A 139,920-nucleotide genomic window follows, 5' to 3' on the forward strand; every position below is an offset into this window, starting at 1 on the left:
CAGGGGTGGGTCTTTTCCATGCTGGTCTCGTGATAGTGAATGGGTCTCACAAGATCTGCTGGTTTTATAAAGGGGAGTTTCCCTGCACAAGTTCTCTCTTGCCTGCCACCATGTAAGACATGCCTTTCGCCTTCTGCCATGACTGTGAGGCATCCCTAGCCATGTGGAACTGTGAGCCCTTTAAACCTCTTTTTCTTTATAAATTACCCGGTCTCGGGTATGTCTTTATCAGCAGTGTGAAAACAGACTAACACAGTCTTCATCTAACTCCTTCCTTGGCTTGGGCCGGGCAATCCTCCACTTTGTGTGTGCTGGAGACAGACCTGCACTGTGAGAACGGGCAGCTCTGTCCACTCACGTCTGTCTCGCAGTGGAAGTGCCAGGAGCACGTGGTGTGGGTAAAGGATGCTCTGTCTGTTTGCCACACAAATTGATTCTGAAAATCGCCACTGCAACCTCCAAGTAGGGGCTTGTTCTTCTTCCTCCATTCCTGTCTGGTCAGAGCTGAAATTTCCTGCTGAATCAGTTTTAGAAGATCTGTTTGTTCACGAAATGTGCCAATGCCAAGAACTTCCAGTATAATTGTAATATGTATATTTTAATTACAACATAACATGATCATGGTGGGAAAATTAGAATAATACATAAGGAAAAACGAATAAAATGATAATACAACACCTGTAATCCCATCTGCCAGAGATAATCCCCAATGATTTTTCATGTGTATTACCCGGGCTTTTATTTATATTCTTTTTTTACAAATTGTTCATAGATACTCCATACGCTTCAATTACTTACTCCACATTTTGTTTTGAAATAGCCTTTCTTTCCTCTTAGGATAGACTGTGAACAACTTCCTAAGTCAATGAGTCCCCCTTCCCATCCAGAGTCCTTGGGTTTTTGGGCATCCTCGGATTTATTCATTGATTAGTCCATGGTTCATTTCATTCCTCATTTAGGTTGCTTTCAAGCTTTGGTTGTAGTGAGCAACGCTATGTCTATCTTTGACCATTGTCTGAGTGATTCTCTTTTATGATTTCTTAAAAGAGAAATGGCTGAGAAAAGCCATTTTTATTTTTTTCTCTTGTACTGTCAGGTGGTCTTCCAGAAAGCATGTGCCAACTTTTCCTCCTATGAGCAGCAGGTGACGCCCATTTCTGAGCACACCTTATACTCTGGCTGTACATGAGAGACAGAAACCTATGCCATTGTTGTCTTAAAACCTTTTTTTTCCACGTTCACTGGTCTTGATACTGTTTTTCCCATTTGCCCCATTTTTTCCCAGCTCTTTGGAGAGCTAATGTTTTCCAGCAGATTTGAAAAACTTCTCTTCCAAAATGGCTCTGGGAGGGGCCTCTCGTGCCTCACACCCCAACACAATGTTCTTTCTCTTCCTGGTTTAGTAAGTTTTTTTTCTTTATATATTTGTTTATTCAAAATAAATGTTGATTTTTTTGCAAATGTCTTTTGGCACCTATCACTCTTATGTTGTTTTTCTTTTTTTAACTACTGATGGGATAGTTTTTTCAACCCATTTCTCACTTAAATCTCAGCTCACAATCTTCTCAATAAAATCAAAGAGGAGTAGAATCTTTGTCATGCAAAACCTGTGAGAGCAGTCCAACTCCTCCATCTCAGGGTATGGTGGTCAGGCAGACTGCACAGCCTGCGATTTATTCACCAGTCAAGGCCAAGTCCAGGGTGGAGGCTCAGGGCTTGGGAATGTGGGCAGCTCGGGTGTGGTGGGACAGGTGGTAGGGATGGCTGGGGCCTGGGAGAGCTTCACTCAGAGCTAGCTCCCTCAACGCCCCATAAAAGTGCACAGTACAGATGGGCTTGTCTGCCGGGCCAGCATTCCCCAGTTCCCTGTACAGGGAGCCTGTCCCTGCAGAGGCCACCAGGGCCTGGTTGGGCCTGACCTGGGCCAGGGTTCACATTCCCACCATACCCTCTGGCCAGAAGAGGAGAGGACACAGGTGTGCTGGGTTGGGGGTGGAGGCAGGCTGGTTCTGAGTAAGACAGGGCAGCCCAGTGTGAAAGGAAAATAAATCTTGGGACTCCCCAAGTCACTAAGCCAAAGGGAAAGGTCAAGATGGGAACTGGTTAGGGCAAACCTGCCTCCCATTCTATTCCTAAAAGAGATACCTACTAAGATAAAAAAGCTACACACCTCCCTCACAATTTGTCCACAAGGAAGTTCCTTGCAGACAAAGGACAGACAGAACTCAAAAGTCACCCTTCTGCTCACTGAGACGAATGCGTATCTGATTGCTCCCTTTAGAAAGGCTGATCAGAAATTCAAAAGAATGCAACCGTTTGTCTCTTTATCTTCCTATGACCTGGAAGCCTCCTCCCTGTTTCGAGTTGTCCCCGCCTTTCCAGACCAAACCAATGTTCATCTTACATACATTGATTGAGGTCTCACATCTCCCTAAAATGTATCAAACCAAGCTGTGCCCCATCACCTTGGGTGCATGTCGTCAGGACCTCCTGAGGCTGTGTCACAGGCGCGTCCCTAACCTTGGCAAAATAGACTTCCTAAATTGATTGAGACCTTTTTGTTTATAGCAGGGAGGTGGTGGAAGGCAGGCAGGGAGCCACCCTTCCTGTGGGTCTCCTGCTTTCCTCGGAGGCTGGAATGGGCAAGCATTTCAGCATCTTGGGGGAGGCAAGAATGCATCCAGGCTGAGGCCCTGACTTCTGCCCGGAAACTGCCACCCGCCCTCCTGGACGTGGCTCCACCTCACTCCAGTGACAATTACACATCTTTAAAACACTATTTTTTGGAAATTCTTTCCGATATAGGGAAAACAGTAAGATCTCAGAAAATTTTCTGATAAACCTTGACCCGATATATTGGATGAGCCTTTGAAATGAAAACAAACTGTTCCTTGAGAACATTTTACCCGTGGATATGATGTGGAGTCCACGGCCCCCATTCCCCACCCTTCCCATTCCCTCCCATCCCCCAAAGTCGGCGGCGGGGGTCTTGGGGCATCTGGGTGGCTCTGGGACCAGCCCACCCAACATAGGAGGGGTCACCCAGGGGTTCTAGGTTTGTCGCATCCCTGGCGGCTCACCCAGGACCCACGGTCATTCAAGCACACCATTCCTCATCCCCTCATTCAGCCGACACTTGCTGAGCACCGCCTTGGCGCTGGAGCAGTGGTTCCGGTCCATGCTGGTTGCTAGCGGCCTGCAGAGCAGCAGGGACAAGACAGCAGCTTCAGGGAAGACAGACATCAGCGTGTCAAGCGTGGGTGCCGTGGGGAAGGCAGGAAAGGCTCCCTGAGGGGTGGTGTCCAAGCTGAGAGCTGGAGTGGAATTCGGCAAAGAGAGGAGAGAGAAGAGGATGCGGGAGAGAGGCCCAGAGGAGGAAATAGACCTGCAAGGACCTCCCCTCCCCGAAGTCTGAAGCCATAGCTGATAGGCCTGCTCCACACCAAGCCCTTTCTCCTTTCCAGAGGTACCTGCGCACAGCCACCTCTGATATTTGTCATTCTCACCTCAGTTTATTCCAGCTCTGGTCATCCCTGTATGTATCACTCATGACAGCAGCCTCATCGAAGCTCCTGTCTCCTCTTTTCCCACCTGTGAACAGAAAACACTTTCTCCCCTTTCTCCCCTTCCCCTTCTTCCTTCTTTCTCCGTCTCTGTCATGCACAGCAGGCATCAGAATAGGGCTGTGGGCAGCCCTTTGCCCAGGTCAATGTGAAGGCAAAGTTCCCAAGTGCCGGCCACTCTGCACCTGTTGTCCTTTGAGGAGAGACCCCGAAGCCCCTACATGTCTACACGTGTCTCTCCACCAGCTGCCAATGTCTTCTGCTTTCTCCTAGAAACAAGTTTGGAGAAGGATGTTATTTTATTTCCTTGCAAATTCTAGTTTTGTTTTACACCTGTTTTACTGGAAATAGACTATTTTTTAAATGGACAATGGTGAGGATCCAGTAGCTGATACAGTTTGGCTCTGCGTGCACCCACATCTTGTGTTCAGTTGTAATCCTCAGTGTTGGAGATGCGGCGTGGTGGGAAGTGATTGGATTAGAGGGGTGGTTTCTAATGGTTGAACACCATACACTTGGGTGCTGTTCTCATGACAGTGAATGAGTTCTCATGAGATCTGGTCATTTCAATGTGTGTGGCATCCACCCCCCCACCACCTCCCGCTCTGGCCATGTAAGGCGTGCCTGCTTTCTCTTTGCCCTCTACCACGACTGAAAGTTTCCTGAGGCCTCCCCAGAAGCTGTCATGCTTCCTTACAGCCTGCAGAACTCTGATCCAGTTAAACCTCTTTTCTTTATAAGTTACCCAGTCGGAGGTATTTATTTATAGCAGTGCAAGAACTGACGAATACAGTCATGATCCTGTTCCTCAAAGCCAAGACATTGGAGTGGCCAACACTCAAGACTGCGAATGACCTTCAGGCACCGCCTGTGCATCCTTTATGGACCACACGGGTGTGTGCGCTTTGCACCGTGTGGCGACCTAGCATCAGATTGGCGCAGTCGTCTGAATATTTGTTCTCATATGACACAGCCGACTACAGAAGGATCTGCATGGATTTCTTTAATGGAAACTATTTGTAAAAGATAAGCTGTAAACAAAGGAAATGGTTTGGAATAAAATTGATCTTTGTTTATTGTTGTTGACACTGAGAAGTTTATATTACATAATTGTATACAACCATTATAAATAAACACCCACGAGCCTACCTCCCAGGTCAAGTCCTCGAACATGGCTAGAATCTCAGAACCCGCCAGTCCATCTCCCCAGATGCCCTCGCTCTCCACTGCCTGCCTCTCTCAATTCACAGCGGCACCCTGTGCCTGGTGGCAGCTGTCCTTTAACTTTTGGAACAACCACATCATTGTTTTTCTAAAGTTTTTCCACTTCCATTTGCATCCTGAAACAATGTGGCAGAAATTTTATATGAAAAGCTTCATTTCCTCATGCCTATAATCCCAGCACTTTGGGAGGCCAAGGTGGGTGGATCACTAGGTCAGGAGTTTGAGAACAGCCTGACCAACATGGTGAAACCCCGTCTCTACTAAATATACAAAAATTAGCTGGGCGTAGTGGTGCACGCTTGTAATCCCAGCTACTCGGGAGGCTGAGGCATGAGAATTGTTTGAACCCGGGAGGCGGAGGTTGCAATAAGCCAAGATTTCGCCACAGCACTCCAGCCTGGGTGACAGAGCAAGACTCTGTCTCAAGAAAAAAAAAAAAAAGCTTCATTCCTTATTTAATCTTTTGTGTCTTTCTTCTTACTCTCATAGATACGTTTGGGAGACGTATCTATGTGGAAGCATGTGATTATAGCTGTTTGTTTTTACTGCAGTATAATATTCAATTGAATATGCGCCCACTTTACCAGAACTAGATATTCACTCTGTTTGAGATTCCCATTTTTGATAATTGCACACAGTACAGCCGCGAGCATTCCTGTAAATGTACCCCGGGCTCAGGGCATGTGTCTCTGTAGGTGGATGGTCAGAAGTGCCATTGCGGGGCCATAGAGCCCGTGTAACCTCAATTTTTCTAGATAAAGCCAAAGCGATGTGCCCTCACCTGTGGTGTCTGAAACTTCCTTTCTCCAGCCTTGCAGCAGCTCATGTGTTGGCCTTTCAAATTCTAGCCATTCAGTAGATTGGTTGGAGGTGAATTTTTATTTTGTTTTCATTTGAAACATTTTCCATTGAGGTAAAATGCACCTAAAATAAAATTTACCATTTTAACCTTTTTTTTTGAGGAGTCTCGCTCTGTCACCAGGCTGGAGTGCAGTGGGGCGATCTTGGCTCTCTGCAACCTGACTCCCTGGTTCAAGTGATTCTCTCCCGAGTAGCTGGGATTAGAGTTGCGCGCCACCACACCTGGCTAATTTTTTATTTTTAGTAGAGATGGGGTTTCACCCTGTTAGCCAGGAAGGTCTTGATCTCCTGACCTCGTGATCCGCCTGCCTCAGCCTCCCAAAGTGCTGGGATTACAGGCATGAGCCACCGCGCCCAGCCTCATTTTAACCTTTTTAAGTGTACACTTTGGTGGCACTAAGTACATTCACAGTGCTGTGCAGCCATCACCCTCCATCTCCAGAACTCTTCATCTTAAAAAGCTGAAACTCTGCAGCCACTAAACACAGCCCCTGGCACTCACCATTCCACTTTCTTTCTCCATGAATGTAACTACTCCAGGAATATCATCAACAAAATCATGAAGCGGTAAATGTCCTTTTATAAATGGCTTATTTCATTTAGCATAATTCTTCAAGGTTCATCCATGTTGTATGATGTATCAGAATTTCCATCCTTTTGTAGGCTGAGGAATAGCCCATTTGCTATGGCTTGGATGTGGCTTGTTTCCACCAAAAGTCATGTTGAAATTTAATCCGCTGTGGGGCAGTGTTGGGAGTTGGAGCGTAGTGTTGAAATTGCATCCATTGTGGGGCAGTGTTGGGAGGTGGAGCGTAGTGTTGAAATTGCATCCATTGTGGGGCAGTGTTGGGAGGTGGAGCGTAGTGTTGAAATTGCATCCATTGTGGGGCAGTGTTGGAAGGTGGAGCGTAGTGGGGGGTGTTTGGGTCATGGGGTCAGATCTCGCATAAACAGATTAACGCTCTCTCTCCGGAGTGTGTGAGTGCTTGCCCTTCCAAAACTGGATTAGTTACCAGAGAGCGGGCTGTGGTCAAAGCGAGTCTGGCTTCCTCAGCTCTCTCTTGCTTCCTCTCTCACCAGGTGATCTCTTTGCTCATCCCCCCTTCCACTTTCCATCATGAGAGGAAGCAGCATGAGCCCCCTACCAGATACATCTGCCTAATTTTAGGCTTTGGAGCCACCAGAATCGTGAGCCAAATAAACCTCTGTTCTTTGTAAATTACCCAGCCTCGGGTATTCTGTGATGGCAACACAAAACGGACTGAGACAGCATGGTATGTGTGCTCCACACCTATCCACTCATTCCTCAGTGGGCAAGCGGGTTACTTACGTCTTTTAGGTGCTGTGAGTAGCGCTGCTGTGAACATGGGTGTACCAATATCTGTTTGAGCTCCTGTTTCATATTTTTGAGTATATGTCCAGAAGCGGGATTGATGGTGGTATGGTAGTTCTCTGATTAATTGTTTGAGGACCTTTTTTTACAGTTGCTGCACCATTTTACATTCTCACCCGCAGTGCACTGGGTTCCAATGTCTCCACATTCTTGCCAATGCTTATTACCTTCTGGGCTTGTTTGCTTTTGAGGGTTTGCTGTTGTTGTTTTTAACAGTAATCATCCTAACTGGTGTCCTGGGACTGGTGTCCCCGTAAGCAGAGCCTGAGACGAGGGTTCTTATTCAACTGACTCTCAGGAGACAGCAGGTGAATCAAGCAATAAGGGGCAGAAGCTGACCTCAGCTGGAGTTCACCTCAAGCCCGACTCCATGGGAGCTCTGGAGTGTGAATGCACCCGGGACTCGGCCCTGCTGTGAGGCAGGGGCTGCCCTGTAGTATCCTCATGCCAGCTAGTCCTTGTCCTTGGTCTGCCCTGGGTGCGGGACACAGCCCCTTGATGAAGTGGCTTCTGCTGGGCCAAGGGCAATTATTTCCAGGAGTGTCAGCTGTGAGTTGTTGGCCAGTACAAGCTGCTGCCAGGGGTGGAAATGGCAGCCAGTTAAGTGAATCTGAGCTGAGCATGGCAGTAGCTACTGCAGGGTGCAATTCTGTGATTGCCATCGAGGAGGCACATGCCCCATGATCCGTCTGCAACTGGACTTGTTCTCCGTGAAGTGTCTGTTCAAGCGTTTCCCCATTTTTCCATTGGGTTGTCTGGCTTTACGTTTATTATTTGTCTTTGAATATCTTTTGTCATTATGTGCATTGCAAATATCTTCTCCCATACTTTGGCGTACTGTTGACTTTTTAACCCGTAGAAGGAGTCGGTCTTATTAAAGACACCCTCCTCTTTCTTTGTGAAAGCCACTGATGAGATTTGGAGAGACTTCTCCCAACTCAATCTCTAAACAAACAGTCTTTCCACCAGCATGTCCACTTGAAAATTATGAAATCTGATTAAAATAAGAGAGAATACACTTCTCACAATACCTTCCACTGGAAAATCATAGTTAAAGTAATTCAGTGTGGTGCAGATTTAATTAAGATTGGATTGCGAATACTGGAAATGGTATTAGCATTCAGCATTTAGCCCCTGGAAACTCGGTGAATGTGACAGTTAAGATTTAGAGGATTTGAAATGAATTTTTTTGCAAGCTGGGCTTCCATGTGCCTATTAATTTGATAAATTTCGGAAGTTATTCACATCCCCTCTGATTTTCTTTGTTAAAATTGTCTCTGATGGAAGAGAAAAGCTCCCTCTTCCCGTGCTGCTTCTTCAGGCATAAGCAGAGAGCACAGGGCCTGAGCCCTGCCCCTAGCCAGGCCATTCCTCCTGCCTGCGCTCTTCTGCATGACCAGAAGTGGGTTGAATAGCAGCATTTACCCAGAACCCCACGGTGCAACTGTATTTGGAATAGGGTCTTTGTAGATGTAATTAGTGAAGAATCTTGAGACGAAATCATCTTAGATTTAGGGTGGTCCCTAGATCCAATGGCGAGTGTCCTTATAAGATGGGGAGAGACACAGACACACAGAGGAGAGGCCATGTGAAGACGGAAGCAGAGTTTAGAGCAACACGGCCACAAGCCAAGGAAGCCAGGGGCCACCAGAACCTGGAAGAGGCAGGAAAGCTCCTCCTTTAGAGCCTCTGGAGGGAGCACAGCCCTGCTGGCACCTTGATTTCGGCCTTGTGGCCTCCAGAACGGTGCGAGGATAATGCCTGAATCTGTTCTGGAGCTTTCCACACCCTACTGTGAACCCCTGCAGCCCACCTGCCTGTCTCTGTCTCCAGGCTGAAGTGCAGGGGTCAGGGGCTGGCTGTGGCTCTGCTCCAGGGCGGGGCATCTGGCTCACACTGGGCAGTTCAGGTGCACAGAATACCTTGCAACAGTGATCAGCCACTGCTAGGGGTGAGAATCCCACAAGGGAGATCCCACAAGGATCCCACAAGGGAGAGCCCACAAGGTTGGAGGAGCCTGTGCGGAAGCCCCCTCCACTCATGCTGGCTTTGAGTTTGCTGACGTCTTCAGCTGTCTGGTCCTCTGCTGGACCAGCTGGGACTGAGGATGGGGCTTCAGGGAGGATGAAATATGAACCAGCTGGCAGCTCTAGGACCTCCCCTGCCCCGGCCTGCCTCTGTTCCCAGCTGGGGCAGTGACTTGCCAGACGCCAAGAGTGCCCGAGACCAGACTCCTGCTGCCCACAGGCCCACACCCCATCCTGTCCTTGTGCTGGGTGTGTCCTTGGGTCTTGCTTCTCCTCTGTCCCTCCCTGCCAGCTGCTTGGGAACTGGCCTGTCTTCTGAGTTTGCCTGGACCCTTACTCCAGGCCTCTCTCTGTTCCATGCCCTGCAGCCCCAGGTCAAGCTAGGTCCACCAGAGTAGTGGCAATGCCTGATAGTGGAGGTGGATACACAGCAGCTCCTGGCCAGGCTCACAGTCTTCACAGGCTTCATGGTGCTGCGACAAGGAAAGGGGCTGAGCGAGTCATGCCCTGTCTGTGCTCATCACCATCCATCACTGTCCATCACCGCCCATCACTACTCATCACTGTCCATCACTGTCCATCACCACCCATCACTACTCATCACTGTCCATCACCGACCATTACTGTCCATCACCATCCATCACTGCCCATCACTACTCATCACTGTCCATCACTGTCCATCACCGCCCATCACTACTCATCACTGTCCATCACCGACCATTACTGTCCATCACCGTCCATCACAGTCCATCACTGTCCATCACCGTCCATCGCTGTCCATCACCATTCATCACTGTCCATCACTTCCCATCACTACTCATCACTGTCCATCACTGTCCATCACCGTCCATCACCGTCCATCACCGTCCATCACCGCCCAACACCGCCCATCAACATCCATCACCGCCCATCAACGTCCATCACTGTCCATCACAGTCCATCACCGCCCATCACTACTCATCACTGTCCAGCACTGCCCATCACTGTCCATCACTACCCATCACCATCCATCACTGCCCACCACTGTCCATCACTGCCCATCACTGCCCATCACCGTCCATCACTGCCCACCACTGTCCATCACCCCCCATCACTGCCCATCACTGCCCATCACTGTCCATCACTGTCCATCACCATCCATCACTGCCCATCACTGCCCATCACCACCCATCACCATCCATCACTGCCCACCACTGTCCATCACTGCCCATCACTGTCCATCACTGCCCATCACTATGCATCACTGCCCATGACCGTCCATCACTGCCCATCACCATCCATCACCATCCATCACCGCCCATCAACGTCCATCACTGTCCATCACAGTCCATCAACACCCATCACTACTCATCACTGCCCATCACTGTCCATCACTGCCCACCACTGTCCATCAACCCCCATCACTGCCCATCCCGTCCATCACTGTCCATCACCGTCCATCACCGCCCATCACTGCCCATCACCATCCATCACTGCCCACCACTGTCCATCACTGCCCATCACTGTCCATCACTGCCCATGACCGTCCATCACTGCCCATCACCGTCCATCACTGCCCACCACTGTCCATCACTGCCCATCACTGTCCATCACTGCCCACCACTGTCCATCACTGCCCATCACTGTCCATCACCCCCATCACCATCCATCACTGTCCATCACTTCCCACCACTGTCCATCACTTCCCACCACTGTCCATCACTGCCGTCACTGCCCATCACTGCTCATCATTGTCACTGAATTCCTTCCCCAGGGTATGCACCCGTTCCTGATCATAGCCTTTGGCCATCCAGGGAATGGGACCATGAGACATGACTGGCCCCGGAGAAGTCCCTGGTTACTTCTAAGTCAGCCAGACTGGAGCTAACATGAATGCAGTGGTTCTTAACATTTTGTGCTGCCTGGAGATGTTTTTGGTTGCCACACCTTGGAGGAGGGTGTTCTGGAATCTGGCAAGTAGAGGGCAGGGTGTGCAGGGCAGCCCCCACAACAAAGAATGGTCCAAGCCAGGACATTGCTGGTGCAGTCGGGGAAGCCCTGCTTCCCCCCTCCCCCACCGTCCTGCCTGGCCAATGCCCATCTTTTGCCCCTGCCATCACCCATTCATCACGGTCACAGGGCTCTGCAAACTGCTACAAACTCGTGGCATTTCCAGCGGCTTCCCATTCCTCACCCTAGGCTTTGAACTAACTGGGAAGGAGCTGTGGCTGGCACAGCAGGGCTGAGGCTATGGCTTGGATCTGAGGGCTTCCACCACACCCCCAAGCCTTGGCTGGAACCCCTGTGGGAGAGTTGGGTCACTTTGTTTCAAGGAACATTTGAATGCTTCAGGTTCCGGAACAAGGGAAGGGAGTGGATCCAGCCTGGCTGGCAGCTCTGAGAGCTGTGGCTACACGGGGCACCCAGGCCCACCCACCCTCTGCACCCCTCACATGAGGCATCCCCGGGCAGCCCCTCACCTGGCTCCAGGGGCCAGCTCGTGTGAACCAAGGCCCAGGCCTCCATGGCCTTCTGCCCGCCGTGGCCAGTCCTCATCTCCTGCAGGGTGATCGATGGCAGGAAATCCACTCCTCACCTTGCCCGGCTGCCTTCCCGCCCCCCAGCAGACCCGGGCAGGAGAACAAGAGCACCTCAGCAGCACACTTCGGGGTCCAGCAGTCCACTTCTCAGGGACCCCTGGGGCTTCCCAGGGATTTTCAGACACTGCCTTGACATGATGTCACTAAGGGGTCCTTACCTAACTGAGTAGGGACCCCACAAGGGGACAAGAATGTCTCCCCCAGAACAAAGACAGTCTTTTCCCCTGAAGAGAGGAGGTCTGGTCCCCACCTCCTTTTATTCTCAGGTCTACCTGTGACCACATAAGCCACACTAATAGAATTCAAGCAATGGCTTCAATCCAGGTCCAGTCATTTCCCAAGACCTTGCCTTCACTCCCATCATCATTCACCGTGTGCTACATTTAGTGGGGCACTTGCTGCTGGTTTTTAATAATGGAATATATAATTCACATTATATTGAGAAAGATTTCTTCATTTTCTACTTCTCACAAGAAGCTTTAACACCAAAAGTCGGCGTGATGGTTTTAAAAGTAGGCCCACAGATTATCTGAAATGCCCTCCTGAAGGGTGGAAGGTGGAATTGAGTTCTCTTCCCTTGAGCGTGGCTGTTCATGATGAGCTTCTAACAATAGCACAGAGCAGAAGCGATGGTGGAGGTGAAAACCCGACTGGCACAGCTTATGAAAACGCTGCAGCGTCTATCTCGGGCAAGCTCTCTCACTCTCTCTCCAGGCCAGCTTCCTGACCACAGATGCTGTGAGATAGCAAATGTCTATTGTGTAAAGCTGCTAAGTTTTGGGATGATTCGTTATGAGCACTGATAACTAACACAGCTGTCAAACATGCATTTTGTGCTTGCATCTGTTTAAAAATACCACTTGTTTTTCTTTATGCTGTTAGTGTCATGAACTATTTCTTCACAGTTCCCACACTAAAACCTCCATGTCGCTGGATAGGCGTTACTTCCTCAAGGCCTTGCTTCCAGCCCGTGCTCTCCACCCTGCTCATCGTCCGCCGGGTCAGTGCGGGGCTTCACCAGCTGCACTGTGGGAAGGGACAGGCCACCTCTGACCACCGGCCTGCCTGGGATGCACTCACATACCACGGGAGGAGCCCATTGCACGGCGACGCCCAGCTGCTCCGGATGCAGGGGAGGACAGGCCAGTGAGGGCTGAGGGTAGCGAGGCTTCTGCTGCAAACCAGCTGTGCCGACTCAATCCCTCCACCCCCCGGCTAATCCCAGCTGCAGCTTCTCCCAGCCTCTAGCCATTCCTGTCACTGGCTACATGGCGGTACTGACTTGAATTTTCAATATCAGATGTTGCCCCCATTTTTACTCCAAAAGCTAAAGGTTCAGCCACCTTGCGCCATCTTCCCCTTCCCACACCACACTTTGCCTTCCCACCAGACCCGCACTGAGTTAGACCACAGCTGGGTTAACTCTGCACTCAATGTTTGCATTACTCTTTGCAAATATTCCCCATGGCTGCTTTTCTGACACAGATCTTCTTCCATGGTTAATCACTGCCTTGCTCTGTCTGCTTAATTTCTATGTACCTGTCGTGAGTGCATAGACTCAGAGCTTTGGCTCTCTGCTTGTTGCTCCTGGAGCTGTCCATGCCCCTGTTCTAGAGCTGCTGCCCCAGGACCTCCCGTCCTCCCAGGAATTCCTTCTGCCTTTGTCTGGGGAGAACGGAGCCCTGGTCCTCCACAGCCCCTGGTCTCTTGGCTTATCCTCCTTGAGCCTCCTGAGAAAGGGGCAAAGGAGGCAAATTGCCTACTTTATCAATTGCATGTTCATGCCCCTTCTCCCTTCATTCCGCTGGATTTTTACCATTTTATCTGGTGGGCGTGAGGACGCCCATCAGACGCTAATGCATGCAGGCTTTTAAATTTGTAATTTTATATTAGTTTGAATGTACATTGGAAACCCCTTATTGTTTCCCTTTCAGCTTCTTTATGAGGTTTTTTTTTTTTTTACCTTACTGACTTAAAAAATGCAATCAACTTGGTGTTTTTTAAAAATACTTTCTGGCCTTGTTAGGCTAAGAAGGGACTTTCCCTCCTCAACATAATATTACACAGCAGTACTCCATGAGTTTTTTAAATGTATGACCCTTTTACCTATTTAAAAGTAGTTTTTGTGAGGCTGCAAAACATCTAGTTTGCTTCTTTGGCCGTGAAATATAGTCAACAAACACATGAGAATATTATCATCTCACTGAAGAATTAAAAATTCAAATGGAAATAGTGAGCAGGCATTTTCTGCTTCCCAGAGCGCCCTGTGTGACAGAGGTTGGCATCGCCTGATGACGGCTGGGCGAGGGGCTATGCCTGCCTGTGTGTCATGGATGGAAACACACAGGGCACCGCTGACAGGGAGAGGCATGAGGACGCCCATCGGACGCTAATTCATGCAGGCTTCTGGCCCAGCAGTGCCACTGTGAGAACTTATTCTCCAGAAGCACTCATACAAGAATACAAACATGCTCACTGCAGCATTATTTTTAAATCCTAAATAACTAGAACCAAAGTAGTGTCCATCAAAATGAAGTTGGTTAAGTAAACCAGTGCACATCCATTATTTATTACAGCCTTCACAATAAATGGAAAACTGTGGTGTGTGTGTGTGTGTGTGTGTGTGTGTGTGGAGTGAGAGAGAAAGGAAGTTGTATCTATATTGATCAACAGAGACTATTCTCCAAGATAATTTCTGTGCACCAATGCAAACAGTAAGTGACAGAATAGTGTAAGTCATATAATTCCATTCTCAAAAAAAAATGTAGAGTTTGCAAGGAAATACACCAAACTCCTCTCTGGAAGGTGAAATTTCAGTTGATTCTTTTTTCCATTTTTTCTTGCTCTTTCTGAATTTGTGACTTTCTAAAAGTTACAGTGAACAAAGATCATTTAAAACATAAAAACAATAAAGCAATTTTTCAAAGGAGCTATTAAATTGTAAACCAGAATAACAAGAGACCCATAGACACCAAATAAGAAGGTTTCCCCTGGCAGCTGGGAAAACGCCAGCTGGGACTGGCTCTGCGGGGGCCACACTCCCTCCACCTCACCCTTGCAGAGGGAGCTGGCTCTGGTCCCTCCATCTCTCGGGCTGCTGCTGTGGTTTTGGGCGTCTGAGAACAGAGGCTGGGGGTGAAGCCCCAGTATCCCCTTGGCATTCACTTCACACCTGCTCCACACTGGACAATGTCTGTCCACACCATTGGCCATGCCCTTTTCCCTCACTAGGGCCTCTGGGAGGAGCCCAGCTCCGGAGATGACCAAGACCTGAGCCTGGACTCTGGGAAGGGAAGGGTCACAGGATGGCACCATCCCCAGGGTGCAGTAAAGTTCCCAGGGTGCAGTGGGGGTGCAGGGTGGTCATTGGCCTGAGCTGGAATCTGGAAGGCTTCCTGGAGGAGGTGGCAGCTGAGACTTGGAGGAAGGGCAGGAGTGCGGGCAGGTGGAGAGGCAGGTGGTGTTGAGCAGAGACCATGCTGAGAACCGCCAGGTAAGCTGTCATATGTGAATATTCACTGAGCCCCCGCTCTGCACAGGGCTAGTGCAAAATGCTGGGCATTACAAGGGGCCAGGAAGAGACTCCCTCTGCCTGCACAGGACTCTGTGTTAACAAGAGAGAAGGGCTGGATGCCCAGCCCCTTGGGTGTCCCATGTGGTCTGCAGCATGTGGGGAATGTCCATCAGGGCACAAGAAGGCCTGAGGCACACAGCAGATGCGTGCGGGTGTTGGCATGGCCTCTGCGAAGGTGGTCAGCCATCCAGGACAGCTGTCGGTTTCTGCTTTGAGCCTGTGTGGACCAGAAGGAGAAAGGAAGTATTGGAGGGAAGGAGCGTAGAGGGGAGGGGAGAGCCAGAGAAATGTGTTGGGGAATCTCATTAATTCCAGCATGCCCTGCTGTTAATTACATAGAAATTAAATTGGCAATAATTCAAGCAGAAAGCTTTCATGTGACGTCACTCCACATTCCTCGCTGAAGCGCCGACTTGCTCTAATTAGCACAAGGATTCCCGGTCCTTTGTCATCTCTGGTACCCAGCTCCTTGCTTGGGCCTGGCCTGTGTCTCGACTTTCTTCCCCCAGGCTCACTCATCCATCAAAATGAAGTCAGTGACTTGCATCTTTAGAGTCCAAGCTTGGAAACCTCCGAACTTGGAGGAATGGAATCCAAGCTGGGGAGAAGGTGGGAAGTGAACCTACCTCTTGTTGGGGGCCGTGACTGAGAGGGCAGGGAAGCAGAGGGCTGAGGGACTCCTAGGAGCCGGAGCTGCTCTGCTCTGTGGACCCGCCTGGGTCCTGAGATCAGGGGCCACGTCACAGGCGACTTCCAGTGCAGCTGAAGTGTGTAGGTGCCACACCCTCCACATGGTGCCCAGCCAGGGCTTCTGGAATGGGAGGGGCCCTGAGCTCCGGTCAGCAGGGCCAGTGGTCACCCGGCCCGCCATTTTCCCAGCACAGCCAGCTCACGGGCCTGCTTCTGCCCCTTCCAGTGCCTTTCTTGGGGAGGAAATAGCAGGGGATTATCCAAAACCCCGACTCCCCCTGGTAATGCTGGTAATTCTCCTTCCCTCTCAGCATTTCCCTTTGATGCTCTAAAAGCTGAACCTCCAATTTTACCTGGTTGGCTCCTCTTCCAACTGCCTATGTAATGTGATTGTCCCTAATGGAACCAGCCTTGAATAATTGAACAGAGCTGGAACAGGGGCCGTGGAAGTTGTGACTGCCTTCACTCCTATATTTAGTGCAAAGGGGAAACCGAGTTCACGCGTGGTCAGGGCTCTGTCATGCCCGAAGCTCAGGACACTCTCGGACTCTGGTCTGGGGCCGGGTTGAATAGAGGCCCTGTGCTCTGTGCCTCTGGGCTTGGCCCCATCCTCACCCCATGCTCCCCTGAGCGTGTCCTGCTGTACTGGGCCTCAAGGGTCGGCTGTGTGATGGCAGGGTCCTGGCTCCATCTGTCCCGGCTCTGCCTCCTGAGTCCTCGGCACTTCTCAAGGGGTGCTCCCTCTCCCCCACCCTCAGGGCCAAGGCTGCCAGTCTCAGCTCCCAAATCCATCTGTTTCCCACCCCTTGTCACCACCCCCAACCCAAAGCCTCCCTGTCCTCATCCACACTTGCCGCCATCCTCCCCTCTGGCTTCTTCCTCTCCCGTCTGACTTTCTTGCATATACCAGCCGTGTTCCTCAACAGAAGCACAGACATTCCTCTGTCCTTCTCAGTGTTCCCCCAGGCTGTGCCATTTCCTGGAGCAAAACACACACTCCTGAGCATGATCTGTGATCCTGGCCCTTTTTGCAAAGCACAGGCTGCCCAGAGCCTGTGCCTATCAGCCTGGCTCCAAGGGCATCTCCTGACCTCCCTGGCAGGAGCCGCAGCATCCATGCCAAGGGGTGGGAGCAGGGCTAAGCAGCTACCAGGGATGTCAGCCCTGGCTCTAGCAGAGGATGAGGGAGCTCCTGCCTCCAGACTTCGGGTGGACGCTGTCCCTGAGAAAATGTCCCAAATGAAGTCGGCATCATGACCTCCTTCTTCAGAAGGAAGGAGCTTCATTGTTTGCAGCAACTACATACTCAGCTGTGTTTGTGTGAGGTGTGGGCTGAGAGTGAGGAGAGGGAAAGAAAGGGAGAGAGGGAAAGGGAGAGAGGGAAGGAGGGAGAGGGAAAAAGAGACTGACAGCCCCCAGGAAGCCTGTGACTAGAAGCTGTTTCAGCCAAAGGCCAACCTTCTCTTCCCTGTGAGCAACACTTTCACAGCATCTCTGGTTCTGCAAACCCAAAGGGAAAATCCCGAGCAGTGACTAAAACTGCTGTCATCACCACAGGCCATGCCCACACCTGCCCCGCCCCTCCCAGGAGGACCAGCTGCTGGCAGAGCTGCACAGGGTCAGAGCCCAGGCCAGCTTCTGTGTGAGTCTGTGGTGCGCCCTGGGCACAGAGGGATGGGCAGTGGCTGGGGAAGACAGCTCAAGTGTCAGAGCTACTCAGCTGCAGACTTCCTTCCCACCTGCTGGGGATTCTTTCAGGAATTGTTCTGGGGAAAAAAAAACAAAACAACAACAACAAAAAAAACCACTTTCTAACCAAGAGGAGCTTTCCTGGCAGTTCTTAAAATAAAAATGTTTGCCCTTATAGGGGGATGAGTTTACCATCAAGAATGAAGACTCTCCAGCTTGCATCTAAACACGTGAATACAACAATATGGTTGTTTAGAACAAAGCCATTCAGAGGGGCCCTGGTAGACTGATGTTCACATTCACAGCAGGCAAATGCAAATGGCCCTCCACTACTGAGGAGAAAAGGCAGGGCCATGATATGAATTTCAGGCTGATTTGCATTGAAAGAAAAAAAGAAGCATTCGACCTAAAGAGATCACTTTCTAATGATCAGGGTCACAATCCACTTCAAAGCTATTACTCACAAACAAAATATGGCAAATAAATGACATTAAGCTACGTAAACAGCTGGAAACTCTACAAAGAAAAATCCACAAAAATCCAATAAGAGTGGAAGACATCTCTCAATCCTTAACAGATCAAGTAGATTACAAAATGATTAAGAATTTAGAATATGAGCAAAATTAAATTAATGAGAAGTTTAAACATCTAAGTATGTATCCTGCATACAGAAAATACACTCATTTAAATACCCAGGAAATATTTACAAACATACACCACGTACTGGACCTGTGAGGTCTAAACATTTTTTATCATGGGCCCTCAATATGGATACCTATTAATTTTACTTATAAATTATCATTCACAATATATGATATGGATATATAATATCTCATGTCCATTATAAAACATATGCAATGCTTGACATTTGAAAAGCTGTGATAACAGCGTGCATACACAGAAGCTTTATCTTTTCTCCCTCTGGTAGATTGATGTGTGCACCTGCTGGAAGGCACACCTTACTTAAAATACATAAAACACTATTTTTTTGCAGCCAGAATAATACTCTACTAAAATCTGTCAAGCACATTACAAAAAAGAAAAACCTGCAGATTTTCGATATAAACATCTTAAGCAAAATATTATCAAGTAAAATTTATTAGTAATTGAAAAACAAAATCCCTGAGTCATTCACTCTAAGAATGCAAGGATGGTTCAATGTTCAGAAATCTATTAATTTCACATATTAATAGGTAAAAGGAGAAAAGCATGTGTTCATGCAGCACTTTTGACAATAGTGGAAAATTGGATATGGACCAAGTACCCATCAAAGTTACAGAAGATGAATAAATGATAGGCCATCCTCATGATGACCTGCTGTGCAGCTATTTAAAAGAATTAGGCCGGGCGCGGTGGCTCACGCCTGTAATCCCAGCACTTTGGGAGGCCGAGGCGGGCGGATCACGAGGTCAGGAGATCGAGACCATCCTGGCTAACACGGTGAAACCCCGTCTCTACTAAAAATACAAAAAAATTAGCCAGGCGTGGTAGCGGGCGCCTGTAGTCCCAGCTACTCGGGAGGCTGAGGCAGGAGAATGGCGTGAACCCGGGAGGCGGAGCTTGCAGTGAGCCGAGATCGCGCCACTGCACTCCAGCCTGGGCGACAGAGCGAGACTCCGTCTCAAAAAAAAAAAAAAAAAAAAAAAAAAGAATTAAAGAGAGCTAGATGTCCTGCATCGAAAGAATTTCAGCATTAATTATTAACTGAAAACAAAAAGCAGAAAAGCAGCATATTAATATATAAATACATGAGCCATAGGATAAAACACTGTATTTATATCTAAATATGATGTATAATTTATATATAAATTGTATATGCATAATTCACAAACAATTGATACGTAATATAAGATATAATTTACATCCATAATTTATATGCATATGTGTGTTTTTCCCCCATGTAGTACAGGCCTCAGCAGCCTGGGCACACAGCAGAAAGCCACTCTTACTGTTCTACCCAAATGATGCCCCAAGCCCTCACCCAGCCCCCATCCCAGAAAGCTGCCTCTCCAGAGACCTCAGGCTGCTTGGAGGCTCTGCCCCACCCTGGCAGCCTGGTGTGCTGGCCGCTGGGCAGGGCAACATTCTCCCAGGGAGGGTCTCTGTTCTCCTCTTGCTCAGCAGTCAGTCCTGTGGTCTCTGCACCTGGCCCAAGGGCGGCCTCACTGCAGAGCACAGTTCAGGGCCCATCTCACCTGGACAGGCAACCCACACCCCTCCCTGGTTCCACTGGGACGGGAACCCTCCTGGAGGCAGGAGGCTTGTCTATTGTTTGAAGGGTGCTTGTGGGCCCCTCAGGTGTGTGGGTGCTCAGGTGCACCCTGGGCCCTTGTGCGTGTAAGCAGTGACACCCTGCCTTTCTGGTCCCATGCTAGACCCACAGGAGTTCCATGCTAGACCCACAGAGTGTCGTTACACTCTGAGCACCAACTTGCACACAAAGACCTCCCTCCTCCCTCCATCCAAAAGGCCTCTTCTTTTCTGTTGCTAAAATTGATCGTCACACTGGACAGCCAGCCATGGGTGCTCTCAACCCCTTTCTAAGGGGAGTCCTCCTGAGCCCCACCCCATGTGGGCTCTCTTCTGGGGGTCACTGCTGGGAGTCAGGACCTTGCTCTGCGGAGGATGGAGGCTGCTGGCAACCTTCTACCTAATAAAGAAGTCCAGAACAGGGCTCCTGGCAGGGAGAGAGGAGAGGTCCCAGCAGGCCCATGGTTTTCATAGTCCAGGGTCTGGTATTTAGAGAAAGGAAGAAGTACTGGATAGGGCCACCAACAGGGGCCCCAGAACATTTTACCCCTGTAAGGGCAGGGACAATTTGGGGAAAGTGACCTAGAAATGAATCTTTGATCAGGCCCACAGTCCTCACCCTCACCTTGGCCCCGGGCATTCGCCTTCCAAGTGTGCTGTCTTGAGCCCCTGTGGCTGTCTTGGTGCTAACTTCCTGGCCCAGAGGTTTCTGCAGGCCTTTTTTGGAGGAGCTACTTCTGCGCTCACAGTGTCTCCTTTGCCTCCACAGGGGTCGTGGCTGTGAGCCCGACTCCAGCCCCCATGTGCCTCCTGGGCTCCGCACATGCCTGCCCTGGCTGGACACACCCAGCACCGCTGCTGGTAGGCTGCTGCCACCTGGGCCCTTGCGTGGCAGGAAGTGAGGGAGGCTCCATGGCATCCTCAGCCCAGAGACACCAGGGCCTCCGATGGACTCAGCATCCTGGCTGCCTCCACCCCAATTCACCTCAATCAGAAGGCTAAAGAGGCAGTGGGGCACCTGCCTGCCTGGCAGAGCTGAGGCTCTGAGCAGCCCGAGGAGAGAGGGAGGCCCAAGGCCTCAGCAGGGCCCAAAAGGCCAGAGGGCGCCTTGGCCAGCGGCAGGAGGAGTCGCTGGGGAAGCAGCTCTTGCTCTGGGCAGGCACTGCAAACACCCCGTAAATGCCACTTAAGATCTGAATCATCACTATGCAGCCTCGAAAGCCTGACATCCATCATTCTGCCGGCCAGTCCTCCCTGAAGGCAGAATGACCATGCTTAGAATATGACTGCCTTTCATCTGAATTATGCCCCAACAAGGATTACAAATGGCTTCCTGGAACAAGAGAGACCATTCAACCCAGGACATTGGTCCTCACTGCACAGGTGGAGCAAACCCCCGTCCTCTGGGTGCTCCTGGCTGCAGGCTGGCTCTCTTGATCACCTCCATGGACTGAGGATGTCAGGAGCTGTTGGGACGTGTTGTGAATGGTGATTTCTGTCCCACGTCACTCCAGTGGCCATGGTTTCTATTTCCTGTTTCTGTTTCACCTGGTTCCAATTCTTGCTATCTGAGGCAGTAGTTGAGGTGGCTGTCCCTCCTCTCCCGGGCAGGGAACCTGCTTAAGTGGCCTTCAAGGAAGTGTTGGAGTTCTCCTCCAGGTGTGCCCTGCCTCAGGGTGTCTGCACTGGCTTGGGCCCCAGCCAGCGTCCCTCGAGGCCTAAACCCGGGCCAGACTCCCACTGTGTGCCCGGGTGCAGTGGGAGGCTGGCTCAGCAGGGGCACTCTGCAGGTTTCCAGGGTCAGGTCACAGCTCTGTCCCTCAGCTCTGTCCCGGCCAGGAGTCTGACCTAAGTGCTGAGCAGAAGCCACAGCATTCTTGCTTAGTTGTCTTCTGTTCTATGCCAGGCACCCCCGGAGGTTGATCGGAAGGTGCTTCCCTTCTCTTCCCGAGCCTCACCTGCCAGAGTGCATGTCTCCCTTTGCGGGCCATGAAGGTGAGCGCTACCTACCTGTCCTCACAGGTGTGTCTTCCCCTCCATAGCACTTCTCACAGCTGCAGCAAGAGAGACAGTGATCAACAAATACCTTTTCAAATAAATATACGAAGAGTTTTGATAAATATACACCTGCTGTATCTGGAGAAAACACATCCGAAAACCTGCTCCTGAGGTGCTGTGCCCACAGTCTAAGCTTCCACCAGGACCCTCTGGGGCAGCTCTCCCCTGACCTTCTGGGGGGTTCTGCTGCTCCCACTTGTCCCCATGTCTATGCAGATTCTACCTTCCAGGCCCCCAGGCCTTGAGCAGACCTCCAAGTGGCCACAGCCCCGCCACCCCGCCCCTACTCAGTGCCTAGTGCAGCCTGTTTTAGCTCACCGACTGACTGGGCAAACCCTGCCCGTGTGTGTCTGTGCTCGGCAAAACCCGAGCTGACCCCGCGAGGGGCCTTGTGCCCCCATCCAACCACCCCTTCATGGCACCCAAACCTCTTCTGGTGCTGCTGCCCAGGATCCCGTCACAGCCCTCACTGCAGCCCCGCCCCAGCCCCGTTCTCTATGGAGGGCAGGGCTGGTGCACTGAGGTTCCCCTTTCCCTGCACTATGGGCCAGCCTGAGTCTCTGGATCCCAGGGCTGAGGGCAGAAGGCACAGGGGTGTGGGATACTAGGCAGGTACTAAGTGGGGCAGGGGATGACTGTACCTCTCGGTCTGTGCCCACTGACAGGCCTGATCTCCCAGGGACCTTTGTTGGCCGCAGCAGAAGACAGCTGTGTCCAGCATGCACCGGCTCACCTGGGGAGCCAGCCACGCCCCCAGATGGGGCCCCGTGGAACCCTATTGCCTGCTGAGGGGACCCTCAGCCCTCGTGGCAATGGCACAGAGCACAGGGGTGGGGGCAGTCTGCAGCGACCTTCTGAGGAAGAACAGACAGGTGAGGAAGCCGTGACTCTCGAGGCCTTGGCCCCAAGCAAAGTAGAAGGAAACTTCTGGCTGAAAAGGAAGGTTTATGCACGTGCCTGATGTTCAGTCTACACAGCGTCCCTGGGTGGAGATTGGAAACCCTTGCTGAATGCAGTGTGTGGCCCCACCCCTTGCAGGAATCTGCATTTCATGGACAGAGGGGTCCCCCCTTGAATTTCCAGTCTTAGCCAGTATTTTCTTCTCCATATCCTTGCATTGACCTTGGCATGACTTCTCGAAACTTTGTGTGAAGTGTCATTCTGCTTTTTCTCCTTGGCACAGGTGGGGCCAATAGCAGCAGCCCCTCCCATACGTTTGCAATGAGTGGGGGTGTGGGGTGGTTGGCTGGAGCAAGGGGCCAGCGACTCCTGGAACACTGAGTTGGCCTTTCCTCCCAGGTTCAAGGACGGCTCCACTACTACGCAGTGAGGGTCACTGGCCACAGGGGAGGAGGGCACAGTCAGGCGTGGTACCCAGGCCACAGAGGTGCCCTCGTCCTGGTTCTCCACCAAAGAGTTCAGGCCCCACTACAAAGCAGTGACTGTTCTGAAGATGAGAGACGAAGGGTTCCAAAGAGATGCAGAGAGGGGTGAGACCATGGTCCTGTGGGCCCAAGAATGCAGGGGACTCTGTCCTTAAAACTCCAGCAGGGGGTGTGGTGTGGGTCTCGCCTCTGCAGTGGTCTTCCCCACTGCCTGTTTTTCACCTTCTTTCCTGACTCAGGACCAGGCAAAGCCCTGGGGAGAGGAGAAAGGGGAGGAGCTGGTGCCTGTGCCCGGCTGTCAGGACACGAGAAGGGGCAGCAAGCAGGGCACCTGGCCCCAGCTCTGAGCAAGTTGTCCCCCCGCAAGCTGCCCAGGGGTGACGTGCACCTCCAGACAGGCTGACAGCTGTACTTGCACCTCCGGATAGGCTGACGGCCCTATGCCCTAGGTTCCAGAGTGTGGCAGAGATGGCTGGGTTGATTTTCCTGGAAGCGTTTCTGCTGACCCTGCTGAAATGGACAGGTGGAGTATGTTCAGCAGGCAGCCGCCCACCTCCCTCCCCAGGGCAGTAAGGCCAGGGCTGGGGAGGAGAGTCTTCCAGAAAGTCACGCGCGGCTGCACCCAGCCCAGGATGTGGCTGTGCCCTGCCGGGGGGGCTTCTCTGCAGGGCCCAGTTGGCTCTCCAGGGACCTTAGGTTCTGGAAAACAAGAGGGTCTCATGGGGTTCTGGAAAACAAGAGGTGGCTGGTGTGGATGGGGATGTCCTCCTGAGGCCCCACAGGAATAGCCCCCGGGTCACAGTGGGAAAAAGTAAGTCCCTCCCAAAGTGGCCACCCCAGGCAGCCTGGCCTGCCTCCTGGAGTGCCTTGGGTCAGGGGTCAACAAGCTGCTGCATCCCGAGAGCCAAACCTGGGCCCCCGTTTCTTGAGTATCTGCTTGAATGACCCTCCCCTTCCCTGCTCATCCCTGGGCCCAGGAGAAGCTTCATCATAGGCGGTTAAACTGCACCTGTGCTCGGTACTGAGCCACTCTCCAAGCCACACCTGCCTGGCCAGGGCCTGGAGCCTCAGCCAGCAGCCTCAGGCCCCAGTGTCAGGACCTCCCTTGGTCCTGCAGGGAGGCTGGGCCTTTCCTGGGGTGGGCCGCCCCTGAGGCGGGGGCTCCCATCCACCACAACCTGCACTTGGAAGCTCCAGAGGGGCAGCCACAGGGAAGCCGTGGGGTCTCTGCCCTTGGCTCCTGGACGATTCCGGATCTCCAGGCCAATGTGTCCAGCACGGCAGCCTCCCCACCCAGCCCCATGCCCTCGAGAGAATGACCTCGGATAAGCAGCGTTTCTCAGGGAAACCCCCAGGACACCCCCTGCTCTCCGAAGTTCTAGTCTTTCCCTTCACTCAGAGTAATGGATGTGTGTTTTCCTTAACAATTCCATTATTAAAAGAAGTTGTTCAGGGATCTCGCCCCAGAACAAAGCAAGCCCTCAGTGGGCCGTAGGGTAGCCTGCTGTCTCCCCCGGACAGGTGCACCGGAGCTCAGGGTGGACAAGGCTGGCTTGGTCACCAGGCCCAGGGGAGACGGTCAGCACCCTCTTAGCCGCACAGGAGGGGGGTAGGGAGAACGCTCCAACCTTACTCCCAGTCAACTGGAATCACCTGGCATGATTTCAGCTCACAGATTTAAAAAAACTGCCTGTGAGAATATTGTCCCTGTGTGAGGGGAGGGTCTTGCTATTCCTGGACCCAGTGTGTCCAAGGGAGGGAGAGTTGGGCCTCTGTCCCCCTGGGGTCCCCAGCTGCTAGGCAGCTGCACCTGGGATCCTGCCCACCAGGGAGTAGGAGGCTGCTCCCAGCTCTGTCTCCAGATCTGGGTCTAGTGCTGTGTCCGAGCCCTCTGCTCCCATAAGCCAAGGCCTATGGGGACTGGCCTAGGGTGAAGGAGCCTTAGTCCTTGAAATACCAGACCTCATTTTGAAACATGTGAAGGAGCTGCAGCAGAGAGCACTGGCTTGCGTCCCGGGAGGCGGCTGTACGTGGCCAGCATGCCTCACAGGAGGTAATGGCTGGTGTCACTGGCGTGGCTTAATGACAGAAGTCTGAGGTTTTACAGGACAAAAGGAATTGGGGTTCGTGCATCCAGATGTTTCCCCAACACATGCAGGGACTGTCAAGACCAGGAAGGGGGGACACAGAGAGCAGCAAAGGGGTCACTGGGAGTGGTAAAGGGGCCACTGGGGGTGGTTCTTCAGCCAGGCCCAGCCCCTCCAAGCCCCCCCAGCCCCTCTGAGCCTCTCCGGGGGGATCCTGGGGGCTCCTCTCCAGGCCACTGGATTTCCCAGCACCTGGCCCCATGGAGCCCGGGGCATGGTAAACCCGCTACACAGACCTGCCTGCAGCAGGGGCACCTGGGCTGCCTGCTTCTGACCTTGATGTGATTTGTTTCGATCAGCTGGTTGTTCACCATGCTGAGTCTGACTGAGCAGTCGGGAGGGCACAGAATTCCGCTTGGATAGTGATCAAGACGTAGCACAGGGCGCTCACTGTGTAAAAATGAATGCACCCCTCACAGGCTGCTTGCTGTGTAGACAGGAATACACCGCTCACGTGGGCGTTCACCAGTGCTGTGAGAGAGCAGGCAAGCACAGGATCCCGGGCCAGGCCACACGACCAGCTCCTTGAACGAACAGCCACTTCCCAGTCTTTCAACAGATAAGAACCCAGACATGACCTCTGGGGTACTGACCAGGGTATCCCTCAGAGCGGCCTGGCGCGGGCCTGCCATGCACGGAGGTGCTGTCTGCCTCTCATTAGCATTCAGTGAGTCCAGCTCCTGCTCTCCTCATCAGCATTCCAGCCATGCTGGCCAGCTCGGCCTGAGAGCAGGAGCCTGCCTGGAGATGTCCCCTCTCACCCAGCCTGAAGGCACTGCCTGCCCTTGCCTCGGGACACAGCCGCAGCTGGCTCCCATCTGCAGGGATGCTGGTGACCACCTAAAAGGAAGAGGCTGAGGCATAAAATGTAGCTGAAAGATTGACTTGAGCTGAGGTGAGGGCAGCTGCCTGGAAGACTCGGACTGAAGCAGCTTGGATAGGAGCCCTATTCGGCCTTTATTACAGGCAGGTTTTTAAAGACGAAAAAGGGGGACAGAGAGTTGTTTGTTGGGAATTCCCATTGGCTTACGGAAACCACATTGGTGAGTGATTGGCTATCCACTGTTCAGCTACAGGGCATGAGTTACAGCGTCCAGTGTGGCATTACTAGGTTACTTTACAGCTGCTGCAGCGGTCACAAGCAGCTTCAAGAGGTGGACACACAGCTCAAAGCGGGAGAGGATGTGACTGCTGTCTCATCTTAACGTCTTTCTGGGACTGACAGTGTCAAAAGACTACATTCCTTGGATAAAAGCTTTTTTCCTTTTCTCACTAGGCAGAGAGAGGCTGGCTGACCCCTGGCTGTGGCCTCCTGACTAGATACAGATGCGGAGCCCATGGTGGATCTGAGCCGGGACGGGCCTGGAGCTTCAAGCACGTCCTTGGGGAGGAACTCCAGGGTGCCCCCGGATATGAGAGAGGGCACTGCAGGGTCCTCGGAGGCCATGCAGCCCAGATCTGGCCTCACAGTCCACCAGCTGACTCGGGCACCTTCACTGCCTGACAAGATGGCTCCCAGCTTGCTTGCCGCCTCTGGCCGGGTCTCCAAGCACCAAGCTGGGGAAGCCGGGTTGCTGCTGGACTGTGAGCTCGGACAGTTAACCTGAACACGTGTTTCACAGCTGTGGCCCAGGAAACCATGGCCTCTGTCTGGTCTGGTTTGCAGCCGCTTCGGGCCCTGGGTGTGGGCCGGGCGCCCAGTTCATGCACAGCTGTGCAGCAGGTGGAAGGCCTGGTGGGAGCGTCAGTGTCTGGTACCCTGGTTCCCCGCAGACTCTTTCCAACTCAGTGTGCCGCCTTCCTGCGGGTCAGGACCCATGACTCTTGGAGAAAAGACCAACCCTCCCCCGGCAAGGCCTGGCAATCAGGCAGGCCAGGTCTCCCTCTGGGCTCCCATCCCGCAGGCTCTGGCCCTGCCCCTGGTCACTGCACCAGCCCATCCTTCGGCCTAGTCCCCTTCCCTCCTCCTAAGGACCAGGGCCCAGAATCCTGCCCCAGACCCTAAGCAGCTGCTCCTTCCCTTCCAGGACCACCCCAGTCCCCCACCATTATGTAACCCCTGAGTGTCCAGACGGAGCCCTGGTGGTCGAGTGCAGGTTCCAGAGTGTGATGTGGGTGCATCATTGTCAGAACCCCCAGTTCCCCTGCCTGAAAAACCAGGTGACAGTGATGCCACTCATGGCTATCAGCAAAGTAGCATGTCACGGCCTTGAGCCATCCCTGCCAGCTTCGATGGGAACATGGTCAGGGAATGGAGCCTGGCTGGGGCCTCCCTGGCCCTCGAGGAGAGGTCTTGGTTCTGGTCCGGAGCCCTTTGCTGGGGCAGGGGCAGCCCCGGGGAGGCCTCAGGCTGGCCCCAGGCACCCACCAGAGGCCCTCAAGACTGCCCTGAGTGAGGGGTGCACGGTGAGCTGGTCTGACCTCGGCTCCTCTGGGGAGGGAACCACACAGCAAGACCCTGTGCTCATGAAGAACAATCGTGCAGAACAGAAAGGAAGCTTCACATCACCAGAGAGGGCCAGAGCTGTATCCTGGGCCCGCCACTGACCAGGTGAGTCTCAGAGCTATCAGCTCCTCCTCAGGGGTCTGCCTCCTGACCTGAGAGGGCTGGGGGCTGGAGTGGGCATCCCTAAGGCAGGTCCTCTTGGGGTCTTGGCTGGGATCGGTTGAGCACAGCTCAGCCAGGTGGCATCAGATTCCCGTCTTCCTCTTGTAGCCCTGCCAGCCGGATCCCCACGCCTGTGGGGGGTCAGTCTACTCCAGACCAGAGACACGACCCAAGAAAAAGGGTACATAGGAAGCAGACGGCACTTTCCTCTGAAATGCGCCAACAGATTTACTAGGCAGGACAGCCTCAGCAGACACCCACGCTCACCTGCTGGGCTGCACTGCAACTGCCAGCCTCAGAGAGCTGCATGGTCCCTGTGCACCCCCACTTCACAGAGATGAGCAACCTCTCCACAGTCAGACACTGCCCTGCAGGGAGGCAGAAGTGGAGGTGCACAGAACAAGGGGGTCTTGAGGGGAGGGGAACAGTGCAGGAACCTGGGGAGCAGGGGGAGGTGGGAGAGCCAGGAAGTGGGACAGCTGGGCGTGGAGGTGGATGCAGGGTGAGGGGTGGGTGGGGTGGGGTGGAAGGATGGGGGTGGGGGTGGATGCAGGGTGAGGGGTGGGGGTGGGGTGGGGTGGAGAGAAAGGGGGTGGGGGTGGATGCAGGGTGGGGGTGGGGTGGGGTGGGGTGGAAGGATGGGGGTGGGGGTGGATGCAGGGTGAGGGGTGGGTGGGGTGGGGTGGAAGGATGGGGGTGGGGGTGGATGCAGGGTGAGGGGTGGGTGGGGTTGAGTGGAAGGATGGGGGTGGGGGTGGATGCAGGGTGAGGGGTGGGTGGGGTGGGGTGGAAGGATGGGGGTGGGGGTGGATGCAGGGTGAGGGGTGGGTGGGGTGGGGTGGAGGGACAGGGGTGGGGGTGGATGCAGGGTGAGGGGTGGGTGGGGTGGGGTGGAAGGATGGGGGTGGGGTGGATGCAGGGTGAGGGGTGGGTGGGGTGGGGTGGAGGGACGGGGTGTGGGTGGATGCAGGGTGAGGGGTGGGGGGGTGGAGGGACAGAGCATGGGGGTGCTGGGGCCCCTGGGTGAGGTGGCGCCTCCTGGCTGTGGAGTTCATGCTCCTAAGGGGAAGATGGAGGTTAGAGGCCTGGGGTTTTGAGGCTGTCTCTGCCAACAGAAACTCAGGCAAGCAGAGGTCAGGGTCAGGGCTAGGGCTTAGCTTTAAGGTTGGGATTTGAAGGAGGTCAGGAAAGAAAATGGGTGGGAGGGTGCAATGTTGTGCCATGGTATTTGGGTCACCAGGGGCTCTGAGCAAAGGCAGCCTCCATCTCCAAGGAGCACCAAGGACAGGACTCCAGGTGGGGCTGAACCCTTAGGAGACTGCAGTCAGACAGCAACTCTACTCACGCTCCACCCACCGTCCACCTCCACCGGCTCCACCCACCTCTACCAGCTCTGCCCATCTCCACCAGCTCAACCCACCCCTTTAGCTCCTCCTACCCCCACCAGCTCCGCCCACTCTTTCAGCTCCACCCACCTTCACCAGCTCCACCCACGCCCTCAGTCCCACTCACCTCCACCAACTCCACCCACCCCTTCAGCCCTGACCACCTCCACCAACTCCACCCACCCCTCAGCTCAGCTCACTTCCACCAGCTCAGCCCACCCCTTCAGCTCCACCCATCTCCACCATCTCCACCCACCATCAGCTGTACCCACTCTGCCTCCCCCACTTACCACTTTGGCTCCACCCACTTCTGCCAGCTCCACCCACCACCCACCTCTGCTCTGCAAACAGGTAGCATGCACCGCCTTTCCGCACCTGCTGTAGTCCAACCACACGGGCACTGGGCGGTGGCCTTGATCTCAGTCCCCGTTGCTCACGGGGTCTCAGATCCCACCTGTGAGGGGCTGTGCTGACCCGAGGCCCCTTCCAGGACCCGCGGGGTTCACAATTCAAGTGACTCAGGCCCTAGAAGGCTTGTACCATACAAGTGCAGGTTGACGCCCCATAGCAGGGCTCACAGCTTTGCGCTGTTCTAGATCCAGAATGGCAGCAGAGCTCATCCTACAGTAGGGGCTGCCGTGTGCTGGGGCATGTGCCTCGATGGATTAGTGATGTCCAGCACAGGCATGGGATGGGGACAGGTGGTGTGACTGGAGGGATCCCTCACCAGAGCTGGAAGCTCTTCTGAGACACCCTCCGCCATCCTCGCAGTTCTCTGCCCAGTGGGGTACTCAGGTGCACCTGTCAGGTGGCTTTTCCCAAAGCTCAGGCTGATCAGGATCTGTAAGCCCCACACTGCCAGGTGGTGACTTGCACAGGTTCTGTGTCTTTTCACTTGAGGAGGACACCAGGAGGGGGGCAAAATCTCAGGGGCTGTCCTCCACCCTCCAGCATAGCATGGATTTCCGGACCCCTCTCAGCACTCACCTCTACCCTGTTCTTTTGAAAAGAATAACTTGAAACAGGTTTATGCTCCATATCCTCTTCCTTCAGGTGATGTTGACTCCTGAGTTCTGTGAGTCACACATCAAAACCAGGCAGTGAAGATCACTGTTTCCTCCACTAAAATAAAACTTGATTGTTAGGAAGAGGCGCAGCTTCCCCTAGAGATCCCCAACCCGGTTGGGGTGTTTCCGCCAGCTCTTCCTTCATGGTTTACCTTTGAGTAAGGTGATGGAAACCTGCCTGCTCCAAGCTGCAAAATCAGTTCCGTAGACAGATAAACCCCGCAGAGGAAACACCCTTGGCCCCCGTGGTAGAAGACATGGATACATTCCTGCCTAGACAGAACATAAAAAATTAGATGCAGACATTTTCCCTGATTATTTTTGAATACTAGAAAAGCAAAACAATATTGAAATGCAGACTGCAACCTCCAAGGAAGGTGGATTTCAGCTTCTGGTGAGTCTATGCATAAAACCATACTCTCTAGCTCAGAATCCTGGTGGGGCAGCCCAAGGGTGGTTCGGAACCACAAGGGCCTGGCTCAAAGGTCCTTCTGCGTCACTCACTAAAGCACAAAACTTCAGGTGAGTGTCTTACCTTCTTTGAGGCTGTTTTTTCCTCAATCAAAAGGGGAAGGCTCATTTATTCCTTCATTCATTCAACAACAAATTGAACTTTCAGTGAGGGTGCAGTTAAGCCCCACTGGGCAGAAATACACAGAGCTCAGTCTTAAATGAGAACGTGTGCGACGCTCTTGGATCCTGCCTGGGCCACAGTGAGTGCCAGAATTCAGTATCTGATGTGGACCCGTTTCCTGGTTCATGGATGCTGTCTTCTCGCATCTCACATGGCAGAAGGGGTAAGGGGTCTGTCTTTACCTCTGTTGTAGGTCACTCAACGCCCGACGAGGGCTCCACATTCATGACCCAATCTGGGCCAATCATGACCCACTCTGACCTTTCCAAAAGGTTCCACCTCCCAAAACCATCACCCTGGGGGCTGGAATCTCAACATGGGAATTAAGGGGAACACATTCATACTGTAGCACCCTCATTCTGGATATTCCAGAGTTTGTTTAAGCAAATCCTTTTTTTATTGGACCTCCTTCTCATGTGTGCCCCACATTCAGCCCGGACTCCAATTTCCATGGAATCTGGCCTCCACAGGTGCTCTGCTCTGTCCCGTCTCCATTCCTGCCAACACCCCAGGTCGTCGCCGTCATCTCTTGCCTGATCTCTCCAGTGGCCTCCTCCCTGAACTCCTCGCTCCCATCCTCCCTGAACTCCTCGCTCCCATCCTCCCTCATCCGAGGAGCAGGCAGAGGTTACAGCAGCTGGTTGGTCTGTTTCCATCTTCAGCAAAGTAGACATGTATGTAGTTTAAAGAAGAAAACAGTTCTACAAGTCTTGTGAAAATGACAGTTCCTACCTCCCTTCCCCTAAATTCCATTGTGTTAGCAGGGCCCTTTTGCCATTTAACTCCTTATTTACCCTGCATACGTTGCTACTTCTTACTGACTGGTTTTAGGCATTCTCTCTAGATGTCCACTATGAAAGGTGAAGGACGCAGCTCTTCTGCACATGCCCCTCACATACACAGGTATGCTGTCACTCTCTCTTTCTCTCTCTCTCTCTCTCACACACACACACACACTCATGCACACACGCACACACGCACACTGCTCTCCTTCCATTCTCTCAATTTGGTCATTACTTGACTAGATCAGCACTTTGTTTCTTCGTTGTAAGACATGTAAATATTATTTCTAGTTGAGCCGTAGCATGTACGATGCTGTTTTCCTCTCTTGCACAACATTTTTGTTTGTGTTTTTCCTGGAGTTTGTGTGTGTTAGATTTTCTTTGTATATGTCACGAATTCAACCTCAAACTCTCCACCAGTTGTCTAAATTTTCATGCAAACCTCTCAGATATTGTATTAATTTCACCTTCTTGAAGGAATCTCCCTTGAGCCTTCTGGCCGCCCTCAGGGCAGGTCTTTTCCTGGCAATTCCCTTCCCTGTCTCCTGGAGATTCCCTTCACCCACTCCTGTCTAATTCTGCTGCTTCTCACTTCCTGACTCACTGTTGCTTTGCAGGAGCACCTCCTCCTACATTCACTGAGAGCTGGTATTTGAGAAGCATGTTTTTTTGAAAGAAGTTGCTTATCTGCAAATGTCTCGTTTTTTTTTTTTCAAGTTTGTTAAGAAAACTTTCAAATATTCAGTGAACACCCACTGAGATTCTACCAGAAACATTTTACTATATTTGCTTTCTCACGTATCTATCCACCTATCCAGCCCTCTAATTGTCCATTAACCCAGTTTATTAATTACAGACGTCAGCACACTTCCCCAAATGAAACACCTTAGCACACACAGCATTAACAAGATTTCAATATTAATAGTTTTCAGTGTAGTAAACTTACACATATTTTGTTAACTTTAATCTGAAGTCTTTTATATGTTTGATCCTACTGTAAATGGATTTTTAAATTTTCATTTTCCAATTGTTTGCTGCTAGTTTATTTAAAAAACTATTTTTGCCCAATGACTTTATATCCTTTGAGTCTGCTAAATTCACTGTGTAGCTTGATTGATTGTTTTGTATATTTCTTAAGATTTTCTATATAAGCAATCATGTTGTTTGTGAACAAAGGCAACTTTATTTCCTTTTGGAGCTTAATGACTTTTATTTTTCTTTCTTAACTTACTGCAATGGCTAGGACCCTTGTTACAATGTTGGATTGAAGTGACGAGAAAAGTCATCTTGTTTTGTTCCCAATCTTAGTGGGAAAGTATTTAATTGTTCACTCACTATTAAGTAGCTAATTATTCACTCCCTAGTAAGTATGGCTTTTTTGTAATTTTTTTAAATCAGATTGATGTTCCTTTCTCTTCCTAGTTTGTTCAGGGTTTTTATCATTAATATGGGTTGAATTTTGTCAAATGCTTTTTTAGCATCTATTGAAAAGATCATTTGTTTTTTCTGCTTTATTTTGCAGTATTGTATTGCTTGATTTCTACATGTTAAGCCATTTCAATTACATTATATTTTCATGTATATATGTGAAACATATTTATAATATATACATATATATTTTTTGGGGTTAGATTTGCTAATATTTTACAGAGTATTTTTTAATGTACATGTGTAGATGTATTTATATGTAGATACATATACATATTTGTTTATATAAATTATTTATAAATATAGATAATATAAATATATAATATATCTAGATTAAATTTACTAATACTTTGTAGAATATTTAAAAAATTTTTCATGAGAAATATTGGTCTAAAATTGTCTCTTTTTTGTGACATCTTTGCCAGGTTATGGCACTAGGATTATGCTGGCCTTGTTAGGGTTAGGGTTAGGGTTAGGGTTAGGGTTAGTTCAGAAGCTTCCTTCCTCCTGTATTTTCAAAGAATTTGTGTCAACCTGGTGCTATCTTATCTCTAAACTTATTTTTAATTTACTGATGAAAGCATATAGTCCTGAAGATGTTTTCATAGAAAGGTTCTTAAAAATAAATATATTTATTAAGTATATAGCCATTCATATTTTCTGTTTTATCATGCATTAGCTTTGGTAAGTCATATTTCAAGAAATCTATTTTATCTAAGTCAAGTTTATAGGCATAAAGGTATTCATACAAATCTCTAGATAGTCTTTTAATGTCTATAGCATCTGTAGTGCTGCTTCCTCATTCCTCAAATCGGCAATTTATATTCTTTTTTGCTTGCTTGATTACTTGATTTTTTTTATTAGTCTAGCTGGGAAGTTTATCAATTTTGTTCATCTAGTCAAGGAATCAATCTTGGGCTTTGTTACTTTTCTGTAATGTGTACATCATATTTTATCGATTTCTGCTCTTGTCTTTGTTATTTCCTTCTACTTATTCTCAGTTAATTTACTTCCTTTCTTGTTTCTTTCCTTCCTTTCTTCCTTCTTTCCTTCCTCTCTTCCTTTCTTTTCTTTCCTTCCTTTTTCCTTTCTTTCTTCTTTTTCCCTTTCTCCTTTCTCCTTTCCTTTCCTTTCCTTGACAGGGTCACCCAGGCTGGAGTGCAGTAGCAGCCTCAAACTCCTAGGCTGAAGCAATCCTCCTGCCTTTGCTTCCCAAACTGCTGAGATTACAGGTGTGAACTACCTTACCCGGCCTCTATTTTCTTAAGGGGAAAGCTGAGGCCATTATTTGATACCTTTTTTTCTTTTCTAATACAGGCATCTGGGCTATATACATTCTGTCTTCTTATCATTCAGCTCAGAATACTTTTTAATTTTCCTTCTGAGTTTTTCTTTGACCCATGGATTATTAAGAAGTGTATTATTTAGTTTCCAAACCTTTGGAGATTTTCTATCAGAGTTGTGTCCACCCTGCATAGTGCTGTCTTTGGCCTGCCCTCAGCATAAATGCTAGAAAAACAAGCAAAAACAAAACTTCCCCTTCTCTAGGCTCTGCTTGCTCATTTGTTTATTTATGTATTTAACTTTCCAGTGCCTTCAAATTTTGGGGATTTTTTCTTTTGCCTTATTTCCAGAGTTTGTTAGTGTTTTCTTTTTTCCCTTTATTAGCAGGAAGATTGAGTCCAGCAGCAGCATCTTCAGCCATGCCAGACTCAGGAGGCTACAACGCCAATGGCTTGGCTAAATATATCTTTCTAGCTTGCAGATAGTTTTCCCTCGGCCTTGTGAAGGCATGGCTCCTTTGATAACTTCTAAGGTTGCCATTGAGACACGTGAAATCATCCTAATTCCCAGTTGTTTGTTTGTGATCTGAAGCTTCTAGGTGCCTTGCTTTGCCCGCCATTGTGAAACCTCAGCTCATAAGCCTTGACGTGAATATATTTTCACCGACTGTGCTGGATACTTTGGGAACTTTTCATCTGGAAACCGCTACCTTTCCACTCTGGGGACTTTCTGGAGTTACTTCTTTTGTTTCCTCACCCCTACTTTCCCAGGGGTACAGTACCCAGCCCCTCTCCTGCTGTAAGAATGTCACCATGCTCTCTCCTCCATGTTCTTTGTAGTTGTGAGTTTATGCCATCTGAAAAATCTCTTTACTGTCATTTCACGGGGTTTCAGAAGGGAGAAGAAGGAAGAAAGTAAATGTATGTGCTAAATCTGTCATTTCTACCCAGATGACTCCATTCTTAGGGTAATTTTTCTCCAAGGCACATCTCCTGTCTCTCCGACCTGGTCAGAGCAACTTCCCACCTCGGCACCCTCCTTCCTTGGTGATGTGGCCTCCGCCAGCCCCTCTGGTGCGAAATCACATGAACCTGCATAGACGCTGGCTTGGCCACACCATGCCTCTGAGTTTTGGTGTCTCTGCCCCTGTGCCTGGAACACTCACTCCTCTGTCTGGTTAGTTCCTTCTGGTCTGTAAAACTCAACTTGAGTAGCACCTCCATGAAGACTTCCAGGACCCCCCACCGGATTTTTAAGCCCCTCTGTGTGGTCCCAAAGCACCCTGGGCAGTTTCCCATCAGAGCTTTGGCCACGTTGCCCTGCAGTCTCTCATCTCTCTGTCTGCCCTGTAGACATAGCTTGGCACACAGCAGGTGCTCAGTAAATGAATGAATAAATAAATCTGGAAAATGGGAGGTCAAAAACAACATGTCTTATTGTATGCGAGACATTCTGTGATGAGCATTGTGGTATGAAGGATACACTTTTATGGGAAACCATCTTGGGGAATCATGTGAAAGCACCTATATATCCTGGTCCAGCTCAAGGCTCGAGGTCTTGGCTGTGTCTCTGCTACCCGAGGGTAGGGCGTGTCTCTGGTGCCTCACTTTGGGATGTGCAGACAGTAGGACTTCAACTAATGCTTGTGAGCAAAGCAGAAAGAGGTGAACTGCTCATCTGCTCTGCTTCCTCCGTGTAACTCTGGGAAAATCATCTTATCCCCGTCAAAGGAAGGAGATGAGAAATAGTGCTTCTTGTTCTTTCTCAGCAAGGATCATGCAGAGGTGTATAAAGAAATCACCCCCGAGCTCCTCCTCCCTCATCCATCCTCTCCAGGGATAATCATTTTTTTCATTGCTTATTCTTCCTCACGTCTCTCTGTGTTCATAAAAGATGAACGCACGCCTTTCTCTACATAGGTGTTGTTTTTTATCAAAATGGACCCCCTCTGAACACATGAGTTAGCACCTTGCTACCACAAGCACTTTCAAAATTAAACTTTCCTGTAAGTCTGGGGATTATTACCTTCTAAAATAAGGAGACTTTTCCTATTGCCTTTAGCAATGCCTGCCTGCAACTTGCAAAAATAAATCATGGGAACGTCAGCTTCCAGAGTGGAAGGAATAGTTTCCTTGCTATGCACTGCAGCCCAGCCCTCAGTCACTGCTTGGAAACCTCATGAATAAGCATCAAACCATGACGGCAAAATGCCATTCTGGAAACTCAGTATTTCCTTATCTTGAGGACATGGTCATGCATTTCCCAGTTGAGATTCCAAAAAAGCCTTTAAATGTTACAGGTGTGTGCCATAGCTGGGCTTGCTGAGATAGGAATTGGGGAAGGTGGAAACCCAGGTCAGTGCCGTCCCGTGCGGCATCCTGTTTGTCAGTGTGCAGAAAATTCAGCTTTTGTTAACCGTGCTGACTGGAGTCAGAGGATCTTACAGTCCACACTATATCACCTCGATTCTGGCCTGCCTGGACCTTGTGTCTTTAACTGTCTTTATCCGGACACCACAGTCTACTGGAGGCCTCTTCCCCGTGTGTGCCTCCTGAGGCTCTGTGTGTCCTGAGCATTCCTGGGCTAAGCCCCACCCAGACATGGCCGACCCTGCCAGGAAGCCCAGGGGGTTGGAGAGGACCAGGCCAAGAGCCTCCCAAGAGAGGACATCCCATGCCCACAGCAGGGGCCCCAGTGTCCCATTCAAATAGGCTGCTCCAGAGGCAGGGCCCACTTAGCCATCTTTGACCCTGCTTGGGTTCACCCAGGGTTGGGTGAGATGGGGACAGGTGTCCTCAACATGAGGCACTTCTGCAGATATGGGGTTCTCTCCAGGCTTTGAGCTGCAGCACTAAACTTCTGCCTAGTTCAGAACAGTCCTGAGGGTTCGAGATGAGGCATGCCAGGAGCTTCTAGTCAGGAGAAGGAAGGCTGGGTAGAAAAGACAGGGAGGGTAAGGATGAGAGCAGCGGTGGTGCTGGGCGGGGGAGTCGCTCCTTGATGGGGACTCTCCCCCGACTCTAAACCTCACATCTCTTCCCAGAGCTTGAGGCTGCTCAAGGAAAATGGCTTGTTGGCAGTGGTTGGCAGTGCTTAGTAGTCATTGGCAACAGTTGGCAATTGTTGGCAGTGTCTAGCAGTGGTTGCCAATGATTGGCAATGGTTGGTAGTGGTTGACAGTGGTTAGCAATGGTTGGCAATGGTTAGCAGTGGTTAGCAATGATTGGTAGTGGTTATCAATGATTGGTAGTGGTTATCAATGATTGGCAGTGGTCGGCAGTGGTCAGCAGTAGTTAGTAATGCTTAACAGTGGTTATCAGTAGTTGACAGTAGGTGGCAGTGGTTGGCACTGGTTGGCAGTGGCTAGAAACGGTTAGCAGTGGTTGGCAATTATTTGCAGTTGTTGGCAGTGGTTGGCAGTTGTTGGCAGTGGTTAGTAGTGGTTGGCAATGGTCAGAAGTGGTTGCTAATGGCTAGCAGTGGTTATCAGTTGTTGGCAGTGGTTAGCAATGCTTAACAGTAGTTATCGGTGGTTGGTAGTAGTTGGCAGTGGTTGGCATTGGTTGGCAGTGGTTAGAAATGGTAAGCAGTGGTTGGCAATGATTCGCAGTTGTTGGCAGTGCTTTGCAGTGGTTGGCAATGGTTGGCAGTGTTCAGCAATGGTCAGCAGTGGTCAGCAGTGGTTAGCAGTAATTAGCAGTGGTTGGCAGTTGTTGGCAGTGGTTAGCAGTTGTTGGCAGTGGTTAGCAGTGGTTGGCAGTGGTTAGCAGTGGTTGGCAATGGTGGGCAGTGGTTAGCAGTAGTCAGCAGTGGTCAGTAGTGGTTAGCAGTAGTTAGCAGTGGCTGGCAGTTGTTGGCAGTGCTTAGCAGTGGTTAGCAGTGGTCAGCAGTGGTTGGCAGTGGTTAACAGCTATTCCTGGGCTCCTTGCCTCATTTCTCGGCAGGATTGGGCCAATCAGGCAGAGGGGCAGTGCACAGCTCACCTATGAGATGTTGGATCCTCTCTGTAGGACTATAAAGAACCCTGCTTTGAATGGAGACTAAGAAAGACCCTGGGAAGTGGTGTGTGGAGGTGACCACCTGGACTGGCCCAAAGACCAGCTCTGGAGAACAGACGGACCCTCCAGGGCTGGGCTGTCATGGCAGGAGCTGGCTCTCCTCCTCAACAGCCTGTCCAAGGGGACCTGGGAAAAGCCTGAGTCCCCGGGCCTGCAGCTCCTGCACCACCCCTGCCAGCCCACCTTGCCCCTCAGCAGGCAGGTCCAGGGAGGGGGACAGGGAATGCAGGCTCAGGGGAGAGGGCTCTGTTTCCAAGATGCCCCAGGAGAGACTAGGCTCTCAGTTGGAAAGGAGTGAGGTAGGGCCACAGCAGGACAGGAATGCTGTGGGCAGGGTCACAGACGGAGGTCTGCAAGTTCCACACACCCCTTGTGGAGGGTGTCAGCAAAGAGAAGCAGGCCCTCCCTGGGCCTCCAAGACCAGTGCTATGTGGCTGAACAGTAGGCCTGGCCCTGAGTGATCACCTCCAGCCCCTGAGGCCTCCAGTGCAGGCTGCTGGGTAGGAGTGAGGCCAGCAGGGGCCTTCGCACCTGCCAGGGCACCAGCACACCAGGCGGGCCTCAGAACAGCTGCAGCGTGGTGGGAAGCCACATTGTCCGGCTGTTTGGCCAGCTGTGCTGCAGGTCCCTGGCCAGGGACTGAGATTTCTGACAGTGGGGCTGGCACTGGCACTGTGAACGTGCTGACACTGACAGGGCAGCTCCCAAGGCTGTGGTGAGGCAGGAGGTTACATGGCCTCCCTCTTCTTTGACACTTGGCAGGGAGCTATAGCCACACAGATGCCACTGGACTGGAGCCCCAGGCAGAGTGCTGCAGGCAGAGAAGGCGGCAAAGCAGGCTACGTTCTAGGATCTGCTCAGACAGGGCTGATGTGGACATGGGAGGAGCTGTTTGGTCTCTGCAGTCCTCACCCTTCTCTAGGCAGTGGCTGCCTGCCTTTCTGTAGTCCAGCTGAAGAAAGAAGGAAACAGCAGAGAAAAATAAAGAGTATCATTCCAAGGGGCCTATACCTTGAGGCACTGCCGGGTGCAGTAGGGAGATACTAAGACCTGCCTTTGATGGGCAGTAACTGCAGGCCTGGCCCAGAATCACACCACTTAGACCTGTCCCCGCCCTCCCAGGAGCCATCATTGCAGCCTTCCAGGCGAGCTTCTGGAGGCCCTGAGAGGTTATCTGATGTGCCTGAAGCCCCACATCTAAGACAGATGGACACCTTGAAGACAGCGAGTTTTTCCTGGTAGAACAGATTCAAACGAGTATCTATTTCATCCAGGCTGGGCGCAGCTCTTCCAGCCAGAGGTGCTGGTCTGGACCCACTTCCTGAGCAGTCTCCAAACTGGGGACCCTCTGGGTTCCTGAGGGGGTGCTGCGAGGGCCTCCACCCCACTGTGATACCCCAGCTGTAGAGTGTGATGGGGTCTGGGAGTCATGCTGCAGAGTGGGGGACACGTCAGAAACAGGCGGTGTGGGCAAAGCTGGCATAGCTGCTGCTCCCCGGAAGCCGGTGCAGTGCCTCCAGCCCAGGGCCAGGAGGTGCTGGCTGTGGCTGACTCTCAGGGAGGGGATGACACCCGTTGAAGGGGCACATCATGGATTCTGGGTGGAAAAAGTTTTCCTAAATAATCAGACCCCAGGCTTGTCCTTTAAGCATATGAGGGATCCAGATTTATACCACATGGAATTCTAAGCTAAGAAGTTAACATTTAGTCCCTTTGCTGAGCATGAGCTCAGGTCAACCCAAGGTGTCTGGCATAAACAAAGGCAAAATCATACCACAGGCTCCCAATGTGGTCCCCATAGCATGTGGATGGGGGCTTCGGGATTGGGTTCAGGGGGTCAGCATTTACCAGGTATAGGAAGAGCTACACCTCTCAGCACTTAATCTAAACGACCTGAAAGTAAACAGAAAGGAAAGCGTTAGATACATTTCAAAATGAAGAAATCTAAATTCTGAGAACCAGATTGTGATTGTGTAAATAAGATGTGTGTGTGTGTGTGTGTGTGTGTGTGTGTGTGTGTGTGTGTCAGGGTCTCACTCTGTTGCCCAGGCTGGAGTATAATCATGGCTCACTGCAACCTCAGCCTCCCAGGCTCAAGTGATCCTCCCACCTCAGCCTCCCAAGTAGCTGGGAGTACAGGCACGCATCATCACACCCAGCTAATTTTTAAATTTTTTTTGTACAGATGGGATCTCACTATGTTGCCTAGGTTAGTCTTGAACTCCTGGGCTCAAGCAGTCCTCCTGCCTCAAACTCACAAAGTGTTGGGTTTACAGGCATGAGTCACCATGCCTGGCAAATAAGATTTTATTCAAAATAGAACCAAAACAAACCTCTACAAATGACTACATGGGTATTCATAATTGAAACTTAGTGGAATACTTAAAAAGCAAATTAGATTCAGCTGAAGAGAGAATTAGTGAACTGGAAAATAGACATTCTAGGCTGAAGTGTGTTCCCGCAAAATTCATGTTGAAGTCTTACCCCCAGTACCTCAGAATGTGAATGTATTTGGAGACAGGGTCTTTAAAGGAGTAATTAATTTAAAGTGAGGTCTTGGGGGGGCCTTAATCCAATATAACTAGTGCCCTTATAATAAGAGGAGATTGGGACACACACAGAGAGGTGATCATGTAAAGACAGGAAGAAGACAAGCCAAGGAGAGAGGCCCCAGAGGAACCAGTCCTGCCGATACCTTGATCTCAGACTTCCAGCCTCCAGAACTGTGGGAAAACAAATTTTTGTTGTTTAAACTGCCCCATCTGTAGTACTTTGTTGGAGGAGCCCTAGCAGATGAATGCAATAGATTTAATAAATTACCCAGAATATGCATGGGAAAATAAAGAGATAGGAGGCAGAATAAAGTGAGAGGGATGATGCAAGAGCTAGAAGGACCAATACGTAAATCACCAAAGTCCCAAAGGGAGAGAGAGGCTGGCCACTGGAGCAGAGGAAATGCATGCACATTTTCCAGAACTGATAAACATGAATCCTCAGATTCAAGAAGCACAAGAGAGCCAGAGCAGAACATAGAAAACTAAAACCCCACCTAGACACATGATTGTGAAACTGCATGTGTCATACTCTGTAAATCATCTGCTCAGCTCCCACGCTAACCCTCTTTTAGCTTTTCCTCTCTATCTTTCCATCTCTATCTGAAATGCATGCTTCCTCAACTCCTTAGCAGTGAGGGTGCAGGCATGGGACATTGATTCTCCAGAATATTGCACCTGCCCATTTCTTGGATGCCAACGTGGGAAGTATCGGTGGCAGCTGCAGGTGGAGAGGCTGGGCCCTGTGACAACCTGACAGTAGAGGTGTGGCTTGTCACCAGTCTCAAAGGTACCAGTGCTAATGGCAAGGATGACAACAGGATGCCACTGCAATGGTTGGGTCGGATATTTTTTCAGACAAACATTTGGAATGATAAAGAATGGACTGTTCCCAGGGGACTTGAGGGGAAAATTGGCAAGGGTGTTGAAGACGATGGGGAAAGAGGCTGGGCTGCAAGAAAGCCATGGTGGAAGGGAACAGTCAGAAGACGCAGCCAGAGAACAGCGAGGCTGGGGGTCCCAGCAGAGGGGAGAGGTGCCTCAGCGATGGTCCAGGGAGGGAGAGCAGAAATGACAGAACAGTGAGTGTTGCTGGAGCGGAGGGGTCCGGCTGGTGTGCTGAGAGTTCCCAGGGAGAGCACCACCCTCTTTCAGAATGACAGGAGGAGTCAGATACAGAGGAAGACTAGGAGGGTCAGGATGTCTCTCAGGGTCTCAGGAGGGAAAGTGACACACAGATTGGAGGGGGAAGTGTGTCTTAGCAGATGGCCCTAGCTGCAAGGAAACAGCTGGCTTCATTCAACTGTGAAGAAGTGAAGAAGGGAAGGGGCCTGGGGGCAGGGAAGGTCTTCCCCATTCTGAATTCTGTGGAGTGAAAAACGGGCTTCGGTATAGCAGGAGCAGGGGATGAACTGCAGGGAAGGCAGTGTGTTTTCCACCGAAACTGCATCCCTGGGACATCCAGGGCTGCATGGAAGGAAGCCAAGCAGTAGGCCCAGCTCTGCTGGGGGTCCAGGGACTGGCTAAGGGGTCAGCAGATCTTCCACCAGGGGGAAGGGCAGGGGTGTCCACCAAAGGAACTGGCCCCAACTGGGTTGGCTGGACCTCCACGGAAACCTCCCTGGCTCTGACGCTAGAAAAGCTTTTAGTAAAAATAGACACCTACTACTTACTGGAAGAATAAAAGTCACGGTGCAGAGAGACTATGTTTTAATATGATGAATATCCCTTAACATAACACCCCACATTATACCTAACAGTGAACTCCAGGGAAATGGCCCTTAAAAATCAGAAATTAAAAACAGGTGTTTGCCAACTGCATTAAGATTGAACAGGCTGGGCCGGGCGCGGTGGCTCACACCTGTTATCCCAGCACTTTGGGAGGCCAAGGTGGGCGGATCACAAGGTCAGGAGATCGAGACCATCCTGGCCAACATGATGAAACCTCGTCTCTACTAAAAATATAAAAAATTAGCCGGGCTTGGTGGCAGGTGCCTGTAGTCCCAGCTACTCAGGAGGCTGAGGCAGGAGGATGGCATGAACCCAGGAGGCGGAGCTTGCAGTGAGCCGAGATCGTGCCATTGCACTCCAGCCTGGGCGACAAAGCGAGACTCTATCTCAAAAAACAACAACAACAACAAAAAGATTTAACAGGCCGGAGGATGTCGATGCCATGAGTCATGAACCCATCCTGCCTCTCACCCTGGCAACTGGCAACGGGACCTCCAAAAGCAGGAGGTAATGGCTTTGGCACCCAGAAACGCACAAGACAGAGAGCTATGGTTTCCCCAGTGTCTGGTCCTTGGAGGCTCCATGTGACCTAATTACACGCTGCCTTCCAAGCCTGATTGAGAGCAGAGGTGGTCAGGATGCTCAAAGCCCCTCCCAGACATTCTGTCCAGCCAGCAGCAGACCCACCAGTCCCCGCTCACCTATGCAGATGAGTGGCACTGTGCCACTTGCTCAGATGGAGCAGTCAGTAAGTAGCCAAGGGCATCTGGGTTGCAGACCTCAGTTTGAAAAAAAAAGGGAAGCAGGCGTTCGTCCAACATCACCCAGTACTGAAGACGCACCTTCCCTGTGCCAGGCATGGCCCTGGAGCTGAGCACGTCACTGACCAAAACAGACCAACAGTACCACCCTGGAGGGACTCATCTGTCTCCCAGGGAGTCGGCTTTGTTGGGGCCAGGAACCAGCCACCTTTGGGACCCTCCAGTGGCCAAGCCTGGAACCCTCTCTCAGGTGCCACCTGCCTGGGGACTGCGCAACAGTGCTGAGTGAAGGTGAAGCTTGGGAAGCCTCTCCCACAGGTGAGGCTATGTTGTTCTGCAAATCTACAAAGACAGATGACCAGGAGGGACCGCGGCAGGCAGCGCCTTCAGGCTGGGCGCAGACCCTTGAGTGTGAGCAGCAAGGAATCGACGGGAACAGACTGGGAGAAGGGCCCTGCACGCCCGCAGCTCTGCCCTGCACCTTCTGTTCAGAGATCACTTCTCATCAGGAGGCTGCGAAGGGAACTGGTGCTCCAGCTAAGGGTGGTCCCACAGGGTGACCTTGTCTGTCCTGAAACGGAAGCTGTTGTACTAGACTGGGTGCCACAGAATTTAACGTATACCCAATGGCCATACCCAGGCCTGCAGGTTTATGTCCCCGTGACTTTCAATATGCCCAGCTTGTCCTAGCTGCTTCACTAGGAAGTCCTGAGCCTCCGACAGGACACTTTCTGGGAGAATCACAGAGGCGTGTCTCTAGCGAGCGGCTTCCACTCTTTCTTCCAGACAGCCCGATTTCCCCACATGCACCTGGGCCTTGAGAACAGTCCCTGGAGGAGCATCCGACACTAGCAGGCCCAGGAGAACCACATCAGTCCCTCTCTTTGGGCAGCAGCCCTCCCCCTGCTGGGCTGGACTTCGCCCTCGTGGCACAGCGGGCAATTCTGAGCCAAAGCCAAAATGCCAGCTCCCAGCCTCCTAGGAAGGACGGGTCTGTGCGGAAGGCTCTGCGGCCGGCTCTGCCCCCAGGGCTCCCAGCAGCGGGCTCCCGAGGCCTGGCTTCTCCCGGAGGAGACCCCAGCTTCTCCAGCGTTCTTACATTTCTGTATTTCAGACCCAAATAGACCTTGTTCCAGGTTCTCAATGTCCTCCCCAGGGTGGGGCTGGTGGAGGCCTCCAGGTCCTGGGGTGTGTGTGGGCTGCTGGAGGGCAGGCCCGAGACCCAAAGGCGCGTCTCCCTCACCCGCCTCGCCGACACCAGGGGGCGCTGGAGCTCAGCAAAGGGCCCGGAGGCCGCTCTGAAACTCAGGCCTTAAAATACAGGCAGGATCAGCCTTTGGAGCCCTCCCTGCCGGCCGGGCCTGCCCGGCGCCCAGTCAGCGTGCTGCCGGGCCTGTGCCCCTGACGGACCTGGCACAAGGGGGCACCCAGGGGTCTGCAGCCGGATGATGCGAGCTCAGGCCTCCCCCACCTGGGGTGAGACGCCCCCATCCCATCAGCGCACCCCTGCAGCAGGGAAGCATAAGCCTGGCTGCGGCCCCGCCCACAGCACCTCTCTGGTCCAGCCCCGCCCACAGCACCTCCACCTCCAGCCCCGCCCACAGCACCTCCCCTCTCCAGCCCCACCCACGGCGCCTCCCTTCTCCGGCCCCGCCCACAGCACCTCCCCCACTTCAACCCCACCCACAGCACCTCCCTCCTCCCCGGCTGCAGCTCTCCCCTCAAGCCCCGCCCACAGCCCCACAGCACCTCCCCACAGCCCTGCCCACAACACCTCCCCCTCCAGCCCCACCCACAGCACCTCCACCTCAGACCCCGCCCACAGCACCTCCCGCCTCCAGCCCTGCCCATAATACCCCCCTCCTCTGACCCCGCCCACAGTGTCTCCCCCCTCTGGCCCACCCACAGTGCCTCCCCCTCCAGCTCCTCCCACAGCACTCCCTCCTCCGACCCTGCCCACAGCATCTACCCCTCCAACCCCGCCCACAGCACCTCCCTCCTCCGGCCCTGCCCACAGTGCCTCGCCCCTCCCGCCCCATCCACAGTGCCTCTTTCCTCTGGCCCCGCCCACAGCACCCTGATCCTCCAGCCCCACCCACAGTCCCCCCCTCCAACTCCGTGGCTGCAGCCCCGCCCTCAGCACCTCCCTCCTCGGGGGGTGCCGCAGGACCTGGGACGCACCTGATGTTTCTGGGGGGGAAGGGGCACCCTTCTGCAGTTTGCATTGGTCACCTTAACAGCGGGGCACTGTGGTCACAGATCAAGTCCTAAAGGAAAGTAAACCTCTGTTCAGTGGCCAGGGAGGAAACAGGTTGTGAGAAATAACGGAACATTCTTCAGACAGGACAACAATTCGGAGTCTTACACCATCCCAGGTTTTTTGACACGAGGGCTGTCCCCGCGTTGCTCTCCCTGGGCCTGTGGCACCCACTTGCTGGCTAAGGTTAGGACCCACCCTGGGGCGCCTGCCCAGCGGTGACTGTGTCCACAGCACTCTGGGTGGCACCTGCCCAGCTACTTCTGGTTGTGCCCTGGTCACACAGGCATGGTTGGGGCAGAGTGTGGCAGGTGCTGCCTGCACCAGAGCTCCCCATGTGCCAGGCTTGGTGCCCACGTGTGCTGGTGATGCTCTCACCTGGTCCTCAGTGCAGTGGAATGCGGGACACACTGTCACAGCCTCAATTTACAGCTGGGGAAGCTGAACCCCAGAGGAGTTTGGTGACCTATCCAAAGTCACACCGTCTGGAAGTGGCTGAGCCATCATCTACCAATGCCTGTGAGCTTGAGCTCACGTCTCCAAGAGGGTGCAAGCCTGGGTAAGCAGGGACTTGCTCAGCCTCCAAGGAAAACCCACACCTGCAGCAAATGGCTCCAGGTTCAGGCTGGCCCCCGACTCTGTGAAACCACAATGACCAGCCCTGGGATGTTAAGCTCTGGATCGGAAGAGGAGAGGTCAAGAGAGCAAAATCCTGCAAGCCATGAGCCGTGGGAAATGAGTGAGGTGCTGGTTATTACGGAATGTGCCCAGCCTGACGTGATCACACACAGACACAGGCCTCTGGGGGTGGTGCTCCCAGCTGACCTCTGCAGGATCTCTGCACCCTGAATGGCAGGTCCACGTATCATTGCTCTTGCATGTCCCTCACTACCCCAGGAAATGGCCACCAAATCCCCCAAATCACCCTGGACACCAACACTGAACACAGAATGCTTTTGGATTCCCTAAGGTACAAAGGAAATCTTGGTAACTTCTTTCCCCAGGTTGCCTTAGCTTTCAGGGTTTCCGTGAGCTGTGAGCTCACCTGTGCGTCCTGGCCAGCTGCAGAGCACTGCAAGACCTAAAAGGAGGGAGAAGAATGGGCTTGTGGGGCATGGCTGGGCTGCGGCTCTATATGCAGCAGTGAGGAGATTTCATCATGGCCTTGGGCTGCAGACCCCGGCTTCCTGGCATTTCTCATGCACCCTCCTGAGCCCCAGGTGCTGGGTTACATGTCAGTGTGGAGACTACACCCCGTGACCCAGGCACATGCCCTCGAAGGCTGGTTCTTGAGGGCCAGCTTTGGGAGGACAGGTGAGGGCTCAGGGGTGACAGAACACCTACCTGGGGTTCAACAGGCCACCCCCAGTCCTGGAGCCCCTGCTGCTGTCACCCCACCGGCCCAGGCCAAGGACTGCACTTCTCCTTGCAGTGGACCCCTATGAGCGTGCTGTGACCCCCTCACAAGGTCACCGTACCTGTCTGGCCCCAGCTGCAACCTGCCTGGGAGCAGGTCTAAAAACAGGCCCTGCTGCTGGGTGACTGGGCAACTGATCCGGGTTGGGGCGAGGGTGTGGCCGCCACCCGAGGCCGCCCTGTGTCTGGGCAGGTCTCAACTCTTCCTCTGATTCTCCCTCTGTCCCCGAGGAGCTCTCGGTCCCCGAGCCCGGTCAATACCTGAGCCAGGCATTCTTAACCTCCTGTGCACCGAGGCCCCATGGCAGGTAGTGAAAGTTAGGGACCCCTCATCAGAATAATGTTTTTAGGTGCATAAAATAAAATGCATAGAATCGCAAAGGAAACGCATTGCATTGAAATTGTTAGCACAGGTGAGAGCTGAGTTTTCCGCAGAGTGAGGTGCAGGCTCTTCTATCAACGCGTCACCTGGGGTGTACTCAGCAGTTTGAGCAGTGCTGGGCACCTCGCTGCCTGGGGATCCTGGCCACAGCTGCAGTGATGGGAAGACACTATGGCTTCTTCTGGAACCGAGTCACCTTCTTCCATGCTCACAATGGAAGGAGTACCATGTCAGCTTAGCTGAGCAATGGGACAGTTTCTCCCCATGCATGCTCAGGGGAGTGGCCACCCGGAACCTTCTCCCTCCAGCTCCCCTCCCTCATCCTTTGGGTGCACTGTGACCCTGAATCAGCTCTGTGGGGTGACTCCCAGCCCAGAACCCTCAGGCCCAGAACCCCCACCACCACGGGTGGTACACAACCAAGCTCCTTGGCCCCCCAAGAAGGTCTATGGGAATTGCCTGTTCCAGGTCTGCCTTCCAGGCTGGCCCTCACTGGCCTGGGACACCCATCGTCCTCCTGTTTGCACCTCTGCTCCTCCTGGGTAGACCGCATCCCTCCTCAGCCAGCATGTCTCTCCTGCCTCCTCCCCCAGTGACCTCCCCACCAGCAGCCATCCCCTCACCCCATCTCCCTAGGGACACCTCTCTCTAGCCATCCATCCCATTCGAGGCCTCATCCCCGCTCCCATCAGGGCCTCCTCCATCCCAGATCCCTGGGGACAGCAGGAGCCAGGACCTAGCGAAGGTTGTGTTGACCCTAGCGTTGGAAGAAGGCCTGCTTGGAGGGGGCTGGGTTAAGAAACAGGAGCTCCAAGTGGGCCTGGCTGTCCTTGGCCTGAAGGACTGCTGACAGGAAGCAGCTGGTTTCCAGTGACAGGCGGGCCGGGGGTGGTGGCACCTGTCATCATTTCTGCCCTGCCTGCTGAGCAGAGCTCAAGTGTCTGTGCCTGGGAGGGGCTGGGCCGGAATGAGCACTGCTCAAACCTGCAGCAGGGGGCCAAGGGGCTGCCCAGCCTCAGCCTGAAACTCCCAGAAAGCACTGAGCACAGAGGGTCCCTCCTGCCCCTCCCCTGCACCCCTGTGCCTCTGACAGTTCCCAGGCTCACTCCATCCAAAGGCCCCAGCCCCTGTGGAAAGACCCCTGGAAGCCCTCATGGACACCTGGTCGCAGAGACTGGTGCCCTCCCAGGCCTACTTGTCAGTCAGTCTCGGGCCCAGCTCCTGTCATCTCTGTCCCCTGCAGGACTCAGACCGCTGTGTGTATACATGTGGGGTGGGGTGGGGATTGGGGAAGGCTGGGGGGAGGGGGATTGGGCTGGATGTCCTTCCCTGTTTCCCATCAGAGAAGAGAATATTTTCTTATTTTCCCCTTCTGCTATTCCTTGTTTTAAGATAACTTTTTTTTTTGGAATTATTATTTTGTTCTTAGTGAGACTATATCTCACTAAAATTATGTACTCAAAATACTGTTTATTTTTTAAGTCACAGTCACATGAAGATTTCTTGGCACCAATTTGGTAAACAGTTAGGTTTACTTGTTCCTGCCAGTTTCCAATTTGTAGGGATTCCTTTCTTGTTCTTTAGGATTTGTTGTTGTTTTTTAGCAAAGCATCTACATGGTTCCAGAGGAGACATGAGCCATGTGAAGCTCAAGGTCAGCCCCAGAATTGGCCCCCCTTCCCCTCCCCCACCACCTTCTTTCCCCACCCCCACTGGAGGCCGTGTTTATTAGGTCGGGGTTTACCTGTTCACTGGTTATTTTATATGAGAAGCCCATGCATACCCATCTCCAAGCCGTTCTAGAAGCCTCTCTGACATGTCCTGCCTCTTACTGCATTTACACGACACTGCCTTTCACATCGCACGCACGGCTCCTTCTCACGACTTCCTGTTCCTACAACGCACTCCTTATGGGACTGACCAGGATTTAATCAAACAGTTGCCCTGGATGGGCAACTGGGAGTTTTCTGTTTTTGCTATCACCATGAAAGAGCGGCCTGTGCCAAAGTCGCTGTTTCCCTAGCGTTTTCTTGGCAGAGATTCATGGAACTGACATCGGTAGGTTGAAGGCCATGTGTATCTGCAACTTGGCCAACTATTTCCCTCCCTAGGAACTGCCTCATTGTGCATTCCCACCAGTAATCAATAAGAACACCTGTTTCTCCACAGCCTCACCAACACAATGAGTTGTCAAATCTTTGGATTTTTGCCAAGCTGATCAGTGAGAAATGGAATCTCAGTGTTGTCTGAATTCACATTTCTTTTATATGAGCAAGATTGAGTCACCTTTTCCTATGTTTAAGAGGCATTTGCATTTTTTCTTTTACAAACTATTTGTTCCTATCTTGTACCTATTTTCCTACAGATCTTTGGACATTTTCTTCATTTTGGGAACTTTTTGTATATCAGTGATATTAGCCTTGCATCTGTAATATTAGTTGCAAATATTGTCTTACCTGTCCTTTGACTTTGAAGATGGTGTATTTTCCCATATAAAGGTCTTAATTTTGTGGAGACAAATTTGTTCAACTTGCCTGATTGCTTCTGGATTTTGAGTCATGGTTATAAAAGCTTTTCTCCATCTTAGGTTGTAAAGGAAGTAACCTGATTTATTTTCTAATACTTGTGTAACTCCATCTCTGATTCACTTGGTGTCCACTGTGAGAAGTGGATCCAATTTTCTCTTTGCATGTGGCTCTGCAGCATCCCGAACCCCTTGGTTACAGAGTCCATCTTCTCCCACTCACTTGGGATGCCACCCACCTTGACAACAGCCCACTGCTTGTGGGTCTATCTCTGGATTCTCTATTCCACTGGTCCATTCATCTGTAAACGAATGAATGCCATGCTGTTGTGCTCACAGAAGCTTTATAACATGTATTATATGGCATAGTCTACCCCACCAACTTCACCCTGCCCTCCTTTTCCAGGGATTTCCTGGCTATTCCTGCTTTCTAATTCTTCCCTGTGAAAGATAACATCTAACTGCCTGGTCTTCCTGGACATACACCAAGTCCCTTCCTGTCCACAGGGCTCCTTGTATGCTCTTCCCACCTGCTCTGCCTGGCAAACTCACTCTAAGAGACCCTGCACAAAGGCCCCTTCCCTCAGGGTCCCAACCCCTGGCCTCAGGCAAGCTCAATCTTGCCTTTGGATGCTACTGAGTTGGCTCTTCTGCCTAGAGCCCCTGATCTCCAGAACTTTGCATGGATAGTTCCTCCCCATAAACGCCAGCATAAATGACCCAGCCAGAAGGCATCCCTGGCTCCCAGACCTTCTCCATCCATTACTCTGTTTTATTTCCTCATGGTTATCATCCATATCTAAAATAATCTTACATGATTGTTTGATGTTATATATGCCAGAAGGTATGAGAGAATGGCCTTAACTTATCTAATTCTGTGATGAATCTTCAGCATCAAGAACAGTATAGTGAAAGGAGCTCCAGGTGGGTGGGTGGATGGATGGATGGACAGATAGAGAGATGGGCAGATGGATGGACAAATGGATGGACAGATATGGATGGTTGGATGGATGGTTAAATGGATGGATGAGTGGATGGATGGATGAATGAGTAGATGAATGGATGTTCAGATGGATGGATAGGTAGATGGGTGGATGAATGGATGAGCAGATGGATGGATGGATGGATGGTTGGGTGGATGGATAGATGGCAGATGGATGGATGAGTAGATGGATAGATGGGCCGAGGGATGGATGGCTGGGTGGATGGATGGATGGCTGGGTGGATAGATGGTTGGGTGGATGGATGGACAAATAGATGATTGGGTGTGTGGGTGGATGGGCAGAGGGATGAATGGCTGGGTGGATGGATGGATAATTGGGTGGATGGATGGACAGATGGTTGGTTAGTTGAGTGGATGGCTGGATGGCTGGAAGGATGGAGACTGTCCTGCCTTTCTAGTCAGTTAGTTACCTTTCCTTTGTGCTGTCAGAGTACTCTGAACACCTATTATAGATCAGACCCAAGCTAAACACCTGTGAAAGGTATTTGGCACATGTCCCCACCTACTTGGGTGTGAGCTCTGTGGGGGCAGATCGATGTCTGATTGTTGTGCCCATCGAGAGGATGTGGACAGTAATAAACGCAGGTGAAAGAGTGACAAGGCAGAGAGTCATAGCACAGGGTAGCATCTTGGGTTCAAGGTTTTGAGGGACTTTAATGGTTCTTAGGGAACTGAAAGGTGATGTATTGAACCCCATGGCCAAAGGTCTAACACAGCCAGGCTCTCTGGAGCCTGTGGTACCAGCTGTCCTGTCTCAAGCCCTGAGATTTTCTTACACTGACTTTGGCTGAGAAAGCATGTGTTGTTTTCTAAGCATGAGTTCCGGCATTACCTTCCTAGTCCTACACCAGCAGCTGCTGAGGTAGGGGAAAGAGGGCAAGAGGGCTGAGGATGCAAACAGACTTAGGCTTTATAGGCTCAGCCACTGTGGATTTTGAGACCATAGTGACCTGATCCTTACAGATGAGAATGTGATGCCCACACTTAGAGCTGTGCTAAGGACTAAATGAGCAAAACAGGCAAAGCCTTGGGCTCACCATTTAAAGTGTACAATTCAATGGCTTCTCATATATTCAGAGTTGTGCATCACCCCATTCTAATTTTAGAACATTTTCATCACTCCCCTCCAAAAAAACCACATGTCCTGTTAAGTCTCTCCTTATGTTCCTCCCCCATCCCCTAGGCATCCCCTAATTTACTTTCTGTCACTATAGATTTGCCCATTTTGGACATTGCACATAAATAAAATCATGCTAAATATGGTTTTGTGTGACTGTCTTCTTTCTTTTAGTATAATATGTCCAAGGTCCATCCACTGCTGTGTCATTGTGTCAGTACCGCATTCCTTTTTATTATCAAACAATATTACATTGTAAGATACCACATGTAATCTGTCTATTCCTCAGTTGGTGAAAAATTGGGTTGTTTATACTTTTTGGATATTATGAACACTGTTACATTCTATGCAAGTTTTTTTGTATGCACATTTGTTTCAGTTTCTCTTGAGCACATACATATCTAGTAGTAAAATCACTGAGTCATATGGTAACTCTATGTTTTGCATTTTAAAGAACTTCAAGACTGTTTTCCAGAACAGCTGCACCATTTTAGATTCCCACCAGCCATGTCTGAGTAGTCCAGTTTCTTCATAACCTTGTCAACACTTGTTATTGTCTGGGGTTTTTTTATTGCAGTTATCCTACTCGGTCTAAAGTGGCATCTTGTGATTTTGATTTGCATTTTTTAAATGGCTAATGAAACATCTTTTCTTGTGCTTAGGAGACATTGTGTATCTTCTTGGAGAAATGTCTATTCAAATCCTTTGCCCATTTTTAAATTGGGTTATTTATATTTTTCTTGTTGAGGTCTAAGAGTTCTTCATATATTCTGGATACACGTCTCTTACCAGATAAATGATTTGAAAATATTTTCTCTCATTCTGTGGATTTTCTTTTCACTTTATTGGTGGTATTTTTTCAGCACAGAGGTTTTAAATTTTAATGAAATTCAATTTACCTATGTTTTTTCTTTTGTCACTTGTGTTTTTGGTGTCTTATCTAATAAATTATTGTTTCTATGTATTTGTAACCCAAGGTCATACAGATTTATTCCTATACTTTGTTCTAAGATTTATATAGTTTTAGCTCTTGCACTAGGTCTATGTTCCATTTTGACTTAAATTTTGTGCATGCTGGGGAAGGAGACACGCTTCATTCTTTTACCTGTGGAGATCCAGTTGGCTTCTCACATTTGTTGAAATGTCCTTTTTGTTTTTTAAGTGAGCTTTGCTTTTCTTTTCTGATTCTGAAAGTAATATACATTTTTATATAAAACTTGGAGTTTGAAAAAATACAAAGAAGAAAACAAATGTTACCCATAATTCTGCCATCTGGACACATGGTGAGCATCATTTGCAGTTATGAGTTTTGTACAAAAATGAGATCCTCTCTTATGTTGCTCTAGCAGTCTTGGTGACTAGCTTTGGTGATGTTAAACACATCCGTACTATTAATACATCAAATATTCCATGTCATTAAATACTTTCCTCCCATGTCATTTTTAAAGGTTGCATAGCATTCTCATAGCTGGATTTATCATATGAGCTCTCCTATATTGTTGGAAATTTGGGTTGCTTCTGTATCTTGTTATTATAGTCAGTGTTGGTTTTAATACCAAAAATGTCTCATAAAGGAAGGGGAAGCTCAAACTCTAGTAGCTTGGTGTATTAGTAGGGATTCTCTTAGAGGAACAGAACTAATAATATATATATACTCATTATATATATATATATATACACATTATATATACACATTATATATATATACACACATTATATATATACACATTACATATACACATTATATATATACACATTATATATACACATTATATATACATACACATTATATATATACACATTATATATACACACATTATATATATACACATTATATATACACATTATACATATATACACATTATATATATATACCCATTATATATATATATATATACACACATATATATGTGAGTTTATTAACTTACACAATCACAAGGTCCCACAATAGGCTGTCTGTAAGCTGAGGAGCAAGGAAAGCCAGTCCAAGTTCCAAAACTGAAGAGCTTGGAGTCCGATGTTCTAGGGCAGGAAGCATCTAGCACAGGAGAAAGATGTAGGCTGGGAGGTTAGACCAGTCTCTCCTTTTCATGTTTTTCTGCCTGCCTTATATTCACTGGCAGCTGATTAGATGGTGCCCACCAGATTAAGGGTGGATCAGCCTTCCCCAGCCCACTGACTCAAATGTTAGTCTCTTTCAGCAACACCTTCACAGACACACCCAGGATCAATACTTTCAATCCAATCAAGTTGACACTCACTATTAACCATCACACTTGGTAAACTCATTTAAAATTAATAATATTTATTGATTTTTTTAAATTATAAAAGTAATACATAATTACAAGAGAAAATTCAGAGGCTGCAAAACAGTGGATGAAGGGAAATTCAGGCACAGATTCCCCACCTAGAGATGACGAGATGACTGCTTAAAAATATCAGTATATTTCCTTACATTCTTGTTCCTTTTTTTTTGGCTTGCTGCTTTTTTTTGTTTTTGTTTTTGTTTTTTGAGAGGAATCTCACTCTGTCTCCCAGGCTGGAGTGCAGTGGCATGATCTCGGCTCACTACAACCTCCGCCAATGGGGTTCAAGCAATTCTCCTGCCTCAGCCTCCCAAATAGCTGGGATTACAGGCGTCTGCCACCACGCCTGCTAACTTTTGTATTTTTTAGCAGAGACAGGGTTTTGCCATGTTGACCAGGCTGGTCTTGAACTTGTGACTTCAAGTGATCCGCCTGCCTCGGCCTCTCAAAGTGCTGGGATTACAGGCATGAGCCACCGCGTCCAGCTGGCTTGCTGATTTGTCTGATGAATTGGGTTCCTACGTTACAGAAAATCTTAGAGTAGCTGTGTAATATTCCAGTCCACGACCATGCCACGTTTCTCTTAGCTCCTCCATAGGTATAGCTTCAAGACATATATTGTTTTGCTTTCCTGAATACGTTACTGCATAAAGCCTTTTTCTTTATTTATGATTGTTTTTATAAAATAGGGTTGTAAAGGCGGATTAAACAGCAAAAAAAATGTGTTTCTTCACAGAATGCTTTACAAAATAGTTATAATACACCTTCCTACAATAATGGAGGATGTTTTTCTTAAAATTACCTCCACAATAACATTTTTCATTGATTTTATGACTGTTTTGTGAGAGCTTTCTATATGTTTCTTAATAAGTGATAGTTTCTTACATTACCTGTTTCTCAATGTCCATTTATTCATTGAGATTTCACTGTAGTGTTGTCATTGATTGGTTGTTGTATGTGTCTGATATTTATTTATAATATTTTTCTTTATCAGATTTTTGTCTTTTGCCTTAATAACAACTTGGTTATGTTGTTATTAAGCTTAAATATCTTCAGTTTGTATGTAGTTCTATCTATTGACTTTTTTCCTTTTTTTTTTTTTTTTTTTTTTTTGGCTTTCCTTTGCTTTTAAAATGTGATTTTCCCCATCAAGGGACTTAATCCTTATATTTGTATTCTATAAGCTTTTTATGGTTTGATTTTTATTACATTTAACTCTAACTTTTAAGCGATTTACTTTGATTCACTTTAGATGAGTTTTTGTGTTATTTTTCCTCCTCCGAAAATGTCTTAATTGATTATTCATTAAATAACCTTAATCTTCTCCATTGACTTATCATTTTGGCTTCGTTATATTTTAAAGATTTGCGTGACCTGCAATCTTCCTCTGGGCCGTCTGTCCTTGCACCAGCACCACACTGGCCTACGTATAAAGAGAGAAATCCTGATAGTGTTCATTTTAAAAAATATATGCTTTAAATACATAATAGGTGCAAATGGCACAGAATCAGACGGATAAAAGGTGTTTGATGGCAGACCAGTCTTCCCGCCCTGTCTCCTGGACATTCCGTATGTTACACATCAGAGATTCTCCCTCATTGATGTTTTGATTTCTGATGGGACTAGTCTTTCTTGTCACCTTGTTAGTTTTTTAAGTTTTAGTGGCTTATCTTTTTTTGTGTTTCATTCTTATATATTTATTTCTCCAGATTAACTTAGAATTGTTTCATCAAGTCCTTGGCAAAGAATTGGAGCGACATGTTAATTGGAAGGAAGCCTGTCTCATCTTCCGGTGCGTCCACGCGGAACGGCTCCTCCCTCCTGGCTTACCTTCCTGTACAGCTGACTAGAGAGTGCTGGGGACTGTGCCCCACGCCTTCGCATGTGGAAGACTAAATCCCCCGCGTGATGGCATCTGGAGGTCGGGCCTCTGGGGAGGTGATCGGGTCATGAAGGTGGAGCTCTCTGAGAGGGATCAATGCCCTTACAAGAGGAGGCCGGAGAGCCCTGGCTTCCTCTCCCTGCTCTCCACCATGGGAGGTTACAGAAGAAAACCACTGTCTGTAAACCAGGAAGCTGGTCCTCACCAGTCACGGGAGGATCTCAGACTCCCAGGCTCCAGAATTGCGAGAAATAAATGCTACTTAGTCTAGGGTATTCTGGCATAGCAACCCAAGCTAAGACACAGAGTTGCAGTTCTCCTTACGAAGTCCAGACATTTTCAGATTAAACCTTTCTTAAGAAGCGTGTTCTTATGGCAAGATTGAATTGGATTTTTGTTTTCCTTTCTCTCTCTTTTCTTTTTTTCAAGCTATTTCTGGTCTATAGTAAAAATACTGATAAACAGATATAGCTATAGATCTTACATAGCAGCTATAGATCTTATATATAAACAGCTAAATATAGCCATATTTACTAAGTTGTCAGGATTTTAAAAATATACTTTTACTTGAGTCTCAAATAAATACATTGTCTAGAAATGAGAATATTTTGTGCTTCTTTCTTCCTATTTCCTGTCTCAAGGGTTTGGCCCCCATGAGGGAGGGCCGCCATCTTGGTTTGTCCTCCAGGGGCCCCTGTGATGCGCCCGGAAGTGCAAAGTTTGGTGGTGTTGAGGAAATTATTATTTATGGCCAATACAGTGGATCCAATTTACTTTCCATATGGACTGGAAATGTCAAATAACCCTAGACTCTCCGAGCTGTGGTTTCATGACCCATAAACTGAGAGAGTTGAGTTAAAAGAAATGCTCAAATTTTTCTTGACCCAGGAGCCAGGTTTAAACACCCCAGGGAATGTCAAGCCTCTAATCTAAATCTCCAAGAACCCTGTCACTCCGTCATTCCAAGTTGTCCCTGACAACCTTTCCTTCAAATTGTTGTTTTCACAAGAAAATGAACCCTTTCCAGATCGCGCAAACACATCCCCCGGGACCAGCTCTGCTGTTGCCGCTCCCGAGGGAGGCCGCCTTGCGCAGCTGTTGGTTGGGAAAGACTTTTCCGAGCAGCTGGACCCCGGGGCTGTATGTGGGGCAGGGCTGCGGGTCTGCAATGAGTCGTGACCACGGGGTCGCACAGATGTGGTGGATTGTTTGAGAGCCGGCGCTCAGCTGCTCCGGGTGCTCAGATGGCCTGTGCATGCTCCTCGCGGTTTCTCCAGCCTTGGTCCCCTCCTCCCTACCCCCGCAGGCTGCAGCCTCCAGGGGGCAAAGCAGGAGAGGACATGGCGCAATGCAGCCCTAGAGGGGCCGAGGCTCGGCTGAAGCTGCAGAGGGGCATCCGGATGACTCTGACACCCACTGCAGTGCAGTGTGTGCACACGCATGAACACACGTGCACACACACACAGAGGACAGGATGGAGGAGACACACTTTTCTGACTCTACCCCAGACTCTGTACAGTCCACTCCTTCCCACACTCTGGTCAGAGGACCTGCCCCCCATTTGGCCACCCTCTAGGCCAAGACAGGCACAGGCACTCATGGCGACACCGTCACCTCATCTATAGGTGGGCACTGACCACACACACGTGTCCTAGGGCCTCACCCTTGGGAACTGACACTCCAAGCCTGACTTTCCTGTTCCAAAATCTGGTCCTCCCTCATCTCTGCCCCCAGTGCCTTGCCAGGCCGTCCTTCCACTAGTTAAGCCAAATATCTCGATTCCTCTCTCTCGCAGCCTCATCCCCCGGCTCTGCCCTCAGGATTTGTCCAGAATCCCACCTTCTCGCCGCACTTCCTAAAAAGTCTCCAGCCTTAGTCCACTTTGGCCAGCAGCCAAAGAGACCCTGTGGAAAGGGGGTCAGATAACGTGGGTCCCTGCTCAAACCCTCGAGCCCGGCCTGCCACATAAGCATGACTTCCTGAGACATAACACTAGAGGTGATGGAGGCAGCACGAAAGGACAGCACCACAGAGAAAGAGGTGAGGAAGGAACCCGGGAGGGCTGCCTGGAAGTGGTAGCATTGAAGCTGGGCGTGGTGAATGGGCTGCATTTCAACAGTCAGTTGTTGAGGAAGGAGCATTTCTAGCTCCCCCATGACCTTTCTTCTGGGGGCTTCTCCTCCCTCACCCCCTGATATGGTTTGGATCTGTGTCCCCACCCAAATCTCATGTCAATTGGTAATCTCCAATGTTGGAGGCGGGGCCTGGTGGGAGGTGATTGGATTATGAGGTGATTCTCTGGTTTAACACCATCCCCCTTGGTGCTGTCATGGAGAGAATGAGTTATCAAGAGATCTGGTTGTTGAAAAGTGTGTGGCACCTCCCTACTTTCTCTCTCTTCCTCCTGCTGCAGCCACATGAGACTTGCCTGCTTCCCCTTCACCTTCCACCACGATTGTAAGTTTCCTGAGGCCTCCCCAGCCATGCTTCCTGTACAGCCTGCAGAACCATGAGCCAATTAAACCTCTTTTCTTTGTAAATTACCCAGTCTCAGACATGTCTTGATAGCAGTGCAAGAACTGACTAGCGCATCCCACCCCAAACCCTCACTTTGGTGTCCCCTGATCCTGCTGGAGGTGGACAAAGCCCAGCTCTGTGCCTGCTGCACTTCTGCGGTGGAGCTCATCTGTGTTTTCATTCTGGTGTAAAAGCTCGTAGAAGCTTCACACTACCCCATGTGGTTTCATTTACTTGTTGGCACTGAGCAGGGCAGATGTGTGCGTAGGGATTCCTGCGGATCCATGCTGCCCTGGAGCACCGAGAGAGGGGTCCTACCTGGGAAGCACTGGGCTCCTGGGAAGGGAGCAGGGGAGATGTGTATAGAGATTCCTGAGAATCTGCGCCACCCTGGAGCACTGAGAGAGGGGTCCTCCCTTGGAACCACCAGTGTCCTGGGAAGCAGGCAGGGGAGCCTCTAGAAGCCAAGATAACTGATAGATGAGGGGAGGGCACAGGAGCCGCTCTGGGGCCTGGGATCGCCACCCTGTTGGGGAGGTCAGTCTGTAGCCCCCGGACCCTCCAGCTTATCTGCACAGATTCAGCTCTGCCTGGGGGAGGTTGAATGGCACAGCACAGCACCATGGTGGGTCTTTCTGTACTTGGGGAGACAGGACCTGCTGGGATTCTTCTTCCTGGAGGCCCCGAGGCTGGCCCCTGGCCCAGTCTCTCCAAACCCTTCTGTCTGTCCTTTCAGAAAGATGGAGATGCTGGTTTTTGGCACACTGCCCTGGGCATGCGTCTTTGGGCCTTTTAGAAGCTGGACGGTCCCCCAAGGGGGAGACTGGCTCAGTGCCTACGGGGTGGGCCCAGCCACCTTATAAATGCTCTTCCGTGGCAATGAGAAGCCCCTAAGGAGCGCTGCCGGGGCTGGGGGTTGGGCTGGTGACAGCGTGGCCCCCGTCTGGCAGCAGGCTGGAAACAGGCCAGGGCTGCCCAACCTTCCCAGTGCAGGCCTAGGAAAATCGCGAGCCTCTACAGGGCTCCTGCCTCCCTCCCAGGCCCATCCACCCCCTGCTCCTTCCCTGAAGGTGGGCCCCAGCCAGCCAGCTGGCCAGGAGCTCCAGCAGAGAACTATGTGTGTGGGGCTCCAGGGCCAGGGCCCTGCCTGTCCTCAGGGGCAGCTGCCTCAGGGTTCACTCTGCAGAAGGGACCCTCTGAGTTCATATTCTGCCATCATCATCCAGCACCAGCTGCAACCAGCAGCTGCTAATGCACAGGGGACACCTCCAGGGAGCAGAAGAGCTACAGACCCAGCCCCTGTGGCTTGGCCCAAGTGCATCAGTCCCTGGGCTCATCTGGACATGGGGCGTCTGCAGTTTCTCCCACTTCGAGGCTCCTTTCTTCCCTTTCCCGCCCCAGGTCAGGGATCCAGGCACGTGGGCTGTGGAGTGGGCTGGGAGGTGCTGGGTCTGTGCCGGCCGAGTGGGGAAGGCTAGGGGCTGTGCCAGCCAGCATCTGTCACCCTAAGGGTTGTCCCAAAGACACCCCAGGTGCTGGGATAACCGCATCATGCTCCACAGGCCCTGCCTCACCCTCTGCAGGGCCTGACCAGGCTTGGAAGAGAGAAAGTGGACCCATCTCCCTCAACTGCACACTTGTGACGATGATGCCTCCTCCTGTCCCGGCAAGCTCCAAGCTGAGCTTTTCCGTGCATTTCCCAGTTCATCTTCAACACCAGCCCTGAGGGAGGTACCATTATCCCCAGGTGAGTATGGGGGGCAGAGGGGCTGAGGCCCGCCCACAGTGAGTCACCAGCAAGGGCAGAGCCGGGTTCTAACTAGAGCCTGTCAGATGGCAAAGCCCAGGTGTAACAGTTTTCCATGCTGTGTGACAAAGAGCCACAGCCCCATGGCTTAAAGCAGCACACACCAGCTTAGGCTCTGTGGCCACGAGGCTGGGCAGGCCCAGCTGAGTCCTCTGCCCAGGGTCTCACTGGGCTTCCTCACGGGTGTCGGGACATGGCCTCTTCAGACTGCTCAGCTGGGAGAGACTCCTGGGCGTCCGAGTCCCTTCGGGTGGGTGGCGGGGGGACAGGTGGGACCCAGGCCTGGGCTTCGCTGGCTCTCTCCCAGAGCCCTCAGGTCCCAGAGGCAAGCCCAGGCTCCCTACCCCATGGGATCTCCCATGTGGCTGCTTCCTTCCTAGGGTCTCTCCCTCCAGTCTTCTTGGACAGAGTCCTGTGTGCCATCTCCCGTCTCCTTTGCACGTTCTGCAGTGGAAGCAAGTCCTGTGGCCGTGCTGCTCCACACACTGTGTCCTCCCAGCACAGGCCTCTGCCTGCCTCAGGCTACATTCCCAACCTGTTTCCCCACCAGGCACCTTTGCTGAGCCCAACAGTTACGTCTGCAGAAGGAACCGTCCGACAACGAGGCCACCCCATGCTACAGCCTGCACCGTGCACCTCACTGGCCGCACGCCCTGCCTCCGTCTGTGTCTTCTCAAAGCCCCACCTGCCTGCAACCCCCGCCCTCTGTCTGCCTGGGCATGCTGGAGGGCCCTCCCTGTAACAGGCTCCCCGGCCCTGCACCCTGGCTCAGCTGACCTGGCTGAGATGGTCTCAATGCTCACAGGGGAGATAGGGAGACCTCATGCTGCTTCTCCAGGCTCCCCTGACCTCTGAGTGGGGCGGATCCGTTTCTGTCACACTGAATGCATTTACTGTTTCCCATTTGGACTGAGCCAGCGGAGCACTGAGACCACGCCACACAGGGCCAGCCTGGGAGGAGAAGGGGCTCTTGTTTCTGCCGGGTCCTCAGCAGCTGCACAGTCTCCTCCTCCTGGGGCCTCCCTCCCTCCCAGGCTGCGAGCCAGTGGTTGAAGATTTTCTCTGGAGGCATTTTCAGATCTGGCCTAGCACGGCCCCAGGTATCCCGTCCTACCTGCCAGGTGGGCAGGGACCTTCCTGAGACACAGTACAAGGGAGTAGGCCTTGCCCCAGGGAGTTCTGGCTGGGGGCTCCTGTGGGACAGCTCTGGGGACCCCAACACCTGCCCTGGGGACCTCCCCTTCCCACCTCCTGAGACACTGCTGGGTCCCTCTGTCAATCACATTTCTAGCTCTCCCGCCTCTACCAGGCAGGCCAATCAGATGGTGCCACCTCCTCACCCGCCCCACCTTACAGTCATCCCTGCAAGGGTGGGATTGACAAGGGGGAAATCGGCCCAGCTTGGGGTGGAGGAGACGTTGATGAGGATCCTGGGAGACAAGGCCACCTCTTCCCAGCCATGGAGACTCCTGGGATGGACCCTCCCTCCCTTGACCCCCATAAAGGAGAGTCTTTGGGAAGGGAGAAGGAGGGCTGAAGAGGGAGGAGGGTTCCCACAAGAGTACAGCCCAAGCACTGCCGCGGCAGTGGAAGGCCCCAGCCCAGCCACACGGAGTCTCGAGGCTGAGGACAGAGAAGGCACCTGGGTGCAAGGAGGCCCTTGGGTGTAGTTTGCAGTAGGACCAGTGGGCACAAGCGCCCAGGATGAGAGCCACAGGCTGACGGAGCCCCATGTGAAGGGGTAGAGGTCAGGGCAGAGGGGGACCCTAGGGAAGGCTCAGGACCCGTGCCTGGAGAGGAAGACCCCACGGCACCCACTTTCTGGTTCCTGAAGCCTTCCTGGCCACCACACTGTCCCGTTCCTGACCTGCCCAGGGTGGGCACCAGGGCTGGGGCTGGCCACAGGGACCCCTAGGGTCAGACAGCAAGTCCCAGCTGGTGCCACTCTGGCCCCCACCAACTGCGTGGACAGCCCTCACCCCCGCTCAGCCTCCCTGAGAAGAAAGGGTGGGCACAAACCCTCCGCCCCCACCCATAAAGGGCATGAGGAGAGGGCCCGGTACCCCTGAGCCCAAGCAGCCGGCGGAGAAGGGGCTGCAGAGGCCTGGCTGCCAGTCCCTGGAGATGACCCAAGGTGCGTATGACCAGCAGGGCTGTGACCCCTAGCCCAGCCTGGGCTGACCACACGCCTGCAGGAGGCCACGCCTCTGGGTAGTGATGAGAAACCGCAGCCTCAGAGTAGGTGGGTGTGGCCTGAGAGCATGACTCACGCTGGGCTGCCCGGGGTCAGTCACGGGCTGGGTGAGACCTTTGTGTGCTGAGCCTGGGGCTCCCCACACTCGAGTGGTCCCCCGTGGCCTCACAGAGCAGCCTCAGAGGCCAGCCTGCCACCCCCTCATCCCACACAGAAGGAGGCTGAGTCCTCAGCGGGGGAGGGGCTGGTCATCCCATGGCCACGGATCCCGGAATAGCCGACCTCCAGCCCCCGCGCACGGGTACATTCTGTACGCCCAGGGTGGCTGGCGTGGGTGGCGGCTGGCCCTGAAGGCCGGGGGCTGTGTTCCTGTGGCCGACTCACTGCCCTTTGCCCTTGGTGAGCAAGTCTTCCCTGGGCCTGGCTGCTTCTCTGTAAGACGGAGGCCCAGCAGGGTGGGAGGGGACATCATGACCCCGCAGCACTGAGAGTACTTTGTAAGCTGGGAAGTACCGTGGCTCCGCCAGGGCCATGGTGACATCAGCCATTCACTACTGGCTGGGACTGGCAGATGTCCAGGGACCAGGCGAGGAGGGAGAAGGAGTCTCCCTGCACCTTCCCGCCCCAGCTCTCCCTCCCTCCCGCTCCCACTGCCTCCCCATCTGGGAGCAAGCCCTGGTTTAGAGATTGGGGTTTGTGCTGGGCAGACAGAATCAGCAGTGGCTCTCTCCCCCGCTCCTCCCCCAGGGGTGCTGGGCTGGCCCTTGGGGTTGAGGGTGACCCAGAACTTGCCATTGGCTGCCGGGTGACAGCCCCATCCATCTAGCTCACCCTGGAGCTGGGTTTGGGCACTGTAACATGTTGCAGGAGACCTGTCGGAGTTCAGTGCCATCCACTCCATTAGTCATAATTATTTTAATTAAGAAGATAAGAAACACAACTCATCAAAGGTTTAATTATAATTAGCAGCTAACGACACTCGGATGAATCACTGGCCCGAGCAGGTGCTCATTCACACTTCCCAGTTCACTGGATGCGCCGTGGGAGCCGCTGAGACGTGGGCACAGAAGGCACATCTCCCTGGGACCCGAGAAGGCAACAGAGCCCCCGCATCCCCCCAGCACGATGCAGAAGGGCTGGGCCCATAGCAGCTACCTGTGTGGTCACTCAGCCCTGAGCTCAGAAGTGCCGGGGCTCAGAGGACACCCTGCTGTTGCCACCGGGCACCCTTCACCATCTCTGAACAAGGCCTGGGATTTCTCTGTGACCTAGGCCCCCACAGGGTACAGTGGTCCTGACCCTACATCCATGTACAGGGAATGCTGACCGCGGCAGCTCCGTGTTCACAGCCCTGGACACACAGAAATGACTGTGATGTGGCCCTGACCTCAGTAGTGTAGAAGGAACCCACTGAAGGAGACCGAGGTGGGGAACCTACAGGGCCTAATGGAAACCCCAGCTGGGTGGGTGGCGGCCATGCAGCTGGGAGTGAGTGTGAGGGTGCCTGGGGATGGAGACGGTGCCGGGGATGGAGACAGACACGGTCTCCATGAGAAAGCTGGGCTTAATCCTGACAGAGGGAGGCGGCCTGGAGGCCATACAGGGAAGAGGGGCTCAGGAGGTTTGGAAACAGGATTTCAGGACTGCCTGCGCTGCAGGTGGGTGCTGGCCACTGGTCTAGCCTGATCTGGCACCCTGGTGGTGCATGCCATTGGAGGGGCTCCCTGTATCTGTACTGTGGGGCCTTCCTGTCACAGGGTGGGCTCACAGGTCCTGCCCATCCCTGCATGGGATGTGGGTGAGCTTTGCTCTGAGGAGGCCGACGTGAGCCTCCTGATCAGCCGGACACAAAGTGGGCAGAGGGGCACCGAGCCCCCGGAGGCTCTGGGAGTGGGAAACCACCGATCTGTATGAGCTCAGGTGCCTCCTGGGACAGCCTGGAGGACAGTGGCTGTGAGGGGCTGTCACTGCAGCTCATGGTAGGCAGCCCACCTTCCCATTCAGAAAGGCTTTCCAGAAGGGGACGGCTGTGGATGAACAGGCAGCGTCCTCCTGTCCTGTTTCCATGCCTCTGACCACCCTCTACCTCTTCCCCTCGTCCCCTAAGCAGGCGTCCCTGTGAAGCGGCTACACAACCAGAGCGGGGCTCTAGGGGAGGGTCCTGGCACCTCTTCCAGCACCCAGTGGCTCCCGGTTTCCCTGGTTTGTGGCCTCTCTGCTCCCGTCTCTGCCTCTGTCTTCATGCGGCCTCCCTACTGTGTCTGTCTCTGTCTCATTCTCCTTTCTTTTATGAAAACACAGCCATTGGATTTAGGGTCCACCTTAAATCTAGATGATCACGCCTCCAGATCCTTAACTTAATTACATCTGCAGAAACCAAATAAGGTCACATTGTTAGGTACCAGAGATTAGGGTGTGGCTGTGCCATTTGCGGGGGATCACTCCATAACCCACCATGCAGCCCTAAGCTGTGTGACCGGCAGCAAGTCCCTGTCCTTCTTGGGGCCTCTGATCCCTCGCATGTGAGCATGAGCCCCCCTCAGAGGGACACATAAGGGATCAAGTGAGTCCCACGTTCAGTGTGGTGCCTGTCATGTTGTCTAGGGGTCTCTGGGTTCTGCGAACCAGGAGGCAGAATTAGGAGCAAGAATTAGGACCAGATGGATGGGAGCTGACACTGTCCCAGTGTGACCAGGGAAACAGATCTCTCCAGGACCTCGACAGCATGCCCTGGGCAGAGGCCGGTTGTCATCACCCCGTAGGGCTCAGGCCTTCCCTGGCTTCCCAGAGGGAGGCAGGATGAGATCAGTTCCAAGGGTCCTTCCAGATCTCGCAGAAAGTGCCCTCGCTTTATTGCACCTCCATTCAAGCTGAAAGAGATGGCCAACCAAATTAGCCCAGGATTGAACAGAAATTGATTTTAATTTAAAGCCCTTTGAGTGCTTTCTCCTCTCAGATGAAAGAAGAGTAGGCTGAGATGTGTCTCCTGTTGCCCCATAACTGTATCTGAGCCAACTTTCAGCCCCACACTGTCTGCTCCAGATGAGGCAGCTTTTCTCATTGTCTCTGGGTGGTGACTGAGCTTTACCTCCAAACTGCAAAGGAATCTCATTCTTTTATTCCAGTCTGGTGCCATCGCACACACTCTGACACATATTCCCCTGCACTAAGAGATGAAGGTTGAACTGAGCCTTCCAGAACAGTGCAACGCAAGGGGCTGAAACAGGGGCCTGGGTCCACCATTCCCTAATCCAGGAGGAGCGACATCTGAGAGTCCCCAGCTCAGACACTTCCCTCCAGGGGAGCGGCCATCCCTGTGTGTGATGGACGGCGCAATCCCAAATGCACTGGCTGGGAGATTCTGGAGTCGGGAGCTCAGTGGCACCACCTTCGGAAGTTCAAGTTGAACACCTAGGAGACTTAGAGTTGGCACCGTGTTGGTGCCATGTGCTTAGCGTATGGCGCTGTGTGCTTAGGAGAGAGCCTGGGTCATGAGGATCCCCATGCCCCAGGGGCCCCTCTTTGGCCCTTAGCCCCAAATCCCATTAACCAGGCAGGTGAGGCCAGGGACATGTCTGTCCCTTCTGAGGCCCAAGCCCACTTGGTGTTCCTCATGGTGCGGCATGCAGGCAGATTGACCAAGATGGCTATTGAGGCTGGAGTCCCAAGCCCCTCACCCACGCAGGCTGGCCAAGAACCTGGAAGGAACCTCAGGCCCCACAAAACGTGAAACCATGGCTGCCCATCCTTCTTCCCCTAGTCCTTGAAATCCATCCCCTCCATCCATCCAGCCTGTGAATTTACCCCCAGGCCAAGGAGCATAGCTGCAGAGCAAGGGTCCCTCCTGCAGGGTCAGGCTCTGGAAGGTGACCAGAAACCCCAGAAACCCCACCCCTGCCTCCCCTCCCTAGCCATGACCGTAACTCCCACTGCACTGAGAAAATCAAGGGCCAGAAGCCCCTGCACCACCTCCCCCACTGCAGTAAAAGAGGGGTTCGCCCTTGCCCCCATCGCCCACCAGCACCCCCTTCACCCTGGTCACAGCCTTGCACCATGGGGCACCGCCTGCATCTCACCCCAGCCCTGCCCAGTTCCTCTGCCCTTGGCATTTTAGCTGCTCCAAGTGCCTCCTTTCTCAGAACCGTCCCCAGACCCTGCATCCCGCTAGCGATCTTCACCCTCTCCCGCTCCTGGTGGTCAAATCTTTAAAAGACCGCCTGTGTTTGCCATGCCTTCCTTCTGCCCTCTCAGTGACCAGGTCTCCAGGAGGGTCTTTCCTGAGCAGGTGCACGACACGCCTCTGAGGCCCCCCTGCAGCTCATGCTGCCTTTATCCTTGTGTCAGAAGCTCTTTTCTCTGCTCCCAGACTGATTTTGGAAGGCTGACTTTTAGAAATGATGATGCTATTTGATCCAAGGGTTTCAACAGATCATCTTAAGCCTGGAGCCTAGAATAATAAAACTCTAGACTTGAGGGACCTGCAGAAATCATGTGGCCCCAAATGCTGATGACACTGTGCAAAGTGTCATGAGGGCATGAAGGTGGTTTTCATTATGAAAGCTCAAACCGGTGCCCAGAAAGGGGAAGCAACTTACCCAAAGACGCACATTGGCTTAGCTGAGCTGGGACTGGGCACCACAGTCCTGATCCCTGGCTCCACCCTGTCCTGAGATCGCTCTTGTGTCACCAAATTTCTGCCTCTTTCCGCGACAGCGCTCCACTTTCTCGTCCTTACAGCTTCCGTAGAAGCAAGACGAGCAGTTTTCGTTGCTGAATTTTGAACATAATAAAAAGAAAAGTGCTTTCAAGGACATTGAGTCTCTTCAGTTGGTGACTCCCGCAGCCTGTGATGAAAGCGCCTTGCTTTCTGCCCAGGGAGGTGCCTGTGCATACCTGGAATTGTACACATTCCTTTGGATCATGTGTCTGAGCAAGTTTCCTCCTGAGATCAAAGCTGGCGAGGTGGACAGGCCCCTTTGAAGCTTTACGGGGGTTTTCAGAGAGGCAGGTCCTGGCAGCCACAGAGTTTTTGCTCCCAAGGAAGAAAGAGGTTGGAAAGTGGAGCCCCAACACCCCTGTGGAGGGCTGTTACCTGTAGAAATAGTTTTTCTCCATGGGAGCGCTTGCTGGCCATGCCTGGCATGGCTGCACTCAGGGGGCACGTGTGATTTCTGCCTGTCTACCATTCATTCCCTTTCTTAGGGAAAGGCTCTCTGTGTTTGCTCTGAAAATGACCCTCTCCCCAGTCCAGCAGCCCTGGCCACAGACACATGACCCAGTCGGGCCAATCAGCACCGCCCAGCTCGGGAGACAGGGACTGGATGGGCACATGACCCAGGCGGGCCACTCTGATTCCTGAGAGTCTTGGAAGGTTATTGAAAATAGAGAGTTGCTCTATGCCTGGAGCTTCTTATGGCCATCATGTCTACCTGGAGAGACAGCGTGCCCAAGAATGAAGCTACCCAAGGGGAAGCAGAGCAGAGATAGACAGGCAGATGGAGACAGCCTCTTTGGAGACCCTCCATGAGCTGCTCCACCCTCGGAGCAACAGTGAGCAGTGGGATCCTCCATGTGCTGCTCCACCATCAGGGGCGACAGTGAGCAGCAGGATCTTCCACGTCCTGCTCCACCATTGCTGGTCACCGTTGCTCCAAGTCTAGCCCCTGTGGCAAATCCATGGCTCGGTGGTCAGGATTCATGCCTGTGCAAGTGACTAACATCTGTTTCAAAACTTACAATGTGACAGTTGACTAGTTTATGGAATCAGAAAATGTAAGGGGTAGATGGGTTTCAGGCACAGCTGGATCCAGGAGGTGAGTCTGTCATCAGATTGCTGTCTCACTGGCTCCCGATGGTGGAGCAGCACATGGGAGGTCCCACTGCTCACTGGTCCCCGATGGGGAGCAGCTCATGGAAGGTCTTGCTGCTCTGGGTGGCCAGGAGCCCCCTGTGCCAGGAGCCTGGTGCTCAGGAGAGCTGCACCAGGCCCCACAATGTCCATGGGTGATGTCCTGGTGCTGCAGGCAGCAGGTCAGGGCTTAGTGACCATACAAGTTCGGGGTGCCCAGAGGAAGGAAAACCCAGCTGCCAAAATGGGATTCCCCCACGAGAGCCTCCAGCCCAACTGCCGCCCCTCAGTGACCTCATGAATCGATGCAGCTGCAGGTCAGGGTGCGGATTTCCTGAGTGCTGCATGTGCGCAAAGACCACTCGGCCCGCATTGGACGGAGCGGTGTGGCCCCCTAAGATGCTGACCAGCCCCGGCCAATCATCTCCAGCCACAGCCACCCAGGGCAAGTATTTGTAGGCCCAGCTACTTCCTGTCACTCACGTGTGAGCACACACAGGATAGAGGGTGACGCGGGTGGTGCCGTCCACCCAGCTTCCCCGCAGGCTTCGTTCCCAGCTCACCCACCTCCACACGCGTGCACACACACGCACACACATAAACACACGCGTGTGCGCACACACACAACCACAAATATCGTGAGACCACGCAGCCCTGGGTTTGAGAACCAAAAAGCCAAGAAATGGTGCGTGGGCTCAGCAGAAATGACTGTCCTGGGGGCTGGAACGGACGATGTGGCGACATCATCAGCCGACCGTAAACACCAGGCTCACACTGGCCTATTTTAAAAACAAACGCAAGACAAACTCATCCCTTCCTTCCCGCTTTCCACCTCCCCTGTGAAATCTATTTTAAAAGATCAGAATTTTCTTTACATCCACCTCCGAAATGTGCTGCGGGAGATAAGTGGGGCATAAACACATGGGGGTGCCGGGGGCGGCGGAGAGCCAGGAGCGGGAAGGAGCCGAGGGATTCGCAGCCCGAAGTGGAGGCTGATTCCCCAAACCCTCAGCTTCACAGCAGCCTTGGCCCCTGCCAGGTGAACGTGAAGGAGCAGCCTTCCGGATTCCAGAGCTCCAGGCTCTCAGGGACCCTGAGGCCCTGACCGTCTCCTCACAGGCCTCCTCCAGGGGCTTGAGTCAGGAACCTGGAGCAGGGCTTGGGAGGTGGCCGGTCCCTGTGCCAACGGGTGGAGACCAGCGTGTGTGACACCACCATGCACTAGGCCCCAGCTGGCCTCCCCGACACTCTACAGAGCTCACCTGTTGGGTGACAGAGCACTGTGTCTGCTTTCCATATGGACAGGGAGCGCCCGATCCTACCAGGGACCCTCACTGTTGGGAACCCAAACCCCAGCTCAGCTGCAGTCCCACTCACCCCCACTGGGCAGCCCTCATGCCCTGGGTCAGGAAGATGCCCGCTCTGCCCAACTCACAGCGCCCTATACCATAAAGGAGGCACCAGGGTCCACACCGGCCTGGGGAGAGACAGCCCACAGCAGCTCCAGCTCAGAGACGGAGACGGCAGAGTGGTACCCTGCAGAGCAAGCCGCTCTATCTCCTTGTCCCTCCACTTGAGAGGTTCATCGGGGTCCCCTATCTGGTCCAGAGAGGGTGGCCCCTGTGCAGTGCAGTGCCCCATCTCATCCAGTGGAAGCTGGAACGGAACTTGGGGGCTGGACAGTGTGGCCGGTACCCTCCCTCACCCTGGCTAGCTAGACTGGGGGTCCGCCTAGGCCATGGAAACAGCTCCAGCCAAGTTCCACTTGGAGCTCGCAGGTCAAAGGGCTGACACCCTCACCCAAGGGCGCCCTAAGAGCCCCTGGGAGCCCCTGCTGCTCTTCCCCGAGGGAGCCCACCCATCCTCACAGACCTGCTCCCCTAGGCTGATCGCCGGCTGACTGTGTGTCCCTGAGAGCTCTGGGAGGCGGCTGAGTGTGTGTGGGTTCACTCTCCTGCCCGAGCCCTGCAGCACAGACCACCCTGCCCTGGGTCTGGTTCAGGGTCCTAGGGCTCTTCAGCCCAGCACTCCCAGGGAGCCCCACCTTTGAGGCCCCATGGAGCTGGATGTGGAGTACAGGGGTCCCCACCGCCCTCACAGCCTGAGGCCCTGAGGGAGAATGGAAGGGGCAGGCCTAGTGAGCCCTTCCCCAGCCAGGCTTTTGTTTCCCCCACGAGCAAGAGGAGGCGGGGAGCGGGCAAACTCCACTCATGCTCTTGACCGCTCGGCCAGGCATCGTTCTTCTCAAGGCCAAGGGCAGACAGCAGCCTGGCCCAGGCCCATGCCAGGGCCCTTCTGGGAAAGGGAGACACAGTCTATTTTTGCTCTCTGACAACACAACAGAAACAGCCGCTGTGACTTATCTCCACTGCTGAAGGACTGAGGCAGCCACACAGCTGGCTCTGCGCCCTGGGGCTGCGCAGCCCCCTACCTCAGCCCCAGCTTGAGATAAGAGTGGCGTCAGGGAGGGGCTTCAACCAGGCCAAGAATACCCCCCACCTCTCACCTCTCTGTGGTCTGCACGCCTGAGTCTGCCCCTCCCACAATTCCTCCAGGACCCCTCTAGGACTTCCTGGCCTGAGCTGGACATCCCATGGGAAGTTTTTCGCAGCCCAGCTAGGATCTCACTTCTTTGTGCAACGTCACCTACTCCGAGGCCCAGAGCCCTTGGAGGCACCCTCCCATGTCAGAGGCCAGGAGCCTGGATTTCCGGAAACCCCAGGCTGTTGCCCCTCCTGCTGGAGGAGCTGCACGTCTTTCCTCTGAGGCCTGAGTGGAAGTGAATTTGCCAGATAATTTTAGCACAGAAATGAGCACTCAGAGGAGGGGCAGAGCTTAGAAAGGTCAACAAGGACGAAGAGAATGCCCATGAGGGGTGCTGTGGCCTGCAGGGCCAGCCCTGGCCTCCTGTGACCAGCAGTGACCCAGGCAGCCATCCCCACACTGCTCACCGCACACTAGGCTTGTTGGAAACCTCGGAGCCCCAGCAGAAGGCAGGTGGCCTGCCACACCGCTACGACATTGTCCCCTTTCTCACATGGCAGCCTGGAGTAGGTGCACCTTGCCAGGCTGGGCGTAGCTGGGAAGGCCACATGGCCACCTGGGATGACCCTGGGTGACGTCCCAGAGAGGTGATCTGCAGGCCTCAGCTGTCAATTCCCTGCCTGGAGGGTCATCAGGCTGGTTCCTGATTCCAAGGACTGAGCCCACATGATACAGCTGAGCTCTCCCCACCAAGGCCCATGCTGGGGGTCACAGAGCCCTCTGGAGGAGTAACTGTGACCATGTCTGGGCACTGTGGAGCCAGCTGCCTGGAGATGAATTCCTGCAAAGAGTTTGCCTGCAAGGGCTCCCTCTGCTCATCACAGTGAAGCCTGACCTGGGATTGTCTCTGGGCACCTCCTCCTTTTGTCTTCTTTTGATCAAAGTGTGGCCAGTGGTGGCCTGCAGCTTCCGCCTAATAAATCAGGGTGCTGGGCACAATAGGCTCTTCACGTCAGGTGTCGTTCAAGACCCCATTAAACAGGAAGATGGCCCAGGGTCTGTGTGGTATTTTTCACCGCTGTGAACGTGAATGTGGAGAGGCAGAGTGAAGGGTCCTTTTGAACTTTGTGGAAGAGGCAGCTCCCTCTCTGTTCTCCAAAGCTTCCTTGGGGTGAGTTACATAAACGGCAGCAAATCCAGACCCTGGATTGGGCACTGAGCACCTGCTAACATGATTCCGTGGAGTATGTCTATGGTGCTGTGACCCGCATGAAAATCCCAGTAGGCCTTGTGTGACTGGATCAAGTTACAAGACTGTGGACATACAGGTGACCTCGTTATTACCACTTGTTTGGAAGGAAATTTTACATAGGACAGAATGCACACATGCTCAAAGGCACAATCTGATGAGTCTTGGTAACTTTATATCCCCAGGGCCAGCAGCACAATCAAGACAGAGCATTTCCAGGGCTCCATAAAGTTCTCTCCTGCCCAATTCCAGTCAAATTCCAGTCAATCTCCACCCCTACACCCAAAACTTTTCCTAATTTCTGTCAGCATCTATGAGTTTTGCCTTTTCTTGGACTTCATATAAATAGAATTACATAGAGAGGATTGTTTTCTGTTTGGCTGCTTTTGAGGTAGGAGTTGGGACTTGACTCTGGAAGTGGCACTTGAGCTGTGTACCAGATTGAAGACTGGATGAAACAGGGAAGAGGCAAAAGCACCTTTCTATAAGACAGGCCCACCAGTGCCATGTCACTTTACCATTGTCATGGCAACAACCAGAAGTCATCACCTCTTTCCATGGTGATGACCTGACAACCTGGAAGTCACCAGCCTTTTTCTAGAAATTTCCGCATAATCCACCGTTAATTTGCATGTAAATAAAAGTGAGTATAAATATGATGGCAGAACTGCCCCTGAGCTACTACTCTGGGCACACTGCCTGTTGGGCTAGCCCTGCTTTGAAAGGAGCAGCACATCTGCTACTGCCTTGCACCGCCGCTTCAGTAACATTTGCTGTCTAACACCACTGGCTCACCCTTGAATTCTTTCCTGGGCAAAGCCAAGAACACTCTCAGGCTAAGCCCCAATTTTGTAGCTCACCTGCTGATATGGTTTGGCTTTGTGTCCCCACTCAAGTCTCAGTTCTAATTGTAATCCCCATGTCTTCAGGGAGGGACCTGATGGGAAGTAACTGGATCGTGGGGGGCAGACTTCCCCTTGCTGTTCTCATGATAGTGAGTGAGTACTTGTGAGATCTGATGGTTTAGAAGTGTGTGGTGCTTCCCCCTTCATTCTCTCTCTCTTCTGCCATGATTTAAGACATCCCTTGCTTCCTCTTCACCTTCTGCCATGATTGTAAGTTTCCTGAGGCCTCCCCAGCCATGCAGAACTGTGAGTCAATTAAAACTCTTTCCTTCATAAATACCCAGGCTCAGGTAATTCTTTATAGCCAGGTGAGAATGAATTAATACAGAAAATTTATACCAGGAAGGTGGGGCACTGCTATAAAGATACCTGAAAATGTGGCAGTAATGTTGGAACTGGGTAATGGGCAGAGGTTGAAACAGTTTGGGGGGCTCAGAAGAAGATACGAAGATTAGGGCAAGTTCAAAACTTCCTACAGACTTGTTGAATGTTTTTAACCCAAATACTGATAGTGATACAGACAATGAAGTCCAGGCAGAGGTGGTCTCAGATGGAGATGAGGAACTTATTGGGAACTGGAGTAAAGGTCACTCTTGCTATGCTTTAGCAAAGAGACTGGTGGCATCTTGCCCCTGCCCTAGAGATCTTTGGAACTATAAACTTGAAAGAGAGGATTTAGGGCAACTGGAGGAAGAAATTTCTAAGCAGCAAAGCATTCAAAAGGTAACCTGGCTGTTTCTAGAAGTGTATGCTCATATGTGTGAAGAAAGAGATGATCTGAAGTTGGAACTTATATTTAAAAGGGAAGCAGAGCATACAAGTTTAGAAAATTTGCAGCCTGACCGTGTGGTTGAAAAGAAAAATTCATTTACTGGGGAGAAATTCAAGCTGTTGCAGAATTTCCATAAGCAACAAGCAGCCAAATGTTAATAGCCAAGACAATGGGGAAAATGTCTCCAGGGCATTTCAGAAATTTTTGTGGCTGCCCCTCCCATCACAGGCCTGGAGGTCTAGGAGGGAAAAATGGTTCTGTGGGCTAGGTCAAGGACCCCACTGTTCTGTGCAACCTTGGGACATGGTTCCTCGAGCCCCAGCCACTCCAGCTCCAGCCATGGCTAAAAGGGGCCAAGGTACAGCTCAAGCCACTGCTTCAGAGGGTGCAAGCCCCAGGCCTTGGTGGCTTCCATGTTGTTTTGGGCATGCAGGTGCACAGAAAACAAGAATTGAGCTTTGGGAACCTCCACCTAGATTTCAGAGGATATATGGAAATGCCTGGATGTCCAGGCAGAATTCTGCTGCAGGGGCAGGGCCCTCATGGAGAACCTCTACTAGGGCAGTGCAGAGGGGAAATGTGGGATTGGAACCCATACAGAGTCTCAACTGGAGCCCTACCTAATGGAGCTGTGAGAAGAGGGCCATTGTCCTCCAGACCCCAGAATGCTAGATCCACTGACACCTTGCATCATGTGCTTGCAAAAGCTGCAGGCATGCAATGTCTGCCTGTGAAAGTAGCCATGAAGCCTGTACCCTTCAGAGCCACAGGGGTAGAGCTCCCCAAGGCCTTGGGAACCCATTTCTTGCATCAGTGTGGCCTGGATGTGAGACATAGAGTCAAAGGAGATCATTTTGGAACTTTAAGATTTAATGACTGCCCTGCTGGACTTCAGATTTGCAGGGGGCCTGTAGCCCATTTGTTTTGGCCCATTTATCCCTTTTGGAATAGGAGCATTTACCCAATGTCTGTAATCCCATTGTATATTGGAAGTAATTAACTTGTTTTTGATTTTACAGGCTACTAGGCAGAAGGGACTTGCCTTGTCTCAGATGATACTTTGGACTTGGATTTTGAGTTAGTGCTGGAATAAATTAAGACTTTAGGGGACTGTTGGAAAGCATGACTGATTTTGAAATGTGAGATGGACATGATATTTGGGAGTGGCCACAGGCAGAATGATATGATTTGGTTCTGGGTCCCTACCCAAATCTCATGTCGAATTGTAATCCCCATGTGTTGGGGTAGGAGGCTGGTAGGAGGTGACTGAATCATGGGGGTGGACTTCTCCCTTACTATTCTCATGATAGTGAGTGACTTGTCACGAGATCTGATGGTTTAAAAGTGTGTGGCACTTCCCTCTTTGCTCTCTCTCTCTCCTGCTCTGCCATGTAAGATGCGTTTGCTTCCCTGTTGCCTTCCACCATGACAGTAAGTTTCCTGAGGCCTCCCAGTCTTGCTTCCTGTACAGCCCATGGAACTGTGAGTCAATTCAACCTCTTTTCTTCATAAGTTACCCAGTCTCAGGTAGTTCTTTATAGCAGTGTGAGAATGGACTAACACACCTGCCCAGTATCACTTTCACTTAACATAGTATTTTTGAGATTCCTCCATGTTGTCACATGTTCCCTTTCATTACCAAGCAGTATTTCATGGTGTGACTATACCATCACTTTGTTTATCCAATTTTCTGTTGTAGGTCATGTGACTTGTTTTCCAGTTTTTATCTATTATCAGTGAAGCTGCTATAAACATTTAAGTATTTTGGGGGATATGTATTTTCATTTCTCTAGGGTAAGTATCTAGAAGAATTACTGGGTCACAGGAAAGATGTATATTTAACTTAATAAGAAATGACCAAGCAGTGTTCCAAAGTGGCTGTACAATTTTAAAACCCCACCAAGCATGTTCAAGAATTCTCATTGTTTATATTCTCACCAGTATTAAGTGTTGTCAGTCTTTTTAAAAATTTTTTAACCATCTAGTGGGTGTGAAAAGCTATATCATTGTGCATTTCATTGTATGCCCTTCTGACTTATGATTTCTAATGATTTCTAATGGTGTTCACTTTTGTTATTGATTAGTATGGATTTTTATATATTTAGCATAAAAATCCTATGTTAGGTATATGTACTGTGAATCTTTTCTACCTATCTTTGGATTACATTTTATTTTCTTATCAGTGTCTTTGTGTGAGCAGGAGTTTATAATTGTAATAAAGTCAAGTTTATCCATGTTCCCTTGTATGTTTTTGTGTCTTCTCTGAGGAAATAGTTTCCTTTATTTTCTTTTGCAAGCTTTATAGTTTAAGATTTTATGCTTTGATCTATGATTGATCTCCAATTTGTATGTGTGTGTGAGAGAGAAGTTGAAATTTGTGTTCTCTCCATCTGTCTAACTACTTGTTTCAGCATCATTTGTTGAGAAGATTTTCCTTTTCTAATTGAATTACCTAAGCACCTGGTTAAAACAAAAATCATCTAACCTTGTGATTTCACAACACATAAATGCACTAAGTGCCACTAGTTAGACACTTCAAAATGGCTAATTGTATGTTATGTAAATTTCACCTCAATTTTTTTAAAAGTCCACATCTGGACTTTCTATTGCAGTCCACTGATCTAAATGTCTACCTTACACCAACCTCACACCTTCCTGGTTATTGTACCTACACAGTGTGTCCTGAAAAGAGGTAGTATGACTCCAAATTTGTTATTCTTCAAGACTGTCTGGGTATTTAGGACTCTTTGCATTTTCACATACATTTTAGAATTAAAAGTCAATTCTATAAAATGACTGCTGGGATATTTTTTCCTCTCCTTTAATTTTAGGTTCAGGGGGTACATGTGCAGATTTGTTACATGGGCAAATTATGTGTCACTGAGCTTGGTGTAAGAAAGATCCCATCACCCAGGTAATGAGCATAGTACCTGATACGTAGTCTTCTAACTCACGCTCACCTCTTTCCCTCTCTCCCCACTCAAGCAGTCCTCAATGCCTATTGTTCTCATCTTTGTGTCCACAAGTACCCAATGTTTAGCTCCCACTTATATGTGAGAACATACAATATTTGGTTTTCTGTTCCTGAATTAATTCACTTAGGATAATGGCCTCCAGCTACATTCATGTTGCTGCAAAGGACATGATTTTATTCTTTTTATGGCTGCATAGTATTCCATGGTATATACGTACCACATTTTCTTTATCCAGCCCACTGTTGATGCACATCTTTGTTGATTTTATGTCTTTGCTATTGTAAATAGTGCTGCAATGAACATACAAGTACATGTGTCTTTTTGATAGAACAATTTATTTTCCTTTCGGTGTCTTCCCAGTAGTGGGATTGCTGGGCAGGATGGTAGTTCTCAGTTCTTTGAGAAATCTCCACACTGCTTTCCACAGTGGCTGAACTAATTCACATTTTCACTTACAATGTATAAGCATTCCATTTTCTCTGCAACTTCATTAGTATCTGTTGTTTTTTGACTTGCTAATAATGGCCAGTCTGACTGGTGTGAAATGTTATCTCATCATGGTTTTGTTTTGCGTTTCTCTAATGATTACTGATGATGAACATTTTTTCCCATATTTGTTGGCTGCATATATGTCTTCTTCTGAGAAGTGTCTGTTCATGTCTTTTGCCTGTTTTTTAATCAGCATATTTGGTTTTTCTTTGTTGAATTGTTTATATTTTTTATAGATTCTGCAATTAGACCTTTGTTGGATACATAGTTTGCAAATACTTTCTCCCATTCTGGAAGTTATCTGTTTACTCTGTTGATGGTTTTTTGTTTTTGTTTTTGTTTTGCTGTGCAGAAATTCTTTAGTTTAATTGGTCCCACTTATAAATTTTTGTTTTTGTTGCAATTGCTTTTGGGAACTTAGTATAAATTCATTTCCAAGGTTGATGTTCAGAATGCTATTTCCTAGGTTTTCTTCCAGGTTTTTTACTGTTTTAGGTCTTATATTTAAGTATTTAATCCATCTTGAGTTAATTTTTGTTTATGGTGAAAGGTAGAGTCCAGCTTCAACCTTCTGTGTATGGCTAGCCACTTATCCCAGCACCCTTTATTAAATAGGGAGTTTTTTCCTACAACCAACAGATGGTTGTAGGTGTGTGACTTCATTTCTGTGTTCTCTAATCCGTTCCATTGGTCTATGTATCTTTTTTGTACCAGTACCATGAGCTTTTGGTTACTGGAGCCTAGTAGTATAGTTTAAAGTTGGGTAGTGTGATGCCTCCAGCGTTGTTCTTTTTTCTTAGGATTGCTTTGGGGAATCGGGATCTGTTTGGGTCCCATACAAATTGTAAAACTGTTTTTTCTAATTCTGTGGAAACTTATGTTGGTAGTGTCATTGAAATAGCATTGAATCTGTAATTGCTTTGGGCAGTATGGCCATTTTAACAATATTGATTCTTCCTACACATAAGCATGGAATTTTTTTTTTTATTTGTGTTGTCTCTGATTTCTTTCAGCAGTGTTTTGTAATTCTCATTTTAGAGATCTTTCACCTTTTTGGTAAGCTGTATTATTCCTTGATATTTTATTCTTTTTGTGTCTATTCTAAATGGGATTGCATTCTTGATTTGGTACTTAGCTTGGATATTATTGGTATATAGAAAAGCTACTGATTTTTGTACCTTAATTTTGTATCCTGAAACTCGACTTTTTTTTTATTTCTGCCTTAATTTTATTCTTTGCCTAAATGTCAATCAGGAGCAGGTTGTTTAGATTGCATTTAATTGTATGGTTTTGATAGATCTTTTTGGTATTGATTTATACATTTATTGCACTGTGGTCCAAGAATGTGGTTGGTATGATTTATATTTTGTTAAATTTATTAAGATTTGATTTATGGTCAAGCTTGCGGTCAATCTTAGAGTATGGGCCATGTGCAGGTGAAAAGAATGTATATTCTGTGGTTTGGTGGAGTGTTGTGTAGATGTCTCTTAGGTACAATTGGTCAAGTGTCCAGTTTAAATCCTTCTATCTTTGTTAGTTTTTTGCCTTCATGATCTGTCTAATGCTGTCAGTGAGGTGTTGAAATCCCCCACTATTATTGTGTGGTAGTCTAACTCTCTTCATAGATCTCCAAGTACTTGTTTTATGAATCTGATTGCTTCAGTGTTGGATGTGTATATATTTAGGATAGTCAAGGCTTCTTATTGGATTGAATGCTTCATCATCATTTTGTAATGCCTTTCTTTGTCATTTTTTATAATTGCTGGTTTAAACTCTGTCTTATTTAACATAGAAAAGCAACTCCTGCTTTTTTTAAAATTTCCATTTGCATGGTAGATCTTTCTCCGATCCTTGCTTTTTTTTTTTTTTTTTTTTTTTTTTGAGACAGAGTCTTGCTTTGTCACCCAGGCTGGAGTGCAGTGGTGCGATCTTGGCTCACTGCAAGCTCCACCTCCCGGGTTCACGCCGTTCTCCTGCCTCAGCCTCCCAAGTAGCTGGGACTACAGGCCCCTGGCTAATTTTTTGTGTTTTTAGTAGAGGCAAGTTTTCACCATGTTAGCCAGGAGGGTCTCTATCTCCTGACCTCGTGATTCACCTGCCTTGGCCTCCCAAAGTGCTGGGATTACAGGCCTAAGCCACCATGCCTGGCCTCCTTGCTTCTTTATAGAACTTGCCACTCTATGCCCCATAAGTGGGACATTTAGCCCATTTATATTTAGGGTCAATATTGATATGTGAGGATTTGATACTATCATCATGCTATTAGCTGAGAGTTATGTAGACTTGACTGTATAGTTGTTTAATAGTGTCAATGGGCTATGTACTTGAGTGTGTTTTTGTGGTGGCTGGTATAGTTCTTTCATTTCCATGTTTAGCACTTCCTTTAGGACCCTTGTAATGCAGGTCTAGTGATAATAATTCCCTTAGCATTTGCTTGTCTGAAAATGGTGTAGTTTCTCCTTCACTTGTGAAGCTTAATTTGGTGGGATGTAAAATTCTTGGTTTGAATTTCTTTTCAAGGATGTTAAAAATAGGATCCCAATCCCTTTTGGTTTGTAAGGTTTCTGCTGGAAGGTCTGCTATTAGCCTGATGGTTTTCCCTTTGTAAGTTACCTGTCCTTTCTCTCTAGCTACCCAAGATCTTTTTCATTCATATTGACATTAGAGAATCTGATGACTATGTGTTTTGGGAATGGTTGTCTGGTATAGTGTCTCCCAGAGGTTCTGTGAATTTCTTGAATTTGCATGTAGACCTCTCTAGTGAGATTGGGACAGTTTTCATGAACTATATCCTCAAATGTGTTTTCCAACTTGCTCGCTCACTCTCCTTCCCTTTTAGGAATGCCAATGAGTTGTAGGTTTGGTCTCTTCACAGTATGCTATATTTCTCTATCTCAAAGGTTTTGTTTACTTTTTAATTTCTTTAAAATTTTTTGTCTGTCTGTGTTGCTTTGAAGAAGCGGAATTCAAGCTCTGAGTTTCTTTTTTTAGTTTGATCTGTTCTGTTGTTAATACTTCTAGTTGTGTTTTGAAATTCCTGTAGTGAATTTTTTATTTCCAGAAGTTCAGTTTGGTTCTTTCTTAAAATGATTATGTCATTTTTCAACTCTTGGATTGTTTCACTGTTCTCCTTGGATTGGGTTTCAACCTTCCTTTATATCTCAACAAGTTTCCTTGCTACCCAGACCCTGAATTCTATGTCTGACATTTCAACCATTTTGATCTGCTCAAGGACCATTGCTGGGGAGCTAGTGTGATCTCCTGAAGGTAGGAAGACACTCTGGCTTTCAAAGTTGCCAGAGTTCTTGCACTGGTTCTTTCTCATCTATGAGGGCTGATGTTCTTTTATCCTTTGAAGTTGCTGTTCTTTGGATGGGGCATTTTGTTTTTATGTTCTTTATTGCCTTTCAGGGTTTGACAGTTGCAAGTTGTGTATAGTTGAATAGCTTTATTTTTGGATGCTTTCAGAGGGCCAAGGTCCAGCTCCTTGCTCCTGGTCAGGGTCCTCTAACCCTGGGTACTGGAACCAGACTTGTGGCTTTATCCTCTGGTCCCTTGAGGTTAAGCCCTGGCTGGGCTGGAGTGGCCAAGCTGTTCCCAGACTGCTGGCAACAGCACTCCATCAGAGGCAGCAAGAGTGCCTCAGGCATAAGCTCTCTAGTGGAGGCGGCAGCAGGGTCACAAGCAAATGCAGTCTTGTGGGAGGCTCATAGCAAAATTGCTCCGGCAGGGGCAGTGAAGAGACTGTGGGAAGTGCTCTGATGGAGATGCCAGGAGTACTGCGGTGAATCCACTCTGGAGGTCTGGTAGTGGGGTCATGGATGAATGAGCTCAGGCAGGAGATTATTAGCAAAATTGTTCCAGTGGGGGTGGCAGGGTATCCACAGGTGGGAAGTGCTCCAGTGGGGGCAGCAGGGTCTCCAAGGGTGGGAAGTGCTCCAGTGGGGGCACTGTAGGCAGGGAGTGCTCCAGCAGCAAGCAGTCAGGGTGCCATAGGCAAATCCACTCTGGAGGGACTGGTGGCGGGATCATGAGCAAACATACTTTGCTGGGAGGCTATCAGCAAAAGAGCTCTGGTGGGATGGTGGGGGCCTCTGGCAAAAGCACTGTGATGGTAGCCACTGGCAAAATGGTCCTTCAGGGTAGCTGAGGCTGTGCTGCACAGCCAGGCAGGGACTTTGGGAAGGGCAAGCAGACAAGGGATTGTGCAGAGCAGACTTGTCCTGGTCTCTCCAGGTCCAGCAGGCCACACAGGTAAGAGCCACCTAGAGGAGTATGGATAACCTTGGGGGATGGGCACCAATGGCCATATTCCACTATAGCTGCCCCTGCACCAGCCCACCTGAGCTCCATGCAGATTCAAGTTCTGTCTCTGCCTACTTTTCTGGCAGCTCCCCCTGCCCACACAATGTCCATGGGGGTTATGGTGTTTCCTGCAGCTATAATCCTAGAGGTCTGTGCCAAGAGTGGGCTGTTCCACATTTGCTCTACTCACCCCTTCCTTAGTAGACAATCAAGGCCTGGCATGCATCCTGGAGGTTGGAAACCCTGTGCAGGGTTTTCAGTTCCTCCTCTATTCAATCCCAGCATCTGGGTCATCTCTCTCTCCACCCTCAATACATCCTCTCAGATGATCTGTTCAGAGTATGCCAGTCTACTTGATATTCTGTTCTGTCTCAGTAGGAGTTCTCCCTGGCTGTCTATACTTGGCCATCTTGTCCCCCCTCAACTCCTGGGATTTTGACTGAGATAGCAATTAATCAATTTGGAGATGATTAGCATTTTTAACAATACTGAGTCTCACAGCCCATAACAGGGTATATTTCTGCATGCTGGTATAATGTACCTGTTTAACTTTACTCCTAAGAGTTTTAGATTTTTAACACTATTGTAATCAGTTTTAAATTTTATTTTTCCAAATATTTGCTGCTACTCTATAGATATACAATTACTTATGTTGATTTTGTATTCTGTGAACTTCATAAATTTACTTATTATACCTAGATAATTTCTTTGTTGTTGTTGACTTTTTTAGGATTTTCCATGTCAATAATTATGATGCCTGTAAATAAAAACAATTTTAATTATTTCTTTCCAATCTCCATAACTTGTATGACTTTGATTGTCATATGACACTGGCTAGGATCTACAGTACAATGTTTAATAGTAGTAGTAAGAACAGATTTCTGTGTGATTCCTGATATTAGGGGTAAAACACTCAATATTTTAGTATTAACTATCAAGTTAACTGTAAGTTTTTCATAAATGTCCTTTATCATTATGAGAAAGTTTCCTTCTATTGCCAGTTTCTGAGAGTTTTTATTATAAATGGATGTTAAGTGTTGTCAAACGTTTTTTCTGTATCTCTTAAGATGAACATACATTTTTTCTCTCTTCTGGTAATGTGCTGCATTGTATTAACTGGAGTTTTGAATGTTAAACTAACCTTGCATTTCTGGGGTAAACCTCATCAGGTCCTAATATGTTATTATTATTAAATATTCCTGGATTCAATTTCCTAAATTTATTCAAGGATTTTTACATCTGTGATCAGGAAGGATATTGGTTTGTAATGTCTTTGTCTGGTTTTATATTAGGGTCATCCTGACCTCATAAAATAAGTTTAAATGTTTTCCTTCTTCTCTTCTGTTTTCTGAAAGTGTTTCTGTAAGATTAGTATTTTTTTTCTTTAATGTTTGAGAAAATTTTACAGTGAAATTGGGCCTGAAGTTTACTTTGTGGGAAGGTTTTTGATACATTTAATTTCTTTAATATATAGGGCTATTTAGATATTTTGTGACTTCTAGGGTCAGCATTGGTAACTTGAGTCTTCCAAGGAATTGTCCATGTCACTTACTTTGATGAAGAGAGAATTTGGGGTTGACAGTTTTTCTTTTAATACTTTAAAGATGTAGTTCCATTGCCTTCTGGCCTCCATTATTTCTGATGAAAAGTCATCCATCATTTGTGTTACTTTCCCCAGCGATATTATGAGCCCTTTTCCTCAGGCTGTATACGAGATTTTCTCTTTCTCTTTAGCTCTAAACAGTTTGTGGTGTGCCTCGCAGTGGTTTGCTTTGAATTTATTCGACTTAGGGTTCATTGGCCTTAATCTGTACATTTGTGCTTTCACCAAATTTAGGAGAATTTCTACCTTTTTTCTAATATTTTGTCTACTCTACTTGCTGTCTCCATTCCTTTTGTGACTCCAGTTACAAGTGTATTAGGTTGTTTGGTAATGTTTCATAGGTCATGAGGAACTGTTCTTTGTACATTTTTCCTCTCTCTTTCTTCAAATTTGGTCATTTAAAAAATCTGTTTTCAAGTTTACTAATGTTTTCTTCTGCCAGCTTCAATCTTTTGCTAAGCCTATCCAGTGACTTTTTCATTTTAGCTATCTTACACTTAAGTGTTAAAGTATCTGTTTGGTTCCTTACATATTTTCCCATTTTATGTTGAGAATTCTTTCATCCATTCACTCATTACAGTCTGCCTTTCTCATAATTCCTTGAACATTTCTGTAACAATATTTTAAATTATTTGTCTGCTAATTCCAAAATATAGGTCAAATCACAGTATATTTACATTGATTGCTTTTCTTTTTTCTATGGCTCACATTTTTCAGTTTCTTCACATATCTACTCATTTTTTATTGTTTATTGGCTATTGTTCAGACTTTGGATTCTATTATCTTTCTGTGAAAATTGTTGATTTTTTTCTAATAAGCAATTAATTTATCAGATAATCATCTTGTATTTGTGGAGATTTATTTAAACTTTTTTTGGGGGGTAACTCTATTTAGACTTTTCCTTTAGCTAAAAAAAGTCTTAATTCTGGAACATAGGCTTTACTCCTAAGTTATAATCTTTTGGGGATTTCAATGGAAGCCTAAGGTTTTTTACCAAGCTCCTGTAACTTGGCAGGATTTAAATTGCAAATCTGGCTCTTCTGTTGTGAGCAGCAGCTGAAATATCAATTCAGCTTTTCCAGCTTCAATTTCCCTTCAACCTCCTTAAGATCTCCCTTATATGCATCACCAAGGATTTGAAGGGAGTTTATTCACAGATTTGTGGCTCTCCCTTCTGTGACTCCCTCTCCTATTGGATTTCCTTCCTCAATTTCCAACTACTTTGGGAACCCAAATGCTATGTTATGATACTTCCAAACAACTTTACTACACTTTTTGCTTGAGTTCTGTCTTCCCTACATCATGGAGACTGTCGGCTGCCCTCAAACATTGAGTCTTCTTCAGCTTCTATTATAGGTTGTACTTCAATGCTTTAAAATATATTACAGTGTCTGTCTTTTTGTTTGTTCAAAGTTTTTAATTGCTTTCTTAAGTAAAACTAGTCCGGTAAAGCTATTTTAGCCATTATCAGCCTTCATAACTTCTTTCTTAAGTTTGTTGAATGGTATGTTCTGACTGGACCAGACAATGTATGGACTTATCAGGCAAGAGTCATTTTAAGAGAGCCATTTATTGTTGAAGTCCCTGGTCTTCTACCCCTTTGTCTTTTCCTACTTCCCATTCCAACTCTCATTAATCAGAGGTCATCTATGAGCCTGGCATTTTGTGTACAGCTTCATTGGACATTCAAAGGGCACTGTACAAGAATCTTACCACAACCTCTAATTTATGGGGCTTGGAACCACGATGAGAAATAATGTTAACCTTGTCTACAATTGGATTCTGAGCCATGCAGATGTTTCAAAGGGCTCAAGGGCTACATAGGAGCCAGATCACAGCAATGGATAAGGAAGTTTTTGACAGCCATAAGGGGAGGTAGTGGGATTAATGCAAAAGAGCCACAATTCTGGCCATATAAAGAAGCTGGGCTTGACTAATGAACCACCCCCACCTCCAATCCATGTCTCAGCTTGTGCCCATAGTCTCTGAGCAGAAGAGGGTCATTTGGGAAAATGGATAGAGAACATATCATGAGAGGGAGGAGCTCAAGTTGCAACACTGCTTCTTCCTCTACTTCCCAGAGAACTGGGGAGGAGAATAGAAAAACTAGTCTCATGGGGGCAAAGATCCCCACCAAGGGTCACAGGCAGGAAGAGGGAAAGGTGTCCTGGGTATGAGAGAGCCCCTCACACTGGGGCCCAGTGTTCCATGAGACAAGACATCAGTGGCACAGCAAAGTGAGCCACCAACCACAGGTCCCTGAGATTAGGGCCGGCCAAGGTACAGGAGGGATAACCTTGAGGTATTCTTCACATTTCAAAGATCAAGAAGAAGTCCTACAGGCATTCAGGTTGGGGGAGAAACCTCAATGGTTAAGAGCAGAGGGAGGGAATGTCACTATCATAGTCCTCATTCAGGGCACCAAATGCAACTGGACAACAGGACAGCAACTCAGACTTTCGAGGAGCCAAAATTCATCACCCAAGATTTCTGTATTCTCTCAGGCCAGTGTTTACATTGTGAGGATGATAGAGAGATACGTTCATAGATATAGGACTCAAAAGGTTAGATGAGCAAGAACTGGATGAAAATAAAGATTACAAGGAAGGCATGGTCCAAAGACATGACAGTAGGAATCCAACCCAGCAGGGCATATATTAATGTCCAGATGATTAATATGCTTATAGAGTGTAAAGGCAAAAATAGTTATTGCAAGAATACATAACAAATAAAATGTGTCATAAATCAAGCACAAGATGCCCGTGTTAGTCAAACAAAACCTGAGTGTTGGAAGCAAGGAAAGGAGAAAATCGAGCATGCTAAAGTTTCTCATTTTATATGGGGTGAAAGACAGTTGTTGGTATATTATTAATGCTGGTGGAGAAATAGAGGTATAAATATGGGGATTAAGTAAGGTGGACTTGGTAGAATAAAAGCGTTTTGCTTTTAAATTACAAAAAAAAAAGAGTCAGCAAGAAAATAACCTTAGCAATATAATGAATAATAATAGCAAAGCATGGAAGCGTGAAACAACAGGAAGCATAACAGACGACTTAAAATAAGACCAAATAAAACCTGATTACAGTAAGACCGAGAGAGAGAACATCCAACTATCAAATGAGTCAGAAGATAAAATCTAACTCTCTTTCTCATTCACAAGCTGTGGAAAATCAAACACAGCAGCACTGTGGAGCTCAGGCAGCCCCCCAGAGCAGCCCGCGTGGGTTCCAAGGAGTGTTCTGCTGTGCACCATGTGAAGCCCAGAACCAGGGAGATGCACAGTAAAGAAAGAACAGAGATGCAAGTGAGGACATCAGAAAAAAGTACAATACCACTGGAAACGTGTAGAAGGATGTCAAAAGGTTGTCTGCGTATTAAAAATTACAATTCCACACAAAGCCAACATTTGCTATGTGCCTTGCATGGTTCTATACAATTTACAATCATCGATTTGTGATTCACTCCTGCAGACAACTCTCACAATTGCTCTTTCTGTGTCAGAGATGAGGAAGCTGTGTTTTTGGAGCCCCTATCTCCTGCTTAAAATAGCTCTGAATCCCTCCTCCTCTCCACTGTCTCCAACCAGGGCATCCCCAGGAGCACTTTAAGTCAGACATCACAGACTTTGAGAGCTCAGAAGCAATGAACACACAGGGGACTGTGAACACCCAGCCAGCCTTGAGAGATGAAGAGCAGAAGAGGTTTGAACACGATGATATGATTAATACACTTGGCTCTGTGGCTCAGACTTTGTTCCCCAAAGACACATCAGGTGGATATTTTTTCAAACACCCGTGAGTCATTTAAGAATATCTACCTAAGAGAGATGGCTTGGGGCATCAAACCAGATCCTGGACCAAAAAGAACATCTTGGAAAATTATTTTTTTTAAATGTTGAAATCATACAGGCCACATTCTCTGACCACATTGCAATAAGTTAGATATCTATCACAAAAGAGGGAAAACAGAAAAATACCAAACCACTTGGAAGCTTTCCAAAATCTTTCTTAACTCTTTGCTTAATGAAAAAATAAAAAATCGTAACTCATGTGATTTGGCTGTATGTCCCCACTCAAATCTCATCTCAAATTATAATCCCCACGTGTTGAGGGAGGAAACTGTAATCCCCATGTGCCAAGGGAGGGAAGTGATTGGATCACGGAGGCAGTTTCCCCCATGCTGTTCTGGTAATAGTGAGTAAGTTCTCACAAAATCTGATGGTTTTATAAGGGTTTGGAAGTTTCTCCTTCATTCTTCTCTCTCCTGCAGCCTTGTGAAGAAGGTGTTTGCTTCCCCTTTGCCTTCTGTCATGATTGTAAGTTTCTTGAGGCCTCCCCAGCCATGTGGAACTGTGAGTCCATTAAATTTCTTTCCTTTACAAATTATCCAGTCTTGTGTATTTCTTTATAGCAGTGTGAGAATGGACTAATACAGTAAAAAATTCCGGTAAAGTCCTGGTAGCCACAATACCACATATCAAAACACATGAGATGAGGCTAATGTTGTAATTAGAAGAAAATTTATATTTCTCAGTGCTCTAATCATTAGAAAGAGAGAAGTGAAATTCACTATTATGCATAAGAGGAGCCACAAAATAAATGATGGGAAAGCAGGAGATTGTGTGTCAATCTACCCAGCTTTTCCATTTCTGCTGCTAATGTCTGCTGTATCATAACTAATTACAAAGTCAAGAGCAGGTGCCTTAAAAACAAACACAGTAAGAAGTAAAAACTAAAAGAAGATCAAGCATTCATTACCAGCCTGGGCAACAGAGTGAGACCCTGCTTCAAACATAAAAATAAAAAGAAGGAAGGAAGGGAGGGAGGAAAGAAGGAAGGAAGGAGAGAGAGACAGAGAGAGAGAAAGACAGACAGAGACTTTGGCAAAACTGGAAAAGAATAAAGATAGGAAGCATAACTATGTACTGTTAAGAAGGCTGACAGGTTTAACCAGAAATGCACAAGAAATTTGTTTTTAAATTATAAGAGATAAGGAGGCAGAACAAGATGACCAATTAGAAGCCTCCACCAATCGTCCTTCCCACAGAAACACCAAACTGGACAACTGTTCACACTAAAACAGCATAATAAGAACCAAAAATCATGTGAGTGATCACAGTACCTGGTTTTAACATCATATTAAGGAAAGAGGCACTGAAAAGGGCAGAAAAGAGTCTTGAATCACCTTCCCCAACCCTGAGCAGCAGCCATGTGGTATGGACAGAGAATCTGTGCATTCAGAGAGGGAGAGAGCAGTGACTGTGGGACTTTGCATTGGAACTCAGAGCTGCCTTATCACAGCGGAAAGCAGCACAGCGCAGAATGCAGCCAGTGCCCATGGAGGGAGCATTCAGACCAGCCGTAGGCAGAGGGGAATCACCTGACCTGGCTCGGAACCTGAGTTCCAGCAAGGCTCACCACCTTTCAAGTCCTCAATAAACTCGAGGCCACAAGGACTGCAACTCCTCCTGGGCAAGTCCTGCTGTTATGCTGGGCTCAGAGCCAGTAGGTTCGAGGGACATGCAACATAGTGAGAAACCAGCCTGAGTGACTAAGTGAGGGCTTGCACCACCCCTCTCCCAACTCCAGGCAGTGCAGCTCAAAGCTCCAGGAGAGACCTCTTTCTCTCCTTGAGGAGAGGAGAGGGGAGAATCAAGAGGACTTTGTTTTGCATCTTGGACACTAGCTCAGCAACAGCAGGATAGGGCACTGGGCAGAGTCCTGAGGTCCTCATAACAGGCCCTAGCTCCCAGATGACATTTCTAGACACACCCTGCATCAGGAGGGAACCCGCTACCTTGAAGGGAAGGATCCAGCCCTGGCAGGATTCATCACCTGCTGAATAAAGAGCTCTTGAATCCTGAATAATCAGCAGCGGTAACAAGGCAGTACTCACCATGGGCCTTAGTTGAGACTCAGAGCTCTGCTGGCTTCAGCTGTGGTGGCTATAGGGGTTTAGGGAGAGACCCCTTTTGCTTGAGGAAAGGAGAGACACCACAGTAAAGTGTAAAGTGGATTTTGTCTTGAGCTTAGGTGCCAGCTTGGTCACAGTTGGATAGAGCACCAAGCAGTTTCCTGAGGTCCCTGATTCCAGGCCTTGGCTCCTAGGTGGCATTTATGGACCTACCTTGGGCCAGCAGGGAGTCAAATGCCCTGAAGGGTGAGTCCCAGGCCTGGCAGCATTCACCACAAGCTAATTGAAGAGCCCTTGAGCCTTTAGTGAACATTGGCGGTAGCCAGGCAATATTCCCTACAGGTCTGGGATTGGAATGGCCATAGGGAGACTCCTCTGCTTGAGGAAAGGGGAGGAAAGAGTGGAAAGGACTTTGACTTGTGGCTTAAATGCTAGCTCAGCTGCAATAGAATAGAGCGCCAAGCAGATTCCTAAGGTTCCCAACTCCAGGCCCAGGCTCTCAGATGGCATCTCTGGACCAATCTGGGGCTGGGAGAAACCTGCCACCCATAAGGGAAGGACACAAGCCTGGCTGGATTCATCACCTGCTGATTGTAGAGCCCTTGGGCCCTGAGTAAACACAGCAGCCAGGCAGTGGTCACTTCAGGCCTTAGGTGAGACTCAGTGCTGTGCTGGCTTTGGGTCTGACACAGTACCGTCCCAGGGGTAGTGACCTCAGGAGTGTTTATGTCACCCTACTCCAGCTCCAGGTAGCTCAACATAGACAGAAAGACTCCATTTGTTTGAAGGTAAGTAAGGGAAAAGAACAAGAGTCTCTTTCTGGTAATTGAGGGAATTCTCACAGATCTTACCCAAACCACCAGGGTGGTACCTCTGTGAGTCTGCAGAAGCCACAGCATTACTGGGCTTAGGGTGTCCCCTAAAGCAGATATGGCTGCAGTGACTAAAGACTTAGATTACAACACTCAAGTCCCTTTGAATACCTAGAAAGCCTTCCCAAGAAGGGTGGGTACAAAAAAGCCCAGACTGCAAAGACTACAGTAAATATCTAACTCTTCAATACCAGACATGAATGAACATCTGCAAACATCAAGACCATCCAGGAAAACATGACCTCACCAAAAAACTAAATAAGGCACCATGAGTAATCCTGGAGAGGCAGGGATATGTGGCCTCTCAGACACAGAATTCAAAATAGCTGTTTGAGGAAGCTCAACAAAATCCAAGATAACACAGAGAAGGAATTCAGGATCTTATCAGACAAATTTAACAAAGAGATTGAAGTAATTTAATAGAATCAAGCAGAAATTCTGGAGCTGAAAAGTGCAATTGACATATTGAAGAATGCATCAGAGTATCTTGATAGCAGACATGATCAAGCAGAAGAAAGAATTCACAAGCTTGAAGACAGGACATTTGAAAATACACAGAAGAGACAAAAGATAAAAGAATAAAATAGAATGAGTCACACCTACAAGATCTAGAGAATAGCCTCAAAAGAGCACATCTAAAACTATTGGCCTTAAAGAGAAAGGAGAGAGAGAGATCGGGGTAGAATGTTAATTCGAAGGGATTATAATGTAGAACTTCCCAAATCTAGGGAAAGATATCAATATTCAAGTATGAAAAGGTGATAGAATACCAAGCAGATTTAACCCAAATAATACTATCCCAAGACATTGAATAATCAAACTCCCAAAGGTCAAAGATAAAGAAAGAATCCTAAAGGCAGCAAAAGAAAAGAAACAACTAACATACAATGAAGCTCTAATACATCTGGCAGCAGACTTCTTTGTGGAAACTTTACAGGCCAGGAGAGAGTGGCATGACACATTTAAGGCGATGAAGGGAAAAACCTTTTATCCCAGAATAGTATATCCAGTGAAAATATCCTTCAGACATGAAGGAGAAATAAAAACTTTCCCAAACAAAAGCTGAAAGATCTCATCAACACCAGACCTGCCCTACAAGAAATGCTAAAAGGAGTTCTGAAAGAACCTGAAAGAAAAGGATATTAATGAGTAATAAGAAATCATCTGAAGATACAGAACTCACTGGTAATTGTAAGTACACAGAAAAACACGGAATATTATAACACTGTAATTGTCGTGTGTAAACTACTTATATCTTGAGTAGGAAGACTAAAAGATGAACCTGTCAAAAATAGTAACTATAACAACTTTTCAAGACATAGACAATATAAGATATAAATAGAAACAACAAAAAGTTAAAAAGCAGGGGGATTAAGTTAAAGTGTAGAGTTTCTATTAGTTTTCTCTTTGCTTGCTTGTTTGTTTTTGCAATCAGTGTTATCTTTTCATCAGTTTAAAAATAATGGGCTATACAGTATTATTTGAGAGCCTCACGGTAACCTCAAATAAAAAAAATACAACAGATACATAAAAAATAAAAAGCAATAAATTAAACATACCACCTGAGAAAATCATCTTCACTATTAAGGAAGGCAGGAAGAAAGGAAAGAAGAAGGAGAAGACCGCAAAACAACCAGGAAACAAATAACAAAATGGCAGGAGTAAGTCCTTATTTATCAATAATAACATTGAATATAAACAGACAAAACCCTCCAAAGACATAGAGTGGCTGAATGAACAACAACAAAAAAAAGAACCAACGATCTGTTGCCTAACAGAAATGCACTCAACTATAAAGACACACACAGACTGAAAATAAAGAAACAGAGAAAGCTATTCCATGCAAATGGAAACCAAAAGAAAAAGCAAGAGTAGCTATACTTATATAAGACAAAATATATTTCAAGACAAAAACTATAAAAAGAGACAAAAAAGGTCATTATATAATGATAAAGGTGTTAATTCAGCAAGAGGAAATAATAATTCTAAATATATATGCACCAAACACTGGAGCATCCAGATATATAAAGCAAATATTATTAGAGCTTAAAAAGAGAGATAGACCCAATACAATAATAGCTACAAACTTCAAAACCCCATTTTCAGATCTTCCAGAGAGAAAATCAACAAAGAAACCTCGGACTTAAACTGCACTATAAACCAAACCAAACGGACCTAATAAATATTTACAGAACATTTCATCCAACAGCTGCAAAATACACATTCTTCTCCTCAGCACATGAATCATTCTCAAAGATAGACCATAAGTCAAGCCACAAAGCAAGTCTTAAAAAATTGAAATCATATCAAGTATCTGACCACAATGGAATAAAACTAGAAATCAATTACAAGAGGAGTTTGTATCAAATTCCTCTTACTATTGATTGTTTGGAAACCATACAAGCACATGGAAATTAATGTGCTGAATGACCAGTGGGTCAATGAAGACATTAAGAAGAAAATTTAAATTTGTCTTCAAATAAATGAAAATGGAAACACAACATACCCAAACCTATGAGACACAGTGAAAGCACTACTAAGATGAAAGTTTATGGTAATAAGCACCAACATCAAAAAAGTAGAAAAACATCAAGCAAGGATGCAAGGATGGTTCAACATATGGATATCTAATGAAGCATCTTAAAGAACTAGAAAAGCAAAAGCAAACCAAATCTAAAATTAGTAGAAAAAAAGAAATAATAAGATCAGAGCAGAAATAAGTGAAATCAAAACAAAAAAAACAAAAGATCAACGCAACGAAAGTTGTTTTTTTTTTAAAGATAAGAAAAATCAACAAGACTTTAGCCAAGTTAACTAAGAAAAAAGAGAAATGGCCCAAATAAATAAAATCGGAAATGAAAAAGGAGATATTACAACCAATTCTGCAGGAATTCAAAGGATCTTTAGAGGCTACTATGAGCAACTATATGCCAATAAATTGAAAAATCTAGAAAAAATTGGATAAATTCCTAGACACATACAACCTACCAAGATTGAACCATGAAGAAGTCCAGAACCTGAACACAGCAATAACAAGTAACAACATTAAGCCATAATAAAAAGTCTCCCAAAAAAGAAACGTCAAGGACCTCTTGGCTTCAGTGCTGAATTTTACCAAACATTTAAATAAGAACTCATACCAATCCTACTCAGGCTATTCTTAAAAACAGAAGAGGAGGGACTTCTGTTCTCTGTTTGGAAGAGGAAATACTTCCAAACTCATTCTATGAGGCCAGTATTACCCCGATACCAAAACCAGACCAAGTGAGATCCAGGGATACAAGGAAGGTTCAACATATGCAAATCAATCAATGTAATATATCAAATAAACAGAATGAAGGACAAAAACCATATGACCATTTCAATTGGTGCTGAAAATGCATTTGATAAAATTCAAAATTCCTTCATGATAAAAAACCTGTGATAAAAGGAACGTTCCTTGGCACAATTAAAACCATATGCTACAGACTCACAGCTGGTATCATACTGAATGGGGAAAAACTGAAAGCCTTTCCTCTTAGATCTGGAATAAGACAAGGATGCCCACTTTCACCACTGTTATTCAACATAGTACTGGAAGTCCCAGGTAGAGCAATCAGACAAAGAAAAAAAATAAAGGGCATCTAAATTGGAAAGGAAGAATATAATATGATCTTATGTTTAGAAAAATCTAAAGAGTCCACCAAAAAAAAGATTAGAACTGATAAACACATTCAGTAGAGTTGCAGGATACAAAATTTAAAAAAATCAGTAGCATTTCTATATGCCAACAGTGAACAATCTGAATAAGAAATAAAGTAATCCCATGTACAATAATGACAAATAAAATAAAATACCCAGGAATAAACTTAACCAAAGAAGTGAAAGATAACTACAATGAAATCTATAAAGCATTGATGCAAGAAAGTGAAGAGGACACCAAAAAAATGGAGAGATATTCCATGTTAATGGATTGGAAGAATCAACATTAAAATGTCCATACTACCCAAAGCAATCTGCAGATTCAGTTCAGTCTCTCTCAAAATACCAATGATGTTCTTCACATATATAGAAACAATAATCCTAAAATTTATATGGAACCACAAAAGACCCAAAATAGCTAAAGCTATCCTGAGCAAAAAGAATAAAAGTGGAGGAATCCCATTACCTGGATTCAAATTTTATGACAGACCTATAGTAATCCAAAGAGTGTGATACTGGCATAAAAACAGACACATAGAACTTGGAACAGAATAGAGGACCAGAAATAAATCCATACATCTACAGTGAACTCATTTTTGACAAAGGTGCCAAGTACATACATTGGGGAAAGGACAGTCTCTTCAACAAATGATGCTGGGAAAACTGGATATCCAGATCCAGAAGAAAAAAAAATACAGACCTCTATCTCTCACTACATAAAAAATCAAAACAAAATGGATTAAAGACTTAATCTAAGACCTAAAACTATACAACTACTAAAAGAAAACATTAGGGAAACTCTCCAGGACCTTGGACTGGGCAAAGATTTCTTGAGAAATGCCCCACAAGCACAGGCAACAATGCAAAAATGGACAAATAGGATCACATCAAGCTAAAAGGCTTATGCACAACAAGGGAAACAATCAACACAGTGAAGAGACAACCCACAGAGTGGGAGAAAATACTTGCAAACTACTCATCCAACAAGGGATTAATAACCAGAATATATAAGGAGCTCAAACAACTCAACAGAAAAAAAAATCTAATAATGGGGAAAATATCTGAATATACATTTCTCGAAAGGAGACAAACAAATGGCAAGCAGGTATCTATGCAAAGGTGCTCAATATCATTGATCATCAGAGAAATGCAAACCAAAGCTACAATGTGATATCTCACCCCAGTTAAAGTGGTTTATATCCAAAAGATAAACAATAACAAGTGCTGGCGAGGATGTGGAGAAAAGGGAAGCCATGTACACTGTTGGTGGGAATATAAATTAGAACAGCTGCCATGGAGAACAGTTTGGAGGTTTCCCAAAAAACTAAAAGTAGAACAGCTACAGGACCCAGCAATCCCACCGCTAGGTATCTGCACTTCCATGTTTGTTGCAGCACTGCTCACAATGGCCAAAATGTGGAAGAAAGCTGTGTCTATCAACAGATGACTAGACAAAGAAAATGTGGTGCATATACACAATGGAGTACTATTCAGCCATAAAAAAGAATGAGATCCAGTTATGTGCTACAACATGGCTGGAACTGAGATCATTATGTTAAGTGAATTAAGCCAGGCTCAGAAAGACAAACTGTGCATGTTCTCACTTATTTGTGGGAGCCAAGAATTAACACAATTGAACAAATGGGGATAGAGAGTAGAATGATGGTTACCAAAGGCAGAGAAGGGTAATGGGGGTGGCAGAGGGCAGTGGGGATGGTTAATGGGTACAACAATATAATGAAATAGAATGAATAAGATCTAGTGTTTGATAGCATAACAGAGTAACTGTAGTGAACAATAATTTGTTGTACATTTAAAAATAACTAAAAGAGTGTAATTAGGTTGTTTGTAACACAGAGAAAGGATAAATGCTTGAGGTGATGGATACCCCATTTACCCTGAGTGATTATTACACACGCATGCCTGTATCCACATATCTCATGCGTCCTATAAATATATACATTTGCTATGTACCCGTAGAAGTTTTTTTAAAAATTACAAAAGACCTTGGTGTATAATTTTGTGGAAAGCAATTTTACCATATCCACAAACTAAATAATTTTCTAGGAAAATATAAATTACCAAAGATGGCTTTTGAGAAATAAGAAACACATAAAGTTTGATAACATTACAAAATTGAGAGTTACTTTTAAAATTCCCCTTAAAAGACTCCCTGTCAAGTGATGGATAAGTCTATGGTTTTAAATCACATTGAATGGTGATACCAAACCAGGCCTCAGGGAGCTGGGGCATTAACTCCCGTAGAGTGGTTCCCATCCCCAAAGACACAGCCCCTGCTGCTGCCGTGAGCACTTCCAACTGTGGGGTAGGCCGCTGTCACCTACATGTCACAGTCTAGAACGCTGAGGAACAGAGAGGTAAGTGACCCCACCCAGGCTGCTCAGCTGGTGAGAGCTGTGTGGGCAGTGGGACCCGGGCACACTTGGGATCACCATGTTCTACTGGTAACCCTGAAGAGATGGCTAAGGAAGGAGGATCAAGCCTCGGTCAGGAGATCAGAGGGCACTCAGAGATCTGCGTCAATGCCTTGGCTGTGCAGGTGGAGAAACTGAGGCCCAGATATGAGGACTGTCTACTCCTAGGTCACAGGACAAGCTGCAGGAGATGCCAGCATTGTGAAGTGCTCCATCCTCTAAGTCCCGCCAAGTTGATTTTCTCTCCCCAGAGTCGCACAGCGACCCCCATGGGCAAGGGCTTTCTGCCTCAGAGCCTTGCCGTCCATGCTGCATGCCAGAGGCCAGGTCTCACTTGGTCCTCATGTCACCCCAAGGCCACCGTGTGAACAGCCCCAGTGGGCACAAAGCCACCTCCAGCTGCAGAGCCTCGCTCCTTTCCATGTGCTGTCCAGAAACCCTGGACTTTCCAAGTCTCCAAAGGTCCCCCTTTTGATGCACAGAGTCTAAAAATAAATGTAAAAGGCTCACTGGTGATTCTTACAGCACTACAAATTTATTTCATCATAAGACACCCTTAACAGTGAAATGCAAATTACAGAGTGGAAGAAGATTTTTGCAATACACATGCCTGACTAAAGCCTCAAATCCAGAATATAAAAAGAACTTGAAATCAGAAAGACAGGCAACTGAATGCAAGAAGGAGCAAAAAACCTGAAGAGATGGCTTTGAGAACTGGGCCTCTCACAGGGCTCATGAGCCCATGAACAGGTGCTTGGCGTCCTCACTCCCCAGGGAAGAGCAGCTTCAGGCCACCACACTTCAGAATGGCTCTAATTAAACAAACAAACAAACAGAACCCATGGGGGAATGCTGAGCAGTCGAAATTCTCATACAGTATTGATGGGAATGTAAATTGTTAGAGCTGCTTTGGAAAACACTTTGGCAGGGTTTTCTTAAAACCGAATATTTTCATATTCTATGATGCACAAATTGCATGTGTATAAATATATAAATATTTCCAATAGAAATGCATCCATATATGCACCAAAAGGTGTGCTGATAATGTGCATAAATCATAAATGTAATAGCCCCCAACTACTAACTAACCCAACACCTGTGGACCCATCGAGTTGCCCGTATCCATCAGATGGGTCTATTCACACATCGGAATACTATACAGCCATGAACAGTCACAAACTGCAGTTACCCACAGTGAGAAGGATACAATAAAGGCCCAACACAGCACAAAACACTCCACAAACTGCAGTTACGCACAGTGAGGATACAATAAAAGCTCAACACAGCACAAAACTCTCCATGTCATTCACTTTATAAGAAGCTTTGAAACAGGCAATACTCACTTTGGTGATGGACATCAGACTAGGGGTTAGTTTTAAGAAGAACATAAGGAGGTTTCTGGAAAACTGGAAATGCTCTGCCTTTTCCTGTGTGCTGGTTACATGGATGTATTCACTTTGCGAACACTCGCTGGGCCGGACGCTGTGCTTTATGTCACTTCTTGAATGTGTGATATATTTCATAAAAATAACATAAAAGGCTCACCAGCAATTTAAAAACAACTGATTTTTGCTAAAACCAGGAAAAAACTCCATTGAAGTCCCCTCCCCTTGGAAAAAAGAATAAGCTCATCTTTTTGAGTTTGAAACAACAGAAGTAACAAACCCTGCAGTTGTGCTTGCAGAATACGTTTGTTTCTGACCTGAACTCATACTTTGTCCCAGGCATTTAATTAAAATACACAGGCAGAGCTGAGTGTTGCTCAGCAGAGAGGGACAAGTCCCAGAGCATCACCTCCTTGTGCCTTTGGGTGTGTTTGTGCCTGTGCTTAGGGGTGAAGGGAGGAAGGAAATAGCTTGAATTAAGCACCTGAGAGACTGGGAATACTAGCAAGGTCGAGAACAAAGCAATAGCTTTTGGACTGCTCTCATCAGACTGAAACATGGGGGTTCCAGCTTGTACGTGGGCACCGCACCCTGCACCACGCTGGTGAGGGAGCCACAGTGTGCCCTGACAACAGCCCTGCTTCTGCCCGCCTCTATGCCTCCTAGCAGCAGGGCAAGCCTCCTCTGCAAGCATCTGCTGGCCTATTGATGGGAGAGGACGGGCAGGCTGGCAGTGCCACTGCTGAGAACCTCAGTGAAACAGGAGGGGATTTTGGCTGCAGCATGGTGTTTGAAAGCCCTATTTCTATTCTTTATCATTTTTTATTGTTTCTATTTGTTAGAAGTAAAGGATCTAATCTGAGCAAATAGACTTCAGATTGGAAACGGGGAATTTTCTGGGCAGCCCAGTGGGTCCCTGCCCCTCCAGCTCTGGGAGATGCCCCACCCGTCAGAGAAATGCAACAAACAGAGAGGCCACATGGGGTCCCGTGACAGAGGCCATGTGAGAGACAAGAACCCCAGGTGTTGACAGGGACATGCAACACAGCAGTGACCGTGTGTGCCAGGGATGGTCAGCGGTGACCGTGTGTGCCAGGGGCGGTCAGCGGTGACCGTGTGTGCCAGGGGCAGTCAGCGGTGACCGTTTGCGCTGAGGACGGTCAGCAGCATCTATTGGATTCCCTCCCTCTTGGGGCTGGTGTGAGCAGCCATTCCCTGAGCAGCCCTGTCCCGCACACAGGCAGCTGCCCACAGAGAACACGCTGGCACCAGGAGGGATGAATGCAGAGGAGAATCATGAAGCGCTGCATGTGGTCAGACAAGCAAGTCTTCCTGGCGCTGACCAACGCCTTGAAAGACGGATGTGGGGTGTAGGGAAGTGTGAATGTGTGAGAGTTGGGGAGCCCGTGGAAGGGGTGAGACGTGGCAGTACCCTGTACCTTCCATCAGAGGCACTCAGCGGACATCCCCACTGCAGCCAGCCTGGTCTGCCACCGAGGGGCACCCAGCACCACCGCCGGCTCAGCAGCCTCAGGACAGGGGTGCTCAGCCCTGGCTGCACACTGGGGTCATCTGGGAAGCTTAGAACAATCTGCTGACCCCTGAGTCCCAGCCCCAGCGGGCTTGGCTCAGCCCGTCCAGGTTTCAAGCGCTCCCAGGCAGATTGCACACCCAGCCCAGGCCAGAGCCACTGCATGGGAGGAATCTGCACTTAGAACAGCACAGTGTTGATATCTGAGGGACCCAGGGGCTGCCAACTCGGAGGAAAACATGCCCTGAGGCTGCATCAGCCACTGCCCCACATCCATTTGAACAATGTGGCACCTGACCCACCACCTCCAACTCCAGCCCCAGGCCTGGTCCAGCTCCAGCACCTCCCTCAGCCCCCACCCAGCCTGTGTGGCCTCCCAGTGAACACTTCAGGTTAGCTCCTCCGCAGGCTCCCCATGGTCAGCCACTCAGAGCCTGGCCCTGGGGGTGGGGCTTGGTCCTCCCCATGCCAACAGCATGATCTACATCCAGGGCCTGCCCTGCTGCCCCCGACAGGCCAAGGTGACGAGGGCTGCAAAAGCCACCTGAGCAGGGGAGTGGGCGAGGGGGATTGCTTTTCCACCCTCATGTGTTCTGAGGTCTGGGATGAGCCTGAGCAACAGAGAGGCCACTGGGAGACCAGCTGGTGTCCACAGGGGTGGGTGAGCCACCGAGAGGCCACTGGGAGATTGGCTGGTGTCCAGAGGGGTGGGTGAGCCACAGAGAGGCCACTTGGAGACAGGCTGGTGTCCAGAGGGGTGGGTGAGCCATAGAGAGGCCACTGGGAGACCGGCTGGTGTCCAGAGGGGTGGGGGAGCCATAGAGAGGCCACTGGGAGACCGGCTGGTATCCAGAGGGGTGGGCGAGCCACCAAGAGGCCACTGGGAGGCCGGCTGGTATCCAGAGGGGAGGGTGAGCCACTGGGATGCCCACCCTGAGATGGCAGAAACTGAAAGGCACGGACAGATGGGAACCCTGGCACAGTAAGGAAGGTTTTTAAATGTGTTTTTGTCAGGGACAGCAAAGTCCCCTTCAGGCCCATGTGCAGCCATGGGCAAGGCACCGCCCAGTACAACCTGCAGCTCCGTTGGCCCTGCCAGGCAGGGCTTCTTGGTTTTAAGGACCAATGAGCTTAAGAATCCAAGAATCCAATGGATCTTTTTCTAGTTGACCAAATGTTGTCATTAAAGTATAGTTGATTTGTATTTCAAGACAACCAGAAAAGGTTAGCAGTTACTTTAAAAGATTAGAAACTGGCCAGGTGCCATGGCTCACACCTGTAATCCCAGCACTTTGGGAGACTGAGGTGGGCGGATCACATGAGGTCAGGAGTTCGTGAACAACCTGGACAACATGGTGAAACTGCATCTCTACTAAAAACAGAAAATTAGCCGGATGTGGTGGCGTGTGCCTGTAATCCCAGCTACTCGGGATGCCAAGGCAGGAGAATCACTTGAACCCAGGAGGCGGAGGTTGCAGTGAGCCGAGATTACACCATTGCACTCCATCCTGGGTGACAGAGCAAGAGTCTGTCTCGAAAAAAAAAAAGACTAGAAACGGAAAGCCTATGCATTCTGGGATCATTTCGATAGCTCGTTCCTGGAGAAGTTTCTCTGAGCACCAGAAGCCACAAGGAGCAGGCCCAGCATTCCCTCCCGAGCAGGCCCAGCGTTCCCTCCCGAGCAGGAGCCGTCGTCTGTGTTGCTTCCCTGCAAGTACCATTCGCCACTGATGACCATTCTTCTGTTCCTCTGGGAGAGTAAGAGGGAGAGGATGTAGTCTGAGAGGTTTATCTTACTTGTTAAAAAAAAAATGACCAGAAACGGAAAATATCATCACCCCAACGGCCTCTTCAGCCTTGCTTCTGTGGACACAGAAGACAATGGTTTGCTAGGGTTAAACTTGAGTAATTTCGCTCACTTGCTTTTTGCCAGAGAATAGCACTTTCTTAATTAAGAGATGAACCCCCTAGGCCTGGCTGCCAAGGTTTTTATTTTTCATCCAAGTTCATCACCGAGTGCCTGGTTGACAAGCGCCCTGGAGGCAGGAGGCCAGAGGTCTGATCTCCACGCAGGTGCAGCCACGGCGTGGGCGGGCTGACGGGTGGGGTGAGCTGAGGTCCTTCCCTCCTGGGGTTCCAGGAGGAAACACGTAGCCCTGCCCAGAGTGATGGGAGCAGGGCCTTTACTAAGGTGCTGCAGTCGGGTGTGGGGGGTCAGGAGGGGCCCCGGGAACTCAGGTTCTGAAGGGGTGGGGGCCGTTGTCCTCTCTGAACTGACCGGCCAGTGGAGGGGCTCCTGGCGGGCCATGTGAGGAGGGGGCTGCTGCACCATGGCCAGGGAATGGCCACAGCCTGCCCGAGCCCCCTCCGGCCCCCTGTCATCTGTCACAGCCGGAGTCTCTGCTGCCACGGCTCTGGCATTTGGACCGGGTCCACAGCATCTACAGGCCCTCGGATGCTGGACAGTGTGGAATAGCTGGAACAGCTGTGCCCCACGCTGGGGAACGGAGGGCCTGGTGAGACAGCCCCCTGCTCTCCACGGGCCTCACACACCTGGCCTGGCTCTGGCCAGCTGGATCCCACGGGCGGAAGGCCTGGCCAGGTCCTGCCTCTGGGGCCCCCTCAGCCCAGGCTGATGTCTCAGGGTGACCCAGTTCCTCTTCTCGAGTCCCGAGTCCCGAATCCAGCACGCCCCATGGAGTGGCTGCCCACAGGCCCCAGTCACGTCGCCCCTCTGGCTAGAGCCGCTTGCAGCCTGAGTGAGCCAGGCCGAGGGCCAGTGGCCTGCCCGCCTCCCCACCACAAGCACAGGCAGGGGAAGGAAGGGCTCCCAGTACCCCCTGGGGCATGTGAGCAGGAGCCCCCTGGCTCTCCCAGGCCCAGTGCCCTCCAGCTAAGCCTTTGCTTCCAGTAGGAACTGAGCTGGGGGACGAGCCCCTCTCCGCCACCACACCCTGGAGGCGTCGAGGGTCCATCACTGGCCCCTCCAAGGTCAGACTCGGGCCTTTCCCCACAGATGGGAGGGCTTCACTGTAGCTCCTCACTGGGCTTCCCACGGTCAGCTGCTCAGAGCCTGGCCCTGGGGGTGGGGCTCGGAACTCCCCACGACAACAGTGTGAGAGGCCGAGGGTGAGCTTGTTTCGTGACATGAAGACCACAGTGAGGATTTGGCAGGAAACACGGTGCGGCCACACAGTGGAACGTGGACCTCTACGGTGACTCTGTGAGTGAAGGCAGAAGGAGGGAATGAATGAAGTGAGCTTCAGGGGGACGCCAAGCCGCTGCCAAGCCCGGAATCTTCCACGGGCACAAAGCCCAGGGAACACAAACCACGTCTGCCCAGAAAATGCCCCGTGTCCTTGGGAGGAGAGGTCCACTGCCGCCAGCTCTGAACCCAGACACGCTGAGGGAAATATTGACAGACCTCTATACCTCTTGAATCTTAACAACTTGCGGAGGCTGAAAGATCTCTTCAAAGTGAATATTTCAGGTGAAAAGACAAGTGAGGCAGCGGGCAAGGAAATATTTGTGACATTAAACACAAAAGATTCGCATCTGGAATGCATAAGCCCGTCACGTCCCTAAGCAAAGACCAATGGCTCAAAGGAAAGTGAGGCAGGCATCCAGCGTCCAGTGATCATCCAGAGATGCTGGGCTGGCCGGGGAGCAGGGCACACAGGGGAGGCGACAGTGGGCGGCAGGGGAAGGAGTATGGAGGCCGAGATCATCCAGAGATGCTGGGCTGGCCGGGGAGCAGGGCACGCAGGGGAGGCAACAGTGCGTGGCAGGGGCAGGAGTATGGAGGCCGAGGGTGTTGGGATGGGATGCCTGGTCCTGTCAGAAGCATGAGGGTGCACAGCCCGGAGAGGCAACGGCACAATCTGTCCAAATGATCCATGTCCTGCTGACATGGCTATGAACCCAGACATTCCAGTTTAGGAACATTTGTGGACACACACATTCCACCGTTTGCTGTGGCTGTGACCACTCGGGCATTACCCTGGGGACACAGCTGTGAGCAAAACAGACAAAATCCTCAACCTCACGGGGCTGACCATGGACAGAGCTTACATCAAAAGGTGCACGGGAAGCAACAAAAGTCAAACCTTGTCAATAGTGCAGCACTACTGATGCGCACACACATAGGAAAATACATCATGATCCGCATGTGGGGGCTGAAATGAAAGAGTTCCTTCTATTCTGACACACATCTCTAAATCACATTATTACCTTGAAAAGCCAGCATATATATGTGTTAAACTAAGGTTATATTTATATGCACACAACCTTAAACATATGCAAATGTGTCAGAAAAAAAGAGAAAACCTCATTGTTAAGGGTGATTGCTCTGAAAAGAGAGCAGAGCAGACGGGCCCTGTGAGTTCTGCCCTGTACTTCAGCATCGCTTTGGTTTCTGTAGTGAGCACATGGCCCCCCACAGCCCTTAGCCTTCTCCCCAACAGCTGGGCATTGATTCCCAATCTGAACAGAGGGTCTCAGCCGTGCTGTGGGTTCTAGCACCAGTCGCCAGGCCTCTCCTTTCCCCTTCCTTCTCTTTCTCCCCATTTCTCCTCCCTCTCCCTCTTCCCCTGTTCTCTCTCCCCAGCCCTCCCTTCCTCCCTGTCTCATTTCGTGGGTGCCTCCCAGGGCCAGGCCCTATGTCTCACGATAGGACCCTGAGACAAATAGGCCCAGGTCAGTGCAGGAGACAGGCAGGGACCTTACCACTGGCAATGGGGTCTGCCTGGGGCAGGGGCAGCCTTCACCTCAGCCTCTAGGACAAGGTGCTCCAAGGAGGACAAAACGGGACCTAAGTCAGGTGGGATGGCAAGGCCCCAACACTCCTTCTGACCTCAGCGCTGAGTGCTGGGAGGTGCAGGTGCTGGGCTGTAGGCCTGGGGGCTGGTCTCCAGCACGTCTTTCAGTAGCCTTGCTTTTTAACTTAACTACCTTGAGTCGTCATTTAATTAACAGACGGTAATCGGTTATGGTGGGAATTGGTTTTAGCCCGAACAATCTAACTTTGAGCAGAGAGTGCTATTTTGTGTTGGTCAGAATGTAATCCCCTTAGACTGTGGCTGTGATTAATGGAAGACGGTGAGGGAGAGGCTGGATGAGCCCCTAGGGAGGATCGGGCAGTAGTGAGGCTGCTGCAGTTTCAAGATATCCTAGCTAAGCATGCCAGTGTTTCGTGGAGTTTCCGCGACACCGTGGGCTTCAGAAACCACACTTTGTTCTAGCATTTTCCACATCTGTGAATGCCCTTATCAGGGCCTATTGTGACTCCTGGATCAGATGATTTCATGCCAGGGAGCAGTAGCAGAAGGAGGTTAGTGCACCTCCAGCTAAAGACTGGCCTTGCAGAGCCTCGGTGTGAGCTAAGCAGCCACTGTGGCTGGGGTGACTGGGTGGTCACTTGGTCTGGGTGGGCAGCTCCTACCCAGCCGCTCCTTTGGCCTGCAGAGCTCAGGCTGGCCAGCTCTTCAGGACAGTGGTGTGTGCCAGCAGGGCAATGTAGGATGAGCCCCTTTCTGGAAGTCTGTCCTTCTGCCCTCCCGGCAGACTGAGCTGGAGGCCTGCAGTGCCCAGGGCCAGCTATGGTCAGCAGGAGGAACTGCTCCAGCTGCATCTCAGCATCCTCCCTGCCCAGTGAGGCAAGGGCCACTCCCCGGCCTGAAAAGATCTGACATGGACCAGGCTGAGTCACGGGAGGTCCTGAGCTGTGGGGCCGTGTCCAGGGAGGCTGTGGTCAGCTCTGTTCTCCAGTGGCCTGAGCTTTGGACCTAATGCCCTGGGGCCAGGCTGTGCTGAGCAGGTCTGGCTTTGGTTCCTGTGCTCCATCCTAAGATCTAAGCATGGTGGGGAGTTCTGGAGAAGCAGGACCTAACCTTGCTGGGATGACCCAGTCTCCAGGGCTCAGTTTCAGGCTGCCCTCCTAGGAAGACTTCTCACTGGACTGCCAGCCGGGGGCTAGGGGCGCAGTCCGTGATCTACACTCCCCCACTGGGTGCCACGGTGCCGGCTGTGGCTCTGGTCCAGGGCTCCAGTAGCCTGTCTGGGTGGCAATAAGTCCTGCTGCTCTGGGACACACTCTCTCCGAGGCTTTGGCTGGAAACTGGAGATTGCAGCAGGTGCAGCTGACCGGGCAGAGGCAGCAGGCTCCCCACATACCCACGTGCAGGTCTCCAGGGTCCCGCCACCTGCCCCCAGGGGCTCTGAAAGCTTTTGGGAAAGATCCAGGGAGCTAAGCTGCCTGTCAGGGCTTTGAAGGAGTTGGTGCCATTTGCTAGTTCTCATTTTCAAAGCCAGCAAGGCTCCGACAGCCATGGGCAGGTCAGGTTTCATCCTAAGTGGAACTAGCTGGGCAGCCTGGTGCGATAAGAATGAGGTGCTGGTGGATGCTGAGCTGAGCCAGATCTGGTTTCTCATCCAGAGATAGAAGCCCATTGTTGGCCGCTCTCCCACGGTGTTTCCCAGGGAGAGCAGAGGCCTCCGGCGGGGAAGCAACACCCAGACCCAGGCCCAGTGAGCCGAGGGGGCTTCAGAAAGATGAGCCAAGTGGGGCAGGCTTGGTTTGATTCAGGGCTGGGAATGGGGGATACAGTGACCTTTGATGGCTTCTAGAAACAGAGCCAGGAGGCCGTGCCAAGGATAGAAGGCGCCGCCGTGCACCAAAGCTGTTCGTGCCTTCACTGCAGGGGCCAGAGACCAGTCAGGGCTGTCCACGGGGCAGTCACACGAGGAGGCCAAAGGCGTCCTCACTCCCTCCTCCTGCCTCCCCAACTGCACAGCCAGGCACAGGCCTGGACAAGGGTCTCAGCAAATGCTCGATAAGGGGCAGATTTTTCAAAATGAATGATTCCATTTGCAAGTGGACAGTTTAGTGACATTAAATGCACTCAGTGTTGTGCAGCCGTCACCACTATCGGTGCCTAAAACCCTTTCCATATTTCCTAACAAATGCTCTGCCCCTGTTAAACATGAACTCCCCAGTCCCCATCCCCCCAGCCCCCTGCCAACAACCCTTCTACTTTCTGTCTCTATGAATCTGACTTCTCCAGGCACCTCATGTAAGTGGCATCTTACAGTGTGTGTCTTTTTATGACTGGCCCATTTCACTTGGCATCATGTCTTCAAGGTTCACCCACGTTGTGACCTGTGTCCAAATTTCTTCTTTTGTGGCTGATGTCCTATTGCATGGATGCACCAGGTTTTGTTTTTCCGTGCACCCAGTGACATGTGGGTTGTCTCCACCGTTTGATGATTTCCAACAGTGCTATGAACAAGGGGGTGCAAATATCTCTTGCCAACGCTGTTTCCAATCCTTTGGGCTGTAGACCCAAAAGTAGAATTCCTGGGTCGTGTGGTAATTCCGATCAATTGAACAATGTGTCTCTCAGAGGTATTCAATGGAAGAATTTGTCCCTGGATGTTTTTACTAAAACTTACTAAAGCCAAAAGCCAAAACATCATATTAGTTAACAGAAAATTGCTCTGACATATGCGGAATAACCGGGAATAGAAAGCATTCTTTCCAAAGCGATCACACCAGGTAAATTCAGCCACATATGAGTCTAACTCTTCACCGTGAACACCTCTCATGCCCTTGAATTGTGTTTCACATCTGTTCCAACGGACTGGATGTTTTGAGCATGCACACCGAGAGATAACATGAAACAGCAGATTTTTCCAAAAAAGACTCCTTTTGAAGCGAGATCCATGATGATTGACAATTGTAGCAAACGCACTTCCAGGAATAGCCGTGTCTGCGTTGGCGTCTTACCATCCACCATAGGGGCTGGTGATGTGACGAACATCCAGGAGCCATAGACAGCAGATTACACGGCTCCAAGAAGTCAGCGGCTGGCGGATCTGAGGCACTGACCATCCCAGGCTGCAGGCTATCTTGACATAAATGTTTCTCCCCTGGGAGAAGTGGAATGAAAATCTTCTAAAAAATAACACCACTAAAAATAGGAAGTTTGAATCTGACCCACAGTGTTGATCACACTTGAGGAATCTGACCCCCAGGACGCCCAGGGACAAGTTGTTCGATTGATCCGGTAACTCTGTTTAACCTTTGGAGACAATACCAAACTTGACAGCGGCTGCACCGTTTGGCACTCCCACCAGCAGCGCACCCAGGTTCCAGCTCCTCCACACCCTTGAGACTCTTGCTTCCTGAGGTTTTGACTCCAACCATCCCGGTGGATGAAGCGGAATCTCATTACAGTTTTCATTCCCATTTCCCTGCTGACCGATGATGTTGAGTGCTTTCCCTGTGCTCATGGGCCGTGTGAGCGTCTCCTTTGGAGACTGTCTATTGAAGTCCTTTGAAGTGGCATGTTATTTGACTCGAATGTTCTGACTCACCTGGAACCACTGCAGACACCACCCACCCCAGCCCCCACAGTGGCCAGCAGTGTCGCCAACCCTCAGGGCCACTGTTGGGAACTTGGCTGGGGTCCAGCGGGGTGAAGGGAGAGAGTGCCCCCGGCTGTTCTGATCCACCCCCAGCACCTTTCCCGGCAGCCCCCCTACCCGAGGTCCTGAGCTGCTCGGTGACTCCCAGCAGCGTCGAGAACACAAGGCCCGAGCTTTCTCACGGTTTGAGTTACAAACCCGGGCGGGGTTAGTGATGGGATTAACTAAATGGATCAGAAATTACCCCTCTCTGTTTCTCCTTTCTTACCTTTCTTTCTGGCAAGCACCTACTCTTCAGAACCATCAAGGTCTCCCCTCCTCCCCTCCTGGGACCGGGTGCTCTCAAAACTACTGAACACCAATTAATTTGTCTCATTTACATGAAAAAGTGCAGAAGATGTCTTTTTACATAATTAACTATATTTTGCAAGTCATTAAAATTCTGCAGCCCTGCCCACAATAGCACCCTATTCACCGCCAGAGATAAGTGCTGGGGGTGGGGGGTGGAGGGGGTGAGCATAGGGGCCCACAAAGGAGCAGGCCTCACCAATGCATATTCATGAGAAGTGGCTGCCAGCTCGCTGGGCCCGTTCCCACTGCTGGGGCAGGGAGGGCCAGGAGGGCTGGGTGGGCTGCCCTGAAGACCACACCCTCCCGAGAGTGGGAGGGTCTTGCTCTGGGGCCACCCGTCTCTGCCCAGGCCCTGCCTTTGGCACCATCCCTGTGTCAGTGCAGAGGACCGGGGGGGCTCCGGGCTGAGGAGGGGCCACCTGCCTCTCTCCTGCCTCCCATCCACCTCTCTCCCTTGCCACAGACCAGCCCAAAAGAGCTGCTTGTGGGTGATCCCCCTTCCCAAAGGAGTGGCCTTGTCCCAAAGGGACAGCTCCCTGTCCGGCGGGGTCTCACGCGTGCACTGTTGGGGACGGTCTGCTGGATGGAGTTGGAGGCCACGACCCCTCCTGCATGGATCCCACTTGCCCTGCACCTGGCAGTGCCAGCACCATCTCTGCAGAGCATGTCAGGTGAGGTGGGGGCTTCAAGCAGGACCCCACCCTTGCAGCCAAGCTTCCCTGTCTCCTCCTGTGGGATGAAGCAACATCTGCCATCCTTGGGGCAGCTTCGCCATCACTAAGAAGTGTGTGTCCCTGCAGCAGTGGGCACCCTTGCTACCCGACGCGCAGGCGCCCTCCTCCAGGCTCACAGGAGCATAAGCTAAGCCAGCAAGGAGGCGGTGAGTGGCTCCCAGGACACAGCAAGCGAGGACACGGGCTTGGCATCTGCCCCTCAGGCCAAGCCTTCCACAGCCTCGCTGCTCATGTGCTGACGGCCCACTCTCTGAGTCAGGTGCTCAATCTCCTTTCAACAGATTGACTGTGAGCCCTGAGCAGGGCTGGCAGACTGGGCCCCAGGGCTCCCTCTGTCTTCAGGGAACCAGGAGGGAGGCCTGGGTCGAAGCCTGCCTACCGCACAGGCTCCTCTGAGCTTCTCAGTGCTCCCCCATCTCTAGGAAAGGGTGTCTGTCCTCAGGCACAAAAGCCATGAGGCCGGGGCTCATTCCTCCCCAGCTCCCACTGCCAGTCACCCCTTGGGAGTTACCCACCCCTGCAGCATCTTCTCTCTCAGGGGCTCCTCCTGCTCCACATGGGGGCCTGGCAGGCTACCCCTTCTCTGTGCCCAGCCTGGGCCCACAGTGTGCTCAGACAGCAGGCATGGACCTGGCCTCGGGGTCTCTCGGGAAGGGCTGCTCCTGGCTGGGGTCCTAGCCCAGCTTCCAGGAAGGGTCTCTCTGGGGTGGTTCTGAGCCTGAGCCAGATCTGAGTAGACGGACTCAAGGACTTTCATGGGGCAGAAGAAGCCAATGACTGCCCAGGGAAAGCAGGAGCGCTGCCAAGCCAGTGAGGTCTGCAGGGTGATGGACGTGGAGGGGCTGGGAGTGGGAGAGGGGCCACACCTTCTCTGCGGGTGCTCTCTTCCTGGGGGAAAGCCTGCAGCAGGATGAGAACAAAGGAAGAAAGAGCTTCTTAAACAGGAAACCCTGGAAGAGCCAGTCCTTGAAGATGGACCCCGCATGGCTAACTGGGCCTAATTTCAAAACAGAGCCAAGAGACCATCTGCTGACTAAAGGCCACACACATACTGTGCGCTCCCAGAAAACCCCACACTCACAGCACTCTGGGGCTTCCATAGCTGCCTGTTCCTGTCCACCACTCCTGGGAAATCCATCTGGACCCAACCATGGGCTGTCGCCTGTGCCAACCAATCAGAGCTCAGCAAGTTTGTATCCCGCATTTTCATAGTGGACCAGAGTGGGAACCTGGGTGGGAACTTTATAAATGACGTCCCCTCTCTTTCTTCTCTCAGAACACACTTTTGTTTCATGCCAAAGGCTACGTCTCCCTGGTTTGCAGACTGCTCAATGGAATAAAGTCTTTCTTTTTCTGAAAGAAAAACCTTTTCAGGGGATTTGCCTACAACGCCCACCATGAAGCAGTGTCGGAACACGAGCCCTGCTCACCTCAGAGACCTGGAAGAAAAACAGGTGCTCTGCAGCATTGATTGCAGCTCCCTTACCGAGACTCGGTCTCCATGTTGGCAGGCCTGTTCTAGAACATTCCAAGTCAAGTCAGGATGGTGCCCATGTGATTCAAAAGGCCAGTTCCTGTCTTAGCTTTGCTGGGGGGAGCACATGAACATAAATAACAGAGATAGAAATACAAATATAAATTCCAGGCACTGGCACTGTCTAAGGGGCAAACCGGGCCTCAAAGCCCCCCATGCAGGATCATTTGCAAGCACACGGTCGTGTGTGCACGTGGCCTCTGCGTGATTCTAAGTGACCCTCTGCACAGGCTGTGTCCAATTTTAATTTAAGGAGCAAAAGGAACATAAACAAGAGTCCAAGGAGTGCAGCCCGTGGCCTGCTCTTCAGTGTCCTCCGCTTGACAGGCTGTGGTCCCAGAACCAGGCTACACACACTTCCTGTTTGGTCTGGAATCCTGTGGATGGGCCCTGCTGGTCTGAGGTCCAGAAACGGTCCCCAGAGCTGCCCCGTCCAGGCCTTCTGGGCATTTCCTGCAGGGGCTGCACCCAGCTTCCTTGTCCCTTCCTTGGCCGCATGTCTTGGCACCTGTGACCTCCTGGCCACACCTCTGCCCTTGGCCTCCTCCGGGCTCCTCAGCCTGCCTGGATGCTGATGAGGGCCTTGGCAAGGCATGGTGCTACAGGGGGCACAGCGTGGAGCTCCCTCGACCTCATCAGCTGGGGACCCAGACATGCCTTCCAGACCTGTCCAGGCAGCCTCCTCCTCAGGCCCTTCGTGTCTCCCCTGCCTCCCACTCCAGCACCCCTGAAAACACCCAGGTCAGGGCCCACCTCAGGCTGGCCCACTGGGCAGTGCCCTCCCAGGGCACCGTGAGCCTTTTCCTCCCCATGACCCTCTCTCCAGGGGGACAGCAGAAAGCCCATCCTCTCCCTCCAGGGGGTGCTGCTGACTCTGTGGTCCCCTGAATGAGACCATCACTGTCACTGCTGAAGCCACGTCACAGTGGCCAGGCCCACCCAGGCCTCCCACCAGACAGGCTCGGCTCTGGGCCACTCATCTCCTGGACCAGCGCTAGGATGCACACCCCTCCAAAAATAAGAAGGAGGGCAGTGGGTTCCGAACTCAGGTTTAGAAAAAACACCAAGACAGTGTGGTCCCTTTGCTGAGCTCCCCGCCGGCCAAGTGTGTTCAAAGGGTGTGCCTCCATCCCAGCCTAAAGCCAGCTCATGCGCGTCACCAGCCTGCAGACAGCTCTCCCCAAGGCAGGATGTGGGTGGCTTCCAGCTGGGAGACAAGGGTCCCACAGGGCGGCCCTTGCAGACATGGGGGCTCTGCCTCGAATGCCTGGTCAGTCTCCACCTAGAAGACAGACATTCCCTGTAATTTCTGAAGTGGGAGTTCTTTCACTTCAGCCTCAAAAAGTGTTTCTGAGTGGAGGGCTCTATCTTTATCCATAGCTACCATCTCAGGCAGCAGTAATAAAATGGTAGAGTAAGTGAGTGTGTGTGTGTGTGTGTGTGTGTGTGTGAGAGAGAGAGAGAGAGAGAAAGAGAGGAGAGAGAGAGAGAGAGAAGTGGGGCGGGTGGCAAAGCAAATTAAATGCTGATTGCCACTCAACAGGGACGAGTTAACTCTGGGCCCTGGCCTGTGACAGCACCCTTGTCATTCTCATGCTCCCCAGTCTCCCTCTGACTCCTGCAATCGTGCACCTGGTGGCTGTGTGTGAGCTGCCTCATAAACTGTGAAAGCAGGCTCCCAGACCCCAAAACCATGACCCCCAGGAGGCAGGTGTTGGCTGAGTCTCCAGAGCCAGCACAGAGCCCAACACCAGCTGCATTCCTGGGCAATTGTCTGGATGGGAGTGAGCGGCCCTTTCCTGCTGCACGGTGGGTCCTCAGGCATCAGAACAGCACCCTGCCTGGCCAGGGAGCCTTTGACTGACAGGCCAGGCGGGAGTCTGGGCCTCGGGATCAGGGGAAGGGAGATAGACAAAAACGATGCCCCAGACACTGGTGGGGGTGCCGAGGGCACCGGGAAAGGCAGAGCATGCCTGTGACGTGAGCCAGAGCCTTCTGAGGAAGGGCTGGGGGCCCCTCCCAGCCATCCGGAGCTCAGGCTGAGTTTGTGGTCCAGCACAAGATGTTCTCACTTGGGCCTGTCCCAGGCCACAGCAGGAGAACGGGAGACCAGTCTGGCTGGAAACACTGAATCCAGTCTCAGACCAGAATGGACACTTCAGGGCCACTTTCTGAAGCACACAGCCTCGCAGCCATGGCTTTTGGTCTTGTGGCCATTTCCCGACTCTCTGGGAGCCGATCTCAGTTGCTTGCCCTGACTTTTCCAGCTCAGGGTCCTATCCACTTCATGAACAAGGAGTATGCCTGGGCCTGGAACTCACAGCTCCCTGGGGCCTCATTCGAAGGACAGTCGACAGATGGAGAAACAGCCCCCAGGGCCTGGCACAGGGGACTGACCCAGCGCCAGCGTGTGCCTGAGCCAGCTCGTGCCAGCTCATGAGAGCCCACTGTCCTCTTCCCATCTCTGCATCATCAGCTTGAAGTCAGCCATGCCAGGAGTGTTTACACCATGGGAATCAGCAAACACTAGAAATAGGGGACTTTGTTTTTTCTTTGAGAGTCCGTTGTTCAACATTTACCAGCACACACAAGGGTTGATGAGTACGTTCCCCAGCCTGGGACAAAACCCGTCCTTTCCCACTGCCCTTCTCTTTTTGTTGGTAATTCATATGTCCACCCAATACTCACTTCATGCCACCTGCTCTGTGCCAGGCACTGGGGTGGGTGCTGGAAAGGCAAAGGTAGTTGGACACAGGCTCTGCCCTCCAGGAACCCAGGGGCTGGGAGGACCTGATGACGGCTGAGCGTTAACAGTTCCGACAGGAGGGAGTGCAGGACACCCGCTAGGGGAGGGAGAGAAGCGGCTCCGGGTACAGAGCACAGCCCCTACCAAGGACAAGAAGTTTCGGAGGCCACAGAGCTTCAAAGGACCACGTATGGCTCTGCATGCCAGGGAGGAGGGTAAGCTGGGGGCAGGAATGAGGAAATCAGAGACACCAGCAGGGACAGGATCGTGGCCAGCCCGTGTGCCTGCTGTGAGTGTTCACTGTGTCCTGGGGGCAATGGGGGCTAGGGCCAGGCCAGGGGGAGGAACCTGCTGGGGCCCACCATTTGGGAATAAAAACGGTCTTCTCATATTTTAGTGAAACCAGGTCAAATATTTTATCACAATTAGTTGATTCAAAAGGGAGCCCCTGGTCACCACTGACTCTTCCTTCGTTAGCTGTTTTCTAAGGTTGTCAAAGCCAGAGACTACGAGAAGGAGATGGAGACCCTCGGTAAGTCAGATGGTGCACAGCAGAGTAGGGGAGGCCAACCTGAGCCCTAAACCTGCAGAAGAGATCTGCCAACACAGAGTGGCTCTCACTCTCCATACTCCAAGGCCAGGCATCAAGTGTGCACCACAAGCAGAGAGCAAGACGTTCACAGGTTGCCTTTCCATCTGTGGCTGAAAATCCTCAGTCCAGGGTTTCTGATGCCCTTGATTTTGTAAGCTGTCCTGCCATCGCATTAGGTATTCAGGTGCCCAGCCTGATGCTCTTGGCAATGACCAATTGCTTCCACCACCCTTGTTCCAGGAGAGTACAGCATCCCGTGGATCAGATCCACCATCCTTGTTCCAGGAGAATGAAGCATCCCGTGGACCAGGTCCACTGTCCTTGTTCCAGGAGACTGCAGCATCCCGTGGACCAGGTCCACCATCCATGTTGCAGAAGAGTGCAGCATCCCATGAACCAGGTCCACTATTCTTGTTGCAGGAGAGTACAGCATCGCATGGACAAGGTCCACCAGCCTTGTTCCAAGAGAGGGCAGCATCCCATGGACCAGGCCTACTGTGCTTGTTGCAGGAGATGTAGATGTTACCCAGAGCCGTGCTGGGAGTCACTCATATTGGTTCAAGGGTGTAGGACAGATGTTGACCCCCAGAAAGGGAGAGAAACACCTGAGCAGCATCCTATGGACTAGGTCCACTGCTCTTGTTCCAACAGAGGGCAGCATCCTGTGGACCAGGCTCACTGTCCTTGTTCCAGGAGACTGCAGCATCCCGTGGACCAGGTCCACCATCCATGTTGCAGAAGAGTGCAGCATCCCATGAACCAGGTCCACTATTCTTGTTGCAGGAGAGTACAGCATCGCATGGACAAGGTCCACCAGCCTTGTTCCAAGAGAGGGCAGCATCCCATGGACCAGGCCTACTGTGCTTGTTGCAGGAGATGTAGATGTTACCCAGAGCCGTGCTGGGAGTCACTCATATTGGTTCAAGGGTGTGGGACAGATGTTGACCCCCAGAAAGGGAGAGAAACACCTGAGCAGCATCCTATGGACTAGGTCCACTGCTCTTGTTCCAACAGAGGGCAGCATCCTGTGGACCAGGCTCACTGTCCTTGTTGCAGAAGAGGGCAGCATCCCATGGACCAGGTCCAGATGAGGCCAGACTTTGTCCTTCTATAAGAGGTGCCAGCCCACTTGCCTAAGGCTCAGTGCTATCCCCTTATTGCCTTCTCTAGCCCAGGTCTGACTATTGGGTCTTCCATTCACCCTCTCTACTCCTAAGCAACAAGAGTGAGCCACAGTCCAGCTGAAGATACAGAGATGAGCAGCCCAGACCTTAGCCCCTAGTCACCCCAACTCTCCTTCAAAAGCTGGTGCATAGGGCTTAAGTGTGTGAGTTTGGATTGACTCAGCCAACATTCACTCCCTTCCCTCTCCCACTGTGGGTGGGATAGACTCTTTCCTGTCCCATTGGTTTTGGGTTTGGTCATATGACATCTTTTGGCCAGCGGAACATTCTCAGACTGCACCTGAGCCAAGGACTTCTGTGCACTTCCACATTTTACCAGGGCTCCTGTCCATCTGGGATGTTATAAGGAAAGCATTCCTCATGAGTTGTTAGCTCTTCAGCTTGGTCCCCAGAACAAACACACATGGAACAGATTTGATTCTTATCCTTCATGAGAAGCCACATGCACCCAACTTGCAGATAGTCAGAGCCTCCAGCACAGCCTGGATCATCAGAATGCTGATCAGCCTGCAGACCCACGAGTGGGGGAGCAAACGCCTATTTTTGCACACCCCACAGTTGGGAGGCAGTTAGTATCCAGCACTACTGTGGCAGTGCTGATCAGTGATTTTTAGAAAGGAATCAGAATCCATATTGCCAAGTACACGGGCACTGAGGTTAGCTCTTCCCAGGGGGTGAAGCCCAAGTAGGAGATTACACAGTTCCTGAATGACCCCTGAATTGCTCAGGAAATGATATGGCACTGGGGTTTTGTATCTGAAACTCTTCAGCCTGACCTCATCTTGCCCTTGTGACCTTCCTATCAGATAGCCTGGAGGGCTGACCTAACGCGTGTCCCCCTGCCTCCAGCTTTCTCCAGCTCCCTCCAGCCTCAGCGCCCACTACAGACTCTGCCACTTGCTCTCTTCTCTCTGAGGCCTCAGCTCAGCTCTGACCTGGTGTCATCCTGGGGCCAAGCCATTGAGGAGTTTCAAAATGAGGGAGTCCTTTCTCCTCAGCTTTCCATTAGATGCCTGATAAAAGCTAAGAGTTCACAGGGCCCACGTGGTGGGGCGCAGGCAGAGTGCACCCTGCAAGTGGCTCAGGGCTGGTGTCAGCACCCTTCCTGGATCTTCGCCGACCCAGAGCCACCACGAGCTCTTATCTAGAGAATCCTTTATGAGGTTCTGTGAGGCCACCAAGGTCTTTGAGCAGTCGCTTCTTGTTTCTTCTGTCAACTGCCAAACACATTTGTCACGAAAGGACACTGGGGGAAAGGAATGTAGCCTAGGTCCCGTCCCCTTGTCAAAGCCGCCACAGAAGCCACCACTGGGCGTGCTCAGAGGCTGTGACCAACGCTGCCAGCTCCAGCCACCGTCCTCCAGGCCACACGAAGAAGGCCCGGGGCTCTCCAGAGGCTGAGGGCGTCAATGTCCACCCCGACCAGCCCTCAGAGACACCACGGGGCGAGAGGGGGTGTCCTGCCCCCACAAGCCGAGTGAGGAGGCGTCACGGAGATCACGGCTGCCAGAGTGGCTTAGATGCTGCCCAGAGCCATGCTGGGAGTCACTCGCCCTGGTTCAAGGGTGTAGGACAGATGTTGACCCCCAAACAGCAAGAGAAACGCCTGAGTTAATTGAGTGACCTGTGCAGGGGAAGGCCTGGACTCCAAGATCCAGGGGCCAAAGGAGACGTCGGCGCAGCCAGTTGTAAGAGAAATAATTCAGTGGGGTTATAACGGGGAGATCTGAAGTGAAGGGGGAGCCCCCGAGGCCATGGCAGTGTCCCAGCAAACACTCCAGCCACCTCACCTCCTCCAGCCACGTGGGCCTGCTCCGTCCCCTGGTGCGCCCTCCTCGCCAGCTCCCAGCCTGGGACAGCCCCTTGATGGGGAGGAGAGCATGTGGCAGATGAATGGGGGCTCAGGATGAACCCCCGGGGGGCTATTTTAAACATGGAAAGAAACCATTCCTATGCCTGATAAGGACCTGCGGAGGGAGATGTGGGACTTTACCGAGACCCCATCCAGAGCTGGAGAGCTGAGTCCAGAGAGCAGGGAGGAGAGGGGCTGTGGGGAAAGAGCAGAGCTGCTCCCCTCTGCATGAGGCCCCAGATTCGCAAGTCCCAGGTGATCCACACCCCAGGTCATCTGCTCTGTTAGAGTTGTGCAGAGGAAGGAATAGCTCTGAAACCTTTCAAACCAGCAAAGCCCCCGCGAGGTAAAGAAAAAAAAAAACCTATAAATACACACACACGCACACACACATACACCCTTACACACCTAGCTCCACGTGGCTCTATACACATTACCTACATGATCTACGAGTCGTCTAAAAGAGTGCTTGTCCTCGGGAGGCGGAGCAAGCCGAGGTCGCGCCACTGCACTCCAGCCTGAGCGTCAGAGCGAGACTCCGTCTCAAAAAAAAAAAAGGAATGGTTCTCAAAGTGTGGTCCACAGACTCCTGGAGTTTCCTGAGACTCTGTCATGGGTTTCCCAAGGTCAGAACTGTTTTCAGGGTAATACAAAGGCAAATGTCACCACGTTTGCACTGAGATACAAAAGCAGCTGTCACTCAAACTGCTGGTGCCTCAGCAGGAATCAGGACAGCGGCACCCAGAAACGCAGTAGTCATGGCGGTGGTCACCGCCACATATCTGCAGGAAAGAAAATGCAAATTTTACTTAAAATGTCCTTGATAAAACCATCCAAATTATTAACTTTTTAAAAATCGCAATCCTTTGTTTGTTTGTTTGTTTGTTTGTTTGTTTGTTTTTGAGAGGGAGTCTGGCTCTGTCACCCAGCCCGGTGGTGCAATTGGCTCACTGCAACCTCCATCTCCTGGGTTCAAGCAATTCTCCTGCCTCAGCCTCCTGAGTAGCTGAGATTACAGGTGCCCACCATCAGGCCTGGCTAATTTTTGTATTTTTAGTAGAGATGGGGTTTCACCATGTTGGCCAGGCTGGTCTCGAACTCCTGACCTCAAGTGGTCCGCCCACCTCAGCCTCCCAAAAAGTGCTGGGATTACAGGCATGTGCCACCGCACCCCGCCTAAAAATCCAAATTCTTAAGTATACATCTCTTTAATATTCTGCATGACAAAATGGGAAGTGCAGGTAAAGCACTTTTGCGGTCTACTGACGCCAACTGGAAAAAGCACATGTTAGGATCATTTCAGTTGCCCGCTGCACTGGCCGCCTTTTTCGTGGAACACCATTTTAATTTGAAAAAAAAAAAAAAAGACTAATGGACAAATTATGGCTAATTGGACTTGGGTATTTTGCAGACATTTTTCTCAAGAATGAATGAAATGAATCTTTGGCTTCAAAAAAAGCAACCGATAATATCTGTTGCCAATGATAAAATTCAAGCTTGCAAGCAAAAACTAGAATTTTGGAAAATTTGCATAATGAGCTTGATAACATCCCCACACTTAAAGGCTTTTCTGGTGAGACTGACGGTGTTACTAATAAAGGCGATTTTTGATATACTAAGATGTATCAATAATTCAGGAGAGCCACATACATCCGTGAACAAGGGTGTTCGAAATGACTAAAGAGTGTTTTTTATAAAATCGCTCACGGGTGAAAACAAATGCCATGTGCAAGATAGACCAGGAGGTGTTAACAGAACAAAGACAAGTTCTTTCTTTGATATGGTTTCAGATCCTACATTACAACCAATCTTCAAGAAACTACTGTTTGTCAAGTTTTAGTGTGGTGTCAAAGAATAATATCCACAGCTATCTAAAAATGTGATTTAGGCCAGGCGCGGTGGTTGAAGCCTGTAATCCCAGCACTTTGGGAGGCTGAGGTGGGTGGATCATGAGGTCAGGAGATCGAGACCACCCTGGCTAACATGGCGAAACCCCGTCTCTACTAAAAAAAAAAAAAAAAAAAATACAAAAAAATTAGCTGGGCGTGGTGGCAGGTGCCTGTAGTCCCAGCTACTCGGGAGGCTGAGGCAGGAGAATGGTGTGAATCCGGGAGGCGGAGCTTGCAGTGAGCCGAGATCACGCCACTGCACTCCAGCCTGGGTGACAGAGCAAGACTCCATCTCAAAAAAAAAAAAAGTGATTTAAATACTCCTCTCTTTTCCAGCTATCTGTCTGTATGAGGCCAGATTTTCTTCATATACTTCAGCTGAGACAGGATATACCAGCAGATTGAATGCAGAAACAGATAGGAAAATCCAGCTGTCTTCTATCAAGCCAAACACTAAAGAGATTTGGCAAAATGTTTAAAAAAAAAAAAGCGCCACTTCTGTCCATTTTGGGGGGGGGGTTCAGAAAATAGAATTATGTTTTTCATCAAAAGTTAAGATATCTGTGCTGACATGTAATGGGTTTGTAATGGTTAATTTTTGGTGAATTAACAAATGAATATTTAAAATTGTTCTCTAATTTTTAATGTCAATTTGATAGCTATAACCCATATACACAAACACGGCCCTATGCGAATCTGGAGATCAACTGAGAAGTTTTTGAGAACTGCTGATCTAAAACCATGTGTCACTGCTTTCCAAGCCAGCAGATAGAACTCAGCCCGTCTGCTGATCAGAAAGTCACCCCCACTCCAGAACACACCCCACCATCGTCTTACCCCCATCACTGTGGAGCCCGCGGCTTGTAAGTTTCAGTGTTCATCCTATTAATTAAGACCCTTCGAAAGCAAAAGGATATTTTCTTTTTCATTTGCAAAGAAACTCATCATCACTGTAGAAAATTTAGAAAATATAGAGAACTAATAGAAAAAATCTACCACCCAGAGACAACCATTTTGACATTTTCCTTCCACCTTGTATTCAGGTGGTTTTGGTTTGCTGTTGGACTGTTCTCTCTGATGCAAGCCGCTGGGAGGGTGAATGCAATGCCTCAGTCATCACAGGATGACCTTGGGGTGCCTGGTGCCTCGGGACCGCACACCCCATGCCCCATGCTCTGTCTCCTCTTCCACCGTTTACCTTTCTCTCTGGGGGTTCCTGAGCTGGGCTAATTTGCAGAAGGACTCTGGAGAGCACGGCCAAGGTGCTCCTGAATCTGGCCCTGGCCCCGGCACCTCCAAGGCCTGCACATCTTCTCCGCCTCTCCCTTGCTCCAGGGGAGGAGCCATGGCCTCCCAGCCACACCGAGTCCCGTAAGCTCGGGCCCACCCTCCCTGCGCCCACCTCAGGGGCTCTCGGTGACCTATGGGGGCACACAGGGTGTGAGGGACAGTATAGGGGTGCAGCTGTTTCCGAGGGCTGCTGTACCAACCTGCCACAAACCCGGAGGCAGATAGGAACAGACTTATTCTTGCACAGCCTGGAGGCCGGAGTCTGAGATCAGGCATTGCCTGGTCCTCCTGGGGCTCTGAGGGGAGCCTGTTCCGTGCCTCTCTCCCATTTCTGTTGGCCTTGGCAGCCTGTGGCGATCCGTGGCCAGTACACATCACTCCAGTCTCAGCCTTCCCCGCACAGGGCCTTCTCCTCCATGTGTCTCCGTGTGTATCTCTGTGTGTGTCTCTGTGTGTGTGTTTCTGTGTCTCTGTGTGTCTCTGTGTATGTCTCTGTGTGTGGGTCTCTGTGTGTATGTGTCTATGTATGTGTGTCTGTGTGTCTCTGTGTGTGTGTGTCTCTGTGTGTGTCTATATATGTGTGTCTGTGTGTGTCTCTGTGTGTGTGTCTGTGTGTGTCTCTGTGTGTGTCTCTGTGTGTATGTGTCTATATATGTGTGTCTGTGTGTGTGTCTCTGTGTGTGTCTATGATGTGTGTCTGTGTGTGTTTCTGTGTGTGTCTTTGTGTGTGCCTGTGTGTGTGTGTCTATGATGTGTGTCTATGTGCATGTATGTGATATGTCTATGTGTGTGTGTCTGTGCGTCTGTATGTGTATCTATGATATGAATCTGTGTATGTCTGTGTGTGTTTATGATGTGTGTCTGTGTGTCTCTGTGTGTGCCTGTGTGTCTATATGTGTCTGCATGTCTGTGTGTATCTCTGATGTATATTTATGTGTGTGTTTGTGTATGTCTGTGTGTATGTCTGCATGTGTTTCTGTGTGTGTCTCTGTGTGTGTCTGTGTCTATAATGTGTGTCTATGTGTGTCTTTGTGTATGTGCCTATGTGTGTCTGTGTGTGTCTTTGTGTGTGTGTCTCTGTGTGTATGTCTGTGTGTGTGTGTCTGTGTGTGTCTCTGCATGTGTGCCTGTGTGTGTCTATAATGTGTGTCTGTGTGTATCTCTGTGTGTGTGTCTCTGTGTGTGTGTCTATGATGGGTGTGTGTACCTCTGTGTGTCTCTGTGTGTATGTCTATGATGGGTGTGTGTATCTCTGTGTGTGTGTCTCTGTGTGTGTGTCTATGATGGGTGTGTTTGTCTCTGTGTGTGTCTATGATGGGTGTCTGTGTGTATCTCTGTGTGCACGTCTATGATGGGTGTCTGTGTGTGTCTCTGTGTGTGTGTTTCTGTGTGTGTCTCTGTGTGTGTCTGTGATGGGTGTCTGTGTGTATCTCTGTGTGTGTGTATCTTTGTGTGTCTATGATGGGTGTGTGTATCTCTGTGTGTGTGTCTCTGTGTGTCTATGATGGGTGTCTGTGTGTGTCTCTGTGTGTGTGTCTATGATGGGTGTCTCTGTGTGTCTCTGTGTGTGTGTCTCTGTATGTGTGTCTATGATGGGTGTCTGTGTGTGTCTATGTGTGTCTGTGTGTCTTTGATCTTTCTTATAAGGACACACTCATTGGATTCAGACCCTCCTAATCCAATATGACCTCATCTTAACTAACTACATCTGCCGAGACCCTATTTCCAAATAAAGTCCCATTCTGAGGTTCTGGGTAGCCACAAATTTGGGGGAAACCTATTCCACAAGAAAGAACTGTTTCCTCATCCTCCCAAGCTGCCTGCTTTGTTTCCAAACCTCAGATTTGCTGGCAGCATCAGGAGTGAGCCTCTCTCTCCCCACCTCCCCTACCTCCCAGGGCCCCTCCTGTCCCCCCTCCTGTCCCCAAGCACAGAGTAGGGACTTCTCTGCTGGGTGGCCCTGGAGTCCAGGCCGGCATGGGGGACTTCTTCTGACCACACTTACTCTCCAGGGTCAGGGTCCAGAGCCTCGGGCCTTAGGAAGGGCGTCTGGGGTCACGGCTCTGGGCCCCGGGTCTCAGAGACCTCTCGTCGGGGGTGGCCATGAAGCAGGCCTGGACCCTCTGAATCTCTGGCTGGGTGAAAGTCAGCCCTCCGGACCCACATCTGCCCAGAGGTAGGCTTCCATTTTGGCCAGTAGAGGCGGGAGGGGGAGAGGGAAGGAATTGGAGGCCTGATTGTGCCACCTTCTCCCATCATGCAGTAATAGGTTGGATACTGTGGTCTCTGTTGACCTGGGACGCCCATTTCTCCCTTGGCCACCACCCATGCAAGGAGGGGATGAGATCTGTGCTTTGAAGCCCCAACTGTCGGGATCTCATCCACCCTCCTTTAGTTGATGGGAGAGTTCTAGATTTGTTGTTACTCTTTGCCTGAAGGTAGAGAACTCAGCACTTTTGGGCGGCGTAGGGTCCCTAAATACACCTGGGGTGGCCCATCTGGTGCTCTCCTGGGAACCGGATTTGCCCTGCTGGCTTCTCACACAGTCCACACCAAAGCTGCTCTGCCGGCTTCTCACACGGTCCACACCAAAGCTGCTCTCCTCGGCCCTGCTGAGGCTGCACCTGCAACTGTGGGGTCTACATGGCCATGGACGGCACAAAGAGGCCCTTTCCAAGCCCCCAGTCTCCTTCTCAATGTGGTGGAGACTCCAGACTTCTGAGGTTCCCCGACACCTGCTCAGGCCATGGGGTCTCTGTAATTCCCGAAACCACTTGCAAATGGCTTTCTAATTCTGACTATTATGGTTGGGTCAGAGTCGTTTTGTCTTCTTGATATCCGCCCCTGGCTTGTCAAAGCCGCCTCCCCCAGAAGCCCCATTTCAGAGCCAGTGCTCCTTCATCCTCTGCTTTCTTTGAGGAGTGGCCTATCCTGTCTCAGATTTTAGGCAGTTGCAGGCGCTGAGCGATACCTTCCGAGGAGACACATGACTGGCAAGAGTGACAAGGGGTCTATAAATTCTCTTGTCACAAGAGCCAGAAAAAAAAAACCCTTTAATCCAAAGAGGTATGTGTATGATAATTAACATTTTTAAAACAAAAGAATATCACAGACGCTGACAGGAGTGACAGACAAGGGGAGCGCAGCCCTGTCTCCTCTCAGCTCCTCACACACTGGGGCCATCGCAGGCCCCTCCCCAACACTGTGCAAGAAATCAATTTTACATGAATTACAGGGAGATACAGAAGGAAAGGCTATAAATACTTTAGAAAACAATATAGGGGAATATGTTCATGCTTTAGAAATAACAAAGACTTGGCGGGGCGCGGTGGCTCACGCCTGTAATCCCAGCACTTTGGGAGGCCGAGGCGGGTGGATCACAAGGTCGGGAGATCGAGACAAACCTGGCTAACACAGTGAAACCCCATCTCTACTAAAACTACAAAAAATTAGCCGGGTTTGGTGGCGGGTGCCTGTACTCCCAGCTACTCAGGAGGCTGAGGCAGGAGAATCGCTTGAACCAGGGAGGCGCAGATTGCAGTGAGCCGAGATCCTGCCACTCCACTCCAGCCTGGCGACAGAGTGAGACACCGTCTCAAAAAAGAAAAAAAAGAAAGGACCGGTTCTCCATTTCTAGCAATGGTCATCTTTCTTTTTTGTTTTCTTTCTTTCTTTTTTTTTTCAGTAGACTAATAATTCTGCTAGAAACAACTAGGAAATCTGGACCCTATACAGAAAATTAATTGTGTGAAGGTGTTGGCGAGAACTGCCAGTCAATGAGGATTTGCCAGACTGAGAGCCCAGAGAAAGGGACATTTGGAAAGGCAGTTCTCCATTCTCCTCAAGACACAGAGGCCGAGTCTGAGAGTCTAAGCAGAGTTTCCAGCCATCTCACAGGACTAGCGGGGGAAAAATGGGTGTTCATCTTCTCAAAGAGGACTTAGGGGCAGGAGATTCAGTAAGCAATCCAGCATTTCAGGTGGGGCCCTCTGGAAGTGTGAGTACAACAGAAAGAACTAGATCAGCCCGTTTGGAGATGAAAGCTCACCTTCCAATCAGCTCAATCCCAGACTGGATTAGGATGATCTTTCCGAAGCAAACCCTCGTGCTTATCCAAGCAAAAGTAAATCCTAGCTGTAAGAAACTAAAGCCACCCAGAACTTCAATTTAACTCAGTCATTATTATTTTTACTTTTATTTTTTAAATTTTTTATTTCCATAGGGTTTTGGGAAGCAGGTGGTATTTGGCTACATGAGTAAGTTCTTTAGTGGTAATTTGTGAGATTTTGGTGCACCCATTACCCGAGAAGTATACACTGAACCCAATTTGTAGCCTTTTATCCCTCACCCCTCTCCCACCCTTTCCCCTGAGTCCCCAAAGTCCATTGTATCATTCTTATTTATTTACTTATTTATTTATTTATTTAAGATGGAGTCCCACTCTGTCACCCAGGCTGGAGTGCAGCAGCGCAGTCTCGGCTCACTGCAACCTTCACCTCCCAGGTTCAAGTGATTCTCCTGCCTCAGCCTCCTGAGTAGCTAGGACTACAGGTGCCCGCCACCACGCCCGCTAATTTTTGTGTATTTAGTAGAGATGGGGTTTCACCATGTTGGCCAGGCTGGTCTCGAACTCCTGACCTCAGGTGATCCACCCGCCTCAGCCTCCCAAAGTGCTGGGATTATAGGCATGAGCCTCCACGCCCGGCCCATTGTATCATTCTTATGAGTTTGCATTCTCATAGCTTAGCTCCAACCTGTGAGTGAGAAATACAATGTTTGGTTCTCCATTCCTGAGTTACTTCACTTAGAATAATAGTCTCCGGTTCCTTCCAAGTTGTTGCAATTGCCATTAATTCATTCCTTTTTATGGCTAAGTAGTATTCCATCCTATACAGATGTAGCACAATTTCTTTCTCCACTCATTGATGGATGGGCATTTGGGCTGGTTCCATATTTTTGCAATTGCAAATTGTGCTTCTATAAACATGTATGTGCAGGTATCTTTATCGCATACTGACTTCTTTTCCTCTGAGTAGGTACCCAGTAGTGGCACTGCTGGATCAAATAGTACTTCTGCTTTTAGCTCTTTAAGGAATCTCCGTACAGTTTTCTATAGTGGTTATACTAGTTTACGCTCCTACCAGCAGTGTAGAAGTGTTCCCTTTTCACCGCATCCATGCCAACATCTATGATTTTTTGATTTTTCAAATATGGTTATTCTTGCAGGAGTAAGGTGGTATCGAACTGTGGTTTTGATTTGCATTGTCCTGATCATTAGTGATGTTCAGCATTTTTTTCATGTGTTTGCTGGCCATTTGTATATCTTCTTTTGAGAATTGTCTATTTATGACTTTAGCCCACTTTTTGATGGGATTGTTTGTTTTTTTCTTGCTAATTTGAACTTAACTCAGTAATTTTTAAAACATAGCTATGGGCAATTAAAAGTTGCCAGTCATATCAAAAGATAAGATCACTCAACAGTAAACAATGGGAAAATATAAATATTCCAACAGAACCAAAGACAGTCTAGATACGAGATATATCAAATACAAATTTAAAATAACTATGATTAATATAATCGAGAAAAGAGATGGCAAGATGGAGAACTTTATCAGAAAACTGGAATTTTTTTTAAATCAAATAGGAATTCTAGAACTGAAATACCCAGTAATGAAATTAAGAAATCAATGGCTGGATTTAACAGCTGATTAGACATAGCAGAAGAGAAGATTCCTGAACTGGAAGAGAGGGCAATTTAAAAAATCTGTCTAAAGTGAGAAAATTTTTCAAAGATGGAAAGTACATTTTAAAAGTATGAGAGGGGGCCAGGCGCGGTGGCTCACGCCTGTAATCCCAGCACTTTAGGAGGCAGAGGCAAGGGGATCACAAGGTCAGGAGATCGAGACCATCCTGGCTAACACGGTGAAACCCCATCTCTACTAAAAAAATACAAAAAATTAGCCAGGCATGGTGGTGGGCACCAGTAGTCCCAGCCACTCAGGAGGCCAAGGCAGGAGGATTGCTTGAACCCTGGAGTTGGAGGTTGCAGTGAGCCGAGATCGCACCACTGCACTCCAGCCTGGCGATAGAGTGAGACTCTGTCTCAAAAAATAAATAAATAAATAAATAAATAAAAAATAAAAGTATGAGAGAAATATAGGGCATGGGGGCCATGGGAAGGGTCTCATCCACGTGAATTCACAGCACCCACGGGAGTTGGGAGAGAGCCATGAACCCAGTGTTTGAGAGGAATGGCCAAGAATTTTCCAAAATGAGGAAATGATTTAAATGACAGAAACATGACGCCCTCCAAAGCCAGAGCATGAATAAGACAAAGGAAAGCACACCTAGGCACACACCACAGCAAAACTGCTGTAAACAAAAGGCCAAATGAAGTCTTAAAATCTGCCAGAAAATATACAGAGAGTACTCACGAAGGAACAACAATAGGGCTGATAGGTGGCTTCTCAAGATAACCAGTGGAAGCCAGAAGACAGTGACACCCTTTTTTCAGTGCATTAAAGAGACAAAACAAAAACTGCCCACCTAGAATCCACAAAGCAAAAACATCCTTCAAAAATGAAATTGAAAAAAGACCTTTCAGACAAAAACTGATGGATTTCAACACTCACAGGCAGACTAAAGGAAATTCTAAAGAGTACTTTTCAGGCAGAAAGGAAATGATCCCAGAGAAGGCCGAGAATGCATAAAGGAATAAGTTGCAATGGGAAGGAAAAAAAACAGATAAGTCTAAATGCATATCACCTGTATGAAACAAAAATAGTAATGTCATGTGACGTATATAAAGATACGTAAAGAAGATAGACGTCAAAACAATAGCAAATAAGCTAACATGCGAATAAGTTGAATCAAACTTTAAAGCACCCTGCATTTGCAAAGAAGAAAAAACACCAACTTATATTACATTTTTATATCAAGAATTAATTTTTTCATTTCAAAGGTAACCACTGGGGGAAAAAATAGCAAAAGGAAGAAGTATAACTAGTAAATTAAAAAGGGAAAAATGAGGACAAGGAGTTAATCCAAGAGATACAAGAAAGAAAAAGGAATTCAAATTTGTATGCATCTGATAAAATTGTCTTAAATACATATGTATTTCTATATAAACTTATACACATATACATATATAAAAATAAATAGGCATACATATGTGTACACACATTGCATATTGCATTAACATATTATACATACATTTGTGTGTATATTTATAAATTAACAAAATAAAAGAAAAATCATATGATTATCTCAATAAATGAAGAAAAGTATTTGTCAAAATTCAGCATCTATCCATTTCAGCAGTATAGAAATGACAATAAATAAGTTTATCAAGGTTGCAGAATACAACATTAATATAGAAACTCAACTGGACACAACCAACGAACAACCCAAAATGAATTAAGAAAACAATTCCACTTGTAATAGTATCAAAAATAATAAAATATTTTGTAATAAAGTTAACCAAAGAAGTACAACATTTATACACAAAAACTACAAAACATTATTGTAAGAAATTAAGGAATATCTAAATAATGGAAAGACTTCCCATGTTCATGGATTGGAACATTTATATTGTTAAAATGGCAGTACTCCTCAAATTGATGTACAGATTCAACTCAATCTCTATCAAAATCCTAGCTAGATTTTTTTTTGCAAAAATTAACAAGCTGATTCTACAATTCATATGGACATGCAAGGGACCAATAATAGCTAAAACAATTTTGAAAAAGAACAAATTTGGAGGACTCACACTTCTCAATTTCAATATATAGCTGAAGTTATATAGCTGCAATATTTCAAAGCTATACTAATGAAGGCATAATGATAGACATACAGATCAATGGGATATAACTGAAAGTTCAGAAATAAACCCTTAAATTTATGGTCAGTTGATTTTCGACAAAGATACCAAGACAATGTAATTGGGAAATAATTGTCTTCTCAACAAATTTGTGCAGGACAACTGGACATCCATATGCAAAAGAATGAAGTTGGACCCCTACCTCACATTATATACAAAAGTTAACTCAAAGTGGAACATAGACCTAAATGTAAGAGCCAAAACTACAACAATCCTAAAAGAAAGCATAGGGATAAATTTTTATGACATTAGGTTAGGAAATGGATTCTTAGATATGACATGAAAAGTACAGACCACAAAGGAAAAAAATAGGTACACTGGACTTCATCAAAATGGAAACCTGTGTGAGGCACAGGATATCATCAAAAAACTGAAGAGACCAACAGAGTGGGAGAAAATACTTCCAAATTATATATACCTGATGAAGGACTTGTATCCAGAATATGTAAAGAACTCTTACGATTAAATAATCCAAAGACAAAATATCCAACTACAAAAATGAGTAAAAATTTGAATAGACATCAATCTAAAGAAGATTTACACATGGCCAATAACCATATATGAAAATATATTCAAAATCATTATTCATCAGGCAAACCCCAATGAGACACCACCTCACACCTGCCAAGATAGCTATAACTTTTAAAACAAAAGCAGAAAGAAACAAACAAAAACACCGACAATAATGAACACTGATAATGATCTGGGGAAATTGGGTGCCACATACATTGCTGGTGGGACTGGAGAATTGGTCAGCCTCTTTGGAAAAGTTTGGCAATTCCTCAAAAGGTTAAACATGGAGTTAGCATACTACCCAGTGATTTCATTCCTAAGTATCTACCCATGAGAAATGAACATATATGTTCACACAATATTTGTACACAATTCTCATGGCAGCATTATTCGTAATATCCAAAATATAGAAACAACCGAAATATCCATCAGCTGACCAATGGGTAAACAAAGTGTAGTCTAGCCACATAGAGGTATATTATTCAGCCATAAAGGGATGGAAGCTCTAATACAGGTTCCAACATGGACAGACCTAGAAAACTTTATGCCAAGTGTAAGAAACCAGACATAAAAGACCACATATTGCATGACTGCATTTATGTGAAGTGTCCAGAACAGGCAATCCATGGAGACAGAGTAGCCTAGCGGCTGCCGGAGTTGGAGGGAGGAAGAAATGAGGAGTGATTGCTGATGGGTGGAAGGTTTCTTTTGCGGGTAATGAAGTTTTCTAAAATTACATGGTAGTGGTGGCTGCACACCTCTGTGCCTATGCTGAACACCAGTGCGTTGTATGCTTCAACACAGTGAATTTTATGGAATACAAATTGTATTTCAATGTAGCTATTATTAAGTAGAAGAATGTTGTTAAAGTTTTTTTAACACGCTTAGGCCGGGCGCGGTGGCTCACACCTGTAATCCCAGCACTTTGGGAGGCCGAGGCGGGTGGATCACGAGGTCAGGAGATCAAGACCTCCCTGGCTAACACGGTGAAACCCCGTCTCTACTAAAAATACAAAAAAATTAGCTGGGCGTGGTGGCGGGCGCCTGCAGTCCCAGCTACTCGGGAGGCTGAGGCAGGAGAATGGCGTGAACCCGGGAGGCGGAGCTTGCAGTGAGCCGAGATTGCGCCACTGCACTCCAGCCTGGGTGACAGAGCGATACTCCATCTCAAAAAAAAAAAGTTTTTTTAACTCACTTAAATATTCTAGCATTTTCCTCATTTGTCAAATGGTATTATATTAGTCCATTCTAGCATTGCTATAAAGAAATACCTGAGACTGGGTAATTTATAAAGAAAAGCAGTTTAGTTGGCTCACAGTTCTGCAGGCTGTACAGGAAGCATGGTGGCTTCTTCTCGGGGGTGCCTCAGGGAACTTTTATTCATGGTGGAAGGTAAAGAGGGAGCAGGCATCTCGCACGGCAGGAGCAAGGGGCTGAGAGGGGGTGATACACACTTTTAAAACAAGCAGATCTCATGAGAACTCATTCACCCTATGGTACCAATGGAGGATGGTGCTAAAGCATTCGTGAGAACTCTTCCACCAAGACCCAGTCACCTCTCGCCAGGCCCCACCTCCAACACTGGGGATTAAAATTCAACATGAGGTTTGATGGGGACGCAGATCCAAACCGTGTCACGTGTATTACTTGAATTATGAATATCACTGATTATTGTAAGGAACAAATGTGATCATGTATCAAATATGTTTGAAAACTTAAAAAACTGCTATAGAATTGCCTTTATGCAAACCTGTAACATAGGAACATCGAAAATGTATTTCAGACACTGGACAGGCTGCAGTGCAGGGAAGACGGATCCAAACACTTCCTAGTTGTTTCAATAAGCAGGGAAAAAACAGAAAAACCAAGAATGGAGTTTGGAGAGGCAAAGACACCGAGAATGCACTTGACTGACTACTGGGGAGTGGGGAACTTGGTGGAGAGAGAAACTCGGGGAAGTACTGAGCACTGACCGAGTACTGGGGAGTGGGGCACTTGGTGGAGAGAGAAACTTGGGGAAGTACTGAGCACTGACCGAGTACTGGGCAGTGGGGCACTTGGTGGAGAGAGAAACTCGGGGAAGTACTGAGCACTGACCGAGTACTGGGGAGTGGGGCACTTGGTGGAGAGAGAAACTCGGGGAAGTACTGAGCACTGACCGAGTACTGGGCAGTGGGGCACTTCGTGGAGAGAGAAACTCAGGGAAGTACTGAGCACTGATTCTGCATGTGTGGGGCTTGATTCCTGAAAAAGAACCACCAGAAAGCAGCAGGCTGAACAATCACCAGAGCTCACAGAGGGTTGGGAATAGTTTCCATGCCTACCAGTCAGAATCAAGAGACTTCATGGGACAATGGGAAGAGTCCTCAGTTCGTGATGCTGTGTGGCAGGTACCATGAAGAGGGTGAGGCAGGAGGAGGGGGTGAAGCTGGAGGAGGGGGCGAGGCTGGAGGAGGGGTGAGGCTGGAGGAGGGGGTGAGACTGGAAGAGGGAATGAGGCTGGAGGAGGGGTGAGGCTGGAGGAGGGTGAGTCTGGAGGAAGGGAAGGTTATGGAAACACAGTGGCCCAATCTAGCCAGGTCGTAGGTGGTTTTCAAGCTTTCATTCATCCATCCAGATCTTCATCCATCCATCCACTCATTGACCATGGTTCTGCTTGACAGCAGGACTAGGATAAGGCAAGTGAGATGCCCCGAAAGTTAAAGCGTTCACTCCCAGGTTTGTGCAAGTGCAGGCTCAGCCCGGGAAGCAAGTGCCTCCCTGAGTTCTGCACCCCAGGCACCCCGCCTGCCTTACCCTAGGCCCTGCCCTGGTTCTCCCCAACCAGATCGTGAGCTCGAGAACAAGGGCTAGATCTGGGTCATCTCCATGTCCCCAGCACAAAGCCACATACATAATAGGCATTCAGTGAACATTTGCTGAATCAAACAAACCCACATCCATCATCCCAGATCCTTGCACAGTTAGTATCCAAGGACTGCTTGTTAAAGGAATTGACGTGGGTCCTGTCCCCTGAGGTTATCTGGAAACAGGGAGCTCTGTTCTGGATGCCTTTCCCAGCCTCTCATCTCATCTGAACCTCCTTATAATGTTTCTAGCAGCACAGCCCAACCCTGGACTGTGTCTTCCTGGTTAATGGAGGCCCAGCTGTCCGTAGGTTTGTGCTGACTTTGTAACGACAAATCGAAGAGTTAGTGGTGGCCCAGGGAGGGGCAGCCAGAAGCTGTGTACCAGGTTTCTGGAGCATTCAGCCAGCTCAGAGGGCTCTGGAACAAATTGCAGGATGCTGCTAAACCTGCTTGTTCCAGGCAGCTCTGGCACGCGTGCCCCCACCACATGGAGTGTGCTGTCCTCTAGCTCCTCACTGCAGAACGTCCTGAACCAGATCAAGGACTCTCTAATGTGACCTGGAGTGGTGTCTCCCTACAGGCCTGAGAAGGGCCCAGACTCCGTCCTGGGAGAGCCTCGCCTCTGCCTCCTCCCAGCGTCCGGAACACCTGGCGTCTCAGCTGTGGGAGGGGAGGACTGGCTTGGTGGCTCCACTGTGGCAGGGGCCCGTGGGCTGAAGAGGCAGACCTGGGACTTGGGGGCCGATGTACCACCCGGGCTGCCCTTGCCCTCATCTAGGCTGAGTCAGCGTCTGAGGGCCCCAGCGGGAGGGCAGGAAACGTTTCCGTGGGTGGGAGCCGTGGGAAAGTTCTCCATGAAGCGAGCAAGCTGGAGCGTGCTGGGAAGGACGTGGGTGGGAGCAGCAGGGATGGAGGCAAAGCAGTGAAGCAGTGGCCGCAGGGGTCTGCCGGGTCATCCTGGTGCTGAACACACCTTCCGGGAAGCCTTGCTGACTCAGAGCGAGGGCGTTAACAAGCCCTTTCTCTAGCTCCACAAAGCCCCTGCTGACATGCAAAGACTTGGTTACTTCTCTATAAAGCATTTTCATTGTCTCTGGACCGTCTGGACTCTTGGGGACATGCACTTCCCCTCCCTCGCTGCTGTCACACAGTCAGGTGCCCCATCAGAGCCAGCAGTCCGGCCTCCAAGGGGGTTGGAGCCGCTGGCACCCAGCCGGGCTGGTCAGCCTCAGCTTCGCAAACCACTCTGTGGTCTGGCACATCACTGTAGCCCTCCATCCAAGACCCCTGTCCAAGACTAGGCACAGAAGTCCAAGGAGAGCATGCTGGTGCCTGCCCCTACCCCAGCACTGCCACCCCCAGGGGCCTGCAGTCCTGTGACACAGAAGATGCCACAGCGTTCCACACGGTGGGATCCTTTCTGTGGGGACACAGTCTGCCTTGTCCCACGTCGGTCCATGGAACACAGAAGGGTGACCACTCTGCACTGTCAGAAGCTGCCCAACATGTGGGCGCTGCCAGGAAGCACTTCGCTAGTCCCTCCACTGGGCCATTTCCCAATGAGATCTTTCACTTGGCAAATTTAGTGTTTTGAATCAGTGTTCGTGCCGGGAATGAGGGGTGGGATGGAGGCTGCCAGTTTATCCCAGAAATTCCACATCTAACAATATTTCCAGCAGACAGGCTCCCATATGTTAAAGAAAGCGTGTCCAAAAATGTTTATTACAGCATTGTCAGTCATTGTGAAAAAATAGAAACAGCCCAAATGCCCATCAAGAAGGAATGGTTAAATGGGAAACCTCCAAACATATTGCTAAGTGAAAAAGCAAGTTGTAAGCCAGTTCTCACCAGGTGATTCTGTGTATTAAAAATGCCACAAATATATACGTCTACTTGTCTAGCGACACACACGCCTGCACGGGTCATGGCCAAAAGGACACCCCCGGTGGTGACGCGGTCGCCTCTGAGAGGTGGATGGGATGGACCCAGAAGAGGTGGAGGAAGGCTGTCACTTCAACGGCAGGTTTTTCTCTACTTAAATTTTCGCCAGGAGGATGTACATGTGCCTTACTTGTACACACATTTATATATATATATATATATATATATATATATATATATATATATATATATATATATGCAGAGAGAAAGGGGGGTATACACAGATGCAGAGAGAGGTCACCTCTGACCCAAGCCTGCAGTCACCAACCAGAGACCCAGCTGCTCCATTCCCATTGCCACCATGAAGCAGGGATGCCTCCTCCTTGCTTCTTAGAAATCAGTTTTTAAAAAATCAGGCTGGATGCAGTGGCTCATGCCTGTAATCCCAGCACTTTGGGAGGCTGAGGCGGGCAGATCCCCTGATGTCTGGAGTTCGAGACCAGCCTGGCCAACATAGTGAAACCCCGTCTCTACTAAAAATACAAAAATTAGCTGAGTGTGGTGGCAGGCACCTGTAATCCCAGCTACTCAGGAGGCTGAGGCAGGAGAATCACTTGAACACAGGAGGCAGAGGTTGCAGTGAGCTGAGATTGCACCACTGCACTGCAGCCTGGGGAACAAGAGCAAGACTTTGTCTCAAAATAAAATAATAAAATAATAAAATAAAATAAAATAAAATAAAATAAAAATAAGTCAGTGTCAGGAAAGCACCAGAGGCAGCAAACATTGGTCCAGGACCATCCAGGGCTGTATGTGTGCAGGTCTGTAATGCTTGGAGCATCAGACAGCAGCAGAGAGATCCCCCTCGGTGAAGAGCCTTCCCTGGAGGCTGCAATAACTCACTGCATGTGAGGCCTGCATCTATGTGTTCCAGACACCCAGCGGTTTGCAAAGCTCGGTTTTATGGCCTGGGTATCACCAGTGTCAAAAGAAGGGCAAAGGGACCTCAGCCCGGACCCCTGCCTGTGACAGGTGAGAGGGAGCACCCAGGACACCACGGGTTTTGAAGCATCCTTGAAAACCTCTTAGGTGGTCGGGTCCTGTCTTCAGAGTTCCCGGGGCGCTGTCCTCAGCCAGGACCTTGGGAAGTCCTGGTGTTTGGTCAGTTTGTTCATCAAATGGCCACGCAGTACAAGTCCTTGATGGAGAGTCAGAGCAAGCGTGTGCTTTGCAGGCTCTCCTGAGCAGCCGTGACTTCCAGCTAATGATGGCGCAATGGGCATCTGCGCTTGGCTGCTCTCCACCTCGGGCCCCAGCTGGGAGGACGGTGGAAGGGTTGTTCATCCACACAGACTGGGAGGAGACCTTCACAGACTCGAGATCTCAGTCAGCTGTGGAAGGAGGAGGCTGGGCCCGCGATGGCTCAGGGGAAACGTGGCGGCAGAGTCTGACCCCTCAGCAGGACACCGGGGAAGCTCAGACATGGCAAGGTGGCCAAGCAGGCTGGAGGCAGGAGGGAGCCGAGGGCCCGGAGCGCGAGGATGGACGGACAGCCCAGCTCCCTGTGCAGCAGCGCCCGACGCCCCCACAAAGATCCACGTGCTCAGAGTGAAGAAAGAGAAGTTACAGTCTAACATTCTGGGCTGAGCCACGTTGCCCGTCAAGGATGGGGAAAATAAAGGCGTGCCAGGACTGCCCAGGTGCCTTCCAAAACGTTACACATGCACCTGCTGCGGTGAAACAAGAGGACTCCGGGAGACGAAATGACGGGGCATCCAATAAGCCCCAAGTCGGCCCGCCCCTCCCTACCGGAGGGCAGTGGAGGCCCCGCCGGGAGTCCAGGCTCCGCCACCGCCATCAGACCCGACGTGCCGAGGAGGGACTTGGGCTGGAAGGGGCGGCTGAGAGCGCTGGGCTGCAGGGGCATCTGGAAGAGCGCTGCGGCCTGGGAGAGAGCAAACCGTGCCCGGCACAAGGAGAAACACAGAGTGGACGTTCCAGGCAAAACAGAAAGCTGTGCACTTCCCGGTTCTTCTGGGACTAATAAGGACTGAATCCCCAGAAATAACCGTTTAATTTATTTCCAAATTTAGAAATACATAAACATACTAATTAAAAGGACTTAGTTTTGGTCACAGAACAGCACGTAACCATTTTCTGCCTTGAAGAAGTGAGAGTGAATCCGGAAAGGAATGAGGAGGTGGAGGAAAAGGAGTCTGGGAGAACCACTGTCAGCGAGAGCCAGTCACTGCCCAAAGCGAAGGCAGCAGAAATAACGCAGACGTGCCTCTTAGAGGACTGACATTCACGGAAATCTTTGCTCATTTTTAGCGTTTCAGTAAAAACCTGGGAGGAAGAAACCAGGCTGCAAAGGCTGACAGAGGAAAGGTTGATATGATCACTCTGCAAGGAGGGGAAGGGGCCGGGATGGGACAAGGTTGGCTGAATCCTCCCCTGCCGCTGTGCCTGGGCGGTGATCCCGGCTTGGGTGTTTCTGTGCGGGAGGCCTGTGGGGATGCTTTGGAGAATGGCCTTTGCGAGGGAATTCGGGAAGCAGAGGGCAGAGGAGACGCTCACCTGCAATGCCGTTGCAGCCCCAGCCTCGGCCGACCCTGGGAGCTGGGAAGCTGGAATTGCCCTCAGAGGGGTCTCCAACTGGGGCAAGGGGCCAGGCCTTCAGACCACCGCATAGATTAGCCATTGGCTGGAGCGTTCCCAGGCGGAGGCATACACTCGGGAAGGGCAAAAGGCGTCCCAAGACAGCCTGGCTGTGAGCCATCAGCAGCGACTCCCAGCCCCTCGGCCCTTCGGGGCCCCAGGCCGGGCACCACACCATCCATCACAGTCCCCACATCCCTCAAACAGCAGTGGGGCCCGGGTGCCAGCAGCTCCTCCATGCCCTGGCGGGTCTCTTTACCCGGGAAACTCACAGCAGAGGGTTCAGTGGGACCAGCTGCAGATTCCCACTCCAGATCCCTCCACCCTTGGACAGCAGCTCCGTGAGAGAGGCGGCTCCCGGGGGGAATTAGAGGCTGCCCTCGTCATGCCGTTCATGCACTGACACTCCCACCGTGCCAGGACATGCCCCATGCTCTCTCCTTTCCGCCTTCTGCCTCCTCCAGGCCCTGCCAGTGTGGGGCTTTCTCCCCGGCCTGCTGGCCTCTTAGCTCAGAAGCCAGATGTGACCTGGTGGCAGCTACCCATGAAGTTGAATGAGACCTGTGCTGTGTCTCCCACGGAAGCACGACCCCTCCAGAGCCAGGACTTTACAATCTAAAAAGCTCAGAGTCGTGGGGAGAAGATATACCCGTCACCAAACCAATGCTGTGGATGGGGATAAGAGGAGCCTCTCCTACCTCCACCCCTTGGCTCCATGGGTCGCCCACGGGGCACAGCATTGCTCGAGGCGCTGGTTCAGAGTGCTCTCTGCGTCCAGGCGGGCTGCCAGAAACCTTCAGTGAGCTGGTCTGCGACACTCAGGCCCTCCACCGGCACATGGGACAGCAGCACCCACGCTGCTGCAGCCTGGTAGAGATGTATCTGGGAGAAGCGTTCACCAGCTGATGGGTGTTAGCGGGGATGCGTGACTCTCCTGCACTGTTCTATGGGGGATGGAGCCGAGGAATGACCTTCTCTAGGGAAAGGCTCCTTCTGGCCCAGGAACAGAGGTCCCCTTGGGGCTCTGCTGGCCCCTTTGCGGATGTCAGCACGTTGTGTCTTAAGGCGCTCATGTCTGCTGTCCACCTGCTTCGCGTGGCAGGTGTGTCTTAATCAAGTTTGAAAGGTCTGTAGATGCTATCTTCAGGTCTAGACTAAGCTGCTCTTCAGACGGCTCTCAGTTGACATATCGGTCCCTCCCTGGTTGGCATTAGCCTGTCATCAGGCACGCCTCCCTCCCATCGAGCCTGACCCCCAATCCCATCGTCACAAGGGCGGGCTCCCTGACTCTGGATGGGGGCTGAATCACCTGCTTCCCCGCTCCCTCCCCAGCACTCCGGCAGCATCCTGACTCTGACAGTGACACTGCCTTTGTCATGACCCCTCAAAGGCAGCCATGCCCTGGGTCCCCTCTGGTGAGAATAAATTGCAACCCCGGCCCAGCTTCACTGTGCACGCAGGCAGGTGACCCAGCCACGCTCTGCACCCACGTGCTCTGTGAGGAAGCTCACCAAGGATCCAAACCCTGGAATTTGAGAGGCAGGGCTTGCATGGATGAGGATGCACAGAGATCACGGGTTCCATGGCTGTCTGCCCATCTCTTTCCACACCCAGACCGGCTCCAACTGACAGAGCTCAGTGGATTCAGCAAGGCCCTCTCTGCACCTGAGTGGCTGAACTTCCTCAGGTGGGAGGAAATGAACCGCTCTTCATTTCCAAAAACACTGCACGGCATGGCCAGCGTGCACTGAGAGTGGTGTCCACCCACAACAGTCCTTGGCACAAGGCCACCTTGGCACCTGGCCAATTCGCCAGCCCTGACCACGTGGCCCCTGTGAAGTCAGGGGGTGCCCCGCCACTGTCCTGCCTCTCTGGTTTCAGAGACAGCAGTCCTGGTACTTTCTAAAGTAGTTCAGGTGTCCACACCTCCAGAGGCAGCTGATTTCCCTGGAAATCTTTGCTTATTTTTAGAGAGTTTCAGTAAAACCCAGGGTGAAGAAAGACACTGACAAGGCCCACAGTGAATGGCCGTCTGGCCTCTCCAGGGTCCTCTGTCATTCTGCATGCAGAGCTCCTGGCCCCAGGTCAAGAGATGAAGCCCCTTCAGGTCCACTGATGGGAGCTGTGAGAGGCCACTGCAGCCAAAGTGAAGACAACGTACAGAAGAGAATCAGCCTCTCGGGGGATTCTGGAGCAAGGGGAGCCTGTTGCATCCTCACATCTTCCCTTTTTGATGTCTCTCTTAAAAATATAACATTTCTGCTTTTAATGCATAAGATGAAAGCAAAGGTTTGGGTATACATTAAACACTTTTAAAGCCAGCAATGTGATTCAGAACAGTAAGGGAGCAGGGAGAAGGCTGGTACTTAACAGCATCATTAGCTAGGAATGTGGCTGAAGGGGAAGGAAACACTAATTGGCTTCCTGGGAGCCTCGTCCCTGAGAACAGCCCCTGTGCCATGGAAGTTTCTATCCACGTGACCGAGTAAAGGCAGAGAAAACCACGCTGGGGCATTTTTCAATTTTGCCTTGTTATTTCAAAGTAATGGCAGCCTGGGCAACATGGTGACACCTCATCCTTATGAATTTTTGGTTTTAATTTTCAAAAAATTAGCCAGGCATGGTGGTGTGCCCCTGGAGTGCCAGATGCTCAGGAAGCTGAGGCAGGAGGATTGCTTGAGCCTGGGAGGATGAGGCTGCAGTGAGCTATGTGCACAGTGCCACTGTGCTCGAGCTGCACTCCAGCCTGGGTGACAGAGCAAGACCCTGTCTCTAAATAAATAAATAAGCAAATATGTACATGCATGAAAGTAATGGCTATTGCCTTTTTATCATTTGGAAAGATCTCATATTCTTTCACAAAGAAAAACAGAAAATTTAAATAAGCCAAAAGGACAATATTTGCCCTCCAGCAAATCTACTTATCCATTAACTGTCCTTGTCAGCACCCTGACCTGGGATCATGGATGACACTGTCTGAAGGAGGATCAGCGCTGAAATGCTGCCCAGCGCTCAGCCCCATTTCAGGTGCTGCCAGACTGGCCTTTGGTGGAGCCCCCGCCGTGGGAACCAAGCATGTGTAGTAATCACTCCCCGCAGCACTGGCAAAGTTCTTCAGCCAGGCTGACATTAAAGTACGCAATTCTAACCTAAACGATCACTTTTCTCATTTTAACACGTTCTTACTGCATTACAACATCTTCCCCAGTCTTCAGAAAAGTGTTGACATTTTACTCCGCATGTCTGTATCAGTCCCGCAGGTCTGCTGTAACAAATTACCACGAACTGTGTGGCTTCTGCCACATTGTAAAGGCGGGAAGTTCAAAATCAAGGCATCAGTAGGGCCACGCTCCCTCCAAAGGCTCGAGAGAAGACTCTTTCCTTTCGTCTTTCAGCTTCTGGTGAATCTGGCATTTCTGGGCTTGACTTGTGGCTGTGCTGTGCTGTGAATATTGCTGTCCCTCCAGAATTCCTAGGTTGGAACCTCATCCCCATTGTGTTGGTATTAAGAGGTGGGGCCCTTGGGAGGAGATTGGTTCCACCCTCATGAATGGGATTAGTGCCCTTATTAAAAAGGCCTCGCAGAGCTTCTACCTCCTCCAGCACGTGAGGACTCCACTCCCTGAGCCAGGACTGTGACACCCTCTTTAGGACTCTGCAGTTCCTGGCATCTTTAAGCTTCTGGGCGCCACTGGACCCCACGCTCACTCGCTCACACACCCCTCGCCACTCTGCTCGCCTTTGGCAGGCCTGGGATCCAGGCCAGTAGCACGAGCTGAGCACAGCCTTCCAGGCTGAGTGGGCCCAGCGGGCCTGAGCAAAACTCAGGCAAAGGCACCACTGGCCACAGAGGTTTCCAGCTGGTGAAGCGACACCCCAAGGATCCCATAACAATAGGATTTAGGGCCTACCCCAAAATCCAGTTGCAAACTTACATCTGCAAAACCTTAACTTACATCTGC

The 139,920-nt window shown here is 49.7% G+C and overlaps 2 long non-coding RNA genes and 1 pseudogene across 2 annotated transcripts, besides 20 other annotated features; 1 reads left to right on the forward strand and 2 right to left on the reverse strand.

Moving 5' to 3' along the window:
• Positions 10,235-10,407: a silencer, noted in NCBI's record as "fragment chr2:241137725-241137897 (GRCh37/hg19 assembly coordinates)". NCBI's record gives its function as "represses an EF-1alpha promoter that drives an FKBP-Casp9 reporter gene in an ReSE screen in HepG2 liver carcinoma cells {active_cell/tissue: HepG2}" and the evidence as "EXISTENCE:reporter gene assay evidence [ECO:0000049][PMID:32094911]".
• Positions 12,263-12,764: an enhancer, noted in NCBI's record as "H3K4me1 hESC enhancer chr2:241139753-241140254 (GRCh37/hg19 assembly coordinates)". NCBI's record gives its function as "activates a minimal SCP1, AML or CMV promoter by ChIP-STARR-seq in primed H9 embryonic stem cells {active_cell/tissue: H9 hESC(primed)}" and the evidence as "EXISTENCE:reporter gene assay evidence [ECO:0000049][PMID:30033119]".
• Positions 17,271-18,160: an enhancer, noted in NCBI's record as "NANOG-H3K4me1 hESC enhancer chr2:241144761-241145650 (GRCh37/hg19 assembly coordinates)". NCBI's record gives its function as "activates a minimal SCP1, AML or CMV promoter by ChIP-STARR-seq in naive H9 embryonic stem cells {active_cell/tissue: H9 hESC(naive)}" and the evidence as "EXISTENCE:reporter gene assay evidence [ECO:0000049][PMID:30033119]".
• Positions 23,329-30,830, reverse strand: LOC107985836 (uncharacterized). Its single transcript, XR_001739238.1, has 3 exons — positions 30,653-30,830; positions 30,421-30,555; positions 23,329-23,546 (listed from the first exon to the last, which is right to left on the reverse strand). It is a non-coding gene; the product is annotated as an uncharacterized LOC107985836 (long non-coding RNA).
• Positions 36,762-37,262: an enhancer, noted in NCBI's record as "H3K4me1 hESC enhancer chr2:241164252-241164752 (GRCh37/hg19 assembly coordinates)". NCBI's record gives its function as "activates a minimal SCP1, AML or CMV promoter by ChIP-STARR-seq in naive H9 embryonic stem cells {active_cell/tissue: H9 hESC(naive)}" and the evidence as "EXISTENCE:reporter gene assay evidence [ECO:0000049][PMID:30033119]".
• Positions 37,263-37,763: an enhancer, noted in NCBI's record as "H3K4me1 hESC enhancer chr2:241164753-241165253 (GRCh37/hg19 assembly coordinates)". NCBI's record gives its function as "activates a minimal SCP1, AML or CMV promoter by ChIP-STARR-seq in primed H9 embryonic stem cells {active_cell/tissue: H9 hESC(primed)}" and the evidence as "EXISTENCE:reporter gene assay evidence [ECO:0000049][PMID:30033119]".
• Positions 38,611-39,112: an enhancer, noted in NCBI's record as "H3K4me1 hESC enhancer chr2:241166101-241166602 (GRCh37/hg19 assembly coordinates)". NCBI's record gives its function as "activates a minimal SCP1, AML or CMV promoter by ChIP-STARR-seq in naive H9 embryonic stem cells {active_cell/tissue: H9 hESC(naive)}" and the evidence as "EXISTENCE:reporter gene assay evidence [ECO:0000049][PMID:30033119]".
• Positions 39,113-39,612: an enhancer, noted in NCBI's record as "H3K4me1 hESC enhancer chr2:241166603-241167102 (GRCh37/hg19 assembly coordinates)". NCBI's record gives its function as "activates a minimal SCP1, AML or CMV promoter by ChIP-STARR-seq in naive H9 embryonic stem cells {active_cell/tissue: H9 hESC(naive)}" and the evidence as "EXISTENCE:reporter gene assay evidence [ECO:0000049][PMID:30033119]".
• Positions 45,081-45,290: a silencer, noted in NCBI's record as "silent region_12507". NCBI's record gives its function as "represses an Ori minimal core promoter by ATAC-STARR-seq in GM12878 lymphoblastoid cells {active_cell/tissue: GM12878}" and the evidence as "EXISTENCE:reporter gene assay evidence [ECO:0000049][PMID:35858748]".
• Positions 45,633-46,174: an enhancer, noted in NCBI's record as "H3K4me1 hESC enhancer chr2:241173123-241173664 (GRCh37/hg19 assembly coordinates)". NCBI's record gives its function as "activates a minimal SCP1, AML or CMV promoter by ChIP-STARR-seq in naive H9 embryonic stem cells {active_cell/tissue: H9 hESC(naive)}" and the evidence as "EXISTENCE:reporter gene assay evidence [ECO:0000049][PMID:30033119]".
• Positions 45,641-45,690: a silencer, noted in NCBI's record as "silent region_12508". NCBI's record gives its function as "represses an Ori minimal core promoter by ATAC-STARR-seq in GM12878 lymphoblastoid cells {active_cell/tissue: GM12878}" and the evidence as "EXISTENCE:reporter gene assay evidence [ECO:0000049][PMID:35858748]".
• Positions 47,421-47,921: an enhancer, noted in NCBI's record as "H3K4me1 hESC enhancer chr2:241174911-241175411 (GRCh37/hg19 assembly coordinates)". NCBI's record gives its function as "activates a minimal SCP1, AML or CMV promoter by ChIP-STARR-seq in primed H9 embryonic stem cells {active_cell/tissue: H9 hESC(primed)}" and the evidence as "EXISTENCE:reporter gene assay evidence [ECO:0000049][PMID:30033119]".
• Positions 48,050-48,654: an enhancer, noted in NCBI's record as "H3K4me1 hESC enhancer chr2:241175540-241176144 (GRCh37/hg19 assembly coordinates)". NCBI's record gives its function as "activates a minimal SCP1, AML or CMV promoter by ChIP-STARR-seq in primed H9 embryonic stem cells {active_cell/tissue: H9 hESC(primed)}" and the evidence as "EXISTENCE:reporter gene assay evidence [ECO:0000049][PMID:30033119]".
• Positions 63,173-63,686: an enhancer, noted in NCBI's record as "H3K27ac-H3K4me1 hESC enhancer chr2:241190663-241191176 (GRCh37/hg19 assembly coordinates)". NCBI's record gives its function as "activates a minimal SCP1, AML or CMV promoter by ChIP-STARR-seq in primed H9 embryonic stem cells {active_cell/tissue: H9 hESC(primed)}" and the evidence as "EXISTENCE:reporter gene assay evidence [ECO:0000049][PMID:30033119]".
• Positions 63,687-64,198: an enhancer, noted in NCBI's record as "H3K27ac-H3K4me1 hESC enhancer chr2:241191177-241191688 (GRCh37/hg19 assembly coordinates)". NCBI's record gives its function as "activates a minimal SCP1, AML or CMV promoter by ChIP-STARR-seq in primed H9 embryonic stem cells {active_cell/tissue: H9 hESC(primed)}" and the evidence as "EXISTENCE:reporter gene assay evidence [ECO:0000049][PMID:30033119]".
• LOC105373968 (uncharacterized) lies at positions 64,036-68,380 on the reverse strand. The gene is made up of 2 exons (XR_924057.3): positions 68,029-68,380; positions 64,036-67,905 (listed from the first exon to the last, which is right to left on the reverse strand). It is a non-coding gene; the product is annotated as an uncharacterized LOC105373968 (long non-coding RNA).
• Positions 68,259-68,553: an enhancer, noted in NCBI's record as "tiled region #2002; HepG2 Activating DNase matched - State 1:Tss, and K562 Activating non-DNase unmatched - State 22:ReprW". NCBI's record gives its function as "activates a minimal TATA promoter and a strong SV40 promoter by Sharpr-MPRA in HepG2 cells, with weaker activation in K562 cells {active_cell/tissue: HepG2 | K562}" and the evidence as "EXISTENCE:reporter gene assay evidence [ECO:0000049][PMID:27701403]".
• Positions 69,867-72,665: an enhancer, noted in NCBI's record as "VISTA enhancer hs1750". NCBI's record gives its function as "enhancer in: heart[7/7]" and the evidence as "EXISTENCE:transgenic organism evidence [ECO:0001131][PMID:17130149]".
• Positions 99,295-99,794: an enhancer, noted in NCBI's record as "H3K4me1 hESC enhancer chr2:241226785-241227284 (GRCh37/hg19 assembly coordinates)". NCBI's record gives its function as "activates a minimal SCP1, AML or CMV promoter by ChIP-STARR-seq in naive H9 embryonic stem cells {active_cell/tissue: H9 hESC(naive)}" and the evidence as "EXISTENCE:reporter gene assay evidence [ECO:0000049][PMID:30033119]".
• Positions 101,143-101,370, forward strand: LOC124906196 (uncharacterized; annotated as a pseudogene).
• Positions 102,834-103,810: an enhancer, noted in NCBI's record as "H3K4me1 hESC enhancer chr2:241230324-241231300 (GRCh37/hg19 assembly coordinates)". NCBI's record gives its function as "activates a minimal SCP1, AML or CMV promoter by ChIP-STARR-seq in naive H9 embryonic stem cells {active_cell/tissue: H9 hESC(naive)}" and the evidence as "EXISTENCE:reporter gene assay evidence [ECO:0000049][PMID:30033119]".
• Positions 104,786-105,761: an enhancer, noted in NCBI's record as "H3K4me1 hESC enhancer chr2:241232276-241233251 (GRCh37/hg19 assembly coordinates)". NCBI's record gives its function as "activates a minimal SCP1, AML or CMV promoter by ChIP-STARR-seq in naive H9 embryonic stem cells {active_cell/tissue: H9 hESC(naive)}" and the evidence as "EXISTENCE:reporter gene assay evidence [ECO:0000049][PMID:30033119]".
• Positions 137,207-138,106: an enhancer, noted in NCBI's record as "H3K4me1 hESC enhancer chr2:241264697-241265596 (GRCh37/hg19 assembly coordinates)". NCBI's record gives its function as "activates a minimal SCP1, AML or CMV promoter by ChIP-STARR-seq in primed H9 embryonic stem cells {active_cell/tissue: H9 hESC(primed)}" and the evidence as "EXISTENCE:reporter gene assay evidence [ECO:0000049][PMID:30033119]".

This window comes from Homo sapiens, chromosome 2 (assembly GCF_000001405.40).
Source record: "Homo sapiens chromosome 2, GRCh38.p14 Primary Assembly".
NCBI classification, from domain to species: Eukaryota; Metazoa; Chordata; class Mammalia; order Primates; family Hominidae; genus Homo; species Homo sapiens.